Source organism: Alligator mississippiensis, chromosome 9, assembly GCF_030867095.1.
Source record: "Alligator mississippiensis isolate rAllMis1 chromosome 9, rAllMis1, whole genome shotgun sequence".
NCBI lineage: Eukaryota > Metazoa > Chordata > Crocodylia > Alligatoridae > Alligator > Alligator mississippiensis.
The window spans coordinates 5,509,124-5,631,019 of NC_081832.1; the positions used below are offsets into that span (position 1 = coordinate 5,509,124).

Sequence of the window (121,896 nt, forward strand, 5' to 3'; positions counted from 1 at the left end):
CCTTCTCTTTCCGTGACCCTTCCCAACAACTCTCCAAGTGCTCCTGGTGGTGACCTCTGCCCCGGCCTGGGATAGAAAGCTCTTTGCTGGAAGACAGCCATGCTCATTCAGTCTGGAGCTCGCTTTCCCTTTTGTCGTCGTTTTCATTCATTTTCTTCCCCAAAGTCACTGGGCACGACTTGTCTGAACATATGCCGAAGCTGATAAGCCTTTGGCAGGCTTGAGAATAAATTGCTTTAATAAAAATGAGAGCTATTTTGTAGGGTTATAGGGGCAGGGGTGGGAGAGCAAGAAGCAAATGGGAAAATAATATACAGGAAAGGGACCATGTGATTTGCTGGCAATAAGAGGTGTTAGGAAATCAAACAAAGCATAAATTACAGCCAGCTGGGTGTTCGGGCCAGGCATCAGCCATGAAGACAATTGCTAAAGCTTTTCACCTTGAGGCTTTATTTGCATAATCTTTTTTTTTAGGGAATGCAGAGAATAGATACCAATGCCATCAGCAAATGGTTAATGAGGAATAGTTTAGAAAACAAACAGGCGGGGAGCAAGGCAACCCCTGAGGTGATGCTTGGGTCGGGGCTCAGACCAGGACACAACAGGGGGTCCATGGGTCCGGTGGTGTCTCCTGCTGCATCGTGCCATGGAGAAGGTGACAGGTGCCATGAGGGGCTTCCTGCCTCGTGTTGCAGATGGTAACATGGTGAGCAAGGTGAGTTTCCCTGAGGTTGGCACTGCTTTTCCTGCACATGTCCCTGGTGGCACCTTGGCTCTTCCCATCTGCTAGCCAAGACAGTTAAATCGCGATGGGGCAGGGAGCATGCTGTGCCGGGGAAAATGGCCGGTTCAGCTTATTCCCTCCACGAGGCCTGGAGGAAACAGGAGGCGGATTGTGACTCCGGGGATGGCTGTGTTGCAGTTAGAAGGGTTGCAGCATGTGGAGACGTAACCGGTGCATACAGGGATCGGCCGCAGTAAAGATCTGTTGGCACAGACTTCAATGAGGGCTTGCTGCCTGGAGAAGTACATGGGATTACATGCAGGGCTTTATAGCTTCACTGCTATTGGCACCTAGCTATTTGTATACATTTAACATAATCACAAGCTTTTTGAAAGCAATAAGACTTTCTGGAAAGCAGCAACATCTAGGGTTTAGCTTTAGTAGCAGTGAGGAAAGAGTAGCTCTTACCAGACCTTTGTAGCAGGCCTGAAAGAAAATAAAAAATTAACATTCAACAATTTCAGCCATGTATTTTGACTCATACACTTCACTTGGGGGCCCTCTGGTGACTGGGTGCTCAGCTCAGCACTCATGTAATTAGTAATCGGGACAATTCCACTGTTTAAAGGGTTAATACTTTGTAAAGCTCCCTGGCGTAGAACAGAGCTGATCATGATGGTGCCTAATTAGTGAGACTACAGACAGGGAAGTCAAGAAGAAGAAGATGATAATCCTGGTTTCCTTCCAAATATCTCAATCAACAGCAAAAGAGCTGAAGGGATAGGACAGATAACAAAAGAGAGGCCAAAAGACCGGGAATGATCAACTCCAACAATTTTGGTGAGGTCTGTCATGGGAGATCTATGACAGATTATTTCAAATTGCTGCGCTGGACATGGATTTTAAGTTATGTCAAGGTAGAACTGGTGAAAAACACCCCTGATATAAAAGCTTTCCATCAAGAAATGCAGTTTTGGCAAAGTTGAGGCATTTCGTGGGAACATGTTGAACTTTTCACTTGAAAAAATGTTGAAATGAATCACTCTGCCGTTCTCATTTTGTTTCAGCTTTATTGCTCTGATTTATTTTGTTGTGACTTGATATTATATTGCATGCTGTTATAGGAATAAGCCTATCATAACACAAGGCTTCAGTGTTTCCCAATCACAGGTTTTCAGAATTTCCATCATAGGAGAAATTGTCGTGATTTTACTTTGATTGGGAACAAAAAAAATCATTTGGAAAAGTTGGGATTTCCCTCCAATACAAATTCCATTTTGCAACCAGATCTAGGAGGGCCCTTTTGACCTATTTGACTTATTTTAAATATAGGCATGGACGACTGGTGCCTTCCGAATCTGGAGGGGGCACCAGATCGCCGGCAGGGGGGGTAGGTGCCCCAGCGGCCGATTGCCGGTACTTCTGGTTTTGTGGCTGGTGCTTCCAGGGGGTGCACGGCCAATCTCAGGGGATACATGTGGACCCGCGTGCACCCCCTACATGTTGCCAGTGAATATAGGTACTGGTTTAACTCTAGTGTGACTATTAACCCTTTTGACTTATTGTAACTATAGGTACTGGTTTAACTCTAGTTTTGACTGGTGGTGACTGAGAGCTGGGAAATTATTTAGTTATGCCTATGCAATGGCTTTAGCAGTCTCGCTCTGGTTCTTGGTAGACATCATAAAAGCCATCACCATGGTTGACTTCAACAGACCTGCCTGTTGGCAATTGCAGCAGTTGGTAAATCCAAAGAAGCTGGAGAGATTTCAGCTCTCCTCTTGGCTGAAGCAGATGTCCCCCTGAGGTCGAGGCTGGTGGAGTGCGAGAGAAACTTGTGCTGCTGGTACCCTTGCTCTGACTCGTCTCTAGATAATACTCCAAGGCAAAAAGGTATCTGCAGCCTATTTATCCTGCAGTGGAGAATGTGGGCAGACAATCTCCAACACTCACCTTCTGGACGCTTAAACCAGAACCAAATCAGCATGAAAACTTAAAAAAATAAAAACATAAACCAAAAAAGGACAACAGAACTATATCTACTTCTCAGCAGGAAAAAAACCTCCCTAAACTACTTCATATATCTCATCCTGGTTCATTATTATTTTTCCAATTCAAAATAGGTTTTCTTGTCTTTAAGACTGAGGTATTATTGATGTATTAATTACAGGGGATGAATGAGCTTCAGCTGTGGTTTTATTAGTAAATCGTTCAAAACCTGCTAAAATGCAAAGATTTATCATGCTTTTCCCAGTGTCTCCAGAGCAGAACCTCTTCCAACAAAACCCTGTAACATAGAAGAGTTGTGCACAATATTTCCTCTGAGAGCTTTTCCAGGGACACTTGTAAAGGTCTCTGGAAAACAGGGACAGTTTTCCTGGGACATGACTAGACTTCACTCTGACATTCCCACCAGGATTTGGGGGCAGGGAATTTGAGGCAAGGGGCAGCGAGAAAGAAAAGTGAGGTTAGTAGATGGGACATTTCCCTGAGGCTCGAGGGACCTGTTTTCAACCCTTCGCTGTAGATAAACTCCCTGTAGGACCCTGGGCAAGTCACTATCCTGTTCCTTGCTGCTAGCTGCAGCACTTTTGGACCTCGTGGAGGCATTATGAAGGTAAAGGCCATCTATAAGCATTGCTCACTCAGGTTCTGTGGCAATCATAGATAGATTCATAAATTGTCAGGGGCTGGAAGGGACCTCGCAGTTCATCGGGTCCAGCCCCCACCCCACTCTAGGCAGGAGTGCATGGGGGATATGAGTGCATAGAAGCAGGCTCTGTTAGGACCTCCAAATTATGTAGTCCGGGGTCTTCACCCAACATGGGAAATCAAGTGGCGCGGACCATTCTTCCCACTTATATGAACCTGATTTGGTTAGAAAGGCTAATTTCATTAATGGCTACTGGTTATCGGCCAGTGAGTATCCTGCCCCCCGTGTTTCACGGGTGGGTGTGTTGTCATGCGGCCTCCTGTTAGGGAGTTGTGTGAATGAAGTTTCTGCAAAACTGGTCTGGGCTTGTTTTCTCTCTGCCTCTCTCGACTTGTTCTCACCGATGTTTTCATTCTCTCGTGATTCGAGTTATACTCGTTATTCTAATAGGCCTTTGTCCTCTAAAGACAATACACCCATCTTGTCATCCTGCAAAATCCAGGCTATGCTCTCCATCCATTCAGATTCCTTCAAATAAATCTTTCTGATCCACTCACAACAGTTGTTAGTGGGGTGGAGGCAGGCAGGCAGTCTGGTATGAGAGCACACCAGTAGGATACCAAAAGGCTCCGAGGAGCCTTTGGAAACGTCAAGATAATTTGGCTGTGATACCATGTTATTTTTCCTCCTTTCTATCAGGAATATTTGGATGACATTTGGGTCGTCTTCTCTTTGTCATCGCTTTGTGTTGTGTAGAACGCAGCTCAAGTGATGATGCTGTCATTTAATTTCCAGAGCAACACATCTGGCCAGATTTGCAAGAGTTCATCATTAATGGGCATTGATCTGGCTAATACATGAAAGAAGAAGAGGAACTCCTTAAGAGAGGGTGTCAAGAACACTTAGACCCAGGATCTGGTTTTTTATAAGTAAATGCTAACAAAACTGAATATCAACCGCAATGTTATGTTTCAATGGAAACAATTTGCACCCAATTTCCAAGCCTCCACGTGCCAATCTGTGTGTATGCAAACCCCTAATCTGAATTTCCCGAAGCTGTTGCAGTCAGACATCACAGCATCCTGCTTATACCTGAGCCAAAGTAACATGGACCAGCCTGTTTGCACTTCCCAGCTTACAGCAAATGCAAGAAGGGAACAAATGTATAAGCTGAAAGGTAATGTGGGTCTTCACAAATTTCAAGTGCAAAGAAATGAGCAGCTTTCCACTAGGTAGCTAGCCAGAGACCTCAGAACTAGCCAAAATATTGGGAAGGGGTCACTGCAGAAGTTGTCACTCAATCTTTGTAGTGGTTTTTAGACATTTCAATGAAAAGTGTACTGAATTTCAACACACTTTGATCAGCTCTGTCTGTCTGTCTAGCTAAGGGCAGCAGCATCAGTAGCATTATGTAGAAGAATACTATTTCTGTACTGCCTGCGTGCTTCAACCCAACACAACTGAGCTAAGCAGGAGAATAGTGCCTGCCCACCAGAGTCAATCCAGGATCTTTTTTCTCTTTCCTGGCACTGTGTTACCTTGGCCAAATCATTGCAGTCTCTTTGAGCTTCAGGTTCATAGATTCATAGATATTAGAGTTGGAAGGGGCCTCAGTAGGTCATCGAGTCTGACCCCCTGCCCTGAGCTGGCATCAAATGACCCCAACTAGGTGCTTGTCCAGGCTCCTCTTGAAGACCCCTAAGTCTCCTCTTGAAGACCCCCAAGGGAGGTTCAGAGGAAGGGAAAGAGCATTGAGATATGTAAAGCAGCAGCACTGTATTAAGTGCCATGTGCTTGTTTGTTATTACTCTACCCTTGAGGGGAAAAAAGGGTGCCCAGTATTGCATGTATTTAGTATATAAATACAAGTTTTCAGGATCACAGCCTGTATGAAGACAAGAAACTTAGCCCTGTTCACCCCATCAATGCTGTTTAAGTTGCTTCTACTATCTGAGACTGAGCAGTTGCCTATTTTCATAAGGAAATAAGTACAGGGTATATATATATATAGAGAGAGTGTGTGTGTGTGTGTGTATAGATGGAAAGGGTTAGGGTCTCGAGATAAAAGTTTTTAGTTTCTGGAGGAGGACTTTAAAGAGTTAAAGCAACTCATTGCTGCCTGCACCCTGGTTGACCCAATGCCAGTCCACACAGACTCAGGCATGCACTTTCAAATGAATACACACATGGCATACTACCAGGAAGCAGTGTACAAATACAGGATGTCAGACTTGTACTTAGGAGACATTGCACCAGGGCTCTTTCCTTCGCTGCTGTTGATATGTGCAAGTGATAAAATCTGGGAACAGGCTGGCGGTGCCATTGGTGTATTGTTCCTCTAAACAGTGGTGCCTTGGAGCAGCTTAGAAAACCTCCTCTGTGTGCAAGATGCAGCAGACTACAATGTGTATAATGCTATTTAAAAGTTTATAGCAACAGTAAACAATCTGTTTATCTTGGCTGTCTCCTGCCACACTCTGACAAGGCCTCTCCACCTTTACGGGGCAGGAAAAGCAACCTAAATGCTTCTCTCTGAGGACCCTCCCAGGTGATCTGACCAGCCGTATCCTGTGCTGGCTCCGCTGCTGCAACTATGTGAAGTTTCCCAGGTGCCCGTTCATATGGCCAGCATCGGTCCAGACCATGCAAGCCCTGTGTAGTGTGAGAGCTACACACATGCATGTGCTGAAGAGTCTTTTTATGGTTGTTTGGGATCCAAAGCTAAACTGAGCTGAAGCTGTGCCCCTGCTTCAGACACATCCTGGTCACCAGCACAGCATGGAGCCTTCTCGGGATCTCTCCCCACCCTCCCGAATTGCAGTCCAGCCTTTTCCCGAATTGCAGTCCAGCCTTTGCTTTTTTGGAAGTTGGCTAGCATCCTCTGGTGGAGATGCCCTGTAAATGTACCGGGCTGGACCACTACAGAGGCTCCCCTCTGCAGGAGGAAGCAGGCTGGACTGCAGGCAGCAAGCAGAGACTTGCGTCACCTTCTTTGCTTCTGTTTTACACGGGTTTTGAACCCCCCCTCGTTGCTGTTGCATCTCCGTTCCTTCTCAAAGTGCAATGAGCCATATAATTAACCTCCTCTCCCCAGGGCAAGAATTCAATAGAGGACTTTGCTTTGATGGGGCCTTTGCATCGTGAAAGGTAGACGTGGGGAAGTGATGTAACCCTCCTTATAATGTCCAGTGTTTACATAGCTCAGTTCATCCGCAGGGAACCGTAGAGTCTTTACGATTTTATATGTAATGCAGAAGAGATACCGATGCAGCACCTTTGAAATACAGCCACTGTCAGTGTTTGGGGAAGCAGGAATTGGCACATCTCGTAGCATGGGACGGCTGGAGACGAGAGGGAAGCGTTGGCCGGGAGCACTGAGGCTGGAAGGACCAGACAGCAAAGAGCAGGAGCATAAGATCTCACCTGGAAGTAAGTCCTGGTTAGAGGCAGAAGACTGGGTGGACCTGTCAGGCTTACACCCCTTGGAAGCTGAGAACAAGCAGTGATATCCCATTTTCCATCACATCTGCCCTGGACTTTCACTCAAACGCATGACATTCCCGCTCCGGACCTTTGCAGGGCGCAGGGTCGAGCCAGCTGCAGAAGACTCTTAAGCTAGCCCCAGGAAGACATTGGGATTAAATCTGATTTTAAAGTTGTGCTAATTAGTGCAGCTCTCTGGGATTTCATGGTGTTTCCCCTGGATAAGTGCCCTATCTTAAATAGTTCACATCGGAGGTGTAGGTCCTGAAGGCATGGAAATCCATACTGGGTAGCTATTGAATATGCTTGTGCTTAGACAAGACAGTGTGGGCATGAATTGGCAGTCCCTTGTATTCTGAGCCATCGTGAGATTTCTTTCAGAGGGAGATGGGTTCTTGGAAGTGGGTTTTAGAGGAAGGGTTTGAACAGAAGAGGAGTCGCCCAGTCCATGTTGTTCCCTGTGAAAGTAACACTGATTACACAATATCTGCATGTCCCAGCCTTTGAATGCAACATTAATACGTGTCTTTGGCATTAGGTTTCAAATTTGGCAAGTTCAGGGGCTGCTGTCACTTCCTTAATTAAAGCACCCATAGCGGCATGTGTATTCAGCACGTTCAACAAGCTTTAAAGCGCCCCTACCACCATTTTGAAACACGGGGACACTGAATACACATGAAGCAGAGGCTGCTGGAGCGTGCTCCAGCAGACTTGCAGGAGACTCAACTGAGTCTGCGTGCTGTGCTAAATAGCTAATTAGCAAGCGTTGGAGCAGAGCTCCATCACCTGTATAGATGCCCCTCATTTGCAGAGGTATGTGCCGTACAGACGAGGCATTTTCAAATAGTGGCTAGGACATTTCTAGGCTCTGACTGAAATGACGGCTTCTCGAAATCTCTTTGTGGCCCTTAGCTTTATCACCCCTGTAGACCTTCCAGAGTCTGTGCCAGCAAGGCCAATGCTGTCGGAGAGTCTGTAACCGTCTTTCTTAAATTTCCATGGCAGTGCCTGTTCTCAGGAAGAAGCAAAGGGAGCCGACAAAAAATGTTCCAGGAAGGCCAGCCTGGCTGGAAATCCGACCTCAAGCTGAAAAACAGAGTGCTGTTCCTGAATCCTGAATTCAGCAAAGTACTTATTGCAGCAGCACAGGTATGGATTCATTCGCACCTATTCCACATTTATTTCTTCTTATGAGCAGTGTTAGTGTACGGCGCTAAATAGACTTTAAAAATCCTGGGTCGTGCAAGCACAAGCGCGGTTGTGCCAGCGTAAACGGGAAATTTTGTTTCGTCTACACACGCCCCTATTGCTTATCGTCTGGTAGCAGCTCAGACCCCAGTTGTCACTGATTAGGACCCCCTGTGCTAGGTGCTGTACGAACTCAGAACAAAAAAGGCGACTGCTGCCCCCAAAAAGACTACACGCTCAGCATCAGAGGTGGATCCAGATAGAAAGACAGGGGAGCACAAACAAACACGTTCCTGGGGAAGACGGTGACACCAATACATCTGACAGGGGCACTTGGTCATTTGTGTGAGCTCAAGAGTGAGGGAAGGAGTTATTCCACTGCAATCAGCCCGGAAATGCTGAGGTCAGCCTGGCGGGTGGTATCCATCACAGACCTGATGCGTGACACAACACGTCACAACCAAATCCGAGCAGGGCAGGCGGAGAGCCTGGGGAGCAGCGCCCAGCCGGAAGATTAGTCACGGAGGGAGCTGGATGACAGCATGAAGGACAGACAGCAGCCCGAGCGATGAGCTAAGCACATTGCACTGGCCTGAAACGTGCCGGGTGGTTTTGAAGCCTGCATGTAACGTGCAAGTCAACCCCAAGCCGGTCATGCCCATTCTCCTTTCCAGTATCTGCCTATCCGTAGTACTGGCATGGCCTGCTGCTCCTGTCATGTTTGAGAACCTCGCAGTCCGTAACGAAGCATGGGGTACAGAACAGCTGCCTTCAAAGGAGTCAAAGCAAATTTCACAGACATTAAGGGACCTCAGAGATCATCGAGTCCAGCCCCCTGCCCCAGATACTAGAAGCAGCATAGCCATGGCCAGAGACAGGCCTATTTATTATAGATCGGTGGTGGGCTAAAGCCTACCAAGAGCTACCAGCCCCTCTCAGCGGCTGGAGGGTGGTCAGGGACATAATACTTGGCTAGATGGACCATCGACCTGACCCAGGACAGCACTGCTTATGTCCTTATGGTAACTCAGTGCTGGCAAATGAACCTTGCTGAGGTTAAATTACCCACCACGGAGCTCTCATTGACTGCAGCTACTTCTGCTCCTGAGCCTATTCAGTTAAAGCTAGCTCGAGCATCTCTACCCTGCGCTGTGGTTGACATACCCTACCTCTGGGCATTGGTGGCTCACCTAGCCACCAGATCAGGCAGATACGTAGGAACATGTTTATTACTTGGAGACCCGTTAACCAGGAGAGAGTAACATGCTGGTAACTGTTGATGGCTCTTTTAGCATTGGCTGGTCCAGGTCTAAAAACAATTTAAAGACACTACAAACATTTTAAAAACTCTTGGTGGTAAAGTCTAATTTACCAGGATAAATGTTGTTCCCAGCAACTTTCCCTTTATATACAACCTTGTCCATGGGCAGGAATCAAAGGTGCTCTGGATGAGCTGGGGGCACTGTCCCCCAACGGAGGAAGACTGACACCAAATGGACAATATCAAAGCAATTGCCTTGCAACATGCAACCTGCAGACTCTTCATTAAATGCACTCCGCTATTTTCCAAATGGAAAAGGTCCTGGAGCAATCTACAGTTTAGTTTGATGCTCTCAGACCAATTAACTCACCACTCTTTAACCATTTATCAAATGATCTGATACCAAAAGGTGGCTGGAGATTTATGGGGATCACATTCTTATGTAGCAGGATTCATTTTTTTTCTCGGACTCCTATTTAGATGGTCTCCCAAGATACGAACAAGCAATAACCGACTTTGGGACGTGCAGTTGTACTGCATACTGGGCACAAGGTAAGAAAGTGTGGGTGACCCCTAGAAGAGGTGAAATTGGCTCAGACGAGCCCTCTCTTAACTATCCATCTGCAGAACTGGGGTGGAAATTATACAAGTGCAGGATTTTCTGTCAGCTTTCGGGCACAGCCCTTCTGACCAGAAAAGCTCTGAAACATGGAAAGGAGGCCTGATTTAAAGTCGTTCAAAGGAGCTCCAAAACGGAGACAAAAAAATCCAAACTTCCAGAAAGATTTGGTTCAGAAAAAGGCATTGGCTCGGGGGAGGGAACTCTTAGGTTCTTATAAAACCATTCATCCAATGCAAAACAGTCTCCACCTGCATTGGACACATGCCATCACCTCCTCTGTCACTTGTGGTTAATCACTGGATTCGTTAAAGCTGCATGACCCCTATTAGCTCCTTAGTCAGTGACGTTTGAATGATGCAGTGAGATTATTCCTTATATTTTCCACACATCAGCATACTTTGTATGTGCCGCAGCAGGGCTGAGGCAGCATCACCAGCTTCATTGCAAGAGGCCTTATTCCATCCCATATACCCACACATTAGTGGGAGGTTGTGAGTGCCATTAAAATGTTGTCATGGCATTAGTCTGATTGGTTATACTGCAGCTGTGCTGAGGCCTAGGATGCGGAAAAATGAAGATCCCACAGGAAATTCGACAGCTGCAGGCACTAGCTGCCAAGGTCTGGGTGGTGCCCACCATAACACTCACCGTGCTCCCAGCCACCAGCCATTTACAGTCTTCCTCTTTACCTTTTTATCTTGCAAACCTTTGCTCTTCCATGTCACCCCACAGTAGTTCCCACTAATAGATCATTGGGCTGGGCCTAGGAAAAAACGTTAGCACCATTTCCATTAAATTCAGCTTTGGAAACATCAGCCTGGTGCATTGCACTGTATCAGTCAATCGACCTCCAATTGACATATCCCTCAGCAAAACAAACTATCTGTAAGGGATAAGCAATGATTCAAGGAGCCAACGGCATCTCTCTGTTCCTAGCTCCTCTTTCAGAGTGCTCCTGAGAAGCCACGGGTCAATAGTAATGATCCCTGAATCACCTTGTTGTCTTCCTCTTCCTCCAGGAACAGATGAAGAACTCTATACCTACCCATGATGCAACAACCAGTCAGTCCTTACACGTTGTCCGAGGACCACAGCTCATCAGGTGATTGCTGTTGCTTATGTAAGTGAAGTGTGCAATCGCATTCTCAGCAGTGTGGTGGGGCTACTCACAGTGGAGTAGCTCCTATAAAATCCCACAATATTGCAAGCTCCAGAGTAGGGTGAGTATAGAGCAGCTCAAAACCCTAGCCCCGCACTGCCTTTCGGGTACTTCTTGGTTGGAGAAAGGCCAAGGGACATCACCCTGGCAGAAACACACCCTCACCGAGGCATTAGGCAGTCAGCAGCAGTTCTTACCTGCTGCTCTACAACCATCAAGCACTGAATGTCTGGACTCGGTCTGGCCTTTGGACTCTGTGTCAATGGTCTAAAGGGGGGATAGCAGGTCTAGGGCAGCCTCTACTTCTCCATACTTTTGCCTAGGCATGCACATTGAAGGTCTTGGTGACCACTAGACCTCTTACACATGTACCATGATCCAGAGGATCAACAGTTGCCTACTAGAAAGTGGCATATCTACCCTGCCTTCTGACTGACTTCAGACTAACACAGTTAAGCTACCTCTCTGGCTCCAAATTGGACATCATCGAGGAGCCAAGCCCTGAACTGGTGTAAATCAGCATAGTAACATTTATATTAGTGGAACTACAGTAGCTTAAACCAGTCCTTTGTGTATCGCTGGTACAGTACCTTCCCTCCACAGCATAGCTCAGCCTGTTTGAAGGCACCATGTTTGGAGCAAGGTAGGAGCCCAAATGTTATAGCAATTCAACCCTGGGCTTCTCTGCAGCATTTGCCTGTTTGGAGCCATTGCAGTGATGTGCTGTGTGGGTGCGTTGCTTATCTAACAACATGCTTTCCTGCTCTGTTAGGAGGGCAGCGCTCCACTAGGTCACCGGGAGATCTTGTTGGGCTTCTTTACACGGTGCTTTTAGATGTAGAGGAATTCCCCACTCTGCCGCAGCGGCCATGTAGCATTGCAGCTTGTTCTAGGTAAGTCACTGTTTGCAGCCTCTCATGCCCTCTATGCCTCCTAGCCACATCCCTTATTTTAATGGAAAGCAAAATCCCTTTAGACCACAAGTGCACATTTTGCACTTTGTGTATGGGCAAATATATGCACGCTATATGCATTATTTGCAAATCTATGCACAACTCAGTCAACCCTGGATGAATGAGTAACCTTGTCGAAGCAAAGCAGAGTGTATGCAATGGATATGTCTGAAATAGGAGGCGGTTCCCTCTGTGCAGGTCTTTATTTTATCTGTTATTTCTCTAATGAGCTACATGCTTTACAAAGAGGGGGGGGAAACAGACTGGTGTCCCTGAGCCACCTCTGCATTGACATTTGTAGGAAGCCATCAACATTGCCTTGCCTCCAGAACAGCATCTGGGCCTAGCAAATGTGGGTATGCTGTTGCAGACACTACAGCTCCCTGATATAGTTGAGGCTAGGAAGATGAAGGACATAGCTAGGGACCTACTTAAATTGCAGTTTCGTGATTTTTGCGGAAATTCAAAAAAACAGTTTCTTTGATCCCCGCAAAAAATGGAGTTTCCCACAATTTTACACAGAATCTCCCCCCCAAAAATTGAAAGTTTACCAGAATACAAAGAAAGTGCAGCAATCCCTGCAACCACAGAGCACATGATTTGAGAGAGAGCTACTGAGAGGCTGAGCTGGTGTTGTAGATTCAGTGAAGGCACCTGGCAGGAGAGCGAAAGGGTTTCAGTCCCGTCTTTTAAGAAGCCAGCTACAATGCTGCTGTCTGAAGATGAGTGATTGCCCAATCAGTGGTGAGGGGCAGGGCCATCGGGGCCCCTTGGCCAATCAGCAGTGGGGGGGACTTGATGCAAAAGGATCATGAAATTGGCTCTGTGTGCCGCAAGGCCCCTTGGCCAATCAGCATTGGGTGGGGAGGGGGCTCGCCATTAAAAGACCATGAAATCAGCTCCATATACCACAAGCAGCCCACAACAATCCGTTCATCTCACCGTGATTTAGGTAGGTCCCTCCCTACACAAAGCACTTACATTGGCAGACCTGCGTGAGAAGAGGGGACAGAGCATTCAGCATTCAACCCCAGCCTCCAGCTGCTAACCAGCTGCCTTGTCTTCACTTCTCTTTAAGTCGAGTTACCTCACGCGGGTTAGCCAGCTCCAGTGAAGAGTTCTTTACAGTGTAGATATACTGTAATGCAACATAGTCTATGACAGTGGTTTTCAACCTTTTTTCATTTGCAGACCCCTAAAAAATTTCAAATAGAGGTGCAGACCCCTTTGAATTGTAATTGTGGGTATTCACATATTTTGACTGATCATAGTCATATTTTGCAGACCCCTTAGACAAAGTCTGTGGACCCCCAGGGGTCTGAGGACCACAGGTTGAAAACCACTGGTTTATAGGATACTGCACAGGGCTGGGAGTCAGGAGACTTGGGGCGTGTGTAGACAAAACAAAATTTCCCATTTATGTCAACGCAACTGTGTTTATGTTTGCCTGACCCAGGATTTCCCACCGCTTTAAAGTCCATTTAGCACCTTAAACTAACACTACTCAGATGTGTTAGCACCTTAAACTAACACTACTCAGAGATGTGTTAATTTGCAGTGTTTTCGTGTTACGCCGCTCCAAGTGTGGATTTTGTTCGTGCAAACAGCCAGAGACTCCAAAGACTTGGGTTCTAACCCTCACTTCATGGCCTCTGATGTGAATCCAGGCAAGTCATTTCCCTCTCTTTCCCTTCCCGCCCTTTATCTGTCTATCTGTTCAGGCTGTCTCTTCCTGCTTAGTCAGCACAATAGAGCCCAGGTCTCAGGGTTTATAGGCTTTACTGTGATATTAAAATGATTTTCATGAGAAACTCTAGCATAGACAGCAGTAGAATTGGTGTCCTAAACAAACTGAGTGAGAATAGAGGAGTTAAACAGGATGCAGTTGGTTTTCTTCCTCTTTAAAAGATCTGTGTTACATAAAAAAATATCTTCCCAGCTGAATGGTGGATGCACTGTGAAATGGGCCTGTTTGTGAATGTGATTGACTTCAAGCAGCAGCCCAAGTTGAACTATAATTATGGGAAAACAATCAAATCTCTATCTGAGTTCATACTATACTGGTCCTACCACTTTTTTGTATTATAGCAGAACCTGTTTAGCAGCTTTAACTAAGCTGTGCCTCCTTTCTGCTTCTGGGTTAAAGAAATGCAAACCAGTAGAGCAAGTTAGACTGAAAAGAAAAATTATGGCTTATTGTCTGTGCAAGTTCACCCACACGGCTCACTTGTATCTCGTGCAGACCAGTGCACTGTCTCCAGATCCCGACTTCAGGCAAGCGACTAAGTTGGAGGAGTTCAGAGAGAGAAGCCGCTTCACCATGTGAGTAAAGTATCACAGCAAACAGAGTGACGTTGCTTTAGCCTTACTAGGGAAGGTTTGGACATACAGTGAAGGAAGACTTGTTATCAAGAGCAAGTGCTGAAGGGGTCAGAGCAAGGATCTGTCTCCTGGTGGCTTCAATCAGGTTCTGTTTAGTCTTTAGCTCCAAGTGCAGAGTTGTTGTCTCAGGATTTGTGCTTCTAGCAACTTGTACAGCATCAAATGCATTCATTGCTTGCTGCAACGGGCTTCTTTTCCCTGAAAGGGGGAGACAGGATAGAGAACTATAGGAGCTGGCTGGGTCAGCAAAGATCCTGTCTGAGTCACAGTTCTGCTTGTCTGGGTTTTGGTTGTGATTGTGTAGACAGGTCTGCTCACTGGAGTAAGCTGGAGCAGGTTGAAAGAGGAGGAGGGGGAAGTTTAAGCAGAACTGCAGTCAGAACTTTTTCCTCTGGATTTTTTTTTTCCAAACGTGAAATGGAGCTATGTTGCAAGGTCAGCTCTCCCACTCCGTATGGGTCTACCGAGGTTTTCAGAGCCCACTGTCCATGGGCTCTTCTAGATCGTGGCTATTTGAAGAAGAATTCAAAGGACCCTCGGGAGCCTGCCCCTGTGGGACTGCAGCCTGAGAGCGGGGACAGGGCAGAAGCATGAAGACGGTTCCCTAACAAGCAGAGAACAGTTGTTCTGTGCTAAACCTCCTCAAGGAGCATTGAGCATCCTGCTCCATCCATGCCTGCTGTGCTGCAGAGGCCTTGGAGGAGAGGAAGGACTTTCCTAGCACAGGTGCCCTTCTGCAAGCAAGGGTCTAATCTAGCAGGCACAATGGGCCCAGGGATGGGACACTGGGTTGGAAGTGAAGTTCTTCTTGGTGGTTGAACTGGGAGGATTTTCTTTCCCCCTCTCTGTGTGCCTTGGTATAATGGAGGGACCAACCTGCTCTGACACCTGTGGATGAGGTGGAGCTGGATATGCCCAAGGCAGCCTTTGCACTGCTGAATACAAGTTGAGCATTAAGCATTGAATTGATCAAAGTAATGGGCCAAACTAATCCATGCATGCACTTGATAATAGATAACTTACACCTGGGCTGTTAGACTTCCCCACCCTAGATCAGCCTTTTTGTTGCTGGATAGAAAGGAATTTGCTCCTTTCCCTTACACGGCAGCAGGGAGTCGGATTGCAATGGTCTCTAGACTCTGCTCAGAAGCGCAATAACCTTCCCACACCCTGCTGCAGGGACAGCACCCATGCGTGAGGCACCTGCTGATAAGGGCCATCCCCATACCGCCATAAAGGCCAAGCCAAGGTGTCTGTGTTAGGGTACTCTATGGGACACCCAGTGCTTCTTTGGGCACAGGACTTCCCTGCTGCAAGACCAGGAACAAGGACATGCCAGTGAAATTGCTGTGATAGTAGCCGTAATGTCTATTGTATAGCTCCCCATGGCCAGGGTGCTTGGAGTCTCCTGTAGTTAACTCCCTTCCTCTCTGTGCATCAGAAACTCTGCCACGATTCGATGCAAGTGATCTAGGCAATGCCTAAGAATAAAATAATTCCACCTGCAGTGGATTCGGTATGATCAAATCGCCCCCTCCCACTCTTAAGTCTCATGGAGTAAATCCAGTGAAGTCCATGGATTTGCACTGGGGTGAAACAGGTGTGAGCAAAAGTAGTGTCCAACCCATTATGTTACCTTGAGAGCCTGGGCATCACTGAGATGCTGCATCAGTGGGACCCTGGATGTTGCTGGAGTTGTATGCTGAGGTCACCAAGGACTGAAGCTGCAGGGTCTATGACATCTGAGCAACGGGCAAGCACATCCCAGGCAGGGGATTCCCTCAGTGTCTCCCTGATCCAACAGCTGACGCATTTACAAGGCTTTTTTTGTTCCCTCACATTGTCAAGAGCCACAAAGCCTTTTACAAACTATGCAGAGAAAGAGGAAATGTGCTGGGCCTGAGTGAATCTTTTTTTTTTTTAATGAACCTCCTAATAGTCAATCAACCTTTGTCACTTTCCTTTAGCAGAGGGATCTCTCTCCATGATGGGTAAGACAGAGGTTTTCCTGCTCAGCCTCTTCCACGTTGTATTATCTCCTCTGTTCTTGTTGTCAGTAGCCAGGATAAGTGTGCAAGTCTTCCATCAGAAACCCTATTTCATTCAGAGAAAGGAAAAGACTGACTTTTCCACGTGCTTTGTGGAGACATGAGCCATAAGCTTCAAAGCTGGATTCCAAACCGCGGGAAGTCTGTTTGGGTGCGTGGCTTTCAGCGGCACACTGCACCACTGCAACATCCCCAAGGAAAATTAGGCAGCCGAGAGAATATGATCCCTTAGAAGCTAAGAGTTGGATTTGGCTGTTGGGTTAGGGGCCATGTGATAGCCCCACAGTCCCAGCAAGAGCCCTGAGAAACCTGGACCCCAGAGATATGAGACCTATCAGAGCATCTTGGCTGTGCAGGGTAGAGAAGGGCTCCCTTAGCAATTCTCCTTCCTTCACTTTAAGCCGCTGGGTTCTTGTTTCAGCCATTTCTTTCCAACCTGCAGCATTATCTTCCCGGAAGATTACATTGCTGTTATACAATGCTGGGGATGAAGTGTCTTAAGAACCCTGCTCAACAAGATATTAAGCACATGCCTAGTATGCGACCAGCCAGTCTCTAGGAAGTCAGTGGCTTTATTTGCCTGCTGGGGGAAGAGACCAGTTGGCCTCCAAAAGCCTTTATTCAGATACAGCCCTGTGTACATTTCTTCACCTTCTAAAATGTGCTAAGGAACGAGAACGGGGCAAGCATGTTCTAACTAGTCATCAAATATGCAGTGCATTTGGACAAGTCACACTTAACAGCTAACTAGCTTGACGGAGTAGTAACCACCTCTGTTTGGAGAGACTGACTTAGAGCTGCAGCAAAGGCGAGAGCCAGCTGTTGGTTTTGCAGATGGGAGCAGTTCGACGTGTGCTACCCGCAGGAACCAGACTCTCCTGTTTGTTTCAGCCGCAGTCCTGAGAAGGACGGGCCGCGAAGGTATTCTGCGCTCAGCATCTCTCACTGAGAGCTCTCGCCATTCACTCTTGCCACATCCTGTCTTGAAAGCAGTTCCTGGCAGGGAAAGGGAGGCACAGGGAGGGTCCTTGGCTTGCCCAAAATCACTCAGTGAGCGAATGAGACAGCTAGAAGTAAAGCTCAGACATGCTCGTTGCCATCCCGAAAGCTGGCCCACTAAGCTGCAGTCCTGTTAGGATCCCTCCTAGCACCAAGACTTACCCAGAAGGAGCAGTGAAAACAAAGGCTATTCATCAGACCCTCTGCAAGACAAGCATCTCGACTAAGGACTGGCAGCATGAGCATGCAAGACCTTGGCGAGCCACCCAAGCTGTTCCTGGGAGTGCCTGCCAAAGTGTCACGGTATGTGCGCCGTGGAAAGGCTTTTTTATGGCCCCATGGACCTTTTCTGCTCTCCCTACCCCTATATTCCACTACCCTGAAGATCATGCTGCTAAAGACCAGTCATAGGGAGGCAGAGAGAAGTGGGGGTGCGACGCCTGACCCAGGTGCACCGGGCCAGACAGACACTCAGGGTGCATTTAAGCTTTGGTGAGAAGATACGTTATCCAGCTGGTCGTTCCCCTGATTTCACTGTAGCGGGGGGTATAGGTTCAAGTAGACACGTGGCAGGGTTTCCATATCTCCCACTTCTGTCTCTTCGGTGCGTGCTGAGTTTATTTAAATCTGAATGAATAAGCACCAGAGCGGCACCGGATTACTTTGGAGCACTTTCCAAATATTGACTAATCGTGAGTTGCCATAACCTTTTCTGATTTACAGCTCTCGCCACGCTCTGGGAGCAAAAGCCTCAGTGCCAACTTAGCAAGATGGAGAGATAGGAGGCAGCTGCAGTATTTGAGCCTGGAGGGGCTGGGAGGCTCGCTGGGATACAGTTTACCCGTCCTTTTGTAAGCAAGAAGATTGGGGTATTCTCCTTACTGCTGTATCCCTTCCCTGGGGGGTGTATGATCACGGACCAACATGGCTTTGTTATCAGGGCAGCAGAAAAGAAGCATAAGCAGCTGTCATGGTGGCATGAAGAAGACCAGCTGGTTGAGATAGCAGAAGGGACTGAAGGAGGCAGATTATAATGAGCCAGGAAGCAATTTCTAAACCAGCCCTAGTGTTTAGCCCCACTGCCGTTATAAAAAGAGAAAGATTTAACAACCATAAGACTCCAGGTTTACATCAAAGGCCAGATGCACTGAGGTACGGCCAACAAGCTGTGATCCAAATGATCCCTGCAGAGCTCCCCTCTCCTCTGATCTTCACCGCCGGCAGGCCCTGCACCTCTCCCTTCCTGCTGGAGCGCTGGCTCTCAACCAGGGTGCCTCCAGATCTTTTGAAGGGTGCCCCGAGGTGAGAGGAGATAAGTGAGATGTGAGGAAATAAGCCGATAAACTAAGCAAATAAGCCGCGCTCAGGCTTGTCCCTGCCTGGACAATGCCAGGCCTCTCTGCAAGGAGGTATAAGCACTGTAATCTATTAATTAGTTTATGAAATCGGGTGCCGCTCAAGTCACATAAGTTATGCTGGGGTGCCTCGAGTCCAGTGATGAGTGCCTCAAATCCAAAAAAAGACCGAGGACCACCATGCTAGAGGATGCCTCCAGGGCCCAAGGAGGATTTCCAGAGTCCCAGCAACGTTGCATTAGCTTAGGGGGCCATTCCCGTGGCGCGGCGTAAAGTGGTTTTAAATTTCATCACAGCCAGAGCTGACCAAAGAATCAGGAAGCTGAAGCTGGCTCCTTCACACACCGTCCGGTTCCTTATCTCAAAGACAGTCCCTCTGTCCGCCCAGCACCCTGCTGCAAACGCCAGCTGAGTGCTGACTTAGAGCAAAGACTGCCACATGCCACATTACCCGCAAAGCACCTGATAGCACTTGAATGTAGTTGGTTGGGTTCCCAACCCGAGGTTGACCTGGCATGACCCTGCTCGGCTTGCGAGAGCCGATAAGATCGCAGAACAAGCTGTTGTGGGTGCCACTGAAGCATGAGGATGGTGCTGGTGCCCTGAAACAATTTCACACTGTATCCCTGAGTAGGAACTTGCAGCATTTGGTGCTGAGGCTGCATTTGGCGTTGAAGCTGCTTGCACACAATCCCTGCCAGGTGTATCGGTCTCATTGAGCCTTGAAACAAGGGAGTTTCAGGTCATTTTCGATGGGCAGGATGGGTATGTACGGGGAGCAGCTTGTTGGTTGCCTTAGCACAATGTCTTGTATTGATTCCTGACCGATACAAGAAAGGTGACCTGCAGCCACCCGGCCCTCGAGAGTCAAGGACATGCACCCTGGTATGAGGAACACCAAACTGTTCCTAGTTGCTTTGTGTCACTTTGGGGAGGAGACATCCTTCCATCACCTCCACCAGTCCAAGCTCCTTTGATATAAAACTCCTGGTCTTATGCTTTAGGTTTGGTTCCCATGTGCAGGAGAAATCAGCCGGTGCAAAGACATACAAAAGGCATCCCCAGTTCAGCGGGGGCTGTCAGGAACCGGGCAGCACCTGCCCTTCCAGGACCATTCTTTTCAATAGCTCTAGAGGCAAAAGCCAATTCAGTTAAGAGCTTCGTTGCATGCGTCACATCCAGTGGACAGACACGGATTGTCTTTATTTGCACGATCATTTCCTAGAGAGGCCAGATGTACTAGGACAGAGTCACTCAGCCAGAGCAGAGCTTGCTAATTTATCGTGACAGCGTTATGTTAATTCTGGTGACAAAAATTCTTTATTCTTCCTTAATTCTCCAATTCAAATCATCATGTGTGGGATAAAACCCGTTGAAGGGGAAGCAGAACAAGAGCCAGACTGATGTGGACACTGCATTTTTGAGCTGGTGAAGAGCATTTTTCCTGAAGTCCTCCCAGACCTGGTGTCGCTAATGCCCATGATCCTGCCCTGGCCGCACTCCTGGTCTGACTACCAGCAGTCATTTGCATTGTTATCAAACCTACTAAGGGTCTCTCCAGGGCTTTGGCCACCAGAGTTTTGAGATGATTTTTCTTTTGAAAGAGTTTTTCAAAGGGGAAGGCATGCGACTGAGAGGTGGAGTTTGCTAGAGCAGTTCGATCGGGAGTCAGGTGCTCTGCGGTCTGGTCCTGGCTCTGCCGCTTGTTCCCCATGCAGCCTTGAGCTAAACATCGCAGCATCTCAATGAAACTACCTGTAAAATGGGGAGAAACCTTCACGGAGCAGTAGGTGGTTCCCCTTAGAGAAAGATCAAGCGTTATTATTTTCTTCTCCATCATCACCACCATCAGTCACCCCTGGATACAAGCCTAGGTGCTCAGCCAAAGCCCACTGAAATCAATGCAAAGATTACTGTTGAAGTCAGTAAACTTTGGATCTGGCCTGTGCTGAGGCTGGCCATGGACAACTATGTAATACCATTCTTTGCCAAACAGATGGTGCTCAGCTCCACAAGCCTACCATGCCCCATTCATTTTCTTGTCGTTCCAGTCCTGGCCTTAACCTGCCAGGGGCACTGTGTGGCATCTCATGGAAAGGGAGTCCACTGCTAGAGCTGGCTGAAAATTTTCCCACAAACTTGATTCCAGTAACATATTGATTAGGAGAGAGAAGCAGCCTCTCAGTCTGCTGCTGCAAAGCCACTTTGCATTTCAAAGTATATTTTGTTTCATAGCGAAGCATTTACAAAAGCAGATAAGCGGAATGGCTCACTTTTGCAAAAGTAGGGAGCTCTGATTGACCTGCACCGGTGCTTTTTTGGAAAAGCCCGTTTCAAAGAGCATTTCAACCCTCCCCCCCCCCCCCTTTTTTTTTTTTTTTTGCAATGAGTGCAGAGGTAGAAAATTGCAGAATATCTTGCAAAACAGAACCTCAATTCCCACAGAATCCTGGTCAGGTATTTCAAGCAACTAATGCCTCCTATATTCACAGTGTAATGACCTGACCTAAGGGGGTGTCATTACCCCCCCATGAGATTGCCAACAGATCTTGCACACAAGAGCATGCTTCAAATGATGACCCTTTTTAATTAGGATGCACAGGGAACTGGTCATCTGAAAGGTGGGTCTAATGACCCCCTTTGAAAGTCTTACCCCCATGGATGTCTGATCATGCCCAAAAGAGATGAAAGGGCTCTTTGGTGCATTCACATGGCAAAGGAAAACCACGAACATTGTTTGGCTGTATGTCGCAGCAGACAATAGAAGTCATCAGAGGCAAGCTGGAAAAAGAAAAAAAGCTTTCCTCCCCTCCCTCCCCACTGTATGCTGGTAACATATACTTTACGGGATTTAAGTAAATAAGTAACTCTGCAGGCTGGGACTTGAGCACTAAGCCCGCCCTGGCTAGATTTGCCATCATTTTTCTCTTGCACTAAAATATGGCCCATCTGAATGTAATAAATAGGCATTGTGTCTCCTTTTCAAAGCCGGCCTTTTCCCTGCAGCCCCCTGCTGCAAAATAACCTCGCTGCCACTCAGGGTTAGCTGATTTTAAAGCCATCATGGAAACACTAATGAGGTTGCCTCGATCAAGGCCATCATATCACTTGTACCTGCAAATAAAGCAGGGACGTGTGTGCCCTGTGGTTTTTGCACTGCTGTAGGCACCCTCCGCGTAGATAGCTGGCAGATGCACGCACCAGTACGTGTACTGGGGATTTGTACCGATGAAGCTACTTCAGTTTGCACAAGTATAGCTAGACCAATCTGCACGGCCCCGTACTATGCACAGTGACTTCCCCCCGTGCAAGATGGCTTTAACGTGCTGCTGTTCTGCCTGGCAGCGGTTTGCCTGCTTCTGCGAGGTCAGGAACACCCACCCCGTCCTACACCCAGAGCCCACAAATCCTGCAGTTCCTCTTTGCATTAACATGGCACATTTTGCAACTTCCCAGCGCCTTTGCAGCACCCCAGAGTGAAGCACAGCTTGTTCTTCACAAGCTGCGAGCTCCATCGTAGGATGCCACCTTAAGTCCCTTGCACAAATAAAAAAAATAAATAAATGCCTGGCAAAAGTTGCAAAGTAGGCAATACATCAGGAAAACCAAACAGCTTCACTCTGGAGTGCAAAATACTCCTGGCACTGCAGATTTTCCATGACTGATTGTCCAGCCTGGCTCAGTATAAATTCAATTTATAGTTCTAAAATTAGGCAGGAGCGGGTAGGAGTCGCCGAGGAGTGAAAGGTTGGCTCGCGAAAGCCGTCCCAGTCCGGTAATCATGTATCAAAAGGCGTATTACATAAATCCATTCTCATGTTGAAGAGCTCCAACACGGCTGATGGGGAAAGATCTGGTAGCATAAGCCACTCCGCTTAACCGATCTCGCAGCGTTAAAGCTGCAGGGCCCGGCGCACGGCAAGTTTTCTTGCTAATTGCCTCTCATTCAGCTTCCACAAAGCAAGCGGGGCTCCGGGTGGAGTTTTTGCCACCGGCACAATCCTTGAGCTGCAATCCGAGCCGCATGGAAGTCCTGCCCCGGTGCAGCTTCCCAGAGGAGCTAACTCCTGGCTCTGAATGAGTCTGACAAACACCATTGACAGTAATGACAGGCTGGGAAAATCACCGAGGAACCAGAAACCACGGCGGGTTATGTTCTCAAAGGCAGGTGTCCAGAGGACAGCCCCAAAAGCTGTAATTGTGCATGACAGTGGGTAGCTAAAAGCACAATTATCTGATTCACTTGGACAGAGGCAAGGGGTGTGGGTGTGAGCGTGCAGGTCTGTCAGGGTGAGAAAGGACACAATAGGCAGCTGCCTTTCAAAATAGGGTGTGAGACTGGAAGGTAAATCCCATATGTGCTTCACAACCTGACAAGCGTGAGGGATGTGAATGCTTCAAAGAGATCACGGGCTTTTAGATGGAGTGAGCTCGTCTTTGTGGAAAGGTGCTTTTTGGGGGGAAAGAAGAGTCTTATGCCTCCCCCCCATATAATTAATAGGAAATAACACCTCTGCCATAGAAGCCCTAAGATGGTTCAGAAAAGGCTCTCATACACTAGGCAGCTCTGCCATTTCTTTGGAATAGTGTTGACAGCCTGGAGACGGGAAGAAATTAGGACAATTGAGTAAAAACTAGTTGTCTTGCTCAGGACCCCATGGCCGGAGCTGGCGCCGGCAGGTTGCAGGAAGCCAGCAAGAAACCCGTGGGGCGAGAAGGAGATCTCTGCACTTAGGGCAGCACACCTGCCTGCAGGAAGGAGCTGATTGCTGCAGCACAAAGCACGCGCGCGTACATCTAATGTGCACGTGTACGAGACACACGGTGGTAGAGGCTAGGACAACCCTTAGGAAGAAACCTTGCTCTGGCAAACCTCCCACTGCTTTCTGTGAGATGAGGGCTCCCCCCAGCATCTCATACCCTTGAACGTATGAGTCTTCCCACCAGGGCCATTCCCATAGGGGCTACTCCGTGCGCCTTTTTCTCACCACGAAGAGAATAAGCCACATCCCAAGTTGTGGGGAGCGGTGGGGATGACAGTAGGACGTGGAGCTGACGGAGCTGGTTGAACTGTTGGGAAAGGCTGGCTGGAAAACCCACCCAGGGAGCCAGGAGCTACTGGCCCTTCCCGTTCTTGCCTAAATGATGCCCTTGCTGTCTCGCAGCACCGCAGCATGCAGCTAAGGCCCTCCTGCCTAAGGCAGATGCTCCCTGGAGAGGCTCCGGGAGAGCAGGTTTTTCCGACCGTGCTGGATTTCCAGAGACAGGCTGGATGTGTCGTGGCGAGCTTACCTTCGCGTTCGGGTCTGTCCTCAAAATAACGAGCTCCCTCCCAACACAGGCTCTGTTTGGAAAGTGCACTTGTCACTTTGAAATACGGCCAGTCCCGCTTCGATGGCGCTCCTAAAGGCTCCCACTCCACATGGTGTCGGCGCGGCATCGCGGGGGTGAGTGGGCATATATTACCCTGACAGCTCCTCAGAAAGGGCTCGCGCTGTAAAAGAAATCGCTGTTTGGAGGAGTGAGCCTCCTCCCGCGGTACTCTGGAGTCTGGTCTTCATCAATAAATCTCCCTCAATAAATCCTCCTCAGCCGTGGAGCCAGCGGTCTGAGGAAACCCGGAGCCACTGGAGGTACCAGCCGTGGAGGGAAGCTCGAAGCCCAATGCAGACTGACATCACGGTCAGCGTGTGGCCAAGGGGAAAGAAAACAGAGCTCCTGCGCTTTGCAGAGAGGTCTGTATTTTCCGAGCGAGCTTGGAGGGACCGTAAGGGCTTGTTCTTGAGAGGCTTAACACAGTCTTGGAGCCAGGCTTCAAGTCTGAATGTGAGCCCAGCAGTCAGGCCAACCTGGCCAGTCCCAGCAGAAAGCAAGCTGCGGGGTGGACTCCGTGCAAGCCACGTTTACACGTAGCAGCCATCGTCCTGGATTGCAGCCAGGCCTTGCAAAGTTAGCAGCGGGAGTGTACAGCTGAATAGGTACCTAGGCAGCTTAGTGCCTCACCCAAAGCCACCCGGTGCATCCGGAGCCGGATTTAGGAGCCGTCAGTCCCAGTCCAACGCTCTCTTTCCTGAACCATGCAACTTCTCTGCAGGGGCTGACGTAGCCCAGGACCTGTCGTCTGGCACGTCAAAATGAACACTGCAATCTCAGCCTGGATTTCAAGGACGCAACTCCCACGTACCGTACCTCACTCCATAGCGGCTTTTGGGAAGTAATCCGCATGCGACTGACACCAGCTCGCTACCCGAATACGGTTACGGAGATTGAGCGACCGCACGATGGATCTGTTCCTAATTCCATTTCATGGTTGCTAATGCCAAAGAAGTCTGTTAATGATACGAGCCGCTGCACCGGCAAGCTATGCCAGTGTCCCACGCAGTTTGGGTGTGGGACATACAGAGGCACCGAGATCCCTGTCCTTAGAGGAGGGGCTTTTTACTGCCATGGGAAGTAGCAACAAAAGAAAATGATTTTTTTTTTTTAAGATTTCTCAAGGCACGGTGATCCCTCCTCCATTTCTCGAGCTAGCTGCTGATAAAGCTGCTGAAAAAGCCTGAGCATACAGCTGAATGTCTCATCTGTGGGCACAATTGCTATGATCTTTTGTTATGCATCTTGTCGCCACAGGCACATGCAGCTACGCATCCATTTTGCCTGTGCATACATGGTCACGATACCCCAACTGTACGTATCATTTATACTCACAGGCAAATGCCAAATCTATTAAAAACAAGGCCCTTCTCAACTTCTGGCTTTAGTTGTGCCTGCGTAGCTGATAGAGTACATCTGTTTTATGAATGCAGACACACGCACGCGCAAACCTGCAACAGGAGTGAATCAGGAAACCAGTTGTGCATGCAGTGCTAAACCTCGGTGCATGATGCTGCAGGACAGCTTGAAGGTGCAAAAGCAATACAGTCCTCACAAACAATATAAATGCCGGTCTTTTCAAAAATACGGATGAACCCATGCACTCTGCACACAAGCACGTGTACGTGTCTGTATTTCAATAACCTGTGATCGGTTCAGGACTGCGTTCCTGTTAACAAATTCACTGTATTCTGAATGGGACTGACTGTAGATGAGACAAAAATCTAGATTTTCAGTGGAAAAAGACTAATTTATCCTGAGCCATGTACTGATCCTGGAGTCTGCATCCCTTTCCTGACACCCCTTTTCTCAGTTTTGGAAATCTACTGAGATGATCACTGAGTTTATCACTAAACTAAAATAAACCCACGACTACCTGAGAACTCGGCGGTTGTTTCAGAGTGACAGGAGAGCCGGGGTGGAAGTTGATGCCTAAACCACAGGCCACTGCCCCTTGATGTACAGAGGAATCTCCCTTGGTTTTACAAGAAACCCTGTTGATCAGCCCTGATTCTGTCCAGCAGAACTGAGGCAACCAAGGAATTGGCCTGCCGAAAAAGGGAAAGGGCTTCGGCCAACATCTATCTTTAGTGGCTACAGGTTCATGGGTTAATTTGCAGATTTGCTCTAATGTTCACAGCTGGTAACTCCTGAGGTTGTGACCACTGAAATTAAAATAAATCAATAGCTTGGTTGGTTGGTTGCTTTGTCTATTGGCTAGGACTCAGTGGGCCCATCTACACAAGATGCTAAATGCTCAGCAGATTTATTCTACTGTTCATTAGCGTGTCACGGTGAGCCGTGCTAATGTGCTAATGGACAGTACAATTAGTCTACCATGCATTAGCATCACTAAAAAGCTGTGCACCAGCGCTATTGCATAGGAGCACCAGTTACTGCACATTGAGTTATTACTGCACTTGTTATTACAGGTCCTAAACTTAATGTGCATTAACTACAGCGCATTAATGCACATGTAGACACACCCAGTGTCTCCCAGGTTGTACTTGCCCTTGGAAAGGGGGTCATTTTCCCCTGCCTCCCTTGCTTGTGTGGGTCGTTGAACAGAGGAGAAGAAAAGCACTCGTTAAAACTAGAGCTGTCACGTGTTGAGGATGCTTAGCTGGCACCACCACCATGGCACACCTCTCTACATGCCTGCAAGGTGAGAAGTGTTAACAGAGAGGCCGAGTAACAGATGGAGCAGAGAGCTGAACCCTGATGTTGCAAGTGTCCTGACCACCGAGCCGTTCTCCTGCTCGACCCGGGTACAAATACCTCAATACTGCTAGTGGGGCGGCGTGGCACGGCTCTGTCTGAAATAGCTTTTCTTTCATGTTCTTTGAAACTGGTTAGGATGAAAGGGGATGCAGTCTCTTTGCCATACAGGCTTCCTGGGCCCTGTTGGCTATTCATTTAGTCTTTCTGTGAAATGGAGCTGTTAACACTTCATCCCCTGTCTCACTGGGGCATTTTTGAGGCTGAATTCACTAACCTCAGGGGGCTGTTTTGCAATCCTCTGATGGAAAAAGGCACATAAAAGCAGGGTTGACTTTGTGTAATTAGTCTGCTTCACAGCAAAGGTGTTTCAGACTCCTTCTGTGGAAAATGGGGAAGTTAGAGGCTTTTCAATCTTTTTTTTTTCACTCTGATTCTTCTGGCAGCAATGATGCCCTGTGCTCACTAACCTGCACCTCCCGGAAAGGCATGTGGGGCCCATTCGAGTGGTCTACAAGGAGATGCCCTGCCTTTTCTGGTCTCAGTCATTAAAAGGGCAATGTATATTCAGCCTCCCTGCCAGTCCCTGGGTTTTAGCCTAGCCCAAAATAGGTCTCCCTTTCCAAGCCCTCATTTTGCACAGAAAAATAATTCCAGATCCAATTTTACAGAAATAGTTCATTGCAGGCATGATCTATATTAGTTCACAGCCCTGGTTTGTATCTTCAAGTACAGCTGGCACCTGCAAGTGAGGACTACAGTTGCCAAATTGCACCTGTCATCATTTCCACCCACAACTTGTAAGTGCAAAATAGAAAAGAGAAGCCAGGCTTTGAGGTCAGACCTCTAGAACATGTGGCCTATTTGTAACGCTTTAGGAAAGATTTGGCTGTCTGCGTATCAGCTTGTGCAATTTTTTTTTTTTAACTTTTGCAAAATCACAAAACTTACATGGGGCTTTTCATTGTGTGCTTTTATCTCAGGCTCAGACATAAAAGATAAAAAAGGTACCATCCGGACCTGAAAGCAGAAGATTCGCACCCAAACCCGGGCTTCTCGTATACCCTTGAACATGAGCACAGACAGCTTTGCAGAGTTCCTGAACAAGCTCAAGGAAATCCATGAGAAAGAGGTCCTCGGTAAGGAGACGCTCAAGAGCATTTGTTGAAAGGGGCAAAACAAGTTATTTCTAAAAAGTAAGAGCGCAAAGTCAGACTCTCCTATCTAGCTCCAAATAACCTAGAGGGGAGAGCAAGTCTGCTGAGCCGAGGGTGTGGGAAAGGAGCCCCCGGCACGGAGCATGCTGTAGAAATCAGTAACTCTGTACCACTAAGGGATACGGGTGTCTGTTTTCCTATTCCCAAACGTCCTTCCACAGGGTATGATACAGTGTCATTCCCATAAAGGATGCTCCAGAGCAGTGCAGGGCAAACCTGCCCCAAATGCTCCCACTCAACTAAAACACCAAGGATGCTACTGCCTGCACTCTCCTGCTGCCTGCTCTGGGTTCATCCCCAGTCTCCTGTGTGGAAGCACATGCAGCTGTCAGCCCCTGAGCCTTCAAACTGGTGTGGGCTAACACAGCTAGAAAGTAATGAAAGCCTTTGCAGGATAATATAAATGGGAAGCCATTTGCCTATTAGGCGAGTGGATAATACTTTTGGATACTAAATAGTCAATGAGAAAGTAGAACTTGAGCAGAATGATGGGGGGGGTGATGTTTTTCCTCCTCTAGAGAACGAATAGTACATGTGTTCAAACTCAGATCAAGACAGAAAAAAACCCAAAAAAACAAATGATGTGGCCCATTGCTCTCATATTAAAGTCATTTCCAGCCTATGCTTTTCTGATAAGCTGTTGCATTAGCTACTGTTTTAGGTTATAAGCACAGTCTTGCCCTGAATAATCCTAGCCCATGTGATGTTTTGGGATAACTCCAACCCCAAATCTAGGTTTTGCATAACCAGTTGTAATGCCAAACAGATCTTGCGAAGTGAACTGGAGTAGTGTGCTCTCATTGTCCGAGAGGAAAGAAATTCAAACACGTTCAACAGGAAAAAGCAGGTTTTTAAAAAAATGATTCAAGGTATATTCAGCTGGTTCACTAAACTCACAGCACGGGCAAGGAAACTCACTTTCTAGCAAGGAGAGTTTTAAACCGACCGTGTCCCTTTAAGTTACCGTGCTTTCCCAGAAGTTAGAAGAAAACTTTCTGTTTCTGAAATGTCCCATCATTAGCAATAAATACTTATCTCCTGAACCTCCATTAATTATTCCAGGCCTGCAAACAAAGCTCGCAGAGCTGACAGCCCAGAAGTGTCGGTGAGTAAGGCGGATTCTGTTCCCGTCTCTGTGCTGAGCGGGGGGGGCTGTGTTATATATTTCTACATAGGAATGTTAAAAGGCACCTTTCCTGGGCTCTGGGTCCTCTCAGCATCCATTAAATCAACACAAAGTGGAATAGAAAGACAAGCCCAGCAGCGAACTCGCCATCTTCGCTTCGCTCCGGTCCACAAAGCAATCGCAAGTGCCCTGACAGTCGGCAGGTCTTGAATCACTCACTTTATCCAGGCAATTCAGATTCACCTGGCAGCCCATTCAGCAGATGTACTGATCGCAGCTTTGCAAAAGCACAAAAAGCCTCTATTTGTAACTCAGCCAGCCAGGGGCTTCCCTCCTCACCAGATTCATGCAGCCCGTGTCCTCTGTGCAGCCCAGTGCCGTGGAGAACGGCACATTAGGAGGTGGAGAACCTTGCAGTCGCTGTGCCTGAGTCTCCCTTGCTTTTTGTGTAGCTAGCTGTGTTATTAACTGCATCAGTTTAAGGATGAGTAAAAAAAAACTTGGGTTTTTAAGTCTTAAAACACAAATAACCCCATTATCTTGCACTGGGCAAAATGATTCCCCCTTGCATTTAAGTTTCCATCACACAACAAACCAAATTCTCCTGCTTTGCTCTGCTTGCAATATGTAGCTTGGTAGGATTCCCTCCAGGCCTCCCCAGGTGGATGTGCATTTCCAACGTGGTTTGTTTTATTTGCTTGGGAGGTGCCTCACAGGAAGCAGGAGTTTCCAACCTTCGGATCCTAGCCTTCAGGCTAGGTGCCAGGGCATCACAGCCAGGCAGTGCCAGGGCATCACAGCCTCCGGCCCCGCTCCTCAACAAGGTGGGAGCAGTGTTCCCAACTAGATGAGAGTGAATCCCACATTTCTTTTCTGTTGAAACCTCCTGGGAGGTGGAACTACTGGTGCAAAGTATTATAGGCAGCACCAGCTGTGACACCTAGCAGCAAAGGGTGTCTGGCACTTCCCGTTATAAAACCATGTTTAGTCACTCATCATGTTACCAAACTGAAGCCCTTTGAGCTGAAATTTCTGGGCCAAAAGGTCTGCTCAGATTGAATTTATTGGTGGGAATGATCAGCAAAAGCAGATCAGGCCAGAGTGAGGGGGGATGTGTTGCTTTGCTCTGGTTCAGGACCCTTGCCTTTTGTTCTTGTGAAAATGAGGCAAAATTGACCCTGGTCACAAACCTCTGCAAACTCTCCACTCAGAAGTCTGTTCCAGTTCAGCAGCTAAGTCCTGGAGGAGTCTGTCTGCGCGGAGCATGCTCCCGCTGCCTCCTGTCCAGGTTCCTTCTCCCCACAGCAGCCCAAGGCTTCCCTTGCAGGTGCTCATCTGGTCTGCCGGACGTGCAGCAGTGCAAGAAGCCTGAGCGCTCTCCTATCCTCAGTGTCCACCAGGCTCCTCCAGCACTGAGTCCACTGTCATGTAATTAAGGACTGTATCATTACGAATATGCCGGCAGGGGCCAAATTAAGGTTGCACAGACAGCTTTGCTTTTTGCATTGCCTAATGACTGAGTGCCTGGCTTTGTCACCACAGCATTCCTTGAAGGTGGGGTTTCTGTCTGCTGTACATGGCAGGGAGATGATACCCGGAGATAGTATCCAGTGACAGTATCTCCTGCTTACTCCCTGGAGCCAGCCTGTAATACCTGTGCATGCCCTGCCCTCCAGCATACTGACTTCCCCCTGCAAGCAAGAGCATTTTAGTGATAAGAATAGCATGAACTGCATGACCCAGGTGGCCTATAAATCCTTCCTCCTTCCAAATTGAGAAGAAAGCAACAGGGCTTAGGAGGCAAACCCAGTAACTTCCTTGCTTTGTCCCGTGCTGTCTCCTGACTTAGAGATGCCCAGAGAATCGAAGAGCTGTTTGCTAAAAACCACCAATTACGGGAGCAACAGAAGGTCCTTAAAGAAAACATCAAAGTTTTAGAAAACAGGTAAGAGTTGTTTCTGAACTATCTAGCAGCCACACCTACCTGGAGCTTGCTTTCCAGCAGCTCCGCAGTGAGTGGGCTGTAATACAAAAGCCTCTCTTTTCTTAATAACTGGTGTTGCAATGCAAAGCCTCTGGAGCCTCGAGCTACTAAAATTTCTAGCAGCCTGAACCAGGACGTTCCTGCCCAGCAGACGTCACACTAACGCAGCACCCAGTTCAAGAACTGTCCCCAACCAGGTGTAGTGTAGACAGCCACGCTCCCCTCTGCCCTGCAGTTCAGCAGAGTTTATGGATGCATGCGCAGCACCGTGCTGACCTGGCTGTATTCCCTCTGGTTTATGAGGCAGCTTGGCCAGATGCAACACAGACCATTGCAGTGTTGCAGCCAGGAGCAGGGTCAGGCCACAGGGTATATTAAGCTCTCTTCACTGGGGTCATCTTGTGTGCAGCAGGGAAGGATCATGCGCGCTTTTCCTGGGTGCAAAGGCTCATAAAGTAGGGGCATGGGGTGAGGGAGGATGAATGCTAGCTCCTTTGTGGCTTTGATACCATGAGAGGAGAGGGGTCTGGCTGACGTGGGAGCTTTCTACCAACCAGGCTTCTTAGCCCTGGGTTCTCTGTTCAGGTTGCGAGCTGGTCTCTGTGACAGATGCATGGTCACCCAGGAGCTGGCCAAAAAGAAGCAGGATGAGTACGAGACCTCCCATTTCCAGAGCCTCCAGCACATCTTCGTTCTCAGTACGTACAGAGGTTGGATGCCCCTTCAGCTTTGGCTTGCTGGCACTTTGCACCAGCCATTACCTGTGCAGTCCTGGCACAGGCTGGTCCAGGGTGAGCATCTCGGGGCTTGGACCTCGAGCTATCCAGGCCTAAAAAAAAATCGACAATTGCTAAAAGAATGCGTTTGGCAGGGCTGAAGCAACACTCTGCAAAAGACAGGAAATTTAGAGCAACAGCTCAGCACGGGTAAATGAAAACCAAGCAACACATATGATTAATCTCTCCTGAGCTCTTGGCACTACTCCCAGCCCTGCACAAGCCCGGGGTGCTTTTTCCTCTCTAGCCACATAGCCCTGCGGGGGGAAGGAGGAAGAGGCCGTGCTGGTTTATTTTGCATTGCTTTGGAGGGAGGGACGGCAAAGTGCCAGCAGCTGCTTGTTTATATCCTCATTATGTCTTTGCTCTTCCCGGCTCCCTCTGTCCCAAGCATCACTTTCATGCCAAAGAAGCCAGGCAGCGGCAGTATATCTCCTCTGTGCTGTACCTGTCTCCTCTCCCCCGCGCTGCCACTTTGCTCGGAGCAGTCAGAAAGTAGCATTTCTCATCCTAAAGATCCATCTTGCTTTAAGTGAAGCAAGGAAAGGTCGAGCTCCTTTGGAGACTGGTTCTTTCCATCCCAAGGGAGCAAGCAGGTGCACTGTCTTTAAGACCTCATGCCAAAGACTTCCCCCCGAGCAAACGGCCAGGGGTTCCACGTCCGCCCTGACACACTGACGCATCCAAGCGAGTGTGCATCACACGCACCAGGGCAAAGAGTGTGCATGCCACAGACTGAGCTTCTCACGCCTGAACATCACCGTGAGAGTGAGCTCGAGGGCAGAGCAGGGGCCTGACTGAGGTGAGATGCTCTTTATGAACTGCATTTCTGAATAACCGCTCCTGGCTTCCTCCCTGTCCCAGGGAGAATAATCGCCCCAGAAGGTGAAGCTAGCAGGAGGGACAGGAGAGACCCTGATGCACTAGACTGATGCAGTGAGGCCAGTCCCTGAGGGCATGCTACCTTCTGGAGGTCTGGCTTCCACTTAGGCCATCGTCATTTGGATGACATTTGCCCATGCACTGGCAGGGGAGGTGGAGGGCAGCGACCAGCCAGGGAGATGACAGCAGTGTTGCTTAAGAGGAGATAGCCGTAGACATGAGGTCTCTGGGCATATACATTCCTGCTTTTCCTCAAGGTGCTCAGTACTAGAGCTCCCTCGGAGGGCCCTGAGCAGCCTTTGTGAGGCCTGAAGCAGTTGCTGCTTGTCCTTCCCAGTGCCATCGCCCTCGCGCCATCTGCAAGAGGAGAAGGGGGTTGTGAGAGGCAGTGTCGTGGGAGGTTTCTCCAGCTTCCCTCTGGCCCTGGCAGACCTGGGCTTGGGTGCTGTAATGCCATCACCTTTGCTTAGACTCAGTTGGGGGCTTTTTTTAAGCACTTCTCATTATCCTGCCCATCAAGGGCATGCGTCTGCAGGACAGCTCTCATCACCCAGCCACTCAACCTGCTAAGTCTCGGCCGGTCCCCTAATGCACGGTGCTTCTTGCCTCTCTCTGCAGCTAACGAAACGAACAGGCTGAAGGAGGAAAATAAAACTCTGAAGGAAGAGCTGAAGCGGTTGCGAAGTCTGGAGTAAGCTTGGGTTTAATTAACTATGTAGGGCTGGCAAGACGGTTCCCCTAAGACAAGGGATGGGCGAGCCGGTGCTGCTTCTGGCCCAGGTAGTGGAGACGGCTTCCTCAGGCTGGCCAAGTCCTTCTGCACCGTGCTTTTTGTTCCCGGATCCTCTTCCTCCCATTCATTTCAGGGGGTCATTAGGTACCTTGGAGGATCTGGACCCCTGTTTCCACCCCACCTTCACTTCTGTCCACCCCAGCATGCAAGCTGTTCATTCTGTGCCTCATTGGGGCCAAGTGTGGTTGATGCTTGGCCCCTGATGGTGGAGGGGAGTGGGGCCTGCAGGAGACCCCTCAGTGCACTGCTAGGGCATAGTGGGGGGGATCCCCTCCTCTGATCACAAATGTATTTTGGGTCCCTGGTCTCTGATGAGACTTGGGGACCCTAGGGCACTCAGCATGTGCCCAGCACGCACCTTGCACCCAGCTGCTAGAATAGTAGACCAAAACCCTGGCCTTGCTGAAGGGAAGTAGAAGAAGCCAGGGCATGGTCTTGGTTATCACCAGCTTCCAATCCATTCCCATTATGCATAAATCTCTGGAAATACCTATTAAGGTCTAGCACCTCTTGGCAAAACCCTTGAGGCATGCAGTTTGCCAGGACATCTTTACAGGGAGCGGCAGGGCCCTGAGTCAGTAAAACAGAGCTGCAGGAAAGAGATCACATTTCTCCTGAGGAAAAAAACTGCCAGGAAGAGAATCCAGGCCGGATTAGGAGGGGAGAGCATGCAAACCACGGCAAGTAATAACCCAGCACAACTCCATGGGGAAGCTCAGGTAACACGTCCAATTAGCCAACACGTACAAGCCATTTTTTTCCTCGGGGGTTTAAAGTCCAAAAAAATGATTAGAAAGGGATTAGGGCAGAAATGTGTTTTCTTTGGAACACAGACGGTTCTCTCGGTTTAAAGAGCACTTTTCCCTATCGTGTCTGGCTTCTTTCTTGCCACCCAAAAGGTTTCTAGACCTTCTTCTGGCCCGATTTACTGAGCTGGAGCTGTGCAAAGCTGTACAGCAGGACTCCCAGCCCTGCTTTGGGGCTTGAAAGCAAAACCCAATCCCTGGCCAGAGCCCCCAGGTTGGCCACAGACCGTCTGGGAAAACTTCGGTCTGTCTTTTGGGTTGCACTGAAGGCACGCCAGTGTCATGGCTTCCCGGGAAACTCTCACGCAAACTTTTTTTTAATTTTTTTTTCTAATTTTTTGTGTTCCAAGTCAAACCAGCCAAATCAATTCCTAATCCATGAGTCATTACTACCAACAAACAGCCTCCACCCCACCTGGGGCTTCAGGTGCTTCCAGATCCATTGGCGGGCATCCTACGTGCAAGGTGAAGCCCAGGACCTTGGGCTTTGGATGCCCCCAAGTTTCGCATGCCCCCAAGTTTCGCTTGCCCTCAGCCATACGGCTGCAGGAGCAAGCTGGGAGGGGTCTCCCATTTCCATAAAGTTGGCGTGTAGCTGAGATCTCTCCCACAAAAAAGGAGGGGGAAGTCAGCCGCTCTGACTGGGTTTTGCCGTGAGGTGTTGTGTTGGTTCACACCCGAATCAGCATGCCATTCAGGTGCAGTGAGCTGCAGTGGAAGGGGTTTTGGTGGTGTGCTAAGCTCACGTGAGGCTGGCGTCCAATCTAGTGCTGTCCTCCTCATTTCTCTGCCTTTGCATTCTTTTCATTGCAGCAGCGACAGGGCCAAGTGTCAGCGCTCCCTCTCCAGAGAAAGCAGCTCAACCCCTGACTCTCCCTTGGCTCTGCTCTCCCCCGGGAGCCGAAACGCCAGCACAGACAAGGCAGCTAGCAGAGAAGAGACCCACCATGAACTACCCAGCCAGGAACTGGAAGAAGGTATGGGCTGCCAGCTCCAGTCCATACCTGAGGGGTGGAAGGGAGGGTGGCTTAGCTGCAGCCATGGGCTAGTCCAGCAGCAGATGCATCGAACAGGAAACAAAGACCAGGTCATCCTAACCCCAAGACGGACATTCATCTAGTGCAGAACGTATGGTTTGCCTGGAATTGCATGTCAACGATGAGTCGCAATGCTTCACGGGCAAGAGCTCCGATCTGGTGCTCCAGTTCCAGGCCTTGCAGCTGAGGAGTGAGAAATGCAAACATTTGACCGTCATTCCCAGCAGCCTTCTTGCTGAGACCCCCACGGTCTCAGGCTGCCTCGACACTGCCCACTGCTGCTGCTTTGACAGTGGCAGCACTGCTGCGGTGGCCTGTCTACACAGGAAAGGCTGAGTCTGGATTTGAATGCCAGACCAAAGACCAGCTTTGTCCCCCAGATCTGCATACCCACTTCCACATGCTCATCTGCCTGTACCCACAGTACTGGGCGCATACCCCATCGGCACACAGGCACAAATAGACCATGAAGCAGCACACACGGGACTGCATGCACTGCCAGTAGCACCTGCAATGGCATTTCCTAACAGAAATGTGGCTGCAGGTCATTTAGAAATCCTCTTTGGAAAGCACATGGTACCAGGCTGGCTCTTTACAGCTGCGGTGTATTGATTGATGTCTGTTTTAGCAACCTGGTTGGCCAGGCTTTGTAGGTACACTACATGCAAGGGCATGGGGAGAAATGCAAGGGAGTCTCTACAAAATTCTGGCCAGCTTTGTTGGTGACAGGCCCTGTCCTTCTTTTCAGAGAAGTCTGCAAGACGGAGGAGTTCCCCAGGAAGCAGGATTTCCCCAAGTGCCACTGTCCAAGAAGCCTCCGTTCCAGAAACCGTAAGCTACCAGAGGTTGTCCAGCATTATCAGGCTTTCCTCACCAAGTCCGGGCATCCTTACCATGGAGAGTTGACTCCAGACAGGCAGTGAGCTGGATGCTATATAGGCCCTTATAACTTGTCCGGTAGATCACTAAGAAAAGACACCAGCCAGTCCCAGGCCCTGACCCCAATGTTTGACACATGCCTTAACACTGGCCATGAGCATCCAGCAAGAACTTGGCTGCAGCCCTTGGGTCTCCAGCTATTAAAGTGAAAACCTCAGCCTTGCTTTCATGCTTATACGCTGGAAATGTCTCCTAGCATGTCTAGCAGCAGGCAGTCGCTGTCCTGCAATGGCATTCACTCTGCTCCTAATAACACTGCCTCCCCTCTCTGATACATAATTAGGGAACTTTCTTAGGTCCAGAAGCTACAAGGGTGTTGCCTTTCAGAGAGGCTGGGCTCCAAGTGCCTGGCTTTTGACCTTGGCTGCACTCCTAACTACCCATGCCTTGAAAGAGTGTTTCAGGAAAGGCATCCTGACTGATCTGGATCACTGAGCATGGGGTCTGGAGAGTTTGGGAAGCAGAGCACTGTATCTCCTGATGGGAGCTCAAACACACCCACATATATTCCCATCCATACACCCTGATGCTTTACTTCTGGCCCTGGAGCCAGTTACCTGAATTCCATGGAAGACAAGGCAAAGCTGCAGGCCAGCTGAGAGAGCAATTAATGATGACAGAGGATAGAGGCTGGTGGTGACATGTCAAAGCAGGAAGGGAAAATGTCAAGTAGAGGCAAGTTCAGAGCCTTTTTATGAGGGCACAGAAAGATGATGCTGTATTGACTTGCGAATGGAGGTGCACTAGTGCGCTGGCTGCTACAAGGCAGTAAACATGGGAGTTGGGATGAAGGACCGGGGCTTTGAAGGATCATATCCTGGGTAAGACACTGCGTCCTAGCTCACCTTAGACAGATCGCCTGGCCTCTTGGTGTGTAAGTCAGTGCAGCTGGAAAGTAAGAAATAAAGCAGAATCTGCTGGACAAACAGGAAGTGGAGAGCAGCCTTCCCGGGGAAAGAAAAGGCAGATCCTGGCACTGTGCTGCAGCCTCATTCCACTGTTCATTGGGAATATAACAACACGTTTGAATTATTAATGTAAATTGATAGAAGAGAAAATGTATTCACTGCTGCAGAGCTTCTCCTTTTGTCATCTTTCTCTACCTAGTCCCCACTCAGCAGCAGGTCTTTAGATGAAGCTAAATTTCAAGCACATTTTTCCCTTGTGCTTTTAGCCTTCCCAGAGGATAGCAAACCAGCTGCATGGGACCATCGCCTTGGTGAGACCTGGATCCCGGCCTTGCCCCCTTGGGAAAACCTCTGCCGAGACAGCAACGTCACCACCAGCAAGGAAGCCCCTGCTCTCACCAGAGCGCGAGCACAGCCCCAGCCTGGAGGTGTGAGTAGTGTTATCTCAGTGCTGACATCTCTCCAATATCCCACTCTCCTTGGGCCTGATCCAGCTCCCAGCAAAATCGATTGGAAGATTCCCATTGACTTTGAGGGCTTTGTAGCAAGCTGGTGCGCTGCTGGTGGTTTTCTTTTGTTTGCCTCTCTATTAGCTACATGCCATGTTGCATCTTCCCACCATACAGCTATACCCAGAGCATCCTCAGTTATGACCCGAGCACACGTATGTGGAGGCTGCCAAGTGGTAAACCAGAGTGATAGGCCAGGACTCAGTTTCCCCAAGCAGCGTACTCTGAGCTCATGTGTGCTTAAGGAAGAAAGCAAGAAGATGCTATCACCAATTCAATAGAGCTGGGTTTTGGCAGCCTGGAACTACCCTTTCCTCTGCATGGCTTTCCCCCTCTGAGTTTTCCTGTTCCCGTCACCACCTAATGCCACAGATCTCCTCTATTTCCAACCCATGTAAGACATGTGGGTCCATCACAGCTCCAGGTCTGAAGCTTGGTCTCCAACTCAAGCTATAGCAGCTTACACTTTTAGCTCGGGAGGTCCCCAGAGGAGCCCTAGGTATGTTGGACAAGATGGTGACTAATATCAAGTCTGTTTTACTGTAGAGTTGTTTGTGCCCACCTGCGAGTTGGTGGATATGCACTCATTTTTGCACCAGCAGCTCTAGGCTAGGGGCAACTTGCCCCAAACCACCTGGTTTTCCCACACACCAGCAGGTTTTGCACAGCTATAATGACACTTTGTTGGACCCATGGGGTGGGTGTCCAGGTACACACACAAGTGGACGTACAGGTTTTGCTTCAGTATGCCGGGCCAAACTCATTGCCGGAGTAACCTGGCAGAGATCCATTATCTTCCAAAGAATCGGGCAAGCTTAACCTCAGCAGAGATGCTGGTCCGTCAGCCGCACGAGCGAGGTGCGAAGCAGGGAGTGAGGGTGACTCACTTGGGAACTTGCATCTTTACTTTAATTTTTTTTGTCTCACTTAGTTACTTGAGAGCAAACAAGCCGGATTCCCACCAGGCAGCTTCTTCCTATGAAGCGCTGAAGCTGACCGCACGGAAAGAGCAGCTCTGCCTCCTGAACCAGCACCTTTCCCTGCACCAGCTTGGACTCAGGAGCAAATGCCCTGCCACCGACAGAAGCAACAGCTGCCCGAGCCCCCTGTTTCGGGCCAGGGAGGCAGAGGGCAGGACACGGGCGCAGGACGAGTGGGAGGATCCTGCAGCTATTTTCGAGCTGCCTGGGGCTGTGGTGTATATGAGGGATCAGCACCTAGAAGGCCAGCTCCAGCTCTTCAAGCACAGGGAGAAGCTGCAGTGCTTCCTGACCCACCAGCGCCAGCGAGAGTTCAGGGATCGCCGTCCAGCTGTTGTCCCGCCAGCGGACACGTGTCCGCCTTCCCCGCACCAGGGCACAGCCACAGGAGGCAAAGAGGAAGGGTCCTTACTGAAGCATCCCTTGGAAGGGAGAGAAGAGAAACACCTTTGGTTAAATAGGGACCACTTGGAGCAAAGGGAGAAGACAGAGGCAGCAAGAGACTGTGCCATGGACACACCTCTGGACCTGTCCGAATATGGAAGAGGGAGGGAAAGCCTGAAGCCCACCCGCTGGCACCAGTCCCCCAAGCAGGGTGAAGCTCGCAGCCGAGGTCCCGATCCTCAGATGAGCGTGCTGCTGAGAGCAGGGGCTGAGAAATCCCACCTTGCCTCCGGCCAGCGCCTGCCTGCCACCCCACCGCCTGTGACTCATGAGTCTGAGCAGATCAGTGCCAAAGAGGAGGAGGAGGAGAAGGATATGGCAGCCAGACTGGTGAGTACTGGTTGAGCACTGGTGAGGACAGGCTGCTGCATGTTCAGAGCCTGCCTAAAGGACATGAGGCTCTGTTGCCACAGATATGCAGAACCCTTAGCCTGAGGCACGGGTGGAGAGAGGTTCTTTTAACTCTCATGTCAGGGGTTTCTTCTTGCCGCGATTAACGTTACGATTGCCTGTGTTGCAGGTCCCTTCCTCATGCGGACATCCCACTAGCAAGTCAGCATCACGTGAGCCGGAGCTGGATCCAGAGACCAGGATAAGAACATCTCTTACAGCACAAAAGCAAGAACCAGGCGCGCAGCCAGGTAAAAAGCTCTGTGCAAATGAAATGTCTGAGAAGGCCAGACCAGAGGGTGCCTTGAGCCTTGTGAGCAGGTCTCCCCAGCACCGGATGCTCAATGGACTGGGCTTCCCAAGCAAACAAGCAATGCTTAAATACCAAGGAGTGGGGTGGGGGGAGGTTAGGTTGTAGCAGTGTTGGTCTAAGGACATAGGCAGACAAGGTTCCTTGGGTGAATTTGATATCTTTTATTAGACCAACCCAAATAGTTGGAGAAAAGTTATTAAGCAAGTTTTCGGGTTCAAAGGGGGTGGGGGGGTGAATTCAAAAGCACCAGGAGCCCCTTGGCAGCTAGGAGGAGTCAGGCACTTACCTCCCAGTTGTGCTTTTGGAAATCTCTCCCCATGTCTATACTTTTCCAAGCCAGGGCCTCCACTTGGGCCCCCTATACCCTTACTTAGGTGTCTAGACAAAAGTGGTCTGATTTTCAAAGGCACTGAGCCCCCACACAAGGAAAAGCAGCCTCAGGGCAGCTTCGCTTTGTGCCAGTTGCCACAAGACCCCAGTAGGTGATTTACGCAACTGGGAATTACATACCAGTGCCCTGGCTCTGCCCCATACCGAGGAGCAGAAGGGGAGATGGCATAGGAGCCAGGCATGTGGCTCCCCTGTGCAGAGGGCTGGAGCAGGTTGTTTCCCCAAGGGCCTTGCTCCAGCAGCACAGAGCGCAAAGACTAGCCCAGCAATGAAGATGCGAAGCTGCCCATCACTTAAGGAACAAACACTCTGGATGCACTGTGGGGTAGGATGTGGAGCCTTTCTCCTGCAGACAAACTCGCCACAGAGCAAGGAGGGAGAACGGCTGCCCAAGATACCCATTGGAGTGGGCACGGAGGAAAGCCCATGCTCCTGGCAGCTTCCTCAAGGTGGTACCCCGAACTGAGCCTCCAGAGGAGGGCTTATCCAGCCACATGTAGCAAGGCTGTCACCAAGAGACTATTGCGGTTCCCAGAGTAGAAAACCTGTATTTCACAGAGGAGCAAAGGCACAAGCTTCCAGGGGAGTCAGCAGCATGGTCTTGGCCTCAAGATGTGATGCCAGTGTGTGGCAACGGGGCTGTGAAGAGGCTGGGGGTGATGTGGCAGATCCCAGCACAGTGGAGCCCTGCCATGCACCTTGGGCTCCTAGCATCTGCTGCTGCACATTCCCGCTGGCTGTAGGGTGGCTTGAGCAGCAGGGGACTGCTTCTGCCAGCTCCTCGTGTACTGGTTTCATGTCAACTTCTTTCCATTAGTCTTCCTTCCACCAGCCCAGAAGGTTTTTCCCCTCCGTTTAGGTCACCTATACCCTTCCTCCAACCATAAGCGTGTCCTTCTCCTCCACTGGCATTGCACCCGGATGTTGAACCCTGGTTTCCCTCTGTTTGTAGGAGAGTGTCAGCACCTTACTCCATGAATAGAGGGGAGTGCAGCACGTCTCCAGACCAGACATACAGGCTCAGCTGGAAAGTTGAGCTACCCTGGATTAATTGGCTCTGGGCGTGTCAGGGATTTAGGAGCATTTTCCAGTGCAAGGAATTAGATTTTTGCATTGGGGGAGGAAAAAGCTGCAGGGGAAGGGAGGGGGCACTGTATCGATTTATATATTGAGAAGGTGTAATCAGGGCTGAAGAATTTAAACTGATTACAGTCTGGGTGTGGGACAATGCGGAGCTCGCTTTGCTTTTCAATTTAAGGCGACGCCAAGCCCAGAAAAGGGCCCACAGAATACCTTTGCACTATGCTAGTGATCCTCAACCCACTGGAATGATAGCGTGTGAGTGCAAGGGCTCCCAAAGGGGTCTGAAACCTGTAAGCCATGTGCGGGGGGAGAGATTCTTGGTTTAAAAAAGAGAAACTGGCCCAGATGAGGACAGCACGGTAGGATGTGCTGCAGGAGCCGGGGTGAGCGTGGTCACGTGCCTGCAGGTCTCTGCCCCGTTCTGTACGCTGGGGAAACCTTTTGCTGTGCGGGGACATCGTGTTTGTTGTGAACGAAATTCGCTGCTGTGACTCCGTGGCATGAAGTCTTGGCCAGCTTTTCAGGACTTCCACTCGGGCTCATTTCTGTCCTGATCCTGCAATCCAAGTGCTGGCAACAGCCTTGCTGGATTAGGAAAAGAGAGGGAGTGCAATGTACCTCAAAACACGGCGGTTAAAGGAGGGGGTGCACTTCGGTACGGCAGGCTCATCTGATGAAATTGTGCTGCCCCTTAGTGTTGCGGTCATTTCTTTTTTCTTGTGGGAATCAGCACTGCCACCCTGCCCACGTGTGTGTGTATGCACACACATATATATCCATACATGCATGCACATACATACACACAGAGATAGACCTTGCACACCCCTACCCCAGAAAAATTCAACTCCAAGTCCAGTGAGGTATCTCCACCTTGTGGAGGTAACTCACGTGTCTTGCTGGCTCAGACTTTCTCTTAACTCATGTCCAACCCAGTCCAGACCCACCAGGGCACTCTAGTTAGTCCTAGCAATACAAGGCAGCCATAACTCCAGTTCAGCAGGCCGGTGAAGAGGGATTTGCTGTCATTCTGTGTCACTGGACAGCCAGGGCACACTGAAGAGCTTGGGCCCATGCCTCTGGACTGTCTCAGCACTTCTTGTCTTCTTTATTTTAAGTGCCATGAGATTGCACAGGTCTGCCAAGGGTTGAGGACCCTGACAATGGAGGTGTCTAATGTCTGCAAGGGAGGGGAGGTGGATTGTTGCTCCCCAGGATGATTCTGTGACCTTCCTTTCTTGTTCCCTTAGAGGACGATGAAGTGGAGTCTGTAAAGCAGGAGTCTGAGAAGCAGGAGTCGGATGAGCCAGACACGACGGACAGCGAGGTTTGGTCCTTTCCCCAGCCCATGCCCAAAAACACCCTGTGTTAGGTTATGTTTGCAGGTTGGGGTTTTTGCTTGTGAAAGCCCCTTTTGAAGTTCCCAGAGCGATTCTGTCAGGCAGGGACATGTTACATCCAACAGAAAGTGGAACAATAAGACAATACAAGCGCCATCTCCCTCCTATTTCCCCAGGCTAAATGGACTTTGGGAACTCCTCTGGGTTACAGAATGGCCATATACCTGGCCAGGGTCACATAGGGAGGTGGCAAGTGTTTCTGCCTTGGAGACCCAGTCACTGAACCCTCCCTCCCTCCTGACTTCCAGCCTGGAAATAGCTGGTGGAGCTTTGTGCTGGAGGGAGCAAGGTTTTCTCAAATTAGAAGGGAAATCCTTGTCTTTATCTCGGGGTGGTAGCAGGAGAACAGGGATAATGGGAAGATGCTTTGCTCTCCCTGGAATATCACAGTAGATCCCGCTGGGGATACCCTATATGAGAGGCATGGGTGTCCGTGACAGGACAGTCCCGTCCGCAGTGACAACCAGTGTGTGAATGCCACTGCATGGGCTCAGACCTCACACTTGGGGTCCTTTTAGGGTGATTAGGTTAGTCAACTAGGCCAAGATTTTGCAGAAGGGAGTAGTGTTTCCTGGGTCAGTTCCCAACCCAGGAAACATTCAAGCGTCCTCATTTTCAGGGGAGCAACCCAGCATTTTCTAACAATCAGACCCTTTTCGAGCCTCTCTAGGTGGGCGCCCACAACTGCTAGTCACCTCCGGTAATCCTGACCCTCCGTTCTACAAGCACTTGAGAAGGGCAAAGGCATGGGGTTATCATGTGCATCGCATTCATGAACAATTGAAAACCCACGTGCTGCTGCCACATAGGGGAGGTCACGCACCTGCCTGCCACCGACAGACCCCAAGAAGCCCCGGGAAGCTGGGGAGCCCAATGACCGACCCGCTGTCATTTTGTGTGTAGGTGGTGGCCGCGTCGGAGCATGACCCCCACCAGGAAGCTCCTGCTGAAGAAGAGCAGTTCTGCACAAAGGACAAAGCTCAAGTTTTGCAAAAGAAAAGGAAAAGAGGGCAGGATCCCCAAGCCAAAGGTAGGAAGGCAAAGGGCTGCCCTGAGGGACCCAGCTGAAGAAACTGGGTATGTCTCTTTGCCACAGAAAGGGCCAGTGGCATCAGTCATAAACTTGCCGCCCTTTGGCTCCATTGATTCTCCCTGCAGCCCTGTGTTGGGGAAACTCCTCCCACCCCTCTTTGGGGCACTGCCCACAGCCAGGGGAGGCTTGTTCAACCACAACCACCTGCCACCCAGCCCCTGGCCCTGTCTGCCCTTCAGCATTTTGTCTACTTCGATCCTGCTACCGCCTGGTCATCCAAGGGTAACAGTGCAACCTTCGCCATCTCTTTCCCAACCCCCATATTGTTGCCATTGCTCTCCGAACCCCCCAAATTCTGCAGTATCCATGGCCAGGACTGGCAAATGGTGGCACACTGTTGATGCAGTGGCATTATAATAGTCTCCATCCTATTCCTTGGTTTTCCCGTTGACTTGGATGGGCACCTACAGCTATTCCAAGGACCCAGATCTCATGATTTGGTATCCTAAATGAAATTTTGAATTCAACCTTTTCCTTTCCCCAGCCTAGGCACGTTTGCTTCCGCTCAGTGAGTTTCATGCAGCACAAATGTTTGCCCAAGGTGACACAGTTGAGTTTTTCTGATTCCCAACGATAAGACACATTACACCGTACATTGGCAACTTGTGTATCTCCAGGCAGGGGAGCCCCCTGCTAATGGTTAGCCAAGGCACCTAGGGACAGGACGGCTGAGTGAGCACTTCTTAACACCTAAGCTAATAGGTGTCAGTCTTTCCTGTTTGGTTAGCCAACTCCAAGAAACATTGGCTGACAGACTAGCCCAAATACTCAACAATGAGTTATTGACATTTGGAGAAAGCCTCCATGCAAACTCTGTTGATTTTTAAGCATGGCCGGAGAGGTTTCAACTTTCTAACAATGGAGTGTGTTGTACTGGTATTTCCTATGGATGAATAAGCAGAAAATTGTTGTTGATAAGGCTAGGCATAAAGCAGCTGCCTATCAAGCCTTAAATATTGCCCCCTCATACAGATCCTGAGAGTGGCTGCCTTTGTGCAGTCCAAAAATAAAGGGCAGTGTTGACCGATGGAAAAATGGATGGAGGGCTGTCACCAGAACATAAAAGGGGGCTTGTTGAACAAGCACCAACCACCCCTTACCTTCCCCGGAGACCTGACAGAGCTGAAAATGAAATCTTGATCAAACAGTAAAAGGAGCTCCTCTTGAAAACAAATAGCAGGGCACTGCTGAGGAAGCTGTCACGTCAAGGGGAGAAGTGGCAATGGTGATGCAGAGCTGGTGAGGATGTGAGAAGGGCCCGGTCTTCTTGCTTTTCCTTCCACAAATGTGTGGTCACCTGCAGAACATGGGCAGAGATGCACAAAATTGTAGGAAAGGACAAGAGCCCTTATGTTCATCTGTCTGGGCATTATTGCCACCGCAGTCACTGTTGCCTGTCAGTCAGTGCAGTCCTGGTGTCAGGATTTGGGATTACACAGGTAGGGGATGCAAACACCATCTCCCTGTAGAAGTGCCAAGCAGCCCACTGCACACACAGCTGCTCTGAACCAGGTCTTTATGCCTGCACTTACCTGCCTTGGGCATGAGTCCACAGTGACTCTGCACACCTTGTACACACACAAATGCCCCCAGCATGTGAAAAACTGACTCCTCGCTTTCTCCTCTCTATTATACAGTTTACATTAGCATCCGCCAGAGCCAGGTTAACTGAAAGATGAGATCTATTTATATGAATAAATAATGCATGTGTATGCATGCACTTGCCCATGTTCTCTTGCAAAGATCCCGCTTCCTGCTACACTTTCCCACGTGCAAATATCCCTCTGCATGCAGTCACGCTGTCTGTGCAAACAGGCACGCTTGGAATATGCATGCAAGGGCGCACGAGCCCATGTGGTCTGTGCCCCGTGGGGCTAAGCCAACAATTAAACACAAGTTTGCACTGAGAGTTTAAATCTCTGGCCTTGCGCTCTCCAACTTGCATCCACTTTTGCATGCCCGAAAAAGTGAGCCTGCAAAAGTCGTGCACCTGGTTTTTGCATGCCAGGCAGTTGTAGATCTCTTTGGCAAGGCACATGAGGGCTTGGGATGTGCCAGAAATGCACATGGTACCTGTTTGCACATCCATAACTTGAGTGTGCAGGATTGGAGGCTGCCTGAAACAAGCAGTTAGTTCCCCTTCTGTTTCGGAGACAGCCTCTCCTTTTATTTCTCATGGGCTCTTGCTGCTGCCTTTCAGGATGGTGACCCCGTGAAGGGCATTTCATTCTTATTAAACTACCCCTGCCTGCATTCACGGATATTTAAAACAAAATTGAGTGTGGCTGCCATTCGTCTTGGCTTTGCTAAGCCTTATGCTCTCTTAGCCATGATATTTTGGGCTGGGGACTTGCTGACCTCTAACGTGGCTCTAATTGCCGTCTCAAATATCCATAGCTGTGCAGTTAACGCCTGCGGTCATCATCTCATTAGCAGAGTATAAGAAGTCAGTGAGAGCGAGAAAGAAAGTCAAAGTGGCCCAGGCTCCAGCTGATGCACCAGGAATGACAAAGGAAACAAACAACAGCAGCCCGGCTTCCAGCAATGAGGAACCGTAACAGAGAGCTGAACAAAAATATCAGCATGGACGCTGTAGTCCTTGGACCAGGAGCCGAAGATCCCAGCATTTGACATCCAGCTGTGATAGTGTCTCCTTCTGTGACCATAGGCAACTCACTGAACTGCCCTCCTCTGGCTTCCCCACCTGCAAAATGGAAATAAAGACTCTTCTATATCACAGGAGGGTCTGTGAGGACTAGTTCAGTGGGACTGGAAACCACTTTGCAGATCGCTGTTCAGTGCCAAGCATTATCACTCTCTGAATACACAGATGGTGATGCTGAATACAGGTGATGCTGTGTCCTGGCACTGATGAGCCCCATCAGGCATCATGGGCAACCTAAGTGGGTTGCTTTTCCATGAGGCCTGCAAGACCAACAGCAGCAGAAACTCTTCAGGACACTAAATGCTGGGCCCGGTACCTGCAGATATCACTGCGCGGATGCAGCAGGTCTTCAAAGGGAGCGGGGAACATGCTCTCTTGCTTCTCAGGTCTGCTAGTCCTGTGCTGGTGGAAATACACAGCTGAGTGACAGCAGGCTGAAGGCTGGAAGACCCCACCACCCCTTCTGATAGGACTCCCCATCTCACTGGAGAACGGGACTTTACAGGCAACATTATACTGGGGACACCGGAGTCAGGGCAAGGAGGAATGTGGATTTTAGAGGAAGCAGCAGCATCCCCTCGTGGCATTTCACAGGAGGAGAAGCGCTTCGAGGGTTAATAGGCTGGGGGTAACAGGTGCAGTTCCCCCACTTGTAACTGTCTGGGTTAGTTATAGGGGGGGAAGCAGCAGGCCACATGGAGCAACCCCTGCAGGGGGGCCTGGCTTTCCCCTGGAATAAATCCCGGCCAGGTCCAGTGCACGTGGCTCTGTTGTTTGAAGGGGGTGAAGCTGGTATTTTCCTTTTCACCGGCTGTGCTTGGGGCAGGGGCGCTGACGGGAAGGGAGAGGAGTGGCGCAGGAACCAAGGGCTGGATGCATGCCCAAAGGCAGGCGGGGAGGCGAGGCCAGGGAAGAGAGACAGCCCAGATGGTTTCTCTTGGAACAGGCTCTGGGGCCTGGGAAAGGTCAAGCCTGTAAGTCAGAGCTGCAGCTCTTGCCCAGCAGACAGCCCGGCGGGGACGCGTTTGCACACAGATGAACTGTTCTTCAGTCGTGTTTCCAGTGCATCAGGCCTGAGCCGGTTTTGCTTCAGCATGTGCCAAATGGGGTTCCCTTCCCCATCGAACTGAACCCCCTGTTTGTAGGCAGCCCTTATTGCAGGCAGGACCTTGCCCGATGCTAGCTTTGAGCTCCCTGTGAAAGGACAGTGGGGCTGAGCAGGAGCTGGTGCCACGTTCAGGCCTTTTCTAGGCTTCCCAGGTGAGACCCCAGCAGGCAATCGGCAGCGTTAGTCTCTCTTCCTTATAGGCAGACAAGGTTCTTTGGGTGAATGTGATATCTTTTATTAGACCAACTTAAATAGTTGGAAAAAAAATTTGTAGCAAGCTTTTGGGTTTAAAAACCCTTCGTCAGGCTGAGGAAGTCTGCAGTTGGTATGTGCTCTTCCAAATTGCATTTCTCTCCATTCAACATCTGCCTCTGTGCAGTGTGCTCTGAAGAAGCCTCAGCACTGTCAAGATGCTGAAGCACCCAGAGAAGTGGCCCCGGGTCCCAGGTGTGACAGGTAGATCCTACTGAGGCTGTTTCACTGCCCACGGGACCTAGCTCTGAGCAGACCCGGGTCCTGCTCCAGAAAGAGTTGCCTCCTGGGAGCCAGGAGTCCCACGCATGCCGCTTGGAATCAGCATCTATGTTACTTTAAATAAAAACAGGGAACCGGGTGGAGACTGTGTCTACATGGCTCGGTGAGAGGCATCATTATGCCATCCCATGAAAAATAGCTTGGAAAGCAACAGAGGGGCTGTGTAGGCAAAGCTCCCAGCCTTGGGGCAGGGAGGCTGGGTCCCTGTCACCCTGTGCCACCCCGTTGGAGCTGATCCCAGCATGGCTGGGATGAATCCCAGGGCTGCTGAGGGGGAGAGAAAATAGCAATCCCTTCCCCATCCTGACAGCCGCAGAGATAGGAGCTGTGGGGACTTCACAGGAGCTCAGAGCCCTCCTAAGAGTCCTGAGCATCCCTGGGGCAGCAGAGTGGGGCGGTCAGTGCAGGCAAACCCCAGGCTAAAATTAAATGAGGATGCACTTGGCACTGAAAAAAGGGACTTCGGAGCAGGACCTGGATGAACTCTTTAACTCTCGTAGTCTGCCAGTGCCACCTCGTGGGGGAAAAGTTGATGGCACTGAGCTTTTGGAGTGCGGGAAGGCACATCCACCCCTGGCAAACGGGGCAGCTGTCCGGTGGGCCACCAGCTGCCTTGCCCTCAAAGCCTGGCTGCTGTGGAAAGCAGACAAAACCAAGAGAGTTTCAAACTAGCTGGCCTGGGTCTCAACAGTAGCTTATCTCCAGCAGTGGGGGAGTCAGGGCAGACTGCAAATCCTGCCCTAGAAGCTGGGGCACTCTCGGGGTTATCCCTGTTATCTCAGCTCCACTGCTGCGGTACCCTAGGGAACCAGGTCCAAGCTGAGCTGGGTCTGTCCCCATGAGCTGGAGCCACATCTCGGACACAGCAGACATCAGCACAGGCTGAATATGTTGGCCAAAAAAACGGAGCCAGGAATTTGGTGGCTGCTGCCACATTCAGACTTTTAAATCACAGGTCTGCTTGTCACAGGTGCTGAGCGCCTACAGGTCCTGCAACCAAGGGGGGCAAGAGGGCACGGTCCTTCCAGGATCAGGCCCTGCCAAGAGCCCTGCATTATGGATTTACCTGCCCTGGTTTTACCCACTCCAAGTGCAAGCATGAGTGTGTGCAAGTCTCTTGCCGTGCAACCCCAAGCTGGCGCTGACTACAGCCCAGGAACTAGCCAGGGCATCACCAGGGGCAGGCACCTGGAGAACCAAGTGACATTGCAATGCTGCCCAGGCCTTGCATCCACCCTGTCCATTAAAAGCAATGGCAGGTCCCCCATCCCCAGGCCAGGATTTCAACCCATGGCCTTGTCTTCCCTAAAGGAAGGGTAAAACCCACACTAAAGTTGAGGTTTTTAACCTGCTGTTAAACCCATAGAGACTCGCCTGTAGTAACATCTGGCGATCTCCTGTAGTGTCTGCCTCAGCCTGCCAGCCCAGGTGCCTTCCCCCTCCTAGGGTTTTATCTTGTTGGTTAAATGTAGCTCACCGTGAACAAAGAAAACCCCGTTTTTCCTACCAAGCCGAGAAGCTCTATACATTTTTGTTGGAAAAAGAATATTGCTCAGTTCATGAGGTGGAAGCAGCTGTTACTGAGAAAGGATTCACATTCCCAATGAACCCTGCACAACCCCACCTTGCAAGGTAAGTGCCCGGGCACGTGATTAACAAATCTTGTTCTTCCAGTGTCACCCGCCACTCATTGTGCCATGCGGTCTTGGGAGGGTCACCACCCAAAAGGCATCGTGGTCCTGGCTGTCCTGTAGGGTTTGACCCCGTGAGGTGCAGACAGTGCATCTCAATCCTTTAGTTACCTCTGCTTTATGACCACAGGTCATCACGGAGGCTGAGGAGTGGGCCTCCCATCTGGGGTGCTCCCCTCTCAAGGCCTTCGGGGTTACTTTGCCTACTGGGACCTCAAAGTGGCATGCAGCCGGCACTACTTCCCCACTTCCCGGCAGTCCTAGGCATGTTGAGGGAGATGGGGTGGGGAAGGCGAGGATGACAATAGAGAGCATGGCCAGCTGAGCTATGATGACCTCGGGCTGGTCTCTAAGGAATAGCCTTGCCAGAGTATTGAGAGCAGCTGTACTGATCCTACCTGCTCTGGGACCGACCAGCAAAATAGGAGCTCATTACCATCTCTCTGCAGCTTAACCAGACCCAAAGACCAGGACCCTAGAAGGGCCCTAAGGGGTGTTTCATTCCCAGGCTGAAGGCCTTTGCTGAGAAGCTGACAGGGGGTGGCATTTCTGCCTGCAAATGGCACAGCGGGGAGATGAGCCCAGGGCAGATTAATAAGCTTCTACCATCCTTAAGCGCCCAGCTGCCGTGTAAGCTGCTAATTGGGGAGCTCAGCCTAGTCCCTAGCTGACAATTTCCCTCCACACGTTCAACCCTGGTTCAATGTAATTGGCTGCTTCTGCTCACCCCAGGGCCAGGACTGGACTAACGGGGTTAGATGTGCAGTCTGATGAGCCAGAGTTAGACCAGAAAGCCTTGCCCTGCTGGGTGGCTCCATGGTGCCTCTTAGCCTCTGCTGCCTGCTCAGAAGAGCTGCTGAGAGAGTCGCTCCCCGAGCAGCTCTGCCAGGCACAAGCCTCTCCTTTGATCGTGCACAGCAAACCTCAGTCCTTTAAGCAGCTCTGCTCATGACCGTGAGCAGAGTCGCTGCTTGTTAGTGCCTGAGCTCCGCTGGCAGGGGATGCTCTGGAAATCAATGCGCCTGACTCCTCTGGTCAAGACATCCCACCATTAAACAGCAATAGATCTAGCTAAGTGAACAGTTCTTCCTGTCATCTCCGTCAAGCATGTTGTCAGGTTCTTGTTCCCAGATGAAACACTAAGGACTCGGCGGGTGGCAGGCAGAGGGCTGGGGGGGGGTAGGGTTAGGGTTAGGGTTAGGGGGTGGAGGGTGCCAACACACCAAAGGGATGTAGAAGACCGGATGCTGTCACAGACTCTGCTGCCAGCCAACCCTACCTGCTGACAGAGCCTGTGCCATCTGGGAAGACCCCGTGATCCTTACCACTGAGGATGGGAGATGTCTCGCAAGGGACATCCAAGTGCTGAATCCAGAGAGAGGGGTCCAGACGCAGACTTCTGAGCTGGGGCCAAATATGTCTGGGGTTGCTCAGATGCAACTTTTGGGCTTGAGCCTCTCTCTGAGCTGAGGGGAAAAGCTCCTCAATCCATTAACCCAGTTCCCTAGCAAGGAGCATCACCATGAGGACAGGCCCGTGACCCTCTCTAGGGAAAGCATCCATCCAGCCTCTGGGGCTGCTTGTGGGAGTATGAGGAGGAATCTGGTCCTGGCACTGGGAAGGGCATGTGTCCTGAGCGAGTCCCCTACTCACTCGCGAGTGCTGCCAGGGTCTGTGTGGTGGGACAGAGAAGAGTGATCCCTCACCAACAGCTACTCCTCTTCCTACCCAGGTGAACTGAGAGGGGGTGGACAGGGCAGGGGCATGGAAAGGCGCTCGGGGCGCTGATGGGAAGCTGGAAGCCGAGCATGTCTGAGCTGGTCGGTCTGGCTCCAGTCTTGCTCTGGAGGCAGCGGTGCTACGTGCTGCCCCAGCCTGGGCTGGACTGCAGGGCTGCCACCATGCCCAAAGGAGCAGTGTAGCTGCAGTAAATTAATCCGTCTAACCAGACTCTCTGTGGGGAAGTATTTGGTCTGAAAAGAAAGGGGCTGGAGAGAGACTGAGATCCAAAGATAAAGGAAGGCAGGGTAGTCAGTGATCCTGATATAGCACGAAGCTCTCTTGAAAAGGGAAATAAGGAAGTGTCCCAACAACAGTTATAGATTCAGAACTTCCTTCCCCGCATGGACGGCAGCATGTCATCACAAATCTGGCTTGTCCCTTTTGCCTGGGTCATCCCTACCAGGACTTTGCAGCCTATGGTCTGGCATCTCCATGCTCTGTCTCACAGAGCTACAGTATCCCATAGCCGTAACAGCAAAAAGGGACATCGGTGGGGTTTGAGTGAAGTGCTTTCCTGAGCTCATGGCTCAAGTAAAATAAAACTTTATATGCTGCAACCCATCTACCCCCATCTTCTTCAGCAATCCCTCACAGTCAAGGATGACTGTCTTCCATGATTGTCCTATCTGTGGGTCTGGAGACAGCTAATGAGGCCGACCTGGGATCTGCAGATGCTATTGCAACTCGGGCACGTGTTTCTGCGCAGGGTGGGTGGCTTCGAATTCCTGATTCAGTCTGCGACACACTGTTCCTGCTGCTCCGGCTTTTCCATCTCCTGTTATCACCTAAGGTTTCAAAGTACTGAGATCCTAGCTCCGTAAAGCCATTTGTAATGCTCAGTTACACACACCTGCATTAGCTTTGAAAATATAAATACTTCCTGAAGCCCATTTATTTGTCTAATCATGGCCCTCGGTTTTTCCTTCAATTAATTCTTGAGCATCAAAGGGTGCAAATAGATTTGGTGGAAAGAGGTAACCAGCAGACCCCAGAGCGGAAACTTGCTGCTGTCAGGAGGCAGTCTGAGAACACACCGCTTGTGATGGCAGAATCGCACAAGGAGGAAGAGATCTTCCACATATGGGCCCAATACGGTTCATCTTGGCTAAAGCTCATGGGATTATTTACGTGAGTAAATTGAGCCCAATGTTCCCAATCCTGCCCCTATTGAATGAGCAAAAACCCAGAAGGCCTAATAATTTACAAGTTTGTCAAGTGTAATATCATTTTGGCAGCTACATTTATACTCAGCAGAGGAAGAGCCGTTGCTTTTCCCCCCAGAGCATCCATTTAAATTGCACTTGCATTTTTTCTGCATCAGGTTTGGCCTGTGCAAACTGGACACATGGCAGGATTCACTGCTTGGCCTGGGTTCACTGCACGGTCTGTATGTCCTACATGCATGGGACAGGGATGAGCACACACTCACACGTGCTCACACCCTGCATATTAGTTTTGTGGGTTTAGGGGGCTTTCAACAACTCTCCCCTAAGAAGCTTTCTATGCCAACCCTGGAGAAATAAAACAACACAGAAGCTGTCCCAGTAAAAGGCAAGGACTTCCAAGAAGTTGACACATCTTGCTCCTTTTGCCAAGACAAATAGCAGCTCTGAAACAATGAACAAGGATATTCTAACATCAGAACTGGAATCGTACTGGTTTCCACAAAGGAAAACAGCTATTAGGTTGGTTTCTACTGGGTCGGGATCTGGATCTGAAATTGCACAAACCAAGAGAGCGTTCAGGGCCTACTTTGTTTTTATTCTGTTAAACATAGCAATGGCCATCTCCACTATTACTTGCCAGACTTGGAAACTGGTATCAAACAAATGTATTCTGTGACACACCAGCCTCTTGGTCAACTCAGCAGTAAATTGTAATTTTTCAGATATCTTCTGGGCTGAAAAATATAAGTTTTGCGAGGTTTTTCCAGATCCTGACGTTGAAAGGGCTGTCTTAAAAAAATTAACCACAACACAAAGGTTTCTCTGTAGTATTTGTGACTGAAACACGTCTGTGCTATGTGAGTATGTGGTAACAAGGAAGTAGAGCAGAGCAGGAGCAAAATAAAGCCGAGCAGAACGGGTTTGTTTTTTTCCCTATTGGCTTAGCTGAACGAAATGCAAAAAAACAAAGGAACAGAAATGGCAAATTTAAAGCAAGTAACAGTATAGGCTGAACACCAAATCTGCGTACTTATTCAGAAGAGACATTTCTTGGTCTATTAGCAATGATATATACTGCAGTTCCTGCACTGTGTGGTTAAGGAAAGGTCTTGATTCATTCTTTCACAAATCCTCATGTAAATGCCACATACATTTTTCATGAAGAGAGCACATAGCCTTCCCCAGCGTAGGGTTATATGATTAAATCAATCAGTTCAGCCTCTTTTAATGTCACAGCAAAAGCTTGGATGGTTTTCCAAGGAGGACAGCTATGGGCACAGGGGTCTAGCTGGTAACACTTCCCCACCTCTGGAGGCTACACATGTCACTATGCCATTATCTGGAAATTTGCAGTGCTAGAAAAGAATTAAAGGAAAGGTAAGGGGGTGATTGCATCTCTATCAGGGCTCCTGGCCTGGGAAAATGTCCATTCCTCTCCAGTAATTGCCAAGAAGTCCCAAAAAGCACTGACTGTTGCCCAACAAGGTAGTCTGAATGTTGTTGCTTTTTACAAGATTCAGACATCTGTACAGCCTACAACACCAGGCTATGGTGACTGGCTCGATAGTTTGGGATACAAGAGAGATGAAGACCCAGAGAGGTGGGTTAATAGGCAGAATGCATTCAAAAAAGCACAGGCATATGATTTGTGCCATATATCATCCATCAATCCTGTATGCATCGTACGGATGGAGGTGTGCTGAATTTCAAAGCCAGGCCTTTAACTGCATGATACACAGAGGTTCAGAAACATTTGAGAACGCTCCCTGACATTTGAGTTCAACTGTTGGACTTGTAGCCTGGTGAGAGCACCATGATGAGCATCACGGATACAGTGACACCAGGGCTTCCGGTTGAGGTGAAGAATAATCAGAGCAAATGATGCAAAGGGGTAAAAACCGAGGTGTGTATTCAGGGAGCTGGTGGGGAAGCTCCCAGTATGCAGCTGATGGGAATGGAGGGCTAGAATCAGGAGTTTGTCTGGGTCAGAGGAGATGATGTCTTTGGGATTCAGGTACCGCTTAGTCCTAACCATCTCAGGGGGATTTACAAAGGGAGGGACGTGGTGAATTGTCAGGCCCCAATGAAGGATGTCGACGTTCCTCTGCAGAGAAAGGAGGAGGCCTTTTGAAGACAGGGATTAGCCTGCCCTGAGTCTGCACGCACAGAGACAGCTGCAGTGCCTCATTTGCAGCTGTATAGTTTGGGTTGATGGAAACAGAGAGCATTTCCAGATGTCGTGCTCCTAAAACATAATATTTCCACAAGGGTTGGGCTTGGTTTGATTTGAAAAGCCAGGGGCTTCTTTGTCATCGTGATTGACAACCCTCGCCAGAGCTGCTGTTGGCAAGACAATGGCAGCAAGAATCCCTGCAGAGATTTATGAGGGCTGCTGGGACTGCAGGCAATCTGGGGATATATCCATCGCAGCTGTGTGAAGTATCTCTGTTTTTTAGACTCTGCTTCTGCAGGTTTGGGTTTCCAGTGCTTATTCCATGTTGCTTTGCCTGGGAGAGAAAGTAGCAGGGGAAAGGCAGCAGGTGACCTGAGCTCAATAAACATGGCAACGCAGGCCACGAAGTCCAATCCCTTGCTAAGGCAGGACCCCCATCCTGTTATCCTGTCCATAAATACATCAAGCTTCATCCTAAAATGAGTCAGATTTTTGCCCCATCCAGTCAGTTCCCCCACCTCTCTCCTTTCCTGGTTAAAAACCTCCTTCTGATTTCCAGCCTAAACATATTCATAGCCGGGTTAGACCTATTGGCTCCCATACTAGTGTTATCCAAAAATATCATTATCCCCCTGCCAGTGAAAATCTGTGTTGAAACACTGTTATCGCACACCCAGGACAAAGCCTGGAGTTTTTGCATATGCAAAACTCCTATTGACAAGAGGAAATATAGCCCCTGCATAAGGACAGGATGGCGCCTTGCAATTTTGCCGTGATAATGCTGCATACAGAAACCAAGCTGCCCTCAGATTTGTCTTAGTGGCTCTGCTGTGTCTCAGGTCAGGCCTGGTAGCTGCTGTGCAGCTGTGCAGTAACTGTTCAGCCTTCTGCCAAAACTGTATCATTGTCCCTGGGTAGTGATGTACTAGCATGTTAGTGTAAAACAGAACATCTTTCCCCTTTCTAAAAGGTCTAGGAAAGGTTGACTCGGGTTGTACTCAGTTATCCTCATTTATGTACTGGCCTTTAGCACTGCAAAAATATCCCATGAAACAGAGAGGAACGCACCTGCTACATTCACCCCCACAGAATCTGCACACTTGCCGGATGTAGCAGGAAAGCCACCCAGCTTTAAAGTATTAACAGCGCTGGAATTTAAGCTTCGGAAATAGGTCTGGAAGTTAGCAACCTACTAAATTAACTATGCTCACTTCGCTGCTCCAGCCAGTCTGCTAACTCAGTGGGATAGCTTGCATTATACAGCTGGTTTTTGCACCAACCCTCCCCACCCCACCCCCAAAAAAACCCCAAAACCCATTTGTTTCAGTTCAGATCCTGGGCTCTGGAGAACTCTGCAAAGAAAGGCTCAGTTTTCATGGCCAGTCGTCTCTTGGCTTCTTAGATGAATCTGCCAACAAAGGAGATTTAATTCTTTTTTATCCCAAATATCTTTTCTGCGGCTGTCTTGATAATGTGATTCTGCCAAAGAAGTTACGCTTAAAATCTGACCTATATTGAGCATCACGTGTTACCAGGAATGTTCTCTGGACTCTGGATGTCTGTTTTTTAAGATGTGTTATTAATGCACTAGTTATTTTTTTTAATAGCTTTTTAAAGAGAAACTGTAGAAAACAATGCTTTACGCTGCATTACCTTTGCTATTATGATAAGACATTATTCATTTTATAACACAAACATCAATATCCCATTCAGCATGGTATGCAAAAAAATAGCGCTTAGGGAAAGAGCCATATACTAACAACCATGATGATAGGATTAAATGGGATTATTTTTTTAACCTGCCTTTAGTCTTACGCCTAGAATTTAGCAGCTTTGAAAATGTAGTATTAATGCTTTTCTGGAGGCCACTCTCTTTAAAAATGAAGCTCTCTTTGGTCCCATAAAACAAGGAAATGCACCTTGCATTTGAAATACAAGACTCTAAAACTCTTGGTTCAGAGGTGATACCCTTTCCTAGACCACATAAAAAATAGCAAAAAACTTTCTTTCTTTGCAAGCTTTCAGGCGCACACACCCTTCTTCAGGCTGAAGAGAAATCAAAGATCATCAAAGTCCTCTTAGGTAGAAAATAAACTTCATTTTGCACAGGGGAAGGTGAGGCTGGCTGTATATTCCCCTGCGTCTGTGAGAGTCCTTTTGTGTGAGTTGCTCTTTGATGTGCGGATCAGGCTGTCCGTCTTCCCTGGAGGTGTCGGAAGCAGGCATGGAGGTGCAATCTTTTTCAGTCTTTTAAAAGTGCAGGACTTCTACAATCTTCGATTTCCTCCTCAGCCTGAAGAAGGATGCATGTGTCTGAAAGCTTGCAAAGACATTTTTTTTTTGCTAATTGTAGTTGGTCTAATAAAAGGCATGACCTCTGAACCAAGAGTTTTAGAGTTTTGTATTTCTCTTTATCTCAGACCAACACAGCTACAAAACAGATCCCTGCAATTGAATACTTTTGGACCTGCTTCAATTTCCGCACGAGAGTTTTCTCGTGGCTGCTGGTGGAACTAGTCACGGACATGCCCCATTTGTGGGATCAGAGCCTATAAGGCAAAGAGGGATTTAGATGCCCACGTCCCACTTTTGGCACCTAAACCCAACACTTGGGCATCGCTGAGGGCTTCAGGATCCCCTGCTCAGCTACCACCAAACCTTGAGGCATCTAACGTCTCATAGGTGCCCATGTTCCACCAGTAGGAAATGCATAGCCCCCGCTGTCTCGATGCTCAGCATGGAGAGCTGAGGCCGGATTCATACACTAGGTGGTACCCAGGCCAGAAGGACACATGTAGCTCCCACAGGAGAGTGCTTAGGAGGAGATGGGTGAGGAGGAGGATGCAGTGGTGGTTATTTGTCTTATCCATCCTGGCACTGCTTCGGGCAAGCTCACAGGAGTGAGAAACTTTGGTTCAACTCCCTGTGACACCACCTGAGTCCTTCGTGGGTCTAGCCTGGCAGGGCTCCCATGGAGGCTTTGTGGCACATTGCACTCGGCTCTCTGGTCTCCACTAGCGGCTGGGATGCACGTGCCCACTGGGCCGAGCCTGCCAGCCCGCTAGGGCTGCCAACCCTCCAGGATGGCCCCGAGTCTCCAGGAATTGGATCTAAATCTCACTGCTGAGAGTCACCCGGGAGACAAATGATAGGGCATTCATTAAAATAATTATTAAACATTTAATCTGATTTCTACAGTAAATGGGATAGCAACATGCCAATGTAATGACTCATTTATATCATGACCATGTGATTAAACCTCTGGGAACTGGTTTGAACTAGGGTGGCCATCAGAGGACAGTCTGGTTTTCTGCTACTCTGTCCTCTATTGGTATGAAACCTGATGATTTTGTGTCCTCTATTTCTCTCTTCAAGAGAAAAATAGAGGACATAAAGGCACTGGGTTTCATATCAATAGAGGACAGAGGACATAAAGGCATCAGGTTTCATATCAATACAGGACAGAGGACAACTGGACTGTCCTCTATGATGGCCACCCTCATTTGAACAGAGCTGCCAACCCTACAGCCCAAGCCATGGAGGCTCAAGTCGTCAGACCCAGGCGGCCTGCACTGATACCTAGGGGTGCCAACCCTCCCAGACTGGCCGGGAGCCTGCCGGCATCCATCTCCCGGTGACTATTGAAAGCAATGTGGGAGATTGATATTGTGAATGGGTTGAACAGTACAAACAAATCACGTTAGGTCATGTTGGGGGGAAACCTCCCGGAACAGCTTCAGAGTTGGCAACCCTACTCCCATCCCAAGCCTCAGAGAGGCCAGTGTGGCCAGTAGGACAGCCATCATAGAGGACAGTCCAGTTGTCCTCTGTCCTCTATTGGTGCGAAACCGGATGCCTCTATTTTTCCCTTTAAAAGAAAAATATTTTTCTTTTCTTGTGATGAGAAAAATAGGAGACATAAAGGCATCGGGTTTCGTATCAATAGGGGACATGAAGGTGTGGGGTTTCATATCAATAGAGGACATAAAGGCATCGGGTTTCGTATCAATAGGGGACATGAAGGTGTGGGGTTTCATATCAATAGAGGACATAAAGGCATCGGGTTTCATATCAATAGATGACATGAAGGCGTGGGGTTTCATATCAATAGAGGACATAAAAGTGTTGGGCTTCGTATCAATAGAGGACAAGAAGGCGTGGGGTTTCATATCAACAGAGGACAGAGTAGCAGAAAGCCAGAATGTCCTCGATGATGGCCACCCTAGTGGCCAGGCAGTGGGATCACTGGCTCCCCGGGGAGATGAGGTGACATTACTGGCGCCCCCGTGTGGCCAGGCGGGGGGACGAGGTGACACGCCCAAGGCCATGCAGGCAACAGCAGCAGAGCCGATAAACCTCCAGCTGATCCCCACCCCACCCCCAAGCATCCGGCGGGCTTTAAGACCCAGGGGAAGGCGAGCGAGCGAACAATGGGGGAGCGCAAGCAGCCAATGAGCGCGGGGAGCGTCCCGGCCGATTTGCATGCCGGCGCGACGCAGCCAATGAGCGCTTGCCCGGCGGGGCGGCGCTGGGCCCGGGGCGGTGGCGGCTCACTCGCAGCATGGCCGCGGCCCCGACGTGCGGCTCCCTCACGGGCCGGCCGCGCCCGCCGCCCGCCCCGGCCACGGCTCCAGCGCCGGCCCCGGGCCGCAAGCGCGGCGACTCCCGCCGGCGCCAGGCCGCGCTCTTCTTCCTCAGCAACATCTCCCTGGACGGCCGCCCGCCCTGCCCGCCCGCCAGCGCGGGGAAGCCGCCGCCGCCGTCGCCCGCCCCGGAGCCCGCGGGAGCCCCGGAGCCGCCGCCCCGCAGCGCCCTGCTGCCCCCGCCGCCGCCGCCCGCCCTGCCCAGCCCCGCGCCGCCCGCCGCCGCCGGCCTCGCGCTCGACGTGCCGCGACACAGGTGGGCCGGCACGGCCCGGGCCCGGGGCCGGGGCTGCCTTGCTTTGAGCCCGGTTTGGGGGGGGGGAGGGGAGGAGTGAGACAGAAGCAGCCTACAAAGCCATTGCAAGGCGCGGGGGGGAGGGGGAGGAGATGTTTCCAGGGGTTGTAAATACGCAGCAGGAGAAAAGTGGCAGCCTAAAAAGCCATTGAAGGTTGGGGGGGAGACATCTCTGAGCAAAAGCGGCCCAAAAAGCCATTGCAAGGGGGGAGAGATGTTTCCAGGGGGTGTAAATATGCAGCAGGACAAAAGTAGTAGCTTAAAAAGCCATTTTTTGGAGGGGGGGGGAGAGAGAAGAGACATTTCCAGAGGTTACAAAGACGCAGCTGGAGAAGAGCAGCAGCTTAAAAAGCCATTGTGGGGGGGGGGCATTTTTGGGGGTTGCAAATACACAGCAGGAGAAAAGTGGCAGCCTAAAAAGCCTTTGAAAGTGGGGGGGGAGACATCTCTGAGCAAAAGCAGCCCAAAAAGCCATTGCAAAGGGTGGGGAGAGAGATTTCCAGGGGTTGCATATACACAGCTGGAGAAAAGTGGAAAAGTGGCAGCCTAAAAAGCAGTTGCAGGGCGAGGGGGGGGAGGATGTTTCCAGGGGTTGCAAAGAGACGGCAGGAGAAAAGTGGCAGCCTAAAAACCAATTGCTGAGGGGAGGGGGGGAGGATGTTTCCAGGGGTTGGAAATACACAGCTGGAAAAAAGTGGCAGCCTAAGGGGGGAGGGGGAAGAGACATTTCTAAGCAAAAGCAGCCTAACAAGCCATTGCAAGGGGGGGGGGGAGGGATATTTCAAGGGGTTGCAAAGGCACAGGTAGCAGGAGGAAAGAAGTGGGTCGCAGGCAGATCCGTCTCGGCTGTGCGTGGCTTGCTTTGGTGGGGAAAAAAGTCTTGCGTTTGGGTGTCTGACTCTATCCCAACAGTACAGTCGGCGCAGTGAAAGTGGGTGCCGTGAGAGATCCTCGCCCCTCGTAGCTATTTGGTACTGCAGTTACGTGCGCGGGTTCGGGGCAGCATCTGAAGGGATGGGGCGTCTTTGAACTTGCCACACTGCTGGTTCCTGGAAACTGCATTTTAAGTCATAACATTGTAACTTGGAACTGATGTTCACATAGGAACAATGTTATGAATGGGGGATTGGTTCCTGAACTCAGGCCCGATACCCTGTTTTCACCAAAAATAACCCAGAATGTTGTGCTCGGTCCATTATAGATGAGTCATATAGCTACAGTAATGTATTTATGTTGTAAATAGCAATCCTGTTGATTTGGAAGGATTTCTTTGGTGACTTTGCTGGACTTCTTGAAAGGCTCTTGTTTGGACTTTTTGGAGGGCTTTGGCTGGAGTCTTCTCAGGAGTCTCGGCTGCTTTCTTAAAGAAAGCGTCCAAGGAAGTTTGGACAGATGTTCTCCGGGGAGACGGGCGACGCAGCAAACTCGTTTGCTGGCGTGGCATGAGATCCAGCGTCATAAAGTCGAGACTGCCGTCGGGAAGTCGAAGCGGGGTGTCAATTGATAAACGTCGTAAGTGCTGTTCGTTGCAACTCAAAACGTCTTAAGTCGAGGACTGCCTGGATTTCACTCAGTAATCAAATCACGAGTGTTTGAAGTTGCATGGGTCTGGTCCTGTGCGGGGAGCAGTTGCAAGTGTTTGGCTGTTGGGGGGAAAAGGGCAGGCTTTTCCCCCAAATTCTCTGTCCCCAGCCCTGCTCTGGGTTGATGGACGTGTCCTGGAAAGAGCTGTAATGTTTTCTGTCTAGGCTGATTTCTTCTGTGTACGGTCCCTTCTTCTAATCATCTTGTTCGTGCACTGGTTTCAAGAGCGGGATTAACAAGCATCTTGTAGTCGGAGGAGCTCTCACGCGAACCCCAGCGAAGGGTTGAGTGGCCTTTGGTGAAGCAGTACAACCGGCCTGTGTTGAAGAGAGCTCTTATTGGTCTGAAACGTGGATTATCCAAATCCATCAAAAGCAGGGCCTAAGCCCTCGAGGCTTAATCTCTAAATTAAAACAAATGATGATGCGGTCCTTTTAATGCCAGAAATGGCCATACAATGTAAACTCTGCCTGGCTGAGACAGGTGGAAACAATCTCCCACAGAGATGCGAACCCCTGCAGTTCCTGCAGCGGGTTGCTAATTTCCCAGCTTGATTATAATGCTTAAATGTGAAGGTTATTAGTGCTCTCGTGGCAGACATGCATGCGACTGATGCATGTGTTGCTGTTCTGTGTGGGTTGAATGTAATGGATGTGTCCTTATGAACCATAGGAAACCACCGGCAGAACAGAAAGGATCCATCGTCAGCTACAGGCATCCTATTTTGCTAAGTGACCTTAGACCATCTCTTTCTCCCCTTCCCATGACCCTTTCCAATCCCCAATTTAAGTTGACAGGCATAGTTTCCAGGGTGTAGACTGTAGCCGCATTTGTCTAAGGACATTAGGCAGACAAGGTAAATCTGATATCTTTTATTAGACCAACTCAAATAGTTGGAAAAATTGCTTTCGGGTACAAATACATAAGACACACCAGTGTTGCCATGCAGGGTCTTCCAGTATAGTGCACATGTCTGTGGTATGCAGACTGCTAACATACAGATTGGGGCTGCCCCGGCCAGGATAGCTGTGTGAGGAGGGCAAGACTGATCACCAGCGATTGCTAGGGAACTGTGCCAAGCAGCAGCTTCAGCAAAGTTTTCCAGGAGGATGCAAGTGAAAGCAAACAGTATGTGCCCTTCTTCATTGTTTGGAAATTGCAGTTAAACCTCTGGAGGTGAGTGTCCACCTGGGGTTCTGTCCCTTTCAGCACTTGGACTGTCCAGCTGTCTGGTACCGGGGGTCTATGTAACGGCAGGGGCAAGGCTGCCTACAGCATTGCCTGGGCGTACATACTGGTGGGGAAAGCTCCATCTCCGTGCATAAGTTAACTTCAGGGCTGGCCCTTCCCTTTCCTGTAGCAGTAACGAAGGATTAACAGTGCACGTTGCACAAATGGCCTTGTGACTTACAATGATGCAAAGACATTCCTGTCCCAATACCTTCCCTCTTCTGGCTTGAGATCCCCTTTCCATACCCTTTGCATTTGATGTAGTTGCTAAGCTTATGGCCCTTGACCTGAGTCTTGCTTTTTTGTCTGTGTAGCACCTGACGCAGCCCTTGGGCTAGAGCAGGAGGTCGGCGTGTTCTCATCGCAGAAGTTGAGGCTCTGCTGCGTGTTTTCGGTGGAGCACTCACTTTCATCCAAATGGGGTGACTCTTATTCACCCCAGCCACTTCTTGCTTTGCTTCATATAATGCATAAAATGTTTCACAGTATCTTCATGTTTTTCTACTATGGGTATCCTTCACAAACTACATGGGTAGAGGTAGGGAGCAGGGAAATTTCTTTTCCTTTTAGTGGACTCTGGACTCTAGGTAGTAGATATTTTGTGTAACACATCATTCATTCAGTGTTTGCAGTATTATGTTGTTTCCCACAAAAGACAGAACATGGTTGAGCCATGAAACGCAAGCTTCAAGCTGATGTACCCCACACTAGATCCAGTGCCCCGAGGATTGTGGTGTAACTAGTGATTCTATAACCCAGGGACGGGCAATTATTTCGGGTGAAGGGCTGCTTACTGAGTTTTGGCAAGGGATCGAGAGCCAGGGGCAGATAAATATTCATTTTCTAAATTTTTTAGGGGCTCTGCGGGCCGGATAGTATGGCCTGGTAGGCTGCATCTGGCCCGTGGGCCACATTTTGCCCACCCCTGCCATAACCAGACACTTGCCCGTGTTATTACAGAGACCATCGTAGGTACCTCTGTTTGCACAGCATCACCAATTAAGACCTGGCTTTGACAGAAAAGTTCATACCATGCTTGAATGCTGTTGTGAAGAGCCAAAGGAGCTGGCATGACTGCTCCATGTAGGCCAGGCCAGGGCAAATTGTGATTTAAACTCTTCAGACTGGGGGTGGTTGAGTATGGAAGACAAGATGCCACGTGCAGTTTGCTGAAGTTTAATCTGGGCTACAACTGTATCTTAAAACTTCCATACAAGTGGTGAAGACGAATTGCTAGGGTGGAGATTTCTGATGCTTGGCCTGACGGTTGTGTGCTTGCTGTCCTTGCGGGAGGAGGTTCATAAATCCAAGTAGCTAGTTTTCTAGTGCTGCTGGCTAAGCAGTATAGATATAAAACAGAAGTTGAAGGTTGAAATTTTCTCCAGGGAGTGGGCTGGTACAATATCTACAATTGCAAATCTGCTTTTCCACCAGCTTCCTCGTTCCGCCTGTCATGCCTCCTCCTCTTCTTTCTTTTTTTTTCCCCAGCTTATTCCCTCCTTTTGTTCTTTCAAAGAAACACATTGAACAAAAGAGGGTAGAGGGAGGAGGGAAACAGGGAACAGAACAGCATGTCAGATATTAATGAATTTCTGCAGCTGGGCCTGGGATTGGCAGGGCTTGCCATGGAATTGCAGATAACCGAGGGTCCCCAAAATAGCCAAATGATGAAAGCATGAAAAGTGAGAGTAACAGCCTTGCAGGTCCTTGTTTATTATGCATTTATAAGGTTTCACTATGGCACTGATGCAGGGAATAGCTGTTCTGCATTTCTTGGAGCCTGCAAACAAATATCTGGGCCAAACTGAAGCCTCGGCAGCCTGCTCTTAACCTTCTGCAAGGAGTTATTTGCTCTCCCAAATATAGCTGCATTTGGTTTAGCAGCGAGGGAGCTGTTCAGGATGCTGACTTTTGTTTGCTGATAAATTAGAAATAGATTAATTGATTTTAGGTCATCTTAGTAGGGAGCAGTGACAAATTATAGTCTTAAGGTTGACAGTAGTATTTTTAAAACAGAGTTGTTACTAGATGCTTCTCTCAATTAGGTGTCGTTGGGGAGTTGCACACGGATTAGTTCATTATGCAAAACAAGGAAAATACTTCCCGGTGCTTCTGTGTCTGGGATTGTTGACGTGGTTGCTTTTTGTTGCCTTCAGCACAACTGCCATTTTTCCTTTGAAAACCACGTTCTTTGAAACCATTTCTGCTCACGTGCATGTTGTGAATGAGGCATTTCATTAAGCATCTTTTGAGCTAAGATCCACTTGGTACTTGATAATATCCTTAATCCTCGTCCATACCACTTGCCTTGCTTTTTAGTTTTAATTTAGAAAACTTTCGAACCGGGTTGGGATAGCGCTCTGAAGGCAGCGCCGATTTAAAAAAAATTTTTTTTTCGAGAAGCCAAAAACATTTACAGAACATTATCTGCAAGGATGAACAGAATAGAGTGGAACGTGCTGCTTTGTGGAGGAAATAAATATGTCCTGAATTCACTGTTATCGAGGCCTAAAATAGCAGTCAAGTCTTGGCCAGCTCTCCTTTTAGCAAATATAGTTTGCATCCACAACTGCAAATAAATTGCACGTGCAAATATTAGCATTCACATGGCTGGCTTCCTATGTTGTGTCTGCCAACAACAATACGTTGTATTGGGAAGGAAAAAAAATACTGCGAGTTGTGCCTATAAAAGGAAGGATCATTCTTATTAACTCTCGCCAAAGAACATTGTGCAAAGTTTCTCTTTTGGCCTTCAAGGTCATTTGACATTTTACTTCTTAATTGACCAATAGCTTTTTTAAGCAGCTTGAGTCCTTGGTCTGTAGAAATCTATATGCAGACTTATTTAGAATTGCAGTTGTGCCTCTACTAGGATGCATTTGCTGTGAATTCATTAGAGCTGTGAAATGCTTGTGAAAATGCCATTGAAGGATGGATGAGCAGCTAGACCCTGTTGGCTGTAGAAAGGGCGTAGCTGTGGCAGACTGAGGTGTGTATGCCACGGTTTTTTTCCTCCCCCTTCCCTACCTGCTCCATAAGTCACTCATGCCAGCTTGCTTCACCTGTTCTGTAGGAGCCACCGCCAGAAGCCAAAACAGCCTTCTTTTGTTTCATCCGAGAGACGGAAATGACAATTCATGGGCACCTTGGAAGTTGCGAGAAGACATGCTGGTGGCCTCTTCGCACCCAGGCACTTAGCAGAGGTTACTAGAGCAGAACTTAATTATCTTTGTGTTCTTGTGCGCATTCGTTTTATTTGCTGAAATAATTGACAGTGTTCACATCTGTAAGTAGAGATGCAGGACTCATGGAGGTTTTACCAGCTTGACTGCATCGTTTAAGGATAGGCAAACAAGGGTCTTTGAGTCGATGTGCTATCTTATATTTGACCAACGAAATAGTTGGGCAAATTGTTCTTTGCAGGCTTTCAGGCACAAACACCCTTCTTCAGGCAGAGAGAAATTCGTCAGCATTTAACTGTAATGTGTTTTCCCCAGTCGCCACACAGCAAATGAGTAAAGCGTCTCAGCATGCAGACACTTCCAAGTAGACCTCTAACTCAAGTCCGAGATCTCCATTTTTTTTAAAAACAAAATCTCTTGGATTCACCTTTGGAGAATGCTCCCTCTCTGCAATATGAAGCAGTGAACAGGCATCTCCTCTCAGGTCTCAGCCCTCCAAGTTCACAGGCCTTCTTCTGCATGACAGCTGTATAGTTTCTGAGAGCTGTGAGTGTATGTGATGATGAGTAAATGTTTAGGCTGTCAAATGCCCTTTTACTATAACGCTTCGGAAGAAGAAGTCTCTTCTTGATAATTGCAGACAAGTGGGCTGTTCAAGCTTGCAACTGCTTGGCTGATTGACTGATGCTTCTTCCACCTTGCATGCATTTGAAGTGCATCCCCCAGCACCGCTGCTGGCTGTTGATGTAGGATTTGGGGAGTTGTGGGCAATCTAAGAACTGATCCACGGGAAGTGCTGACTTAATATTGCAGCCTTGTGCATTGGTTTTCTTGCACGCTAGTACCCTCATGGGGTACTAGTCAGGGCTCAGGGAAAGATGTTTGCCGTAGGTATGAGTTGACTCTAACATCTCTTTTGCACTTGAAGCAGCAACTAGCTAACAAAGTTTTGAGCATACCTTTTTATAAACCCCCCTGCCTTGCACGCCTGGTCTGACTAACTAGAATTAGACTTCAGGATATATAGTCCGTCTTCCTCCTCCTCCTCCACTCCCCTCTCCCCCATCAAACAGTCAGACCTATGGAAGTCAGCTTAAGCATGCCTGAAGATGCCTATGATCCTCCTCCTTTTTTTTTTTTAAGATTGTTTTGAAGTATCTTGGCTGTGAAGTTTGATTACTGTGCCTTTTTAAACTCGGGAATAGTCACACAAGCAAGCACAGATTCAGTAACAACTACGAGGTATTTTTGATAAAGCAGGTGATTGCAGATTGATTGCCCTTGGCTAAAAACAGTCTGACATGCTTACCTCTTCAAACACAGAGCTCGCGCTCCTACATAGCTAATCTTTGGCTTCTAGCTATTGTATATGTAATCTATTGTAAATTATTATTATTATTAGAGCTTAACCTTCAGAGAGCAGATGTTAAACTGAAGGACTCTGCTTGCATGTGAGATGATAATGAAAGTAAATCTGCTGAAATGTACTGTAGGGGCACTTGCCCATTGTAAGCCCTGGTATGCGTGCCTTTAAAAACTCTGGGACCAGCTGACAGCCCCCCTGTCCAATGCTTTTTCTTGTTAAAAGGATCTGGCAGCCTTTCCGGCTGAAATCTCTAATCCCTTCACCTTGCTTGCAGCAGGCCCTTCCAAATCTGGCATGGAGACTGCCTCTGTGCTAGAACAAACTTTCATGGAACAAAAAGTCTTCTGGTTTGTTATATAGACATACCCATCCTAGCATTGACTGTCTTGCTTGGGTACCAGTAACGTGAAACACAGCACAGGTTGTAAAACCCCAACCCAGGTTTGTAAAAACCCCAACCCAGAACTGAGTAAAGCTGCTAGCCCATGCAGAGCTCTGTTTGCAGTGGCTGGTCTCCTACCCCCGTGCCAAGCTAGGTACTACTAGACAGTCTTGCGGCCTCTGTGCCCTATGCTGTGGTCACAGTGGCAGTGATGTCAAAACCTTTACATGAATGGGGCTAGAGGATCCACTGATGAAGAAAGAAGGCTTTTCAGACATAATCTGTGTTGTAGATCTGTAGATTATGGTCAGTGTTTCAGTCCTGTGTCTTCAGCGACGCTTCATTTTGTAAAGCCCACTACAGGAGGAGAGTTTCCAGTTGCACACACAAACAGAAGCTGCTGGAAGCTGCAAATGAAATGCGGAAAGAGGGCCCCAGGTTTTCCTGGGGTCTGGGCGATGGGTTGTATCTCTGCCAAGGGGCTGAGGACCGGCTGGAGTCTTCGGACCAGTTGGCTTGCACATGGGGATAGCAGCTCGGAGCCTGGCTGTACCCACACACTGGGTTTGGCAGTTTCATTGCACCAGATGGCTTTCATAATAGTTATTTAATCCTTCGATTGTCTAAAAGTGTTTCCTGGTACCAAAACTACAAGGTGTGACTAACACTGAGCTTGTTGCTAGTATCATTAGGCCTTAACCCAATGTGGTTGTGAGCGGGGAGGCGGTGGAGGAGGGAGAGCCTGGCTCAGTATTCACAAATTTTACCCTGTATAGTGAACAAATAATTATCAGTATAAAGCCTTGCCTTCCCTTGCTGCCTGTTGCACCTCCACCTTCATTTATTCTAGTCCTTCATTATTGTGCCCTCCCATTTCTTCTGTATCCCTCATTTGTTTGTCATTCTTTCCCTTTCCATTCCCACGCATGCCTTCGCTCGCTCGCCGCCTGTGAATAGGAGCATATAGAGGGGGCGAGGAACGCTGCGTCCACATCTCAGACTCTTCCTCCAAGTGGTCAGGGAAGGGGAAGACCTTGAGCCCCTCAGAGCTGTGCACGTGGGTCTCTTTAACCCAGTCAGGGTCTTTAATCCTGCCTTGCAGCATGTTTAGTTCCTGCTTATAAAAAAAGCTTTAGGGAAGTACTTATTCAGTTCATCTGTTTTGGACTCTTCAGGGGTTCAATAAAAGGGGGCAAACCCTAGCAAGAGTCACTGCAGGAGATTGTTTCATAGGAACATAGTGGCATGTTCTCGAAAACCTTGGTCTTAAGGTTCACGTTCCCTCCCCTGCCCTCCCCCAACCAAAACGTACCTGTCCACAGGTAAAATTGCATATGCAGTTGCCAAGTGCGTGTGCTCAAGCTGGTATCCAGGTTGTAGCCATATTGGTCTAGAAGCAAAAGGAATCAGAACTCGTGGGAGAGGTGATATCTCGTATTAGACCAACTAGGTTTTTGCAAAAAAATTCTTTTAATTGCAAGCTTTCAGACGCTTGCTCAAGCAAGCACTTGCAGACGGGCTGTTTTGTAGATGTAGTTTCTAGCCTTTGTTTTTAAGTTGGCACATAATTGGCATGTGATGCTCCAAACCCTTGCATCCCGTCTCCTCTTTGCCATGCCTTACAGGATGCCAGTACACGCAGTCCATCATAAGCAAATTAAAAAGTAAACTAAACTATTACGTGCTGGCAGCCTGCAGTGGGACTTGCACTGAGGATTCGGTGCTGCCATTTACCTTCTGGTGTGTGTGCTCAGACTTCCTGAGATACGTGGCAGTTTGAGCCCTTCGAAAGGCAGGTGCATCGAGGCCTCGTGGCATGTGCGGTGCCAAGCACAGTTTGCTCGGTGGTTGTGTGATGCTGCAGGGCCAAAGCTTGTTGTCTCCCCGTCTTTGGAAATGCTTCAGCGCAGCCCATAGATGTGCGTGGCTCATCAGTGCCGGACCTTTTAACAGCTCAAAAAGGTTCCTCTGTAAACAGTGAATCCTTGCAGTAACAGAGCTGTAGCTGTGATGAAATGCTTCAGTCTGGTTCACTACAGCAGGAGAATCAGGCTTCTGTTTTTTTATGTTGCTTTGGTTAATTATATAGAGCCAGAGTGGTGCCACTAATGCTGCTTAGGCCATCTGTTTTTGAGGTTCACTGATGCAAACACCAACCCACACTGAGCCTCCCCCATTTGTGTGAAAATAGGCAGGAATGAAGGAGGTTATGAGTCTATTAAAATGCAAACAAGAGTACATTATACTGTCTCAGGGCCGGCCTGAGCAAAGGCAGCTGGGACTCATTAAAGGAGGAATTGGAGGAGGAGGCTATGTTATTACTGTAGTATCTCTTTAGCTACTGCTGGTCACGTAGCGCATCTGACTGATGTAGGCCACGTCTGCGTTGTGGACAAAGGGTTTGAGTCACTAAGTGGGTATGCATTTGGTGGGTTTTCAGTGCTGCGTTGGTACAAATGACCTGTTCCACTTCTAAAGTGGAATAACTATTATTAATCTAGTGCCTCTTTTTAAGGTGCTGGCAAAACTTTCAGTGCATGAATTCATCACGTGAGCAAAATGAGAGAATAATTGTATGTTGGAGGTGGTTACAACATCTGTGGTCCTTTAGCAATACCATATAAACCATGATACCCACTCCGTCTATATTAAGGTTTTGTATTGGAGCAATTAGTAAATACCCCAAATAAGCTGCTTTTTTTTTTTTTCCAGTATCCTGGACCTGACTTTCAAAGTCGTTTTTTCATGCATGTAAAAATGCAGCAGGTCCATGGGCAAACCAGGCATGCAAATGTCCATCCTTGCTGATATTGGCATGTAAATCTGGTAATTGCATAGCTCTCCGTTGTCAAAATCTGTACTTTGGAATATGAATGTACATTGTGCAAAACGAAGTTCAGTTCTTGAGTAGACAGTAAGTTTCCTAGGGGACAGATCCCAGTCAGAATGGGTAGATCTGGGTTTTTCCTAGCTTTCCAGCTACATAATTGGATGTAGACAGAGGCTTGTCAATCAGTGATTAAGTTCAGATGCTGCAGCGACAAGGTTGTAGAAGAACCTGAATTCAGTGGGAGAAGCGTGATTGGAGACAAGGAGCTTGACCCAGGCATGTAGCACCCTGCACGGGAGATGCTTCCCCATGCCCTTCTAATCTTGTGGGGAAAAAAGCATTTTGCCATCTCAAAATGCACAAAAATGACAAACTAGGAACTAATGCAAGACTGAAGAAGGTAGGAAAGCAAGACCTTGTCATAATTAGGATCCCATAAAGTCTCAGATTATCCTGGATATGGTGCCTAGACTGAATTTTCATCTGTGCACACCAAAAATGTGGAGTTCATAAAATACCTGACCATATTTAACTAGACGATAACACTAAGTCAGTCTGGAGACAGTGATGAAGTTGCTTATTGGTTGGAAAGTGTATCGTTTTGAGAGCATACTCGCTTTTTTCCTGCCCTAGAACCTGTTTTATTAAGCCAAAGTGAGGGCATTTCTTTAAAAAAAAAAAACACAGCCCCAAAACAGGAGGTGGTGGTTTACGTTCATTAAAACGACCCTTGGTAGGCAAACAAGGTTCCTTGAGTGAATCTGATATCTTTTATTAGAACAACTAATTGGTAGGCAATTGGACTGATTATCTGCTACTGAATTTTTATTTGTCATGATGTCTGATACCTTGTATCCAAAGTAAAATTTGCCATTACACTTCTGGGTTCAGGCTTCATAATGTATGAGGACTTGCATCCTGCAACATCTGTGTTGCCAGTGCTTCATTTGGGCAAACTGCATAGCCCATAACCCTGACTTGGAGAGCCTCGCACAGCACTAGTTTATATAGACATACTTTCTACCTCATTCTTCCCTTGCATTTCACTTCTCAAAAAATAACAGTTCTTGCATTATACGTGCTGCTGCCTTGCTCTGTTAACAGCCCAGTAACAGCGTCTACTCAACTGGAATTCTCGCATGCCGTATGGCAGATTACCTGCAGCCAATTCGGTCCTTTTTAAACTTGTCATTTCTTTTAACACAGTCGCAAGCAGCCCTAATGCCTACAGAAAATAATTCATTTCTGCCTGCTAATTAAAAGGGAAAAGTATGTTTGCCCTTTGCTGCAAGGAGGAAAGTGTTTTATTAAAACATTAGTCTTCTTGCATCAGCCACCAGCAGTATTTAAGAGGAAAATCCTTTTGATCTATTGCCCAAGTTAATTCAAACGCACAGAAATATGTTTATAAAGGGATGCACATGTTTTTACAATAATTCAGCCTTGAAGTAAAGGCGGATGGTATTTGGTTTTAGATTAATGCCTTTAAATCATCTTCTGGAGAGTTTTCAGCCACTTAAGGCTTCGGATGACTTTGCATTAGAAAAATGTATTAGACCTGGATTTTACCAAGCCTCCTGTTACGTTCACAGAGCAGCCTTCTGGTGCCATGAAACTCCAGGGAGTTTTGCCCTCGATCTGCAACAGAATCAGGTCAACCTCCCAGTTCTGCATGCATAGCCCTTAATGGGTAGGGTTTGTGGTACTGCGCCTCTTGCAGCATTTATGCTCATGCTACATTATTGATGTCCTGAGCTAAAAATGAACCATATGTGTCAGTGTGTAAGAAATGCTATCCAGGGACTCGGGATGTTTATGTATCGACACCAATCTAGCACAAGATCTGCACTTAAAGTGCATCATAAATCCTTGGTTCACTTTTATTAGACTCTGACATATGCATTGCAGGTGAGCGGACGTTGCATGTGCCGAGGACGCTGCCCTAGCATGATTCTCGACACTGCCGTATCTTTGCAAGTCACGCTGGTGGAGAGTTGGGAGGACTTGGAGTTAAAATTGTATGCAGTGAAACACATTTTTGTGGGGGGGAGAAGTAGGGAATGGGTTTGCTCCTGATCATGAGAGAACTGTTGAAGGAGACTAAGTGCCACATAGCTTTTCTCTAAAGCAAGCGCTGTATCTCTGGAGGCATGTGCAAGAGGGCTGAGCTGCTACTTGCTCTTGTCTGTTCTTGTGCCGAAATGTTGCATCGGGACTTGCTAAAGCAGCCCTGAAGTCCTGCAAATGTGAAACCAGCTTAAGCACCATCCACATCTTTTCAGGAGGATGATGATAGTGCATGAACAAGCAAAATATGGATTTGCCCATTGAAAAGGCTATTAAAAACCATGAATCCTTGACCAGATTCAGTGCTGGCCAGTGAACTCTGCCTTTGGTGCATGCCCACTGGTCCCATGCTGGTGTTAGGATATGCTGCTCTGGGTCTCTGAGTCCCAGTGACTTAAGCAGACTCCTTGGGCACTTGCACATGCTCCAGGGGAGGAGGGGGTGGCACTTTTAATTCGCTCCAAGAGCTGCTTGAATGAAAGTGCCGTAGCATCTCATGTAACAGTGTCCCCGCACTTGAACTAAAGCTTGCCAAAGTGAAGCGCAGGGATGCTGATACGCGAGATGCGGGAGCGCGGTCATGGCCGCACTCCAGCAGACTTGATTAATGGAGTCCATTCCAACATGCTCTGATTACAGCACATTGGAGAAGTGTCCACACTCACGTGCAGGCACGCCAGGTGTGCCAAGGTCAGCTTTTGCAAGTCCTGATGCAGCATTTAGGTCCTGCCAGGTGTAATGGCTATTTTAGATACGCTCTGTACACAAATTCCCAATACATAAATGCTTAAAACTGAAAGGAATACTATCTGGTTTCCCTTGCGCATTGATCAGATCATTTACTTTGTGCAGTTTAAGCCTAAGAAACCCACTTCTGTGTGTTTATGGCAGCAGTGTGAACTGAGCAGCTTGAAGGTATTTCCCTTGTTATTAGCATAGCCTGTAAATGGTAGGTGGGTATTAGGTTGAGATCTCAGAGGGATTGTCTAATCTACTGTGTATGTCACAGTCAGATGTTCAGGTGTTATGGAGTCTACCGTTAAGCCTTAGCAAAGTAATGTGTGTTTTGTTTAAAAAAAAAAACAAAAACCCAGTTTGCTTTGTGCTTTGGAGATAACTGCAGTGAATAGTTCTGCTTTTCACATGGCAAATACTTTTCAAACCTAAATTGTGCGTTATGTGCTTTCCTCGGTGTAAACTTTTTCATGTGATCTAATCTTTAATGGTGAAACATGAAACAATTATGTCCATATAATGGGAAGGGGACTTCTAAAACTTAGAGAATTGGAATTTCTTCTCTCCAATTACTGGCCCCTAAATCAATCCTGCACTAATTTATTTTCATTCTTGGATTCAATGCTTAAATGTGTGGGAATTGATTACCAGAAGAGCAGTTCAGATCAGATTGCTGGAAGAAAAGAATAGGACGCAATTTTCAAAATTGACTTTGACTAAACAGAACTGACAGGTCCATTTTTTGTTGTTGTACAGCCAGACTTGAGATCTCGGTCTCGTGCAGATGCCCCCAGATAATTGTTTGCCAAGTCATCGGGCTAGGGGCTGCTTAGTAGTTTGTTCCTTTATTGTATTGACAACTCGCTGTTATCTAACTGGTTGCTCTGGGGAGCTAAAAGACCTTACAAAGGGGATGTATTTTTTTTACAAAAGCAAATACTGTGTCTTTTAAGGGAGATGCATGAATCCTGACTTAGCCCCATATGTCAGACTGTGAAATTTGGACCCACGTACCTGCTGCCTTCTAGCCTACACACACATACCATGCATTCGAAGAGCTGCAGAGGACATCAGGCTTGCTATTGATTTTAGCCGACTGCATTTTTGCAGGGATCGTGGCTGCCTTTGGGAAGGATGGGGACTGGATAGGATTCCCTTTGGATCCCATTGGCAATGTGCATCCATTTGGCTAGAGGAGGTTCTTAAGAAGTAATCTGAGACTTGCTTTTCCAGTGCACTTGGACCCTGTAGCCATGAAGAGCAGTGTATCAAACTCAATTTAGCGGCTGCTGGATCATCAGCCCAACTCTTCTCTCTGTTTTGTCCTTGTTCAAATGTCATGTGTTTTGGGGTGAACTCTTCCCCCCGCCAGTGCTCATCACAAAGACATTCTTCTCTAACAGAATCAGCAATGAATGTGATTGAGCTCACAGGTACTTTGCACATCTGTGTTGCCAGATGTGTGATAATTATCGCTTTTGTATGGGAACATTGGCCTTTGCAAAAGTGGCCAAAATGCACAATGATTCGGTTGCTTTTGTTTGAAACACTTATCATATTTGACTAATTTGCATCTCCAGCCAACCTGAAATAGTCTTTGCACTGTCCCTCAGGGGTGTGCAATCCCTCAAGCCACATTGCACACTTGCCTTTCAAAGTAGCCATGGTAGCAGCAAAGGGCAACAATTCTAGCCTGGAATAGCCTTGCCGCCTTCAAATTGAAAGAGGAAACAGTGAGGGAAGTGATGATCGGGGTATCTCCCATTTGTGGCAATGTAATCCAAGTTTAAGAGCCCAAAAGTATGTGTGTGTATTTGTATGTTTTTGCAATGCACAATAATTTGGAGTTTCCTAATTTGACATTTCCAGTTTTCAAATCTAGCAGTACTGGAGCCCAAATGTGTGTGCAACTCCCCTCCAGGGTCAAGAGCATGGGTAGTATGGACTGTTAGCATCTCTGCTCTTCTCCTCTTTTTCCTCTCCTCCTCTGTGATAGTCTAGGACCTGTGCTTTCTCCTTTTTTTCTCTTACTGTCTTGTCTTCTTCACAGAAGAAGCCCAGGACCTGGCTGTCACCCAAGTCGGTAAACCAGGGACTGACATTTCTATACATACCTAGTTGGGTTGCTGTGGAGATCAGCCTTTTAATATATGTAAAGCAGCGTACCTGTGCTAGGTTTGGTTGGTGTTCATGCCTGAAGGCACGTGAAGCATTGTTTTATCACCTGACTAGGTATAGTAAGTTTGAACGGTCTCGTGTAGGACTTCTGACATCGTTGCTTTTTAAAACGGAAAACCTTGCAGTGACAAATGTGACTGTACAAAAGCACAACAGCACGCATTGAAGGACCCATCCTGTTGGGGTACATAGAGGAACCGATGGCAGAAGTTTACAACAAGACAAAGATCAAAGTTGATGCCTTCACGTCACTACGGGTGGACTGCAAAAGGCTGACGCACATCTCGGTTCCTGGAGCCTGTCCTCAACATCAGAGCAAAAGCTAGGCTTTTTTCTAGCTTTGCCATGGTGCAGAAGACCATCAAGTTCCCCTGTAATGGCATGCTCAGAACAGGCGAAGCTGAACAACAGGCTCTCTTTTGAGAATAGTTCTGGAGTTGGGTCAGGTTTGTGCATCTTGGTGGGGAATTGGATCTAGACCCACCCCTGGAGAAATATTGAAGGCTTGTGATGAGACAGTCACTGGATTCCCTGACAAAGTTGGGGACAAAGAAACTGGGAATCCACCAAAGCTGCAGAAGAGTATAATGCCTTGCAGAAGATACTAAGAGTTAAATGTGCAGAAGAGTATACATGCCTCGCAGAAGATACCAAGAGTTAAATGGAGAACTTCCTTAGAGTTGCAGGATTTTTTCCAAAGTCCATCTGGAAACTGGAGAGATGTGGAAAATATTAAGAAGGAAGCCAGCTCAGCTGATGGGAGCCTTGCTGTTTGAGCAACTAGAGATGGTAAAAGCGGGGCTGGCTGACAATCCCTTTGAATAGTATTTAGATGGAAAGCTTACAGGGCAGGGGGCATCAAGAGAGCAGCCCCAAAGGGACAGGGTTGGCAGGAGCCTTGCTCGTGACCTGAACGAGATCCTTCTCCTTCCAGTTTTGCTGCCGCGGTGACTGTGGGAATGTCCGGTTACGTAAATAGGGAGAAGTGGTGAAGAAATTCCTATCCCTCAAAAACCTTGCTGTTCCTGCCGCTTCGGTGTTGCACCAAGCCTGTCTCTGCCAATATACTGGTGATAAACAGACCCTTTTCAGACGCGTCTTAGCCTCTAATCCAAAGCTGTGATTTCAGCGGCTTTTTCCTCTCCATTTCCAAGTCGGAGCGTCTCGAGCTTATCACAGCTATACATAGCGTGCTCTCAGCTGTGTCCTGTTCCAGCGGGGATACCAAAGAGCTGCATGAACTGCTGGGCCAAAAACTTTGCAACGTGTTGTACTCCGTGTATTGTGTGTCCTCTGCCAGGCAAGGGCGTCCACAGCGCTTGTGCTGCTAAATGATATCACAACACTGAACCCAGGAGACCTCCCGCAGCGTGCTGACAGTGGAAATGGCTGTGTGAGGACAGAATTACAGCGGTCGCTTGAGCTATGTATGAACAAACAGCTAGCTCCAGCTGGGCAACGTCTCACTATTAATGTTTTGAGCTGAAATAATGCTCTTCTACAGATAGCGCTCCCACCTGCTGCATAAAACTTTTTAACAAACAAAAAAATAAAGTGTGTAAAACTAAAGCTGCATAGCTACGTGAGAAATTATTTCTAATTGTCCAGCTGCAGCATCCTAAAAGGATAGAGCCCTTGAAGGGACTTTAATATATTTTCAGGCATGCTACAGTATGGAGACTTGCCTGCGAAACATTAACAGGGGGATCATTTGGTCTCTAGGTTGCACAAGCCATCAAGTGCCTTGGAAACTCCTCTCATTAATACTTTGCAGTACAATGCACTGCAATTCAAGCAAAGCACATCATCCTAGATAAAACTGCTTGGAACCGGATGTTTCATTTTAAATTGGGTTTCATCAGGTGGAACCCAACAGGCAGGCAGTTAAATCAGCCAGGGTTTCCTATTACAGGAAAGCCTCGCACTTTGAGAGCAAGTTCCTAAAGCAGATAGGATCATCAAAATCCACAAATAAGTCAGCTACGTTTTGCCCTCCAAGAAGGTATTGATGTACTGTAGTGTACTCTTAAAAACATACCGTGACTATAGCAAAATTCTGCTGATTGGGCATTTTGACAAATCCATAAAATAAAATGCAATGACCTCACATCACTAACTCTCCCGGCAGCACGCAGATTTTTTTTCAGTGCAAAGGTGGGCTAGCAGGGCTGCTTTCCTCATCTTAAAGAAATTCAAGAGAACAGATCTTACCAGCTCCAAAGACTTAAGGGAAGAGTTGTCCCACCTTAGGGTCAGAATTGTTTGCATCAATGCAGCTAACGTGGAGCAGAATTTGGGTTTGATTTGGGGTATTTTTTTTTGTGCTGTGGACACCTTACAGGGGTGATGCTTTGCTCTTGAGTAGGATCTGGGATCTTTCCTGTAACCATTTGATACGTTCTGATTTAGGGGTCTCTTGACTTCGAGTCACAGGAAACTCTGAAATGGGAAGTGAAGCGGAGCGACGCTCGGAGCCAGGTAGTTCTGCAGCCTCCTCTTCAGAGCGCATCGCCGTCAAAGCAGCGCAGCTCATAAATGACTGAGACGGCAAATGAGCGATCCTCTTGCATTTCAACCAGACATGGATATTTTGCAGAGGTCACTTCACTTGTACCTGTACCTAGTGTTTTGACTTGAAGACTGATCTTTTTAACTGGGCAGGGTTTAGCTGTCCACCCCAGTGTCCTCTGACCCTGGAGTGAGGCGTTTGCTTGCATCAGTATCCAGTGCATCAGGCAGCAAAGAGTGCAAAGGTGGTGTTGCAGGGTAAAGTCTAGGTTCAGGACAGAGGCCTAGAGATGGAAAACTGAACTAAGCAAGCCTGATTAGAAACTCATATTGCAATGTTTGGTTTCTTGTTCCCAGAATAGAAGCCTGTCAGCATATCTGATTTCGTGCAGGTTATACGGTTGCATTTCAGGTAGCGAGTGTGAGCTCATCCTTCTAAATACATCCAAACCTTAGCGGGCTTGACCAGTTTTTCCCACAGTAGTGTGCTTCAGTAGCATGGTGCCACTTGTTAGCCTTGTTACGCTCAAGCTAGGCCTGAAAACGGAGTCCCAAGGTGAGGCTGATTTGTTCTACAATCAGGGTGACTTATTTCTCGTCTGCTGAAGATTGGACAGAGCAAGTGGGTCTTCTTGCTTGTTCCTCCAACCACCCCTTGGGCTTTAGTGGACAATCCAGAAGTGGGTCTGAAATCTTCTTGCTTATGCATCGTCCTATATAATGGCAACTGATACCACCTGCCCCCATCCAGATGTGGTTCTGCACCTGTTCTGCTGTTTCTGAAACTAATACAGGTGATTGGTCCAATGCTTCCTTGCTGGGATTCTGGATATATTGCACCCAAAATGCAGCCCCGTACACACGGGTCCTAACCATAGGAAGCTACTAAGGAAACCCAGGTTCTAGCGGTAACACAGGTGAAGTCTTATGCTTTTCAAATTACCATCCTGCTTGCATACAAGGATCCTTCATTGGAGTGCTTTTTGGAGCATTGTGCTTTCTAAAGAACATCCCAACAGTTCCTCGGGGAATTTAGAGCTGTCAGATTTACTTTCTGGTGGAAATGTCAAATTCTGCAAGTTGTTATAGATTCCCTTAAGCCATTACTCGTTAATTGTAACAGAATAAAGGGCACCGAAAGCAAAAGGGAAAGAAATACCCGCAGCAGTGCAGTTGGTCTCGAGTCTCCTTACAAATTAATTGGGTTTCAGGGTTACTTGGAGGTTTGTTTTTATTTTATTTAAGTAATTTGAACAAAATAGATTGATGCATTTAAGACTGGATGGAAACTACTTGGGGTGGTTACTACAGAAATAACTGATTCCATTTTAAAGTCTTTGCCCGACGGGGCGTTTTAATGTAATACAGGCAAACTGCCTGGAGATCTTTTCTCTTGGCATGCTTATTAACAGCAACTCTTTTCTACTCAGTTCAGTAGGAAAACTGGCGTGGTTTTAAATTAGAGGTGCGGATATCCTTGTCATAAATGATCTTGGCTTGCCACGGACATTGCAGATCTTGTAATTGCATGGAGAGTGTTGTGTCGCGGCAACTTTACACGATGATTATGATGTAGTGTTGGGATATGTTTAAGGCCTAACTACCAGGTATCCGCTGGCACTGTCTAAACAGCATTGGCAATGTCTCTAGAGCAGTTCAGAAGAAAGTAGAAGGAAGGAGAGCTTTATTCCCCCCCCCCCCTTATATTTTGGTTGCAGCATGCTTCCACTTCCAAAGTTGGATGCATATTTAGTTAGGCACTAAATAATGAGGCAACCTGACTATCTTCCTGCTTCTCCACACCCTGCCTTCGGGTATGTCTACACTGCGAAACGAAAACCCAGAGCGTGTGATCTGAATTCTGGTTAGCTGTTAAAGCAGTGAAGACAAGGCAGCATGAGTTGTATCGGAGGTGGGCAGCCAGTTGAAAGTCTGCGTGCGAGTCTGGGATGTTTTAACCAGAGTTAAACACCGTTGCCTCTTTCCAGTTTGGCTTCTAATAAGTGTGGCTGCTTGCTTAAGATGTTGGAGAAGGAAGCTAACAGGAAAAGCACTTGATCAATAAGAAACCGGGTGTGCAAGGGAATACCTTCAGACCGCAGATCTCATGACTTGAGGGAGAAAGAGCTGCAGTCCTTAGTTTTCAATGTAAAGCTGCTCTAATTGTGTTCCTCCAAGGATATGGGAATCCCCATTTGTTTGAAGAATCCTATTGTTTTTCAAAATCTTACCAAACTTTTTTTTTTAAAGCACCCCCTTCCTCCCTGCCTAAATCATCTAGTACATCCAGCATTGCTCGGGAACTGAACCAAGAGATGCGGTCAGGGGAAAGAAAGCGAGAGCTTTGTCTGAGCTTGCATGGCGTACCTGCTAAGATGGGGGGAAGAAAATGTGCAATATTAGGAACTGTAGTAAAATACTAAGACTTGGTCAGATGTTAGTGGTGATGATGTATGAGCACGGCCTGACGGAAGATTTTCTGTATAATTTCAAAATGCCTAGTTGAATCTAAATGTTCAGCAGTAAATAACTAAAACTTGCAGTCAAGTCTTGGGGGCAGTGTCCATTTTCCCCTGCTGTAATGTGGTGTGTCATTAACTGTTAAACTTTTAGTAGCTTTTTCTCCTATGCCGCCTTTTTTTAGGATTCAAAATGGGCACCAAAACTCTGTTTTCCTTTAATAGACCTCTCCGTGTTGTTAATACTGTCACTTACTGAGCCAGGCTCCATGTCAGCAAGGTTTTAGTTTTGTCTAGAAACCTATTGCAAGATGCACACAATATTGCTTTTCCGAAATCAGAAAAAAACCCACTCAAAATAACATTTTTAAGTTTCATTGATTCCTGAAAAGCATTGCTTGCAACCAGGCTCTCCTTTTCTGCCGACTGTATTAAGGTCTTTGGTTAATTGGATAGGTCTTTCAAAGAGGTCAGCTTCTTAAAGCAAATAAAAAGCTTTTATCTTTTTTAGGAACTCCAAAGTTCGTGGCCTTTTATAGAAGTTTAAAATGTTGAGACTGGTATATTTTTTGAGGCCACGTTTTGTACAAAGGTCTATTATCTTAAGACTTAATAGAGCTGATGCCGTTTCTGATCGCAGAGGCCATGAACTAATAATGTTCATTCTTCACGGTGTTGTACATTTTTACAGAAGGCGTTTTATCTCCCAGCGCTGCTCTCTAGAATTTTTAGAAGACATAGTGGAATATGCCAGTGCGCGAAGGTACTTGTTCAAAAGCAGCATTAATCTTAACTCGTTGCATGCCAGTCCTCTCCTCCCTCACCCTCTTCCAAGCGAATCTCTGAGGTCCTGCATGCCAGTGCTGCCATCTGATCATAAAGACACCTTCCTTTTCTTTTTTTTTATTTCTCAAATATTGCCTTTTTTTTCTTCCATTGCAGAACCAAGCACATATCTGGATCTCCAAGACATAAAAGCCTGAAGAAGATGCATTTCATCAAGAACATGAGACAGTACGATACAAAGAATAGCAGGTAACACTTGATCTTCCCTAGAGGTTTGACCGTCCCTTTTTGCCCCTGTGAAAGAGAGCTTGCCTATAAATTCTTCCCTTGAATTCAGTGGGTCTAGTAGACAGGAGAAAAGCTGGCAGAATTAGGTTGAATTTAATTATAGCTTAATGCACATGAATGCGTCTGGGAAACAGGATGGCTTATCCAAAACCTTGATTCTTGGATACTTAAATGGGGCATTCATTTAGACTGCGTGATTTGAGATTGCACTTGCCTTATGAAGTATAGCCACACGTATCTCGCTGCTAAGCTATACAGTGGTAAAAACCATAGGGCCAGGGATGCCAGCATGGGACTGCAAATAGTTGAGCGGTGTGACATCTCGAGTATGGTTTGGGTGGGAAGAAAATTAACAGCCTGGTGGTTTTGGTGTGTGAAGCTTTGAGCTCCTGTTCGGAGCCGGGGCTGTAGTGTGGCCCCAGCCCTTTTGGAGAAGCAGTGCTCTCCAGCGGAGCAAGATGCTAGAAGGCATATCGAGAGACCCGAGGTCTGTTTCCATCAAGTTGCACATGAACTCGGGCATGTCCCATAACCCCTCTGGGTGCCTCTGTTTTCTGGTTAGCAAAACGAAGCTTGCGATTCTTGCCTGCTTTTATAAAGCACTTTGCAATCTGAGGAAGAAAAGTTTCACTTGAAAGAACCGCAGGTCCCTTCTGTCTGTAGTTAATGCTCTGGACGTAGTGGTTAGGGAGCTGAGGGAAGAGGCCCAGCGGTGTGCATGAGGGCAGATGGTCTCCTGTGCACTGTAGGTTTTTGACCCGGGCTCTGAATGACTGGCACGCAGGTGCAAACATCCCCAAAGTCATTCTCTTGCTCTAATAGTCTGTCCCCGCTAACTGACTCGGTCTAGAGCACTTGAGATTGAGCATTTCTGCTAGCAACCAGGGTAGGAGCCTGGTGCTGTTTTCTCAGACATTAAGATTCTTGCACTTGGGGTTGTGGGACCACTGTTAATTGGGAGAGCAGCAGGTGTTGTGTTGCTGTCCTTCCTATAAATCCCTCAATAATCCTAGGCACTTTAAAGAAGCTGTTTAACAAAAGGCTGGATGCGCACGTTTCCAAGAGGTCTGCTAGTGATTCTCATGTTTTATAGCTGTCCAAAACTTTCAGGCTTCTGACTCTCCTGATAATCTCTTCCCATCTGCCTTCAGGATCGTACTGATATGTGCCAAGCGAACCTTGTGTGTGGCTTTTTCCATCCTGCCATATGGGGAGAGCTTACGGATAAGGTGAGGCAATAGGTTTTTAACTTGACTTATGCACTTTTCTGCCAAGTGATCAGTCTGTTATGCTACACACCAGCAGGATTTTATTAAAGCAGCTTCATAAGTTAGTGTAGCTAGAGCATCTTGTGACCCATTTCATTTCAGATTACTCTGAAACATAAGGAAAGTGCATATATTAAATGTGTTCATCTGACTCATTAATGCATGCACAGATTGCAGGGTGGTAATTAAGTAGTAAAGTGAAATAAAAATAACACATTGCCCCTGAGCCAATTAAAGTATTCAACCAGCCTTTCCAGAAAAAGAGACCATGAAATCACCCGCTCTTTCCAGCATTTATTCAGGCTTAAAAGCCTGGGTGTATAAGCAGCCTGTGATTTGGGATTGAAAAGGGTAAGGAAGTCTGAGTTGTGTAAAAACATATGTATGAAGGCAGCCATTCGCTTCACTAAGACGGTTCATAGACAGATAAGCAAATGCCCAATACTTCATGTCGGTAGGAGCACTTGCGTGGTGTAGCAGCACCACTGTACTAATCCAAGGGAGCACATGCGAGATAGAAACAGTACATACCAGCGAAGGTGTGCTTTGTCATTAGAGCAAAACCACTCCCCACTAGCAAGCTCTACCACTAAAAGCTCAGTCTTGTTGCTGCAGCTCTCTGCCAGCACAGCTGTTCAGAAGACCCGCTCTTCACAACGCTGACAGTAGAGCTGTACTGCCTAATTATTTTATGCTCGGAGTTGGAGGTATCAGTATAGACATGAAGGCACCTGCTGTCATTACCGAACCTATTTTTGGAGTTTTGCCACGTGGCCATTATTCAAGTTTTAAGATGCTCTGAATTACTTCAAGCTATAAAGGCCTGGAAATGTAAAGGTACTAAAAGCCACAGATTTGTGGGCTATCAAGAACTGAAAACACCCATCTATGGCAAACTAAATATGCTGTGTTTTAGAAACATAGCCATTCTGTTCACATCATACAAAATAGACATTAATGTAAATATAGCCTAAGGAAGCAAGTGAGGGAAATCCTTGTAGCAGTCCCTCATGAGCCTTAAGTTAACCCTGAAGGCTACTAGTACACACACACACACACTCTATAGAAAACGTTGTTTAATTTAATCCACCTCTGCCGAAACAATTGTGTTGTCACTTGTGTCCTGTGCATAATGTATGGAAGAAGGAAACGGATGTTTAGTGGCGGAAAAGGCATTGTATGCAAACAATTCTATAAAAATAGGCGTTAGGAAACCTCCCTTGCTTCATGGGAAAGTAGCAAGGTCACTTGAAAGAGCTGAACTGTCAAGCTGGCTGCCAATTCGTTCCACTCTTCCTTGTAAGCTGCCAGTAATATTCTTTGGCCAAAAGACAGGATTTTTCATTTAAATTGGAGTAGGTGACAGTGATGAAGACCGACACCAAAGTACAGTTCTTTTTAGTCTGACCCGTATAGGGTTGGGATTACTCTTAGGATCATGTGCTTAAATCAGAAAACTTTAATTGGAGTCCAGGGGTGATGATAATGGGTCTGCTGCTATTGCTTGCTGCCTGAAGCTTTTGTTAGCACATTATGGGTAGCTTATTTTTTTTCCTGTGTGTAGAAAGACTATATATGGCTCCGTTAAGTTTATAGTGAGCATGTAAGTACTGAGCTGGATAAAAATAGGATGAAAATGGTTTGTGTTTTCTCTGGTGAAGTGAACTTCTTACATTTTGAGTAAGGCATTTAAAAATTAATGCTCCCATGAAAAAGGGGGATGAGCAGGCGCATAGTTTCCACATTGTGGAAATCTTACCGTGCGGTGTTAATTTTAGATCTGTGATAGGTCTGGTGTTTACTGTAGGGGAAGTTTAGACTAGTAATGCCGTTTCTGCTAGTACTTCACCATGTCCATCTGTTCACAGTGATCTAAAAATGGAAGGGCAGAAGCAGCGGCATCCTTCTGGCGGTGTTTCTGTCTCTTCGGAGATGGTTCTAGGAATGGAAGGAGTGGAGCTCGGTGCTGACGGCAAGGTAAGCAATCCCCATCACGTACCCGAGAAACCACGCCGTGGTTGAGCAGACCCCTGGCAGGAGCAGAGGACTGAGACCTCGTAGTTGCAAGTGCTCTTCCCTGCTCTTACCACATTGCTGTAGGATGGGTTACTTGCTTTCTCTGCCTTATTTACTGTTCATCAGCAAGATTTTTCCACCTTTCATACACGTAGAAACATCTCCACTGAGCGTAGTCTCTTGAGATCCTTGTACAAAAGCTGCCCTGAGATGGGGGGGATAAACATCTTGTGAAGATGGGGTGCCACTGGGATCATAGTGGGTCTGTGGAGGGCCCAGTCCAGGTCTCTCCAGCACTCTCCTTGTGCCTGAATGTATATGGTCCTGGGGTTCCTAGTGCCGTGAGTCCAAGCTGCTGTTTGGGTAGCAGTGTAGCTATTTGTGCTCAGTTGTTAGGCAGTCTGCCAAACCGCTGCAAGGACAAAGCGGCAGGAGGAAAACAATGCCTTTTGGAAATGTATACCTTTTTGAAACATGAATAGACTGGAACGGGTGGGTGAATGGTGAAGGGACTTGTTTGGCATCAGGGCTTTTCCCTGTTGAATTTCAGCATCCTGCTGTGAACAGTGAAGGTTACTGCAAAAGAAATGCAAGACACTTTTATAATGGAAAGCATTTGTCAGCCTAAATGCAAGGGGCTGTCAGCAGACCTTTTCTCCCACCCGTTGCTAAAGTTCAGTATCTTTTTCAGGTTGTGTCCTATGCAAAATTCTTGTATCCAACCAATGCCCTGGTTTGCCGCAAAAATGATAACCACAGTGTTGTTCCTGCGTGTCGATCCAGCACTTCACGAAATCTTCCAGGGTCAAGATACAAAACCATAACAACTAAAACCATACCAGCCGGAACAGAAATAGGTGAGACCACCAGTTGCCTTCCAGTTGAAGGTAGTTCAGTATCTTTGTGCAGTGTATAATGCTATGAAATGGCAGATATATTCCTGCCTGGGCAAAGCAGGTAGTTAATGGGAGTTGAAGGCAATCAGCCAAAAAAACCCTTTTTTTAGGGAGGCTTTGGTAAACTGAGAATTTCTCAGGTTTCCATTCTTCACTCAATTCCCAGAGAAGGGTAAACATGAAAATAGTTCGATTAACTTGTAAGCACGAGAGAGTAAAAATCTAAGAAGACATGGGCTGCATAACTTTGTTACCTGTCTCTTTGTAATCAGTTGGTTACATTTCCTGTTGGGGGATGAAACTCAGCTTTGTAAAGGGAGATTTTTGTATTTTTAGGGGGAGACTTGTGTCCCAGGTGTTCAAACATGGAAATAAGGAAGAACTCTCCCCAGCCTCCTAACAGTGCCTAAGCACAAACATGGTACTAAGTGTACTCGAATTCAAACCAAACGCTATAGGAATCATGTAGCAGCCTAGAAGGCTCTTTTTATGTGTAATTGGGTGCTTTGTCTACTGTGCCATGCCCCCTGGGATGGGGAGGCTGCCGCTTTTCCCACTCGTGCACATTTAATCCTAGAGGGTGAAATCCTGTTTTTTGCATGCATTTGAAAATACCAGTTCTGGTCAGCTGCTGTCCTAAGAGAATGGGTAAGGAAGCTGATATTGTTGGGGGGGCTGCAAAGGAGCAGCGTTTAAATGATTCACCAGTGCTAAGTCAAGTGACATCTGACCTGTAGAAGAGGCGTCTGGTGTCCCTTTCCCAACTGCTAAACCAATGCAGCAACTCCTTTTTCAAACCAGAAACCAATGTACTCTAAAGGGTCTCAGTGACAAAAAGGGGGGCAGCAGAAACAACCTGCCTTATTCCACAGACTAGCTACTTGGGTTTAATTTACAGAGCAGATGTTTGCTCGTCAGTGCAGTTGCATTATAGATGTGTGAGAGTGTTGTAGCGGCTTTGCTACCAAATGCAGACTCTTTAATACATAAGCCAGGGGGGAGACGAATTAGTTTTACTTTTGGATCCCCATGTTTTACGGCGTGTGGACTAGGAACTGATGTACACAATCTGGACTCCGCGAAAGATGAATATTGGAAGCCTGAGGCACTGGATTTAGTTATCAGATTAAAACAATTGGTCTAATGTGAGACTGTAAGGGCAAACTGTTCTACCTCAGCCAACAGATTCAACTCTTATTCTTGCATGGCCTCACCAGTGCTGGACTGTTTCTTGTGGCCTCACACACAACCCACACACATCCTCTACCAAGAATTCATCACCCTTGCTACTGAGCATGCCAGAGTCGCACAGAAGGGCTTTTCTGTGCTCCTGTATGTATCCGAGGTGAAACATTGATAGGATAACGGCAGAACACCAGCTACAGCAGTTTGTCCACAAGCCATAAGTGGGTGCTTTTAAATGTATGACTGGTTCATCCTTTTAGTCTGTGTTCAGGAGTGCTTGCTCCATGGTATCTTGTATGGCTTTGTCGCATGATATACTTTGTCACATTTATTTTAAATGGCAAAAAAAAAAGCAGGCTCTTGTAATATGCTTGCTAGCAGTGCACTTGTGACTTCTCCTGAAGTCATTACCACCATCCAGATGCTGGTTTGTGGTCTAAGACGTGGCCCACGGTGCATGATGGAGTGCAAGCCTGTCATTCGTGGTTCAGAGTCCACCATGCCGTCTGCCCCAGGCTGTGAAGTTCAGCCCATTTCCTCCTTCCGCTTGAAGATTGTTTGATTCCAGAGGTGTCTGTTTCTTAGAGCTCACTATTTGCTTCTCTTGTGGCTCACACTGTATTGGTTTTCCCATGCCTTCAGGAAACGAAGCTGGAGAGGCAACAGAGTACGATCCAAATCTCCTGGATGATCCTCAGTGGCCCTGCGGAAAGCACAAGCGTGTTCTCATCTTCGCGTCTTACATGGTATTAAATGGGATTACTTGACCTGGCTGCCTGTTTATCACACAGGAGCTCAGTGCTACCAAAGAGCCACATCAGTGGGGAGGCAAGGGAAATGTGTCCTGTTGGGGGGCAGTATAATAGCGATAGCTATGTGTTGGGCTGGAGTACTTGAGGAGAGCAGTGCCATGTATTGAGATTACCAGTTTACCGGGGACTCTGAGAATCGTCTCACCTCGGAGATTAAGTTTTATTATTTGAGATTCCAGGACAATGGCCCAAAGTGTGGACTCGGTTGTAGGCGACTATGCAAGGACTGTATATTCAGTAGTATGTAAACTGGGCATGGTTATACCAGCTAGCCTGTAAAGGCCCATTTCCAGACGCTGCACTAGAAGCTTGTGGAAATGACTGGGTATCATAACTTGGAAAACGCTTTTGTCCATTGTCTATATTCCTTGAGTGACAGTGTTCCTCACAAGGCTTCAGAATTATTTATCTTTTTCCCAGCCCCTCCAGCTGGAGCATACACCGTTACTTTGCCTAATGCAATAAAGTAATTGTTGATTCTTCCAGATGGTTTGCTGTACGACTGCACTTTTAACTTTGTATTAGCTTTGCAAACTCTCCGAAAGCATGGAAATAACACAGAATCGTGGTCAATGGCTGTGTAGAGGTGGTGGGAGGAAAAACGATCTAACTGCAGAGCTGTGTTGCTGTTTTGCTGATTGGCTCCCAGTTAGCTAGAGCCGAGAGATCCCTGGCACTGCCCTCTCAAACTGACCCAAGTCAGTGGCTTAGTCCTTGATTTGTTTGCAGGGTTATAGGGCATGAACAGGCCAACAATTACACCGCTTTTAAGTGCATGGGGTGGAAGAGGGTGTGGTGAGTTTGCTGCTCAGGAACCAGCATCGTTGATCTGTGTGCTCCTACCCTGCAGCAAGTGAAAGCTCAACTGCAGTGATTTACCTCTGCATGAAACAGATGCTAAATGATTGCAATCTGACTTTCACCACCAGGTCAAACAGACAAGTGGAATGATTACAGCGAATTCAGGTGAACTGTAATAAGTCCTCCCCACACCCCCTTTCAGCTGCTTATTTAGTTTGTCCACAGTCCTAGCCTGCTCTGTGGCTTAGGCTGAGGATTCAAACCTGTCTCAACACTGGGATAACAATAGCTTTTCCTTTACTCTGACTTGGTTCATTTGTGTTTTGTAACTACCAATTAGCTTAGTGCTGTGGAGTAGTGAGTCTTGTGGATAAAGCTGATGTTACCAGCCTGAAGGCAAACAGGCTTTACTCTGCATGGATTTTGTTTTGGGGCATCTCTTTGGCATGAAATGGCAGTCCAGTCAAACAGCTCAGATTTTTTGTTTTAATGTGTTGGGGTGGGGAGTGGACTCCATCCAATGGATCAGAAATCACACATGGTTTTTGCATGTGCAAACATTATTATAGGTAAAAGGTTTGTGCAGACTTGTTCAGCTGCAGTGTATAATGGGTATCTGTATACTAGGGTACTTAACATGTCAGTGACTACAGTGCTTCTACCACTGTGCCCGTTTACTAGGGGAAATTTTTTAGTGAGCACTGACAGCTGAGCTCCCGGGTGACCAGAGTATATCTTCCCTGCCCTTTACTGGATGAATTTGAATGTAAATGGTTAATGCAGTTGATATACCAGGTTGTAGGAAAGCTGGGACTAAAAAAGTAGCCTAGTGTCCTGGGTTGCATTCCTGGCCCTGGCCCTGTAACTTTAGGGCTATCACTAGTCTTTGGCTTGGGCTTCGCTGTCCGTAGAACGGAGAGATCTGTTGATCCTCCAGGTTGTTGAGATGTAATACCCATGAGCATCAAGTACAGCTTAGGAGAAACAGCACTGCAGGAGTGTGAAATGCTTCTTAATAAATGACTTCCCAGTCTGTGTCAAGCACAGGCTGCCTTTGAAGGACACCGGTAGTGGGTTATACACGGTCAAACCGCAGATGTTTTAAAGAAAATGTCCCCCTTGTGTTGCAGACCACCGTAATAGAATACGTGAAGCCTTCGGACCTTAAAAAGGACATGAATGAAACATTTAAGGAGAAGTTTCCTCACATCAAGCTGACACTGAGCAAAATTCGAAGGTAAGGAAGAAGCGCTAAAGAACAGATGGGGACATGGAGTCAGGCTCTTGTATAAGTCTCTTTTACAAGCTGCTTTTCTCTAACACTTGTGTGAAAAAAGTACTAATTCTATTAATAGTATATATGGTTAACTGGCAAGAGATGACCAGTTTTTAGGATGGCGGCGGATGGTAGCCATGTGCAGGGCTGCTTCAAATACAAAGAATGGGTAAAAGACTCTTTCTTTTAGATTAACTCTGCTTTATTGTTAACCCGCTACTAACATTGAAAAATCACAGCTCTCTCCACAATCACTTGCCAACTGTGATGGATCAAAGATAATTGACTTCCCAGCCCAGGGTGCAATTATTTCTGCCTCTGTCTGACACATGGAAGAGTATCTCGTGATCCTGGGTTGCTATAAAAAAAACTGCAGAATAAGAGAGAATTCCAGGTAGATTTGCATTGCTTATAACACAACGTGGTGATTCTCTTTAAAGAAAACCAGTTACTTATTACTACATTTGTTCTCTGTTTAGAAATTGTATTTTGAATTGACTTACTGCTAAAAGAATTGAAGGAAAAAAATGCGAGTGGGATTGTTAATCTTCAGCATAAGCACTGCTTGTGCCTCTGTGGGCTGCAGTGCTGATGACCATTAGCTACGTTCTCAGCAGGATCCTGGGCTCTGATGTCCTGCATGAATATCAAATGGAGACCCTGACCACACAAACCCTTGTACATACGTGCAGTCCTATTTGCTTCAGCAGGCCTCTGCATGGGCACAGTTTCTGTGAGTCCCAGGAGTGAAGGGTTGATTGAGTCAAACTCTGTGAAAATGCAGGTCCCTGTAGAAACAAGAGAATTGGTTTCTTGGAAGTTAATTTTAAGGGGTTTCAGTTAATACAAAAACTTCGAATGGAGTCTTTAATAGGACTAATTTTCTCTATACTAATTGGTCTCATGAAGCCATTAAAGTCGAACATGAAATTCTCCCTATTGGTTCTTAGATTGATATACTCAATGCTTTTCTGGGAATGTAATGCTGGCTTCAAAGTCCATGCTGCAAGGCAGCTCCATCTCTGTGTCCATTCAGGCGCTCGCTTCTGAAAATATCAGCTCATGTCGGCCAAAGTCCCCTGGGAACCACATTGAGAAGACCGGGTCACTTCATACTTTCATAGTTTGTAGGGTCGGAAGGGACCTTGAGAGATCATCAAGTCCGACCCCCTGCCATGGCAGGAAAGAGCACTGGGGTCAAACGACCCCAGCAGCTTTCACATGCTTTCAAACAGGCCTTAGATAGATTTTACACCAGCTTTGTGGAAGCTGAAGACCCTGTCCATGAGTCCTCCCCACCTCCAAGGTTTCTAAAAGATCTTTTAAAAACCGTAGCGCCTGATACTGTTATCCCTACACAGCTTGAAGAGAGAGATGCGGAACCTGAGTGAAGAGTGCAGTCTGGAACCAGTGACTGTGTCGATGGCATACGTTTACTTCGAGAAGCTTGTTCTCCAAGGCAAGCTCAACAAACAGAACCGCAAACTGTGCGCTGGTGCTTGCGTGCTGCTTGCAGCCAAGATCAGCAGTGATCTCAGGAAACATGAAGTCAAACACCTTATTGATGTAAGTAGCTGGGATTTCCTTAGGTGGGTCCCAAACAGACTTTTTTCTTTTAAAATTAATGTTTTCATTTTGCGAGACCAAGGCTTCTTTGACCACATTGAAACTCCAGATTGTTACCTACATCTTAAAATTGGGTTTTGGATCTTTGATTTTTTCTTAGGCCTCTACTCTTTAGAAATAGTTGGTTTTGATCTGCAAAACGTGTGAGGCCTTTGTGTAAAAAAATAAATAAATAAATAAATCCTGAACATTTGCATGGAAATTGGGTATCTCAGCTGCCTATTTCATAATTGGATTTAATAATACATTTTGGCAGTTTTTTGTAGATATACATTATATATCTTACTGTCTGTATCAAGTCTCCATAGTGGAGACGTACATTATATATCTTATCCTCTGTATAATGTCTCCGTAGTGGAGATGTACATTATATATCTTATCCTCTGTATAAAGCGCCGGTCATACAATGTATGTTAATATATTCTACTTTTAATTACCCTATGGTAACTGGTTACCCTAAAAATAATAGCTGATCCTATCCCTCTCATTTTTATGCCATTGCAGAAACTAGAAGAAAGATTCAGATTCAACAGACGAGATCTCATTGGATTTGAATTTACAGTGCTTGTAGCTTTGGAACTGGCCCTCTACCTTCCTGAAAACCAAGTTTTACCTCATTATAGACGTCTTGCGCAGCACTCCTAACCAAAGCTACATTCCAGCAGATCGCCGGTGGCTCTGGAGATGAACAGCATTACACAAACACTTTGCTGCTGAATTTGACGCTTGCCACTGACCTTTCCTATGCCATAATGTACATCCTCCCATGCCTACAGCTAGTTCAAAGTCTGCAGCATGACTTCTTAAGCAGTCAAGATGTACATTAATGATGCATATGCCAAGTCTGGGAGATGGTATAGAAAGGGTTATTGAACTTTTATTTTTCTTTGGACATTAAAGCACAAGTGATTCAAAGCCAGCTGCCATTGGCTGCTGGCTATTCTTATTTACCTTTTCAATTTTATTAAGAAACTGTCAGTTCTTCCTACAAATGATGCTACGCTAGTTGTTCCCTTGGATTTTTTTTTACCTTTATTTTGTTCCTTGAGTCTAAAGGGAGCATCACTTCCATTCCAAACGATACACTTCAAATAATATTTCTAAGAATTTTCTTGCATTTTTACATTAATGAAATGCATATTTATTTTTTTAAAGATGTGCCTAAAACTGACTGGTCTGGTACCAGCCCTTTTTAAGTTAGTTATGTTGCATGGTGGTGAATCCTGAATAGCCATTTATTCTTTACCTGCATTTGCCTTGCATATGGTGAAAACGATTCCGGTATATCCGCACTAATATCACACGGGGGGGGGGGGGGGCTGTACTATAAATCGGTAGGTCACAAGATTTTAAAATTGTTCTAGTTCGGCTTGCTTAATACCTGATTACAGGTTTGATTTTAAAAAAAGGAGGAAAGGTGATTTGAAAATCCGGCCATGAATTATCGCACTTGTTGAACAAGGTACCTGCAGCAAAGCAATTGCCATCTTCATTTATTCTTCAACAGAAGATAATCGCTTAATACCGCGATTAAAACATATCATTCGTTGTTTTGATTTGTGCTACTGTTCTTGATAGTCTGAAACTAAGCAATGTTTTATATACGACCGAGTGTCATGTATGAGCTTTTTGTGCTCTGTCCACAAGTGTTTCAGCCAGTGCAGTTAATGCTACTGAACTAAGCCAGTGAAACAAAGCATGGCCAGTTCTTAAAAATGCTACTCTTTTACTCAGTTCTTCCAAGCATTGTGCCACTGTGACGGTCCTGGGACCGGTCGTTTGCACATCCGTGCAGCCACTCGGTGGCTGGTCTCCTGCAGCGCTCTGCTTATGCCAGGGTTAAATAATTTCTTCCACTCCCAGCTATTCTTCCATTTGGGGGACGAGTTCTGAAGTGTTTTGGACCCTTAGCAACCAAGTTAGTGGCTTTTGGGTTTTTTATCTAAGCAATATAATAATATAAATAAGCTGTCTTGTTTGTGAGGAGCAAAATTTAAAAACTCGGGTGTTGTGATTGACAAATGTTGCGTTTAAGTTTGTGAACCTGTCTCGGGTATTGGACCTCACTGCAGTAAGGCTCCCCGGTCTCTGGGACGAAGTACTGTCAATTCTAACTCCTGCCATCATGATAGGCACAGACGCGAAGCTGGAGGTTTGTTAATCGGCTGTTTTCCCGAAGGGCAGCCTGACTAAGATTTGCAGCAAACTTACTAGACCCTCTTCCTGGCTCAGCAGTGTGAGGTGTAATTTTAATACAGATAACTGCAGCGATCCCAACCAAGTCACAAACTCTGTTGTGTTTAATAGCTTTAGTGCAAGTGCAGCTCACAAGCAGTACTCAGGACGTGAGCTTTAGTGTCACCTTTGTGCAAAGTTGGTGCAATGGGTATCTTTTTAAATCTAGGACAGTTGTAAGAACAAAGTGAAAAGAGAACAGATGTCCACCTTGCCATTTTTTATTCCCCCCACAACCAAAACAAAGGCTTGAGAAACATCCCACTGTTTTAAATTCTCTGCTGAGCGTCCCTAATGCCAGTTGTGGAAGTTCTTGTGCATTGAAATATTAAATATATCTGCTTGTAAATGGGTTTGCCAATTGAAAAAAGCTTCACTGCATTGCACTTGGCGCTCCACAATCTGCTGCAGATTCCTACAGCAACTCAGCCTGTATCCTTTTTTTGCCTGGGTATAATGAAGGTAAGTTCATTGGCACTTGAATTTGGGGGGGAAGGAGTCTTTTCTGTGTGCTGGTTTGCTTGTTGTTTTCCATAGCAGCACCAGTTAACTTTCCTCTTTAATATGCAACAGAAGAGAGATGCTGTGAGTGAAATGTGAATATTTGAAGGCTCAGCCCTGAAGCCTTTACTTAGACTTTCCATTGAATGCAATGGAACTTGTACCTGGCAAATGCCCATAGGAGTGTAGATCCTTGCTTCAGTGCATAGGTGGGCAAGTTATGGGGTTTTTTATTATTCCCCACGTTGCTGGGAGAATAAACAGCTTTGTTCTTTGTAGAGTTTTGAGCGATCTCCCTAGAAATATTTATTCCAAGCCTCTGCACAGGCACATCCCAAGTTCTTGAGCTGTGAAGCCCAAGATAAAATGGGCAAAGTATGGCATTGTGGACTTGGTCATTCGCAGTTGGCACTAAAATTCCTCTAAGTGGCAGGCAAGTCCTGCTTACTACGGCAGAAATCTTGTTTCAAAGTCATAAGGACTGATCCCAAACTGTTGTTTTTAATCTGTAGTCTACAGCTGGCACAGTGGGCACGTGTGTCTGCGACTCTTCTGTGCAGAAGCAGTGCTGCTGGCAAAGGCAGTGACTTGTATATGTTTGTGTGTGCAGTGTTAGAGGACTTGGCTTTCTCATCCCCGAATTGGAAGGCTTGCAGTCCTGCTGGGTTCAGCTCATCCTTGTATATTTATCTTATTATATTTATCTTGTCATACAGACACTGCCACTGTGTGGCAAACTGTTCTCACTGCAACTTTATTAATGTAAAAACCAAAATGGGACCCAAGGCGAGTTTGGAGAGAGGTTTTACAGTGTACGTACCAAATTAAAGAAACAAAAGCTCTTTGGTTGGAAAAGAAGTGCTGGTTTCTACACCGGCATGTCGGGTTTAATTGTGTATGTAACCATGTAAATATGGTGCTGCTTTGACTCGGCACAGAAAATCCTCGTGGGAGAAGCGTGTACTTTTTTTTTTTTTTGATGTAGACAATACTGTGCTCTGGTTTTGTGTCCCAGTAATTTAATTTCAACTCTATTTGTAATTTGTCCAATCTTCCAAGGACATTTGTGACATTAAGATGCTGTGAAATAAAAATTGGGTTTTTTTATACATACTTTGTAACCAACCAAACTCAAGGTGTAACGTATTCTCTCTCTTTAAATCTTCCTTGAAAGTACACTTCAGTTTTGGAGCCTTCACTTTGTCTCTTCTTGTGTATCAGGTATGCCAGGGGCAAGGATTTCTTAGAGTGGATCCTGTTGTTGGACCAGTTACGTAGTTGGGATAAAGTTAGACAAGCTTTCGAATGCAAGGCATTATTCATCAGGTCTCTAATCACAGGAACAGGTAGGAGGGAGAAAATCAATTTAGAAAGCCCAGTCATTGTTTTTTGGGGGTTTTTTTAATCCAGGTACTTAATCTGTTGCTGGCTCTTTGCCAATTCAAGGAGGGAGTTGCAAGTACAACCTAAAATCTTTAGAAAGACTGCACAAGCTGGGAGAGCTGACTGAATGCGAGAAACCCCCCGATGCGTTGATATATGTAGTCGTTCTGTTCTAGCAGGCCTAAGAGAACAGCATGGTTGTTACGGGCTCTGTAATCTCTTCAGCACTGAAACAATTTCATTTAGCAAGCAATCTATCAATAGTTGCTTGCCAATGCACCCAGACTTCTCTCTTTTTCTTTTTCCTGCCCTGCAAAGCCAACCTGCTTCCTAAAACAATGTTAAAGCTCTTTGAAGTAACTCCCGGTGTCTGGCAGCCTCAAGGGCTGCTTTTGTCTCCTCCATGTGACAACTTAATAAGCTAGATAAAAAGCATAACAATGTCCTTACACACATAATTTAGACAGCTAATTCTGTCCCACACTCTCTGAATCTGAGCCAGTAGCAGCTAATCCCCAATTGCTAAAATAGAAAACAGTCCACAAAGGTCCTCAGAGTGAAGTTTCAAACCAGATGCTTGTTTCAATGCTCATTTTTAATAGGTTACATTATGAAAGAAAGGGGGGGGGATGTTGCATTTGTCAAAATCTGAATTTTTTCACCCCATGCTGCAGGCCTTTTTAGGCCCACTGCAAGTCCAGCAAAAAATAGACGCAATTTAGGGGTGGGGGTGAAGCAGCCAAGCAAGGAAGCCGCTAACTGGGCTTGTGTGAGACTAGCATTAGATCTTGGACACATTCTCTTGTTCTTTTGTCATGTGCATGGAGTAAATGACAATAAGAGTCAAAGCTGGTGTTTTCCCCCTGCAAAGATTTTTGCTTTTAAGATGAGTTGCAAAAGGCTGTGTTATGAAGACCCAGAGCAACTACTTTCATCCAAGTGTTGCTTCTTAGTTATGGAGTGAAAGATGGGTGTGAAAACTTGGATAAGAACTAAAGCACTCTGCTGGGAATCTGGGAATTATTCTTCTCCTGCAAGGGGAGAGCTGGGAGACCCTCATGTCACCTGTACCAATATGTAGGATCAGTGCTGTCATGCACAGTGCTGCCTCAAAAGCATTTTTATGAGCATGGGTAAAATATCCCTGATCTTATAGATGCAGAAATGAGATGCAGAGCAGTTAAGTGGCTTGCATCTCATCCTGTCACTGCCCAAGTCATGGGAGAGCTGCAACTAGAATCCCAGGACAGGATACCAGGCTCCCAACCTGTAGACGATGCACGAAGATGGTTTGCCTGACACCTGCATGAACTCTTTATTTTTTCACTTAAACCTCTGCATCAAATTCACGGTGTGTTTAGTTTGAAAGTGTGTACCAGGGCCAGAGCCAGGCCTTGTAGGTACAGGTCTGTATGTGAAGGGAAAAGAAAGAGCAACCGTTTGCTAACAGTGATTCTCAACCAGGGTGTCTGGTGGAGATCCTTTTCAGGTGGTATGGGGTGCCACATGATGAGGTGGCAAACATGATACTCAAGATAAACCCAAGATTGCAAATAGTACTCCATGGTGTTAAAAGCAGGCTGACCTGTTACGATCTTTCTGAGCTTGCAACTGTTAGTGAAAACTAAGAGCTGGCGTTGTCAAAGGGGCCTTCACCCTAGGCTTGAGAACCAGTGTATTGACCTGACCCATGGAGGAGCTGAGCTGTGACAACTTCCACTGCTCTTGGAGAGGCTTGAAACCCATCTCCTACATTGGAGAGTGTGGGGACAGGAAAGCTGAAGCTGCTTGTACTGCAAGGAGATGAATATTTTGGACTAGAGGCAAGTAGCCCAGAGAAGAGAAGACTGAAGAGGAGATTTGATAGCAGCCTTCAACTCCCTACAGGAGGGTTGCAGAGAGGATGGAGCTGGGCTGCTCTCAGTGGGGGCAGATGACAGAAGGAGTAATGGGTTCAAGTTGCAGCAAGGAAAGTTGAGGTTGGATATTAGGAAGAATTTTATTACTAAGAGGTAGTGAAGCACTGGAAAAGGTTACCTAGAGAGGTTGTGGTCTCTCCATCCTTGGAGGTTTTCAAGACCCGGGTAGACCAAGCCGTAGCTGGGATGATGTAGCTGGCACTGGTCCTGCTTTGAGCAGAGGGTTGGACTAGATGTGACCTCCTGAGGTCCCTTCAACCCTCATTTTCTATGTAATGGCAGGTCTAAGGTTATAGCTGGAAAAGGCTGCAGGTAGGATGAAGCATCCCCTTTCTCATCAGTTTTGTACCGAAGAATGTACTTCAAGAAAGGACGTTGTTTGCTGAAATGGAGAAGCCAGAAGTCCAGACCCAAAGGCTTCCAGTTTGTGCGTTATGAATGCATGCGAAGACGAGCAGCCCTGAGACCACTATGAACCTGGCGCTGGGGGCTACCCTGGAGGTAAGCGAGGATGTCACAGATACGGAAAGCTGAAGCATTAGGAGCTAATGAGCAGAGGAGTGAGGGGCACGGCCTCTGAATGGGAACTTCCTAGACCTTAAATGTTGGAGGCAGCAAGTGGGAGAGAAACAGTGAGGAAAAAACCCTGGTTGCACCCAGTCCGCTCCCCTATCAGCATCCGCTCTCTCAGGAGTTGAGTGTCCAGCTGGCTCCCCTGCAGCTCGAGCTATACATCCGCGGCAGGCGAACGCCGCATCACGACCTCCTCCGTATTCCCCTCGTGCCAGACCGAGGGCTGGTGTAGGGCTCTCTGCACCACGCTGGCTTTCATCAGGTGAAGTCAAAAGCTTTAGCTAAGTCGCCCAACCTACAGCTCCAGGCGGGAGGAGGACAAAAGGAGAGTCACAAGGCCAAAAGTCCAGCTAGAAAAATAACACCCTGGTTCAAAATGATGTGCCTTTTCCTTATTTTCTACCATGGGTGGTTATCTCGGGTCAAAGAACCAGCCTGTGCATCCGTGGGGACCATCCCACCACCCCCCGTGCTGATAGACGGGGCAACGGCCGGACCCGGATCCACCGCCTAACAAGGCCGTGCCGAGGCCCTCTGCTACGTCCAGTCTAAGAGGCCCCGTCCGATAACAATAATCCATGGAAACGGATTTTCATGAAATTTTAAGATGCATCATCATTATTTCTGCACAGATGTATAAACTCAGTATGGACAATAACTGTGGAGAGGTCTATTTTGGTCACATTAGAAGAAAAAAGAACAAAAACTCGACGTTTTCATTATTTAGAGGCCCCATCTCATAAAAATAATCCACGGAAATGGATTTTCATGAAATTTTAAGTTGCATCGTGGTTATTTCTGCACCGATGTATAAACTCAACATGGACAATAACCGTGGATGGGTCTATTTTGGTCATATTATAAGAAAAAAAGAACAAAAATGGGACGTTTTCATTATTTAGAGGCCCCATCTGATAAAAATAATCCACGGAAATGGATTTTCATGAAATTTTAAGTTGCATCGTGGTTATTTCTGCACCGATGTATAAACTCAACATGGACAATAACCGTGGATGGGTCTATTTTGGTCATATTATAAGAAAAAAAGAACAAAAATGGGACGTTTTCATTATTTAGAGGCCCCATCTGATAAAAATAATCCACGGAAACGGATTTTCATTAAATTTTAAGATGCATCATCATTATTTCTGCACCGATGTATAAACTCAGTATGAACAATAACTGTGGATAGGTCTATTTTGCTCATATTAGAATAAAAAACCAAACGATGTTTTCATTATTTAGGCACCCCAGTCTAAGAGGCCCCATCCGATAAAAAATAATCCACGGAAACGGATTTTCATGAAATTTTACAACGAATCCTCCTTATTTCTGCACAGATTTATAAACTCAGTGGGAATAATAACTGTGGATAGGTCTATTTTGGTCATATTAGAAGAGGAAAATTATTTTAAAATAGACATTTACAAAGAACAGCTTCAGGTATGTGAAACCTAAATGAAGCAGTGTGTCTCCCATCCACGTTCTACCCAGGCTCAACCCTGCTTAGCTTCCTCAGGCCAGCGCGCGCAGCCGCAGCTCAAGAGGGAGGAAGCGGCCCTCCTCTTCCGCTGACGTTAGTGCGCTGTCCCGGAAGCGCTCGCAGGCCCTCTAGGATCGCTTCCGGGAGGTGCCTACCTCCTTCCTTCCTTTTCCGGCGCGGCGCGTGCGAGGTAGGTGGCGGCGCGGCGCGGGGGGAGCGGGCCGCTGAGGTACCGGGGCGGGGGCTGAGGGCCGGGGCCGCCGTGACGCGCTGTGCCGCCCAGGTGCGTGTGTGTGTGGGTCGGTGCAGCGGAGCCGGGCGCGATGCAGAACGACGCGGGCGAGTTCGTGGACCTCTACGTGCCGCGCAAGTGGTGAGTGAGCCCTGCCCGCCGCCGCCGCCTCCTCCTCCTCCTCCTCCCGCCGGCCGCGGCGGAGGCCCAAGAGCGAGCGCGGCCGCGTGTCTCAATGAAACGCCTGTTGCTTCCCCTCCCCCCAGCTCCGCCAGCAACCGCATCATCGGTGCGAAGGACCACGCGTCCATCCAGATGAACATCTCTGAGGTGAGGTCGGGAAGGACGAGCCCCTGGCTCGGGAAGCCATTGTAGACCTGTGAACGCGTCCTAGAAACACGGGGCCGCGAGAGGGGATCGGGTCCGAGCAGAGACGGGGGCGCGTTATGTATTTATGCGTGTAGATGGGGAAGCTGTGCGTATATATTTATGTGTATGTGTGTGTGTGTATATATATATATATATATATATATATATGTGTGTGTGTACAGGCAGCCCTCGTACTTATTCTGGTTCCTGAAAACGGCGTCTTAAGTCAAAACGTCGTAACTCGGAACCAATTTTCTTGTAAGAAACCATGTTATAACGAGGGATTGGTTCCTGAACCCAAGGCCCGATACCCTGTTTTCACTAAAAATACCCCAGAACTTTGTACTCGATCAATTATAGATGAGTACTACAGCTACATTAATGTATGTAACTTGTAAATAGCAATCCCATGGATTTGGAAGGACCTCTTTGAGGTGACTTTGCTGGACTTTTTTTGAAGGGCTCTTACCTGGAGTCTTCTCAGGAGTCCTGGCTGCAGGGTTTTCTGGAGTCTCATCTGCTTTCTTAAAGAAAGTGTGCAAGGAAGTTTGGACAGACGTTCTCCAGGGAGATGGGCGACACAGCAAACTTGTTCGCTGGCGCGGCGCGGCATCGCATCAAGCGTTGTGAAGTTGCAATTGGCGTCATAAAGTGTAAACAGGGTGTCAATTTAGAAACATTGCAAGTCGAGGACTGCCTGTATGTGTGTGTGTACATGTACATGTGTGTATAGCTTCCCCGTCTCATTTTTATGTATATGATTGATAGATATAGATATAAAATAAAATATATAACATACATACATAATATATATAGATATAAAATAAACAGTAATTTAGACAGGGAAGCTATATATACATTTGAACTTTTCTCAAATGAAAGAGATTTTTTACAGCCTCCGTAGGTGCCTGTTCCACTGCTTAACTTGCCTTGGTTGTCAGTTTTTATCTACTCTAAATTTTTGCTGCTAATTTCGCCTGTTTACTGGTTGTTCTGTGCCCAGCCCACATGAGAACAGTTGATCGAAGCTCTCTATATAGCAGCCATCTCTGTGTTGGATACGGCCCTCCTTCGGGTCTTCCTTCTAGACCAGCGGTTCCCAAACTCTGATGGATTGCACATCCGCCAATTTAAAATGGTACAGCCTTGAGTACCGCTAGTGCGTTTTTTGGTTCAGTTGTAAGTCGTACCAGTGCATTTTTCTGGCTCAACCATAAGTCCTACCAGCAAATTCTTGCCGTATGAAGTAGTTATAATAAATTTGTTAAAATGTATCACTGACAGGTTGTCTGCATACTGGTGGTGGTACCCATACCACAGATTGGGAACTGCTGTTCTAGACTAAAACCATTCTTCGGTCACATTTTCTCAATCCCTTTTTCTTGTTCCTTTCAAATCAGACTTCTCCCGATTTTTCTGTTTATACGTCTTGAAGCGCAGTGCTGGACACTGGATGCAGGGTTCTAGGTTAGTCCTAACTAGTGCCCATCAGACCTAACTAGTGCTGAGACCTAACTTGTGCCCATCAGCACAATAACTACTCACTGTGACTGACGCTCGATTGGCGTCCTAGAAGGATATTTCTCCATTGTACCAGCCTCATATAATGGACTATAAACTGAATGAATCGATGGTAACAGCCCAGATCCTGTCCTTCAAGACCTGCTCTCTGACCAGTTATTCTCCCGTTCATATTGGTGCGTTGGATTCCCTTTCCTTCCCCCCTTTCCAAAATGTAGGACTTTGCATTTATCTTTAGTACAGTTCATTGTGTTGATTTCTCTGCATGTCTCCAGTCTGTCAAGATGAATTTGAATTCTCTTGTTCTGCAAAGTGCTGACAACTCCCTTCAGTCATCTGCATATTTTATTAGACTTGGTTCATCATCCAAGTCAGTAATTAAATAAAACGGGTTCCCTGGGCGACGCTTCTTAACACACATTTCTAGCGTGACGGTGAAGCACTGCTTGCTAGGCGTGTGCGAAACAGACCGTATTTGTTTCAGATTTGTCCCAAATCCAGGACAGTGATTCAATTCATTGATTCAGATCACTGTCGCCAGCTCAATTTGGCCAAAACCGAATCTGAAGATATAATGCTGATTCAGAGAATCAGTGATTTAGCCATAGACACAGCTTTGAATGTTTTTTCTACGTATCTCGAGGTACCAGGTGCAGCTTGTGAATGCTGCGATGTTGGGGCAGATGGAGCATCCCACAGGAGTACAGGGGGCCACCCCACGTGCTCATCGGTGAACCCAGAAGTGCACCAAAAGTACTTCTGGGTCCGCTGGGGAGCATGTGGGGGGGCCCACCTGTGCCCCCACAGCTTGACAGTTGGCCATGGGGGGACCCAGAGTACCCCCCCACACCTAGGAGGCACCAGTTGCCAAGCCAGGGGGATGCAGGGGGGCTCCTAAGTGGACTGGAAGTGCTTCTGGTCCACTTCCAGGTCTGCTGCCAAGCACACTAGGGAGCCTCCTGCGCTCCTGTGGGACGCTCCATCTGCTGCAGCATTCACGAGCCACCTGGTACCTTGAGGTATGTAGAATAAGCATTTAAAGCTGTATCTATATCCAAAACTTTCTGAATCTCTCCAAATGGATTCGGAGGGTTCCAATTTGGTTTGGAAAGATTAAAGGGACTCTTGCTTCGATTCAGATTTGGAGATTTAGTCACCGAATCAGGCTGAATCTCTGCCAAATTGAATCGGGGACCAAAGCTTCGCACAGCCCCTCACTATTATCTGAATACAGATTTTTAGTCACCCACCTTTACAGTTTCTTCTGGAACATATTTACCTAGTTGGTACCTCCCTTTTAGTTGGAATCCAATATAAAACCTCCGGCCGTCACATTCTTATCTCAAATTCCTTTGCCGAATACCTTCTCCGTGTTGTGGGATCTAATTTATTTTGGCAGTTTGGCAGTTTACCTTAGCAGTCCTGCCTCGGGCACTTTGTACAGGGTTGTCTTTATAGTTGAAAAACTTGATAATTAAACTTCCCTGGATGACGGTAATGTCAAACTGCAAAAGCATAGAACTCATGATTATGGAATCATAGAAAATTAGGGTTGGAAGGGACTTCAGGAGGTCACACCTAGTCCAATGGTTCTCAGCCTGTTTTGTAAACATCATTGGCCAGTCCTGACCCAGTGCCCCTCACTCCCAACCTGATGCCCCAGCCCCGCAACATGGGGGGCAGAGGGAGTATGGCGGACATGGGGGAAAGGGAAGGCCCAAGCAATGCCTTGCAGGCTGGAAAGTTTTTGTTTGCATCCCTTTCTTATTCTCGCAACCCACTTTTGCGTGGCACTTCACGGATTGAGAAACGCTAATCTAGTCCAACCCCCTGCTCAAAGTAGGACTGACCCCAACTAGATCATCCCAACCAAGGCTTTGTCTAGCTGGGTCTTAAAGGCCTCCAAGGATGGAAGTTCCACAGCTTCTCTGGGTAACCTGCTCCAGTGTTTTACTACCCTCCTAGTGAGAGAGTTTTTTCCTAATATCGAACCTAAACTTCCTTTGATGCAACTGGAGACCATGGCTCCTTGTTCTGCCATCATTAGTCTTGGACTCTGTCTTTTCAGTTTGCTGTATGGGCAATAGCACATAACTGTTAATGTCAGGTTTCACATAATCTTTATTACTTTATAGTGGGGATGATGTGACTCACTAAATGGCTGCGTAAAGCCCTCTAGGCCAAGGGAAAGCCTCTGCAAACTTCTAATATTTTTTCACACTAAATGTTTTTAAAAATGATTTTATTTTCTGCAAATGTTAAGGAAAATTCTTTTGTTTATTTTCATTTCTCTACTGATCCCTAGTCTAAAAAATAAGCGTTTCTTGTGTTTGGAGAGATGGGGATTAGCTAAAATGAAAAACAAATCCTTGTGATATTTCCAGGGTTTCTGCACGGCTTAGTTTTACACTGCCTAGTGCTCAGTGATCCCTTTCTGATAAACTTCCCCACAAGTTTAAAATATGAGATCTTTTGTCTCTGGCTTGTGGATTATCTGTCAGTGGAACAAGACTCTTTCCCACAGTTACATACAGTGCTAAATTCAGATAAACACATTCTTCCTGAAGGAGCTGATTTCCTTAAAGTTCCACTTGTATGCAATTTGTATTGGCCCCCAAAAAATGACTCTATATCAGGAAGGCTCGGTGGTTCTTTGTAGTAAATGTGTTTATATAACGTTCCCTGTGAGGGAAAGAAACCCATAGTTGCCACTTTTAACATGAAATTCCAACCAGGTATTCATTTCTCTGCAAGAGGTTTCACCTTAGACACTTTATTGTTGGTTTTTAAGGGTGGGTCAGACATTGCAAGAACTGAACGCACCCGAAATGTCTAAAAATTATTTGATTGTAATTTCAGGTTGACAAAGTCACAGGCAGAGTCAATGGCCAGTTCAAAACATATGCCATCTGTGGAGCAATCCGTAGAATGGTAAGAATATTTCCTTGAAAATTAGGAGCCAAGTATGTTGCCTTTTAGATTGGCCTCGTTATTCTTATGGTGGGTGTTTAACCTCTGTGAACAGTTCATGTTTAGGTCCAGTTCCCTGTGGACAGTGCTTTTATCAAAAAGACTATGCTGCTTGGCATGCACAGTATGGGAGAACAGGCGTGGCCCTATTCAGCTCTCATTTAAGTCAGTGAAAAGACTTCCTTTAATTTTAATAGGTGCTGGACCAGGTCCCGTATGAGTACAAAGGAATATAGCTAAGTGCACTCAGGGAATGGAAGGAAGTTAGTAGTGCAGAAAGCAGCAGCACTGTACATTCTCTCTGGATAATAGAGGCTTTTATTAGGACACTCTAGGATTTCTCAGGACATCTAAAGCTGTTTTAAAGGTGAAATTATAAAATAAATGTCAGTTAGGGTTTATCTGGAACAGTGCCTCAGAGATACACCATAAGCATGTTCCCTTGTAGTATAATCTTTACATGTTTGTTCTAAATGGTTTTATTTTAAATATTAAATTCTCCAAAGTATATTCTGGCAAAATTACGCTTAAAGTGGTCTACCTTGCATCTCTCTTTTTTTTTTTAATTTCTAACTGAAAAATTAGTAATTACAAACAATTTTTTTTTTTCTGATTAAAGGGAGAATCGGATGACTCCATTCTGCGTCTGGCAAAGAACGATGGAATTGTTTCCAAGTAAGTATGTTATCCTGCCTCTGGCAACCTTTGCAGTGGAATTGGTTCCCCCGTTTCTCAAGCTCAGATCTTGATGAAAATATATGTATTTTAGTTTCTTTAAGATGCTTATGAAGTTGAACAGGAATATTTATTGAAGCTGCTGAAACGGATTGTGAGTTTGTAACGATTCTTGTCTCTTTTTCTTTTTTTTTTCCCCCCCAGGAACTTTTAATTGAAGAAATTGATATGGAACATTTTGTTATTAAATAAACAGTTCAAACCCATCTTGTGTGAAATGTGTTCATGTCTTTGTTCAAGAATTGTGCTGAAAATGTACAGAACTGCCTACTTCTATGGGTGGAATATTCTGGCAGTCCGACATGTAAAAGTGTCTTACTTGAAAACTTAAATTTACCCTTTATTCCTTGGGTCTGTGTGTTTTAAATTTTCTCATGCAAATCTAGTGTTTGGTTCTAAGCATGGGCTACAGTATTACAATTGCTTTCTCTCACTTAGATAAAGAGTTGAATGTTCTGCTGACATAGCAGTCTGGAAACTCCCCTCTACTGTGGCAGGATATCTGTTGGCCTGTTCCTTGTAGAATTGCTTGCCTGGAAGAGAATAACACATGACCTGTTTGTAACTTAATTTGACTGAGGGATTAAAATGTAGGTTCAGCTTCTGCTGATAGTGGCTTGCAGTATGCGTTTCTATCATTGCTACCTTCTCTAGGTTCCCACTGAAAACTTATCGTGTGTCATTATGCAAAATATTTGTTTCTTGGCACACTTTATCCAGATTGATTAAAGCTGGTAGAGACCAAAATGTTCAAGAACAACTTCATTTCTTTCATATACAGTCTCAGTGTTAAGAGGTGGGAAAATGACGACATTGCGCTGTCTGAGAAAGTAATTTACAATATCTAAACATTTCCATAAACAGCTTAGTAATCATTCTACAGGTTCTTTAATAGCCTATTAAACTTTTTACCTGCTGCCATGTTATTTTTAGCTATCTGACGAGCAGACCTCAGAGGGGAGTGCAGCCAGTTGGAATGAGACTACCCATGCTAACGCTGCCTCCGTTATCTGTCAGTTCCCCGTCTCTGGCTCACATCCGCTACATTGCACTTTTGACCTGAAGCATGCAGCTGTTCTTGCCTTCAGGTCTGAAAGAGTTGTTTCAAAGTTTATCATGCTTCAGGGGTTTTATTTCAATGGTGAGCATCAAGTTGGTGAGTGGGCACAGTGGGGAATTCAATACTGTATTTATGAAGCAGGCATTTGTGAAAGCAGAAACTGGATTGGCTTGGCTGGGATTCAGGCAGTGCTGATGCCCGGTGGAGATAGCAAACTTTGCAGTATGGGCATGAGGCTTTAAACTGTCTAAGCTTCACCTCCAATCTAGGATCTGAAGTATGTCTGATCGGCGAGGCTGAAAGGGTAGAACTGCAGCAACGCTGCTTCATGCATGTTAAGAAAGGCATTTCTACAAGATAACAACAGTTCTCAGGTGTCTGAAGTTGCCCCAACTTCATGGGCTTAAAGGCACCAGAGTTTCAGGTACCATTTCCTTAATGATTCTAACTTTGATTTATCAGCTTTGTGACATAGGGCCTTGGTATTGTATTTATAAAGTGGTATTCTCACATAGGGCAGTGAGAAACTAAATATCACATAGTAAATCCATCTAGGTTCATACCCTCATCTCTGGTATCAGTTACTAACACACTAATAGATCGCTAGGGGCTGTGTGTAATGCCATTGTTGGAACAGGCCCCAGTACTCTTGGCCAGAGCTACTGCTTCCTAAACAAGCATCTTAAGTTTCATGTCCTGTATTTATGGTGTGAACCCTTCCAGAGAATAAGCTACAACCGTTTCTCCACCACCCCTCCCCCAGGGGTTAGGAAAGGCAAGCGGAAGAGTGGGGAGTTGGAAGGTTTTGAAGACCTTACAGCAACATAAAGCCAAGGTAACCTTGCTCACCTTTCTTCAAACCTTAAGGTCAAATACTGTCACTTTCACAGAGCACATGGATTATTTAGGCTTACCAATATCTGATGCATCTCTTACAGCAAATGTAGATCTGTATATTTTACTTGCAGCAGGTGGTGATGAGAAGTGTTGACCCATACTATGCTAAAGTATTAAAACAAAAGCAGCAGCTATGAGAGTAGATGACACAAATGGAGAAGGGGAAGGAATGGTTGGCATTAAAAGAAATGTAGTTCCTTTCACATCCCATATCCTGAAATTCCTAGTGTTAAACCACTAGAAATAGGGTTATAAGTAAATGTGAATCAAGCCAAAAGTGACCTGGGGAGGGGGTTCCATTTTGTAGGTGGGATTTTTTAGTGGGACCTTGACTTTAAGAGAATATTACATTTACTAAAAAATGCTCACAGGACTTTGGTTGGCTTTGGCTGTAAACCTCCTGGAAGTTGTAAGGATAAAAGCTATTTCAGCAATGGCCCTGTGTCTTAAAATAAGGAAGAAACTGGGGGCGGAGAGAGGGGGGAGATAGAGCTGAAGCAATCTCCCTGCCATCACTTGGAGGTGTGACTTGCATATGTTTAAATTAAGCAATGAAAAACCTTCCCATCCACTTTAAGTATGGTGTAGTCCCTTTCAGTAGGTCTGTTCTTACAGTAAGAGGCACCACACAGCTATTCTTCAGCTGTAGGCATTCTGCATTCCCAGTGTCATCACGCTTGACTATCCAAGCCACCCAACTTTTATCAATCCAATGTTGTCTCCAGCTTCACAAGACAACGGCTGCCTTGGGATTGTAGACCTCATGTACTGAGCATACTTGGTTTTAGGAGAAAGTTGAGTTTTGTAGGTGATCTCTTTATTGGACCAACTTTTAGGACTGAATAAGGTGAGACAAGGATCACATCTGTGCTCATTTTCTTAGCCTGGTTTGATTTTGAAAATGTGGGGAATTTATAAAAGAGGAGTGCAAGTCTGCTGTTGTTTCCGTACATCATACCTCATCTCGGCTCATGTTGCGTTTGTAGTTCTCCCATGTTGTCTGAACAGATGCAGGGTGTTTGGGTACATATGTTTAGCAACTAGCTCTGGGTTGAGAATCTTCAATGTAGCTTATTCCTTGTGGATTGAGGATTTGTGTGGGTGTGAGAAATTTAAGCTTAAAACCCTGCTCAGACCATCAGAAGCAAAAACCTTGTCTACTTGTTAAAGGACCATATAAGCCAGACCTATATTTGTTAACGTTTTGCTCTCCCCTCTATTAATTCTCAGCAGGCCTGAAATGCCAGCGCTTAAGACTTAAACTTTCTCATTTATGTTTGCAGTAGCAGCTATGAAGGTAAAGCACATTCACATGTTCAGCTGAAGGATTGCTCAGGTGATATGCTCAGTGCATGGATGTATGAAAGTGAATTGGCAAAGCCATCCTCTGGAACCACCTTTGCTGGGGCAGTGATCAGTCAAGCAGTTTTTTGTCTCTACCCCTTTTTTTTTTTAAGATACTCCAGCAGGCAGACTTCAGAAAGCATTCTCCAGAAAGACTGTCTTTGAATGGGAGAGATTTAACATTGGCCCTTCTCCAGCCTTCATTAGTTGCTTGCAGTAACAGGAGCTGCATTTTAATTGGACTTGGGAGTCTTTTTTGCTGAAATCTCTTAAATCAGCTACTTGTGCCTTGGCATTAGAATAAAATTTAGAATAAATGGAATAAACCTTTATAGGTGACAAATGCCCTGCTTACCAAAGAACCTAAATATTACTGAGTTGCTTTTAGTTCTCAGAGATGCTTAATAATCCCAGTGCATTCTTATGGTATTCCCACAGTGCAAACTGGGAACATAAAAGCCCGAGACAGGCATGAGATAAGCTCTCTCAAATGTCATATTTAATGTAATGCAAATCAATTAAAATACCAACATCTGTATTAAATGAAATTCCTACCTTCCTGCCTCAGTCAGATCTGTGGCTGAAATAATTTACTGCTGTAATGTCAGCTTTATTCTCTGCTTCATACGCTGTTTGCCAACTTCTGTACGTTGCAGTTAAGTAGCTTGGGTAATGAAGCCAGGCAAACATCTCCCACTTACATTTTCTAGTGAGAATCGGGAGGTGGCAGCTGTGGTGTGTGTTGAGACGGGGATGTTTCCAAACCCTCATCACTAAGGACTCAGCTTTTCAGACTTTTCTGTTGCATCAGGATTTATAAAATTCTTCCGTAAATACAAGTGCCCCTTTGACACCCGACAGCTGGAGATGCTTTCCCTGGTATCACTGCAGTGTAAAATGCCTTTTGTTTTCCTGTGACAGGAATAGTTCACGTCCCATAGAGCCATGAAAGGGAATGAACTGTACTTGTACTGTACAGGATGGGCAGTTGCCCTTACATGGTGATATTGCACCAAGTCGTGAAATTCTTTTCTCTTGCAAGAACTTGGCAGTGGCATCGTACAGACCTCTGCATTGAGCTGAGGCTATTTCAGCATCTGCAGCCAAAGCACTGCTGCCTGGGCACAGCCTAGCAGCTGACTCTTTATTTTTAAGTTCACTTCATTCCTTGATAGGAACCTGCTAGTGCCGCAGTAATATAATGCTGCAGTTTATTTTTTCTCATTAAAAGAAAATCGGGCACCAAGTATCATGGTGTGCAGGAGATACTGGGAGGATTTGGGTTGTAGAGGCCCAGGTTCAGGGTGCTGTTATGTCTACCTGTAGCAGGGTTTATGGGGGGTAGCAGGGCAGGGCACCAGCAGGCAGCATAGGTGCACCACCACTCCCCTTCATACCAGCCTGCAGCCATCAGCATGGACTGCTGGGTGTCTAGTGCAGCTCCCCAGGCTCTGTGCTGTGCAGCTGAATGCATGCACTTCTGGCAGCATTAAACTCTGCACTAAGATGCTGTCTGCAGACTTCATAATGGGGTGGCAGGGTAGGGACTCTTAGGATCCAGCGAATTCCCAAGCAACAGGAACAATTTGCCCTTTAGCATCCCAGAGGAACAGCTTCCTGCTTCCATGTGGGACCTATCAACCATGAGTAAACAGTGGAAACCCAATTAGGAGCCTTTTCCTGCTAGGAAGTAAACTATTGTTTGATAGGAGGCAGGACTGTTCCCCCTGGCTAATTCTCCAGCTGGAACGATAAGTGCTGAGGTTAGAAGAAGGTGAGAACTATTATTAAGCTCAATTGGAAGTCTCTACATTTATGGCAAAGAAATGGTATCTGAGAGTAATGGCTATTGGGAAGAAGCCAAGAAATGTGATGAGACTGAATCCAACTGGACTGTGGTTTTCCAGCACCCCATGGTAACTAACACTCCTGTTTGGGGAGATCTTGTTCTAAAGTCTTTATCGGGCCTCAAGTTGAAAGAAACTTTCCTGCTTTTTCCACTGCGATTTGGGGGGCTGAGGCTTGGGACTGAATGGTGGGTGGTGTGCCTGTGTGTATGCGTCTTCTGTTGGGGATGAGAGGAAACAGCAAAAACAGTCTTTCCCAGGCATTGTCCCCACTGGCCCTTGTTGGTCAATCCTCCATTGGAGATTTTTACGGTCAGATAGTTATTTTCCCCCCAGATTTCTGCTCTAACTGCTCAAGCATCATCAGCATGGAAGTAAAAATCCATTGCCACTTGCACCTTGCCTACATTGGGACTTGCATCACTGCTGGGCAGCTCTGATCATGGTGATACCTGGTCCTTTTCACTGGAGATCACAGCCTGATTAAGGAGGTCAGTATCCTTGACCCCATTTTACAGATCGGCGGGGGGGGGGGGGGGGGGGGGGGTGGGAACAGGCACAGAAAGGGGAAATAAATTGTCTGAGGTCACCGAGCCAGGCAGTAGCAGAACCAAGACAAGAACCCAGCCCTGTGTTCTACCTGCTGGGTAACGTGCCTGCTTTTTAGAGAAAATGTAGAGAAATTGCAAGGGTAGAATGGATCAGAGGGGTGCAGGGTGTTGACCTGGACTGTTGGTTGGACAGAGTTGATTTTTTTAACTTTGAATTTAAATGTGCTGACTAGGAGCCATGGAGTAGGATGCAATGTGCTTGGTGGAACTGTTGCTGTTTCTTGGATAATATCCAATGCTTCCTGCAATTGAGGAGTCTTTTTCCATGGATTTTGGAGGACGTTTGGTCAAGCCTTAATTAGAGGAGCAGTGGTAATGCTGCATCTATCAACATTTGATCCTTTCCTTTATTCCAAAGGTGAACATTAGGCCTAAGATACCATCTAGTTAGAAAAAGGTCTTGGAACAATGAAAATTTAGATGCACATATTTCCTCTCTGAAATTTCACAATGCTTCAGACCCATTGCAGGCACCCTGACATGACCGATGTTTGCAAACCTGGGGTGAGCGATGGGGTGTCTGTTCCTCAAGTGGGCATGAGCCCAAACTGAGGTAGTTTTGCAGGCTTTTTCATCAAACCTGTGTGGTGCAGCTCAACAGCTGTGCAACTTTTGAGCTGGAAGCTGAGATGTTTTATGCTGCAAGTAATGGGATTGAGTGTTGCAAATTTGCATAAAAATAGCGTTGCAGGCCACCATTGATCTGTCTGTACCTCATAGTCTCCCACAGCTCTCACCTGTCCTGTCCAAGGGCCAGCCAAGACAGGGCACTGTTCTCCCATGGACGAGCTGGGGGTGGACAGCACGGGATTTGCATGCATGATTTCTGTTCTGGCTACTGGAAGCCAAGCAGGTAACTTGCTGCCTGAGCACTTCTAGGAGAATAGGTCCATTTGCTGAATCGCACAGACAGGTACAAAAGCCAGACCTGTCTCTCTCAAGCCCCACAGACCTTTTAGGAGGTGAATGAAGACCTTAAAGAGGTGACTAAGCAGCTACTCCAGTCTTCCAAGGAGTCATCCCTCCTTGTACCTGCTCATTGAACGGGTGGCAGCTTATCCATGTTCTGTACCACCATGCCCCCAGAGTCTAACATCACATGCTCCCCTCCCAAGCACAAGTGAAAAGGGAACTAACCAACATGTGCTCAAGGAACTCCCCACGAGCAATGGATTGCATGAAGCTGGTGGAAGCAAGCCTGCAAAAGGAGCTATCCTACCCAGACGGAGATGGGCAGCCACAGCCAAGCACTGTATTTCTCCCTGGAGAAATCCTGCAGGACAGTACTGGGTTTGAAAAGTTCTGCTGAACTTTGTTTCGGTAGCCTTGACTTTGGCTTCCCATGTAGGGAGATACCCTTCTCCATGTGAAGACCAATGGATTATTAAATGCTCCTGTAGCTCACCTTTCCTCCTTCTGTGGAAGTGACACAGGCCTGTCGGTGGTCACACAAACCCCTCAGCTCTTCACCCTGGACTCATGGAGATATATTCCCTAGAGGCCCTTGAGCTGCCTTGAGAAGGATTGAGTTTGGAGTCAGTCGGGGATAGAGAGAGGGTGATTCAGCTTCCAGTGGTTCACCATAAGAGGCACTAAGATGGTGGGAATGACAGCCTCCCTGCTGCTTGTGGTATTCCTGTTCTCCCAGACGCACTCCAATTGCATTGTTCATCTTGCAGAAGGCAGGGTAGATTTGCATCCTGGAAACCAACTAAGTCAGAAGTTTAACGTAAGCTTTCATAAGCAGGTGGTTTGCTTTGGCAGAGGCTGCAACAGATGCTACCTTGCCTTCTGCCAGACTTCAAATTAGGGCAACTAACTGCCTGTCCTTGTTCATCTTGGCCACTGTGGGCTCTCAGAGAACCATCTTCCTCCTTGACTGGTCTGGACATGCTTGCTTGGCTGCCAGTCCCCACAATGTGATCCTACCTACAGTAAGGCCATTAGACTGTCATCTGGCGAGTCAGGCCAAGTTGCTGGGCACAGGTTTTATTACCACCCTGCTCGTTCTTGGCCACAGACATTTCATGCATCATCTTTTATGGGGTTAACCCTTGAGTCCATGTAATTGGCTTGTATTTGCCAGGTTTAAATCGCCTCTATCAGTCTTGGTTCCCATGTTCATGCTGTATTTAAAACGGTGCTGAGAAACCTGCATAGATGTCACTCTTATAGGTAAGACAAGCATCTCCAAACAGCATTCCTCGAATCCAACAAATGCAACCAAATGAATTTGGGCTGATGTTTGTACCATTCTTACGTCTGCATTCATTTTAGTGTCTGCCTCTTTTTAAAAGGTGCTGTAGGTTTTATGCCGATTTAAGAGCTGCTCTTTGACATATTTTAAATAAATAAAGTCACAGGCTTCCTCAGAGGGCTCAGGACTCAGCTGGGCAAGTCTGTGGCCCTGTGGTTGCTGGGGCCACAACTTCCCCACCTGTAAAATGGAGGTGATCAAACCCCTGTCCAGAACATGTCACTAAATAGCCGGTGTTGGGTGACAGTAGCACCCGCACAGCAAGTATACTCCCTAAAGACCCAACCTGGCTCACTGGTGATGAGGCAGAAGACAAGACCGTATAGCTGACCAGAGACATCCTTGATCCTTAATCACTTAGATGACAGTATCTGATGAAGTTGAATTCATGGAAGCAAGTGCTCTACCCCATCCTTGGAGGCTTTTAAGGTCTGGCTTGACAAAGCCCTGGCTGGGATGATCTAGTTGGGGCTGGTCCTGCTTTGAGCAGGGAGTAGGACTAGATGTGACCTCCTGAGGTCCTCTCCAAACCTCATTTTCTATTATTCTATGATATATATATCTTAATTAGCCTATAAGGTACCTTGTGTCTTAGTCACTTATTCAGCCATTTGTATGTTGCTTCTGTTTCTGTTGTGAATTGGAGGAATCAGTTGGAACGATAAATGTGCCCAGCAAGGATGGGGCGAAGAGTCTTTGAATCATTGGACATAGAAATAAAATCACCTGGACTCCTTATCTGCAGAGACTCCTCCCAGGCTCTTATTGCAAGTCGCCTTCAGGGGCTAGGCAATGAAAGGAAATCGAACAGTGCATAGACCGGTAGGATGGTATTAAAATGAAACTAAGCACTAGAAAGAGCAGCTGGGATAAAAACAGTCTTTCCAGTTTATCTCAGATTGACAGCACCACAGCTAGAGGAAACGCATCTGGCATTTTGGGAACTCCAAGTGAATGGTAGTAGCAGGGAGTTTGCTCTAGTTCTAGTTACACTCAAAGGTAAATAGGTGCAGTGGGGAAGCTGCTAGGGTCTAGGACCCACAGAGAGGCCTGGGCCTGAAAATCACAGCAGGTTTAGGGGACACAGTGGTGGTTGCCTGTAGTCCTAGCATCAGTAGCACTCCTCCTGTTGCAGCTGCTGGTGAGAGATGCACTTCTGCTAGCGTCTGTGGGGAAAAAGGATAAAGTACGACTGTTTTTCTTGTTCTTACATCATGCTGGCCCCAGATAGGGGGTTATCAGACTCTTAGTCCAATGGAGTCTTAAATGTAAATGAACAAGATAACATTAGACCTTATGATCCACTCCCCGTCTTCCCTTATTTACAAAACACAGCAAGGAAGCCCCACCGAACACTGTCCAGAAGCAAACAAGAGCTGGGAACGGCCAGAGCCAACCCAGCAGGATCCCAGCCACAGATATCATCTTTATGGGGGAACTTCATAAATCCCACCCAGTTTAAACAGCATGTCAGGCAGCATCCAGGTCTGCATCTGATTTCATCTGGCAGCCCCCAGGGAGGCACAGCTGCTTGTTTCGATCAGCAGCTCCCATTCCCTTCCCCATCATTCAGGTCCCTAGAAGACAGCAGTTTCCTGCATGATGTTTGGCAGGGGCCCTGCCTCCCCGCTTGGAAATTGTAGTGGAGAGTTTGATTATCCTACTAAGTGGACCCCTAGCTGTGGCTAGGCTAGTCCTTGGTTGGGGCTCTGTTTAGTGAGTTCAATGGAGGAGAGAGCTGCCTGGAAAACAGAGGGTTTTCACCTTCCCTGTGGGTAAATCACCCACCCAATACTGCGTGTGGCTGTGGGGAATGCCATTGAGCCTCTCCTGTTATCCCATCCTCCGTGCTCACTGGTGGGATTGCCTCTCCCCAGCTCCAGGCCTCCCCCTTTTTGCCAGGGGATGTACTGCGGTGCTGCAATCGCCCTGGCAAGGTGCCCCCAGGAGTCCTGCTCAGTCCCCTGAGTGTGGGCACCAGGCCACCAGACTGCCAGTCGAGTGTGGGAGCACAGGGCAAATGCTAAGTGACATAGTTCCCATTTGGGCTGAAATGCTTCTGAAAAGAAAATCAAGTTATTCTGTGGAAATGTTATGAGAAAACTATCGTTGGTTTTCTTTTTTGGGGCAGAAACCTTCCAAGCCGCCCTCTCAAAGAGCTCCCTCAGGAGGGAGAGATGGCGGGGAAATGACAAAAGGACCTGTTCCCTCCACTCCACGGGGTGCCCAAAGGTGTGAGGAACGGCATGTTTGAGTCTCTGCAGGAATCGGCACCCAGGGGCTCTACTTTTGCAGGCACTGGCCAGCTAAAGCTCAGGCAGTGACTGGACCAGGCACCTACCAGATATCTGGGTGCTGACTGATTGCTGAGCACCTCTCATCCTGGGGAAGGGAAGCTAAGCTGCGTGGTGGCCGTACTGCGCTCGGACAGGCCTTGCAGAAGCAGAGCACCTAGGTAAGGACAATGAGCTCTGTGGTGGCACGAAGCAACCAGGGCAGGGCAAGTCTGCAAGCTGGAGAGCCAGGGAAGATTGTAATGGGTGCCCCTGTCTAGCAGCAGCAAGAAGGAGCCTTCTTCATATTTACTGCTGCCTTTTGTCTCTTCTCTTGCAGGCAAAAGCTTTGCCTTTCCCAGCTGGAGCAGGATGAGGGGCTGACACCCTCTAACCCTTGACTTCTGGATGATCCCTCCCAGATGATGGACTGGCCTCATAAAACAGGCCCCTGGGAAAACACCATGTCACGGGCTGCTGGGATGGATTGCACAGAACAGGATGCTAAGATTAATTTACCAGGATATGACATTTTGGATAAGCCAGTATAACAAGGCCTGGGCGAAACAGAGAAGTAGGTCTGAGCTGAAAGAACGCGACGTCAGGCAGCAGGCACAGCGCACGTCCCTGGCAGCGCAGGGACTGCACAGACATGCACGTGGGCCTGGCTTGGGTGATAACTGTTCACCATCGGGTATCAGCACCCAAGGCTCCAGGCTGCCAGGGGTCTAAGCCTATGTGAGACTGATGGATAAGTGAAAGCTTTGGCAAGAATCGCCAACCTTTAGAAGTGTCTGAGACATTTCTCCCCCTGGCAAGGCAGGCAGGGAGACTGTGAGCTGCTGCGGCTGCTCTCTGCAGGCAGGTCCCTTGCTGAGGGAGCCGTGCTCCAGGCTGCTTACGGAAGGGAGCTCTAAACAGACCCTGTTACACAGCTTGGGTTAAGGCTAACAGCCCTGAGCAGTGCTGGGGTCACTAGCCTGGGGATGGGGAGGAGAAGACTCATGATGAAAATGAAAGTTTTTGACATGAGGGTTTTCTTTAAAAAAAAAAAACCAAAATCTTAACGAGATATTATTGCTCTTTGAAAGAAAGCAGCAGGCGGAAATGCCGTCAGTGCAGGGCAGAGGGGTCAGTGCTGGGTCTGGTAGAGAGCCCTCACCCTCCTGAACTGAGCTGCCCATATAAACACTCTCCCTGGGATCTTCCTGTTACTGATCGGTGATATAGGCTGAAGTGGGAGTACCAGGGGCAATTTGCATCTGGCTACAGCCCCTCTAGTAACTAGAAAGAGTGGGCAGGGAACATGGCAGAAAAGAGAGGTGATGCTTGGAGAGAGGCAGACAGGTGGCCTGGTACATGAATGTAGACCTGAGGGGCCTGAATTCCACCCCACCTTGTGCTGCAGACATGCACAGCTGTGAGCAGATCATTTGGCCTCGGTGCCTCGGTTTCCCCACCTGTGAAATGGGGGACAGGTGCTCCACCTTTGTAGTAATATAAAAACAGCGCTGAGGGAGGTGGTTCCTGATGAGGGGGAAGAACATAGTTCATAGTTTCATAGTAGGTAGGGTCAGAAGGGACCTGAGCAGATCATCAAGTCCAACCCCCTGCTATGGCAGGAAAGAGTGCTGGGGTCAAACGATCCGGGCTAGGTGATTATCTAGCCTCCTTTTGAAGACCCCCAGGGTAGGAACAAGCACCATTTCCCTTGGAAGTTGGTTCCAGATCCTGGCCGCCCTGACTGAAGTAGCGCCTCCTGATGTCCATCCTGAACCTACTCTCAGTCGACTTGTGGCCGTTATTCTTAGTTACCCCTGGTAGTGCTCGGGGGAACAGGGACTCTCCCATTGCCTGCTGGCCCCCCCCCAATAAGTTTATAGATGGCCACCAGATCCCCTTTCAGTCTTCTCTTGTGTCAGCTGAACAGGTTCAGGTCCCGTAGCCTCTCCTCATAGGGCCTGCCCTGCTGCCCCCTGACCATGTGGGTGGCCCTCCTCTGGACCCTCTCCATGCTGTCCACATCCCTCCTGAAGTGCAGCGCCCAGACCTGGACGCAGTACTCCAACTGGGGCCTGACCAGTGTCGCGTAGTGGGGGAGGATCGCCTCCTTGGCCCTGCTCGTGATGCACCTGTGGATGCGTGACAAGGTGCGGTTGGCCTCGCTGATCGCGTCCTCACATTGGCAGCCCATGTTCATCTTGGAATCAATAATGACTCCAAGATCCCTTTCTGCCTCTGTGCTGACGAAAAGGGAGTTCCCCAGCCTGTAGGTCTGCTGCTGGTTCTTCCCCCCGGGTGCAGCACCTTGCACTTGTCAGTATTGAAACCCATCCTGTTCTCATCCGCCCACCCCTGTAACCTGTCCAGATCTAATTGCAGCCTGTCCCGCTCCTCCAGTGTGCCCACTTCTCCCACATCTTAGTGTCATCCGCGAATTTGAACAAGGTGCTTTTCACCCCCTCGTCCAAGTCACTGATGAAGATGTTGAACAGTGCAGGCCTGAGAACCGAGCCCTGGGGGACCCCACTGCCCACATCCCTCCAGGTCAAAAATGACCCGTCCACCACCACTCTCTGGGTGCGGCCCTCCAGCCAATTTGCAACCCATCTGACTAGGCATCAACACCACAGTCACCTAATTTTTTAATGAGAATGGGGTGAGAGAGAGTCTCGAAGGCCTAAGATAGTGTCGAGCAGGGGTGTAGGAAAACAGGGATGGAAAGGGAAAAGCAAGTCAATGGTATTAGGCAAAGCTGCAGGCTGTGTTTCCAAGGAGGGGTATGCCAGAAGGGAGGAGCGGGGAATGGTTGCAAGCTTGTGGGAAGGCTAGAGAGGAAGGCAGCCAGATGGAGCCAGCTGGGTGTTGGTCGCCCTGAGGTGCAGAACGAGCGGTGGGGAGTTTTGGAACCACGTGCAGATTTGTAATGCAGTTTGACCCCCGTTTGCAGCGGTCTCCTGAGGAGTTAGGGATGAGAGCTTTGGCAGCTCTCAGGATGTCGTCTCCTCCCTTCTCATATCCATCACTTAACACCTGAGCTAGGGTACATGAGATTGGTTTGCCCAAGGCTGGCTGGCATTGGTGCACAGGACGCGCTCTGGGATGCTCAGCTGTAGAGCGGAGTGGGGAAGAAGGCTGTCGAACAGTCTCGCTGGGTTTAGCGGGGTCTCGGTTGTGGTATTCTCTGGACACATTACTAGGGAGCCCTTGCATTGTTCCCTTGGGAGACGGAAACTCAGCTGGTCCATCCAGTCTCTCTGAATCATGTGCAGGCAGAACAACGCCTGCTTTTCTGTGTGCATTGCTTAACGGCCCATGTGTTCATGGCACTTCTAATTGCCTGGTTTCATTAAGCTTGTCTGACCTTTCTGGTAATGGTAGTTTTCAAACCACAGTAATAGACTCACTGCACAACCCATTATGACTAACCCAGTAGCGACATTATCATCACATAGCAGGAATCCTCTGGGTAAAATCTGCTTTGCAAGACAACTTCCTCTGCAGGCTTGTTTAAAGGCTAGCCAGAACATTCCCACTGCAGCGAAACCTTGCTGTAGAGCAGGGAGGCCACTTCTGCAAAAGGATGCTCTTCTCCTGTTTTCATAGTGGCTCTAATTAAACATTCCTGTTAATAAGGAAGAGCGCTCCCGAGGCCAGCAGGCATGGGCAGGAAGGAAGAGCCAGTCATTTGGAGTCATCTCAAGGCTTTGAAACTCATCTTTTGTTTGAAATGTCACTTTTGTTGAATTGGCCCAATAAAGCCTGGTCATGTGAGCACCTTCTGCAGATGCAAACTATTGTGGTAAATCCCCTAATGCCCAGCAAGGAAGCCAGAGAGGAGAAAGCTTTTTATGGTTCAGATGGGACTGGAAGTTTGCAGTAGTTAGGAAGTGTTCCCTGTGATGAGGAAGGAGTTTAAACCCTTTTGGAGAGGAGTGGAGAGAGGATGGGTCATGCCTCAGCCAGAACAGAACAAACCTTTGCCCTTGGACCTGAGTGAGTCACCCACGTGCCAGCCTCTCCAAGCCACCCCTGTGCCGGCTTACAGGAACCCTGAGGTCTTCAAAGCTGTGACTGCCTCTGTTGGGCGGTCGTCTGGGGCCATGAAGTCCAGGCCTTGCCTTCAGTTCAAAGAGGGAAATGTTGTCTCTGCCTCTTACCAAGGAAAGGACCTGGAGTGGGAGTTTGGAGAAAACAAACCAGAATCCAGAGTGCGACCGAGGATGGGAGTGGGTGTAGATGGGGTGATAAAAAAGCTGCTGAGATCCAGTGGAGGAAGGTACCCAAACCAACACCACTGGGCCTGAGGTTCCCCTTGCACAAGGATCAACACAATCTACTAGCCAGTTCCCAGGAAAATGAGGTCTTATTTGGGAGCCTAAAGTGTGCCAGGTCCATGAGGAGGAAGGGCTTCTCCAGAGCACCTGGAGGAGGAAGCATCTCTGCTCGGGGAAAGCAGCTGAGCTTGAGCAAGTCACTTTTGCAGTACAGGCAGCTTCCTCACCAAACAATGCAGGAAAAAGGCAAAGGAAGGTGCGTGGCTCTGGGTGGCAAGCAGGAAACGGGACCCAGCCTGGGAGGCTCCTAAAGCTTGAGGAAGCTCCATGAATTTGGGGTAGGGTTCTGGCCAAGCCTTTGTTTGGCTTGCTAGGGCTATTGTTTAGAGAAGAGAAACCTGGCTGGTGTCTGGGGACTGAAGCATTGCAAGTGGGTGAATCACTAGACAAAGTGAATAGGGTAAGTATTTGTCCTGGGGAAAACAGGGTTTCTCTCTTGCACTCGGTCTGCTTGCAAGTTAGCAGCTTAGCTGTGCAGACTTCACATCTCCCTTGGAGCTGATGGCTTGGGGCTTAGGGATGTTCCCCAGAGATCAGAAGAGGACTCGAAACCAGGGGGACAGTACCTTTGGAAGCCAAGAAGAAAGTCCTGGTGGTGAAAGGACAAGAAGAGGACAGGTGCTGAGACCCCCAAGAAAACCTTTGCGCCCTGTGGAAATCTATGTAACATGCAGGTGTTCTCCCGCTACTGCGTGTCCGCAGGCACCCAGGAGAGATGGAGGGAATGTGCAAAAACACTGTGTCTGCCCTAGCTAGAAGCCAAGGGCCCCACAGCCAAATTTGGATACAATTCAGGTTTAATTTTTGGTGTGAGAAACCACTAGAGTGAATCCCTAGTGAATAAAAGCCAATTCACAAGGATCTGTTGGGGGAGGCAGGAGGAGAGGGCGGCCTGCCAGCTTTGCAAAGCCTTGTGATTGTATCGCGCACCTTGCAATATTCCAAGTTTTCTTAGATCCTCAGCTCCTGCTTCTATTTTTTCCCCCCCTAAGGCCTTTTCTCGGTCTCTTGGGGGTGTGCCAGGACCTTAAAGTTCAGACCCGGAGATCCAGAGAAAAGCCCCGGGAGGCAATGGTTTTATTTTTGATTCCCAGAATTCCCAAGCCAGTCTGATTGCAGGAGGGGGGCTTGGGCTGCATCAGTTGGAGCGAACCTCACTCCTTTTATAGCTGCTAAGCTTTCTAGATGTCTCGCATGGATAAAATCTGTAGAAGAGCGGTTTGTAGCAATCTGAGGCTGGATCTCTGGCTTGCAACGGAAAGGATGCTAATGAAACAGTTGGCTGCCAGGAGATGTTTATTGACAAGTGAGGCGAGAGCAATATGTTGCGTGCCGAACCTGAACGGAGCATCATTTGACAGCTTACAGTAATTAAGTCTCAACTACCACAAAGGAGGCTTTGGCGCTGCCTTCCAGTGGGATGAGCCTGTGCTGTGCCTGCTGGTGGGGATACAGGATCAGACCCCCCGGGAGACTCATTGCCATATGTTCCCATGTTCGTGATCTGAGTTTTGAGTTGCGCTGTGTGTTTGGGTGTTCTGCCCACATGCTGTGTCATGTCCCCACAGTAACTCATGGGATGACCATGGCTCAGACCGTGCTGGCTTGACTGTGGTCACTTTAAAACCCAAGCCAACTCGGCAGTCGTTCTGAACGATAAAAAGAAGTGAGCTTGCTCCCTTCCAAACCACAGCCCTGGCTGGGCCCTGCTGGGTCACCAAGTCTAGTTGCCTACCTTTTGCACGTTATAACCTACTATAATCTTTGTGACTGGCACAGAAACGGGTCCTGGGCTGCGCTGGTCTGTTACCAGGATCAGTCCTGAGAGCAGC

General features: G+C 47.5%; 3 protein-coding genes and 1 long non-coding RNA gene across 6 annotated transcripts; all 4 read left to right on the top strand.

Annotated features, from left to right (window-relative positions):
• The first annotated feature begins 10,538 nt into the window (after positions 1-10,538).
• On the top strand, positions 10,539-13,754 carry LOC109282441 (uncharacterized). Its single transcript, XR_002089420.2, has 3 exons — positions 10,539-11,033; positions 11,863-11,983; positions 13,602-13,754. It is a non-coding gene; the product is annotated as an uncharacterized LOC109282441 (long non-coding RNA).
• Positions 13,755-14,178: 424 nt separating this feature from the next.
• Positions 14,179-47,429, top strand: RBBP8NL (RBBP8 N-terminal like). Of its 3 annotated transcripts, none has more exons than XM_019484463.2 (14): positions 14,179-14,365; positions 27,902-28,057; positions 29,198-29,240; positions 31,111-31,206; positions 31,831-31,943; positions 33,522-33,594; positions 35,316-35,479; positions 36,288-36,370; positions 37,653-37,816; positions 38,827-39,649; positions 39,840-39,960; positions 42,743-42,819; positions 43,796-43,922; positions 46,383-47,429. In XM_019484463.2, exons 2-14 carry the CDS (start codon positions 27,991-27,993, stop codon positions 46,541-46,543), a joined length of 2,112 nt encoding a protein of 703 aa, XP_019340008.1. In that variant the 5' UTR covers positions 14,179-14,365; positions 27,902-27,990; the 3' UTR covers positions 46,544-47,429. The 3 variants fall into 3 exon arrangements, with proteins under 3 accessions (XP_019340008.1, XP_006274415.2, XP_019340009.1); XM_006274353.4 differs by having other exon boundaries at positions 46,422-47,429; XM_019484464.2 differs by having other exon boundaries at positions 14,180-14,365; positions 46,419-47,429.
• A 12,236-nt stretch (positions 47,430-59,665) lies between these two features.
• CABLES2 (Cdk5 and Abl enzyme substrate 2) lies at positions 59,666-95,383 on the top strand. Its single transcript, XM_059713211.1, has 10 exons — positions 59,666-60,003; positions 81,255-81,326; positions 81,506-81,598; positions 82,789-82,866; positions 84,774-84,882; positions 85,613-85,778; positions 87,645-87,748; positions 89,746-89,852; positions 91,253-91,457; positions 92,022-95,383. Exons 1-10 carry the CDS (start codon positions 59,666-59,668, stop codon positions 92,160-92,162), a joined length of 1,413 nt encoding a protein of 470 aa, XP_059569194.1. The 3' UTR covers positions 92,163-95,383.
• Positions 95,384-99,711: 4,328 nt separating this feature from the next.
• RPS21 (ribosomal protein S21) lies at positions 99,712-105,644 on the top strand. The gene is made up of 6 exons (XM_019484465.2): positions 99,712-99,801; positions 99,895-99,984; positions 100,110-100,173; positions 104,593-104,664; positions 105,323-105,378; positions 105,583-105,644. Exons 2-6 carry the CDS (start codon positions 99,935-99,937, stop codon positions 105,590-105,592), a joined length of 252 nt encoding a protein of 83 aa, XP_019340010.1. The 5' UTR covers positions 99,712-99,801; positions 99,895-99,934; the 3' UTR covers positions 105,593-105,644.
• The last annotated feature ends 16,252 nt before the right edge of the window (positions 105,645-121,896 follow it).

What these genes read in the sequence shown, in the direction of transcription:
- RBBP8NL (XM_019484463.2), top strand. Translation starts at nt 27,991, where the DNA reads ATGAGCACAGACAGCTTTGCAGAGTTCCTGAACAAGCTCAAGGAAATC. An exon ending in ATCAAAGTTTTAGAAAACAG is followed by an intron (nt 31,207 to 31,830) that starts GTAAGAGTTGTT and finishes TTCTCTGTTCAG; the next exon opens with GTTGCGAGCTGGTCTCTGTG. An exon ending in CAGACACGACGGACAGCGAG is followed by an intron (nt 42,820 to 43,795) that starts GTTTGGTCCTTT and finishes TTTTGTGTGTAG; the next exon opens with GTGGTGGCCGCGTCGGAGCA.
- CABLES2 (XM_059713211.1), top strand. Translation starts at nt 59,666, where the DNA reads ATGGCCGCGGCCCCGACGTGCGGCTCCCTCACGGGCCGGCCGCGCCCG. An exon ending in GAATATGCCAGTGCGCGAAG is followed by an intron (nt 81,327 to 81,505) that starts GTACTTGTTCAA and finishes CTTCCATTGCAG; the next exon opens with AACCAAGCACATATCTGGAT. An exon ending in AAGTCAAACACCTTATTGAT is followed by an intron (nt 91,458 to 92,021) that starts GTAAGTAGCTGG and finishes ATGCCATTGCAG; the next exon opens with AAACTAGAAGAAAGATTCAG.
- RPS21 (XM_019484465.2), top strand. Translation starts at nt 99,935, where the DNA reads ATGCAGAACGACGCGGGCGAGTTCGTGGACCTCTACGTGCCGCGCAAG. An exon ending in CTCTACGTGCCGCGCAAGTG is followed by an intron (nt 99,985 to 100,109) that starts GTGAGTGAGCCC and finishes CCCTCCCCCCAG; the next exon opens with CTCCGCCAGCAACCGCATCA. An exon ending in TCCAGATGAACATCTCTGAG is followed by an intron (nt 100,174 to 104,592) that starts GTGAGGTCGGGA and finishes TTGTAATTTCAG; the next exon opens with GTTGACAAAGTCACAGGCAG.